The sequence below is a fragment of the Gobio gobio genome (genome assembly GCF_949357685.1).
Source record: "Gobio gobio genome assembly, chromosome: 3".
NCBI classification, from domain to species: Eukaryota; Metazoa; Chordata; class Actinopteri; order Cypriniformes; family Gobionidae; genus Gobio; species Gobio gobio.
This window is the reverse complement of record NC_137099.1, coordinates 41307383-41451561: the sequence shown is the minus strand read 5'-3', so window position 1 is coordinate 41451561 and position 144179 is coordinate 41307383. Positions and strand designations below refer to the sequence as shown.

At 38.5% G+C, this 144179-nt stretch overlaps 3 protein-coding genes across 11 annotated transcripts in view; 2 read left to right on the top strand and 1 right to left on the bottom strand.

The window, feature by feature from the left end:
• The window catches only part of asb5b (ankyrin repeat and SOCS box containing 5b), a 13807-nt gene extending 1057 nt beyond the window's left edge, over positions 1 to 12750 (top strand). The window contains exons 1-8 of one of the 5 annotated variants that reach the window (XM_079811410.1): positions 233 to 609; positions 6141 to 6195; positions 7568 to 7647; positions 7788 to 7895; positions 10381 to 10531; positions 10642 to 10776; positions 10914 to 11105; positions 12217 to 12750. In XM_079811410.1, the coding sequence (XP_079667536.1) occupies positions 6144 to 6195; positions 7568 to 7647; positions 7788 to 7895; positions 10381 to 10531; positions 10642 to 10776; positions 10914 to 11105; positions 12217 to 12344 (846 nt within the window). In that variant the 5' untranslated portion in view covers positions 233 to 609; positions 6141 to 6143 and the 3' untranslated portion in view covers positions 12345 to 12750. Of the gene's footprint in view, positions 610 to 692; positions 1916 to 6140; positions 6196 to 7567; positions 7648 to 7787; positions 7896 to 8537; positions 9586 to 10380; positions 10532 to 10641; positions 10777 to 10913; positions 11106 to 12216 lie in introns of those variants that run through there. The other 4 variants (XM_079811408.1, XM_079811409.1, XM_079811407.1 and 1 more) reach the window with 4 other exon arrangements.
• A 158-nt stretch (positions 12751 to 12908) lies between these two features.
• wdr17 (WD repeat domain 17) lies at positions 12909 to 50682 on the bottom strand. Of its 2 annotated transcripts, XM_079811405.1 has the most exons (30): positions 50585 to 50682; positions 38830 to 38958; positions 37696 to 37879; positions 37247 to 37477; positions 34593 to 34844; positions 34260 to 34382; positions 33974 to 34161; positions 29127 to 29295; positions 28926 to 29017; positions 28693 to 28775; positions 28526 to 28612; positions 28169 to 28333; positions 27067 to 27269; positions 26574 to 26723; positions 26357 to 26487; positions 26152 to 26277; positions 25826 to 25981; positions 24462 to 24526; positions 24256 to 24388; positions 24050 to 24141; positions 23872 to 23971; positions 22369 to 22508; positions 19570 to 19590; positions 18418 to 18529; positions 18134 to 18275; positions 16749 to 16851; positions 16547 to 16648; positions 16361 to 16456; positions 14612 to 14795; positions 12909 to 14525 (listed from the first exon to the last, which is right to left on the bottom strand). In XM_079811405.1, the coding sequence occupies exons 2-30, from the start codon at positions 38950 to 38952 to the stop codon at positions 14406 to 14408; spliced, it is 3873 nt and encodes a 1290-aa protein (XP_079667531.1). In that variant the 5' UTR covers positions 38953 to 38958; positions 50585 to 50682; the 3' UTR covers positions 12909 to 14405. The 2 variants fall into 2 exon arrangements, with proteins under 2 accessions (XP_079667531.1, XP_079667532.1); XM_079811406.1 differs by lacking the exon at positions 19570 to 19590.
• A 1512-nt stretch (positions 50683 to 52194) lies between these two features.
• Positions 52195 to 135120, top strand: gpm6ab (glycoprotein M6Ab). 4 transcript variants are annotated; one of them, XM_079812225.1, is made up of 7 exons: positions 52195 to 52296; positions 123942 to 124134; positions 124822 to 124978; positions 126648 to 126801; positions 130209 to 130285; positions 130850 to 130915; positions 132413 to 135120. In XM_079812225.1, the coding sequence occupies exons 1-7, from the start codon at positions 52293 to 52295 to the stop codon at positions 132491 to 132493; spliced, it is 732 nt and encodes a 243-aa protein (XP_079668351.1). In that variant the 5' UTR covers positions 52195 to 52292; the 3' UTR covers positions 132494 to 135120. The 4 variants fall into 4 exon arrangements, with proteins under 4 accessions (XP_079668351.1, XP_079668350.1, XP_079668349.1 ...); XM_079812224.1 differs by having other exon boundaries at positions 132957 to 135113; XM_079812223.1 differs by having other exon boundaries at positions 52272 to 52422; positions 132957 to 135113.
• The last annotated feature ends 9059 nt before the right edge of the window (positions 135121 to 144179 follow it).

The window sequence follows — 144179 nt, the reverse complement described above, 5'->3', positions numbered from 1 at the left end:
ATATTTTTGATAAAATGTTAAGGATGTACATGGGAACATCCATTCAAAATCCTGACTGTTTGTGTCGGAATAACAGCGGCGCCGTTCTAATCTTAACTGCGATATAAATAGTTCAACAGGCACGGACATGGTAGCTACACTCAGTCCTATGTTGAAAATTTGCCTCATGAATATAAATTACGTTCCGTGACGTACTCGCTCGTCATTCTACTATGGCAAAGGCTCGGCTCATGAATATTAATTAGGTTACGTGACTGGACGGTCCAGAAAGTTTACCAAGCAACGCGCAGAGCTGTTGAAATTATTATATGGCTCTGGCAACGCCAGCGTGACCTTATTCATATTCATATGCTAAATCTTTTCCGTAGTCAACACGACTCAACCTCAACTGAGATCTGAAACAACAACAAACCGAGCAGCCAATCAGAGAGAAGCGCTAGTCACACTCGCTCTATCCAGTGCAAAGAGAAGGACCTGACGCAAACATGCCCGAAGTTCCCCGCAGAGAATCTGAGCATTCAGACAATACTCCCAAGAAAAGAAAGCGAGAAGACGTCGAGGGTTTTTCTGCGAAAAAGAAAGTGCGCTGGGGTATTTTGATTTGTCCTGGTGAGTTGTCGACACGTGTAAATAAATGTGTTTATAGTTGCGCCCTGCTATCACATTGCAGTAATGCTTTTGTATAGGGGCGGGCCTACTATATATATAAAATGGCAAATAATATTGTAATTAATATTAGATAAACAATATAAGAATTAATATTATTAATATGACAGATTCTTAACAATCATTTTTGTTAACAATGTTAATATCAAATCATCATAAATGCTTTTATATTTTACGGGAGAGCGGTTGCAACATGACTTATTTCTCCAATCAGGAATGAGCAAGAGAGATGATACTTACACATGCTAGTTAGTCCTCACTGTTGTTTTCGATTCTTGCCTTATTTGAACAAAAGATTGAAGGAACCTAGATATAAGGGTGTAGAAAATATCCTTTATTTGTTTAATGCAGATACATCTAAATAACTCTGGTTGATTTTAAATTGTAATTATGGATGTCCCCAAATGGCCCATAGCACAGCAGCACATGCTTTTTTTTCTCCTTCTTTAAAAATAATAATAATAATAATGTGCATTTATTGAATGGATAGAACAACATGACATGTCAAAAATGCATGTGCACAGTTCAGTTAAATTACTCTAACTAGGTGCTTTACAGAATGTATGAGGCAAACTGTTTACTGAAATAACCACAATATTAACAGTGAAATGAGTGCGCGGCTTATTTGTAAATCAGATGCGCGAGGAATTTGGCGCATTTTCTTTCAGAATTATCATTGTATTATAGGAAAAATGTTTTTTTTTGTTGTTGTTGTTGTGATAAATGTTAAGGATGTACAAGGGGAAAATCCTGACTCCATTAGCTATTTGTGGAATAACAATGGCACCGTTCAAATCTTCAATTGCGATAAAAATATTTTAACAGGCACGGATATGGTAGCCTACAGCTACTATGTTGAAGATTTACCTCATGAATATAAATAACTGCCCGCTCGTCATTCTACTATGGCAAAGGCTCGGCTTATATTAATGACATTACGTGACTGGATGCTCCAGAAACTTTACCAGGCAACGCCAGCGTGGCCTTATTAATATTCATATAGTAAATATTTTCCGTAGTCAACACGACTCAACTGAGATTTGAAACAACAACATCGAGCATCTAATCAGAGAGAAGCGCTAGTCACACTCGCTCCATCCTGTGCAAAGAGACAGACCTGACGCAAACATGCCCGAAGTTCCCCGCAGAGAATCTGAGCATTCAGACAATACTCCCAAGAAAAGAAAGCGAGAAGACGTTAAGGGTTTTTCTGCGAATAAGAAAGTGCGCCGGCGTTTTTCATATTGTGGTGAGTTAATGACATGTAAATATTGCAGGCCTTGCTATGACACATTAAATGTGTCTAAAAGCTGCTATATGAAAGGGTGTACAGTAAACAAGCTAAAAAAAACAAACTAAGTTTTAATAAGGTGTCGTGCTAAAAAAACGAACAATTTTCAGCTTACGTCACACCGACGTCACGCAGGTTCAACTGCGCATGTCGGTTGCAAAAGACGATCGGGAAATAGTTATAATGTATGAAACACATTGGTTTAAATCGTGCTTTAGGCTATACATATAACAACAGTTGAATGATTTCAGCAAATAAGCAGTTAAATTTGATTAAATGTTTGATTAAATTGCTGACACTGAATGAAAATAATGAAAACGTGAAAGTTTAAGATTAAGTTTAATATATATATATATATATATATATATATATATATATATATATATATATATATATATATATATATATATATATATATATATATATATATATATATAAATAGCATACATTTTGAAAATAAAAAATATAAACGACCCAAACATCCATTTAAGCATGCGTGTTTATTTTAGTACTTTCGTCAGTGAAACAACATACTACAGCCTGTAAAACATTGAAATAAATATCAGTAAATAATGGTAATACAAATTATATAAGAAAGTTAAATATTAGTTAAATGTTTTATATTTCCCCACAGAGGTGCTCATATGCCACTTTGCGTGAAAAGGGATGTGGGACACGAACAGGAATGCATCACTTTTCTAATATCTTCGTGTTTTCTCCTGATGTTCCAAAACTAATAATTGTAGTAAAAGGTGAAGAACAAAAATATCTTCAGCTGGGTCAAGACCTTTAGGCTTTGTTTGATTATGCGCTGCGAGATCAATCTAAACTAAAAATGTCTGGCGTGTATGAAATGCGCTATACACATAAACTTGATGCACCTTAAGTCTAATAACAAACACAAACTGTATTAAATAGAATTTGAAGTAAAATGCGTATGTCCTACAGCACCGTTTTCTACTTTACCACAGTAAATGATGGGAATATCTACTCCTAATTAAAGCAAACAAAAGGAAGAAATGTGTATAATCCCCTGAGAGATGTAAATTAGGATTTGGGAAAATAAATAAGAGATTCCATGTCCAGTAGAATAAAATGGAGTAAGCCTATTGTTAAATTCGTGGAAAATCGGATGACCAGATCTCAAAACGCAGGCAAAGTTTAAATTTGGCTCACCTCAAAAAACCTACCTCTCTCGGCATTAATATAATATGTTTCCATGGCTGCAATGTAACATTTAATTGCGAACCTATTATTTATTTTGTAAATAAATGTTTGTGCTTCACTCGTGTCATAATATTCACATAAAACAGCATTCACATACAAAAAAAGGGTTTTGGCCCACCAGCACCAGTGATACTCAGCCACCGCGGTTGTCACACACAGCCCTATCGCTGGGTAACAAACTATTGTAATATCCGGACAACATTTTGAAAATAACATCTAATTATCTATAATTAGTCATCTATAAATATATATCTATAAATAATCTATAATCTTTTTAAATCTAACGATTTTGTATTGTATCCATGTAATTTTCTATACATAAACACTCAATCTCTCCCTGGTTTTCTGCAACCTAGCTGCGCGCGCATCCTGTATGTTTACAAACAGACAATTGGTCTATTGAGACAGAACGCAACGGGTCATATTACTCTGAAAATTTCGCCCACTGGAGGGGAACATAATAATCGGCGACAGGATATGCTAAAATATAATCTATAAAACTGACATTTGGATATTTGACTTACCACTGAGTCAATGACAAAATGTTTACTGCACACTTAGGCATACTGAGTATTCTTCCTGCTGATGCTTCACGTGTTATTGCCTGTATCCACTTTTGTGTCCTTAAACGCTCTTTTTTTTAAGTTCGACAGCTCATAAAAACGTAATTCTGGGTTTTTTTCCCGCTTGTTTGCTGTACACCCTGTCACATAGCAGATTTTAGGCATTGTTCTGTTTTTTGTAATAAGTCAGAAATGACAAGGAGGCTGCTTCACACCATACAAAGTCAATGGAGAGGGTTGCTTTGTCCCCCAGCCAGAAATGCATCTTCATTTTTACAAGTAAAGCTCCATATTATGCATAGGCTACTTTCTATCTGCCCCGCTCTACATTTAAAGGGGTCATGAACTGGCTTTTAAAAAAAATTTATACTGTCGTCTGAGGTCAACTTATTGCGTTTGCATGGTTTTTACATTCAAAAACATCATAATGAATAAGTAATAGGCTATTTTCTGTTAGTGGCACGAGTCGGTGGGCGGGGCTACAGAATCAGGCGTTGCTCTTCTGTTGAGGCGGTGCTTCACTACTCTTATACGTAATAGCCGGGCACATTCTGAGATCGATCGTTTGCTGGGCCTGGTGTCAATAAAGGCTTTTCTTTGACTAACAAGGAAGTTTTCAGCTCTGAAACTTACAGGATATTCTTATATTACCATGACCTTTTATATATCAAAAGCTCAAGGGAAAGTTGATTTCTCTGTTCATCACCTCTTTAAATAAACAGTTTTTAAGTAAAAATCTGACTAGGCAGACATTTGAGCTGTTCTGTGTTTTCAGTATGCCACAAGGGAGGACACAACAGATAGGGGTGTCCCTCTGTTCTGATGTTAGCAACAAACAGGGTGCATCTCAATCAGTTCCCTAGGTTCCTTTTGTTTATTTAAAAAAAACATTTTGTAGTTCAAATGTATTGTAATAATTTAAAAAACCTGGTTGCTACTTGAAAATGTATGTTTTTGTTGTTCCTTTTAGTCGTTGTCTTTATATAGCCAATTTATCTTAGTATAGACCCTGTCTGTGCACAATTAAAATTAAAAAATTATGTTAAAGAATACATTTATTACATTTTAATGAATGTTTCAACTGCCCCTGTGGACTGTTGCAACCGTCCCCTCTTATAAGGTTAGTTGCAACATTTGACTTGCAGTGTGGGTTCTGGGTAGCTTACAGATGTAGGTATATTGTATTGAAATGTCGGCTTTCCAATACAAATAGTCTCTGAGAAACTCAGGGAAATGCATAGGTGTTGCAAACGTCCCCGCTCTCCCCATTCATTTTATATTAACAATATTAAACAAAAATAAGACTACGGATGGATATCAAGTACATAATTGCCACAAAGTGTCAGCCAGACGCACACACACATGCAAACACCAATGGAGCAGAATGAAGTGAATATGAAACACACAGTACTGCAGATATTCATGCAAAGCTGATCTGTCCTTGTTATTGTAACGTTATTTCTAATTTAATATTTCCGGTGTTTTCTTCCAAAGCTTGTTTATCCTTTCTCATGTTTCCCACAACCCGAAATACAAAGCTGACTAGCTATTTGCAGACTATGCAATAGTATTAGTGGCCTAAGTATAGGAACATACAAATGCAAATGCATGCACTGTTGTAGAGTGCTTATCATGCTGTGTACTTGGCTTAGTTGTTTTTAGATAAGGATTTTATTGATTTTATTGCTGCACACAGCTATGTTTAGAATTAGTAATTTCTCGTTGGAGTTGGTGATATTTAAAGCCTCTTTACAAGGGCATCAGAGTTCAAGTAAACACAGCACACTATTATGTGTTTGGACTCCTTCTGCATCATATTAGACATGGGCTTTTACCCTATAATGTAGGGAGGGATTACTTTATATTATTACAATGCACTATAGAATGGTTGAATAGGACTGTCTCCCTGACTAGGGAGTCTATAAACAGGGAAGTTACAAGTGGTTATAGTCTCCGTGGAGCTCAGCTGTAGTCACATGAACAGCACAGGATCTGAAATATTCATGAAAGCTCTCAGAGAATATCACAATAAAGACTGCTTGCAGTTAGTCAACCAGCATTCATAGTGAGAAGTGCCCATCAGGTGACAACCAGTTTGTTTCTTGATCAGAAAAAATAGGGCTATGTCACGAATGAAGTAGTTTGAACTCATTCATTTTTATATGACATGAATTCTTAAATTACACAAGAAAACACAAATTCATCATAATCATAAAAAATAGTGTCTAATATCATTGAAACGGACTAAACAGAAGCACAGCTGTGGCCTAAAGCTCCACATGTCAGTCTTGAATCTCAGTGGCAGTAACCCATCGCCCTCACTCAGCTAAGCTAAAAGGAGAAGGCGGCTGCTTTTTTGCACCCGGAGATGACCGGCGTCCTTTCATTTACAGGCTATGGCGTATACTTATCAATGGCTAGATGTGCCATGGGGTGACGGAGACATGGGTACGTAACAGAACTTCTTGCTCTAAGGCCTCGTTCTGTGCCAGGAAGGACAGTTGCAGAGGGCAGTTTGCGTATGCTGTTGTGGCTAGATTGAGCTCATGCTAAATATAGATCTCTGAGTAGATATATCTCCGGTAGGAGCTGCTAGCACTCTGTATTACTGTATAAATTAATAATTGTTCTGTGCTAAACATACGGTTATTGTTATGACTAAAACAACAAAGGCTGTGTTTCTTACTGTAGTTGTGTTGTTGCTACTGCGGTCAGTACTAGGTTGATGCAGTTGTTTAATCGAGGATCGAGTTGGGGATGTGTTTTTGTGTTTAGGGATATCTATGTTAACATTTAAGTAAAATATTTACCAAATTGGGTAAACAAACATTGTTAACATCGCTTTAAATAAATCTGAAATGAAAATCCACTATATGGAAAAATGTTTTTACCTTGAAAATACCAAAGAAATGGTACTGTTGATCCTCTGTATAAAGATCTCATATACCATGTAATCCATGTCCCATCCATACTGAAAAAATGACTAATTTAACTAAAAAAATAGTTTACTGAAATTTTTAGCACAGATTTACTTCTCCACAGTTTTTTTTAAGTGTAACGCTGATAGAGAGGTCTTGGACATTGACACAGCTTCCACTTGAACAAATAATGGAAAAGACATCCCATCCAAAATGCCCCTTTTGCCATTGTCAGTAAGGCAGAGCCCTGGCATTTACTGCCCTGTAATGTTTAAAGATCGGAAGGCAGAGGTTTTTGTAAATGGGCTTTTGTCTTGTAGTTCCATATGAGAGAATAATTGAATCAATGTTTAAAAATAAACGGATCTTGCCTTTATTGCTTTTATTCCCACATACTGATAAAGTAGGTGCTATTTTATGTAGTAAAATCCTTTCATTTTCATTTTGTATTACAGCAACGCGTACAAATGGCTCAACAGTTGAAATGAATCACCTTTAGAGAGCTGATCCACTCTCATGGTGGTTGATAATGCAGCAATTCCACTCACAGACTCTCTTCTCAACTGCTGTCAACGGGCAGTGTCAAAATCACACCACTCTCACTTTATAATGTACTGGATATTATATCAAGTCCAACTGTGGCTGAGTCGGTGTATTTAAAGCTCTTGAATTACATGGCAGTGCTTTTGTAACTGTTGGTTAGCTTTTAACTACAGCAAATGATTGTTGCTGTAAATTATGTTAATGTAACATTTGATAATTGTTAAGTCAGCATTTTTGGGCTTGCTTTGTGGTTTGTTTTTCTGAGAAGAAAGGGGATTTATCAGTCATGGGTAGCTGGGTGTCAGTACATTAGCTTATTAATAAGAATAATTTGACGTATGTTCATTCCCGTCTCACAGGAACATGGGCGGATCGATCTCCACTCCATGAAGCTGCGTGTCAGGGTCGACTTCTGGCTCTCAAAACTCTTCTTTCACAGGTTTACAAACATATACACATACAAAAATGGAACAGAAATTGTTAAAAAAAGGTCAAATTAGTAAGTCTTTAACTTTTTTAAAGAAAATATGTTATTATATATATGATAAATTCCTCTGTTTTTCTTCTCCATATTACCAGGGTTACAATCCAAATATCATCACTATTGATCACGTGACTCCGCTACATGAAGCTTGCCTGGGAGATCATGTATCATGTGCCAGGGCTCTCATAGAGGCCGGTGCCAATGTGAGTTAGTTATTTAAATACCGTTTTAAAGACTTTTCAGCAACATTAAAACAATTTTGAAATAAAGTAATTATTGAAACAGCAAAAAACATAAAATATAGAAAATACCATTGTTTTATCCATCAAATATATATTTTTTTTCTTAATTCATATTTAACAAATTGCATAACATTTAAAACACATGACAAAGAACCCCAGTAAAAACCACAGCTTGCCCTGATTTTACATTTAGGAAGTATACACTTGTCCTGATAGTACATAGTTCAATCTTTTGCTTAATTGTGTCTTCATTATATAACTGATCCTTGCTTGAATGTCTGCCAGTGTGGTTTTACTGTGTTTGCTTGTTTACCCAACAGCTATAGCAAAAATATGAGGATAATAGAATTTTTATTTATTTGAAAGATAAAATTCACAAAATTTAAACCAGAAATTTGGAACCAATTAAAAAAATAAATTATGGAATTTTAATTTTATCCTCTAACCCAGTGGTTTTCAAACCCTTAGAGACTTAAAAAATGGGTCGCCAGGATGATTTAAAGGAAATGGAGTTGAATTAAAAAAATAATAATAATAAATCATAGTCTTATAGGCCTATATACATAATTAACAGATTAACTGACAAAAAGAAAGAAAAAAACTGTGACAGTGTGCTGCTGAGTTTGGTTCATTTTTGTGAGTCGCAGCGTTCATCGAAAGGAAACCAGACGACAGAAAGCACATCTGGTTTTCTTTATTTTACAATAGCTCAATGTAAGTAATTCATTCTTGATCTGTTCTGAATACAGTTCAATTTAAAGGATTTATTGTGGAGTGAGGGGACTAAAATAGTCTATAGCTGTGTTTGTAGTGTTTATAATGTTTGTAGTAGGCTACATTATATAATTTCGCTTTATTTACTGGTATTATTTTTGAATGCAATCAAATGCGACTTACCCGTTCTTACCTGCGACTTACCTGTTCTTACCGACTTACCTAATCAAAAAACTTCTTCCCTGTTTTTTTTTCTCTCAAAAACATAAAAAAAAAATATATATATATTTGTAGTATATTATTTTTAAGCATGCAACAAAGGATTAATTGGTAAAAATTCTTGTTGGTTAACAGTTAACCAGTTAATTAGCGTCCCATATAGAGCTAGATCAAATTAGTGCACAATCAACAAAAGCAGTTGTGTGGAAAAGAGCTGAATTTTTGTGCCATCTAGCCGTTTAATGGAGAATACAGTCAAATGGCCCATTGTATACAAGTATTCTTATGCTTGGCTTGACTTGTTTGAATGTAAATGGTTGTAGGCCTATATATGGGTTGCGACAATAAAAAAAACACTGCTCTAACCATAGGCTATAGTTACTGAGATACAGCCCCTGTGATAACTTCCTGTGTGACAACTAACCCCAGCCCCCCCCTAATATTTTTATAGGTGTTTTTTTTGGTTTATTAGATGTTTAGCCCTTTCATGCATGGTCACTACAGTGGACAGCTATTCAAAAAGCCACTTCTTGCGTATAAAGGGTTTTTTTATGGGATAGTTGCACATCAACCACTACAGTGGATACTAGTTAGTGCATGCCGTTGTATGTGGAATTTTTTTTTCTCCAAACCAAGATGGCCGACGGCCAGTCAGAAATGTCCTGGAAGTTGCTCTGGAATATCCATCCATTCCTTCTATCCTAGGAGACTTTTACAGGTAAAAAAAAAAAAGTAACAATTGTAAAATTTGTACTTTGGTCGTTACATCAAAAAAGTAATCTGCTTACGTAATGCAATACCCCCAACACTGCTCATTTTAGATGAGATTAAAAAACACTGGATCACTATTCCACAGTCTGAAAACATCAATAGATCCATGTTGATTTCAGTCTGAGATTTTCTCAGAGAGGAGTGTAGCTACTAGAACTTAGTAGTCCATTTTGAACATAATCATCATTATCAGCTAATAAGGGTAAATCGATATACTGTGGTCGACTGTAGGGAGCGCAAGTTGTAGTAGTCTGAGTTGGGTTTCCACAGAGTTGTACCTTCACCGTTTGTAGAGATCTTTGATGGAATCACGTCCTCATATTCTGATTTCAAAGACATGCGACGTTTAAGTTGTATCAAGTTCTTCTCCGTCTGCTGGTCGAATGGGAACAAACTCAATTGTGTTTGCAATAATTGAAGTTGTACTATATTTTTTGTATATATTCACATGATTTTATATCATTATATTCATTGGTTTGTTAAATACACACAGTATTACTGTGTTATTACTTTATTATGATTAATACAGTATCTCTTCAGTTAAAAACAAAAGCGCATACTGTCCATTCAAGTGTACACCTGAAAATTTCTTTACATAATATGTGTAAAAAAAAATCAGTTTTTTCATGCCCTAAGAGCAATAAAAAAATCTTGACAGAGGTTGTCATAATTCATGCATGAAAGGGTTAGAAGATGTAAGTTTGTGCGGACTGTGCTGTTATCATGTTCTTGTGCATGGCAGGTAAATGCCACGACCATTGACGGCGTAACCCCGCTGTTTAATGCCTGCACGGCAGGAAGTTTGACCTGTACAGAGGTGCTTTTGGAACATGGAGCAAAACCACAGGCAGAAGTGTGCCAACCTTCACCCATTCACGAGGCCTCTAGCAAAGGTAATCAAGTAGTTCTGCTTTAGTCTAACCATAAAAATCTATTGATTTGAATGTATAGCATTTATAGCAGAGTTTACAAAAATATTAACATAGATGTGTTGCGGTCTCAGGCAGGGCAGGATGTATAGAGTCTCTCCTCTCGTGGGGAGCAGATGTAGATTACGACATCCCCCATCTAGGAACACCTCTCTACATTGCCTGTGTCTCACAACAGCTCCAGTGTTCACAGAAACTTCTGGATGGAGGTAAGCTCATCAGACTACTGTTCAAGTCAAACACATTCTTTTTATTATTTGGTGTATTTTGGAGTGCTTAGGTCATGTCATCTCACCTTTAGTTCTGGTCTAGTTTATTTGATCACGAAAGGATCTGTTTTTCATAGGAGCCAATGTGCAGAAGGGCCGTTTTCTCGACACTCCACTACACGCTGCAGCACAGAAGGACTGTCCAGAAATCATCAGACTGCTACTAGAGTTTGGTGCTAACATCAGCGCTCGAAACCTGGAGCTGCAAAGGCCGGTGGAGACAGCGCCACCCAGCAGTGCGGCAGAGTCTGCGCTCCTTCTGTATGAAGGTAATGCTGCTCAGTTGATTTTGATAGCTTTTGGTTGTTTTTCTAGTCATGATGTTCAGAAGCATCTTGCCCATTCAATGTATTTATTTATTGGCTTTATCAGTCGAGATTTAACAGGAAGGTGAGAGGGAATGGGTTCAAGACATTATCCAGGTCATTAGAACCTGGGTCCTCTGTGAAATTTGAATGTAACTTTGCATGAAAAAATTGCATGATTACGTTTGTCTAAAATATTGTTTGGTGCAGAACCCATTCACATGCTAAATTTAGTCTGTCCAAAGTTGCACCTTCCGTACATTTAACAGACGAGGCTTAAGCCTAGGCCTTCTGAAGTGAAGGATGCGTTTGTGTAAGAAAAATATCCATATTTAAAACGTTATAAACTAAAATAACTACCTTCTAACAGATGGCCTTACACATCTATTTACGGTGAAAGAGTAACCTTTGTCAGAGTCCTGCATGGGTCCGATTTTGTAAATCCGCACCCGCAGTGCTTAAAGGGATAGTTCACCCAAAAACGAAAATTTTATGTTTTTCTGCTTACCCCTAAGACATCCAAGATGTAGGTGTCTTCGTTTCTTCAGTAGAACACAAATTAAGATTTTTGACTCCAACCGTTGCTGTGTGTCACTCATATAATGCTTGTCAATGGGGTCTAGTTCTATTAGAGGAAAAAAAACATGGAAAGACAACTTCAAATTAAACCCCGCGGCTTGTGACGACACATTGATGTCTTAAGACACGAAACGATCGGTTTCTGAGAGAAACCGAACAGTATTTATGCAAATATATCACCTCATATCAGACGAACGCTTTAGCTCTCCAGACTGCCATCACTTCCCGTAGGTGAGGTCAAAATTCCGGCCGGGTCATAGAAATGTATACGTAGATTCCTCATTCGAGCGATCCACGCCATGATCCACGCAGGCACTAATGAGGTATCTATGTATATATCTATGACCCGGCCGGAATTTTGACCTCACCTACGGGAAGTGATGGCAGTCTGGAGAGCTAAAGCGTTCGTCTGATATCAACTTTACTGAGTTGAATTTCTTTTTTAAATAAATAAAAAAGGGGATATTGCTAACTTTCACTGTCTTTTCCTGGATAGCCACGCCGCAGTCTCTGTGTCAGCTGTGTAGACTGAGTATCCGAAACTATATGGGCCGATCCAGACTGCACCTGATTCCTCATCTCAAATTGCCTACTCTGCTCAAGAGTTTCCTCCAGTACAGATAGACTCTCAACCTAACTCCACAAAGCCCCTCCCCCTTTATTTTCTTATATTAAGTGCATTAATATACAAAAAGGTCATCCAATATTGTTTGTGACCACAAACGCACATTCTAGACGTCTTCTACGTTCAAATGTTTATTTTTTAAATACTAAAGTGCATGCCGTTATAATGAATTTATCTATTTTTTACCATACTAATGTAAAAAAAGAAGAGGATAACTGTACAGTATTCACGATATCTGATGCTGTCAATATTTTCACAGCTTCCCAAGCTGCGTCATGAACTGTTTAGAAAATAAAACCACTGGGAAGATTCAATCTAATGCAGTACTTTTGCTAATCATTTTGTTGCCAAACAAAGCATGATAACATATGTAACTTACAAATAAAGAAAAATACGTATGTCTCATTGGTCTCCCTTTTCTTTGCATTGCAGTTGGTACTATAAATGTATTCAAAAACATATCACCTAACACTCAATTATTCAAATACGATTCATGAACCAATTATTTGAATCATGTTCAATGTAGTGTAATACTCGTAAGCAAAAATAAAATCTTAAGATTTCCTGTACACTTGATCTTTTTAATAGCAATTATCAAATCATAGTCACAGATAATAAAAAGGTAATTGCCTTGCGCCTTTATAATATCGTCAGTCAAAATTAACAGATGAGACATTTGGAACATGCAGAATTTGAGAAGGTCCTGGCTTAATCTGATGCCAATATATAACGTTTAACTGTCATCTGTTGCATTTGAACAGTGATCATATGAATATGTACACCCATTTGAGCTTGGATTTAGACGTAAATTCTAGAACAAAACTATATACAAATAAATACATTTCACAGTGCATTTCACATTTGATGAAAATAGTCTCTGTATCTGGTTTTTCTAACATAAAACTTTCATAAAATAATTAAGTTCCATATACTCAGCTATGTGTGACAACCATTGCAACTGATGATTTTAGCAATACAAATGACACTTTTTGTCTTTTATTTCCTAACTTCAGAAATATACTCCAAATGTATAGCTATGTGTCAGCAGAAATGTCTCACATCCTCACTCCCTATGTGCACTTTCTCAGACTTATTGCCTATGTTCATCTAAACATATTTGGAGCAAAACCTAATGTCTATTATCGCTTCGTAAATAATGTTGCCATAATTTATGAACATAAATATTACACCTCTAGACCCAGACCTGCTGAATGAAATGAAACATTAAATAGTCATTGTTACAATATAAGGTTTTAAACTCTTAATTTTCTTATTTGGTTCTTCTTAAATAAGGTGTATATTCAATAGTCAGTAAATATATTCAGTCCATATATAACAGACAACAGACAAGACAAATGATTTCAGTGTCAAAGCAGCAAAACTAACACGTTTCTTTTCATGAAATCAAATGCGCGAACAAACAAAAAAAAAAACGTACAGATGAATACCCTGTACTCAAGTCTTGAAATAAAAGTTAGATCTACAAAACATTCAGACTGCTTGATGCAAATGCTTATACTCCATAATACCACTGACAGTACCAACTAAACATCAACTAGAATTACAATCTTTGGGCTATAGACCGCAACCCTAAGACCTGGACATGACACCTAAACCCGCTTGTGTTTTAGGATGAGGAAGAAAGGCATTAAATATCCTGCTTCATATGTAACATTCATGACTGTATCCAGCATACGTCTCTCTTTATACAACAGTTATTTCTGGTGCTCGAATTTTCATCTCACTTTGCTTGCCTATGTTAGTAGTGCATCAGTCTGTGCATTTCTTGTCTTAATTGTAGCCTTGTGTACTGTATATTCACTACAACAGCACTTTATCTGTGATTCTTTGCATATAAACTGCAATCCTGAATGTAATAAGCACAGCATGGAATGGCAAAACTTCAAAAAACATAGATTTGAACAACTGGACATTCTGCTGTTTATGACATATACTTTCTGAAAAAAACAAAACGAAACAGGAATGCTGTCCCCTTTCCAAACACTGACATTCGAGAGCCAGACCAGGCAGAATACTGCTCACATTTGTTGTATATGTGCTCAGAAGGGGTTGAGGCGTATACCCGTCCCTAATGGAGAGAAAGGGTTCACTTTCGCCCACATCAGGGCATCATTTAGTGAAATGGCTGATTTGCCGTCTTCCAGGAAGAACGCTGGACCCTGCCAGGTGAAAAAAAAGAAAGATGTACGTTCAAAGACATTTAAGGTATAGTGCTAAAATGCAAGTCTACCCACAAGAAACCCACCTGTATCCTGAGGCCAGTGAAGCAGGAAATCTGGACATCAGAGTGGCTGGGCAAGTTGGAGCCAGTGACATAGTCAGGACCCTCTAGGCCCTTGATGGGCTCTTCTCTCATTCGACTCAACAGCTGACTGTACTCCGTTTTCTGATCCTCAGATGGTGGGGCATATGAGGTGTCATCTGCCACTCTGTGCATACATAGAGAGAGTGCAAACAATAGATTGTTTTTCAAGTATCTTCAATTATCAGCAGAAATGTTAGATATATGTAAAACCTAGTGGGCTGTCTTGTTGGCTACTGCTAACAGTATAGGGAGCTTCCTACTAAAGCCAAAACTTAAGCTGTGTCTCTTTTTGAAGGCTGCGTCCTCCGGAGCTTGTATTTGTTGGCCATATATGTCATCAAGGATGTCTCATTTCAGAAAAGTAACTATTATACAATTGCCTGTTATTCCTCGTTAAGCTTAAGTTGTTGTAATTTCTTTATGACTTCAAAGGCACATTATGTAATTCTTGCCGCTAAAGGCGCTTGATGACGTCTTGATTTCGTGGAATCATGGAAGTTGTTGTCTTCACCTCTACAGCCGGTGGAAAAGAATCCAACGGGACTCGGGCAGAAATCATATTCATAGTCGGGCAGAAATCTTTTTTATTTTTATTTTGTTAAGGCTGTCCGGGTGGAAGAGGTTGAGAGACGGGGAGCGATAAATAAGTGGGGTGGATAAACCATAGGTGGATGACTGATTCTGTGGTAAATGCAATGTGATTGAATAAAAATAAATTTTGAGAATTTTGAGATATCACGTGGGCGAGGAGGCCGTGCTGTGAGCTGGTTAAAAACCACAGAAGCAGACAGCCAATATGGGGAAGTCCCAAAGTTGAGTATTCCCTCCGGTGCGAGGAAGACCCATTTAGATCTGCTCTGACGGGTAAAACATCTAGAGAACGCCCTCAAGTTAGGCCAAGAAGATTTGTCTGTAAGTGTACTGTCTAAACGCACAGTTACCTGACAAATATTTTTAAAGTAAACCTGACTCTCCATTTTCTTCCACCACAGATAGGGGTTTTCATCTTAATTTTTTTTTTTTTTTCATTCCTATTATAACTGTTTTAATTCACTTACGAATATTTTTATTTCATTTCTGTGTTAAGCACTTTGAATTGCCACTGTGTATGAAATGTGCTATACAAATAAACTTGTCTTGCCTTGCCTTGCCATGAATGATGTAATGTATTAAAGAATGATTAATGTTACTGTAGTATGAAGCAGGGTGGGGCTGAAAGGAGTAGAACGAGGCGGCTGGAGAGATTGCTAATGAGAGACAAGCTGGAAACACAGATCGAGAGCAGTGGAGCTTTTATTATGCCGCAGACGACCGCTTCCCTGTCTTCTGCTCATGCTTATTTGGGGTAACACAGCGCGGTTTATCATATCAGATACATTTGAGTGTGTTAAAAGTTATGTAATAGTGCTACTCTGTGCGTTTCCTCGGCGGCTACTATGACACTTGTTGCACAATGCAGTAAGCTAGATCGATGTTAGGCATGGTAAAACATGGTACTCGCAGTGAATCAAGAAACAAGATTTAAACAACAAGACAATAAGTTAGTTATCATATAAAAATGATTCGACACAGTTGCTCACCTGTCTAATAAAACACAAAATATATTAAAGTGTCTTTGGTGTTTCCTTGGTTTCTACAAAATAAAACCCTAAATTGTTATGAATCAGAGTAATGAATTGTGGTACAGACTTGAGGGATTGTGTGCAGGTTCTCCAGGCCTCCAACTCTACAGACAACTGCTCTATCTGCAGTGGTACAGCCACATCTCTTCTCTTTAGCAGCTGACTGATGGAGGGAAATAGAGAGAGACAGAGAGATATTAATTGTGATCACCAATAACTGAGTTACTTGAAATAAATCACATAGTTAACATACCTTGTGTATTCATAAAGTGCTGGAACTATACTTGAATACTGTCTCCCAATGGCTAATAGTGCACCAATATACCCACAGAGAATAAGTAACTCATTGCGGTCTCTAACCAAAGACAAAGAGAGATAATGAGATGACCATAGAATGCAAGCTACTATAGATTACATCACCGACAGGTGTTTTTGAGGGAAGGTCATTGACTTACTCACTACTCTTTGGGAGAACAAGACGGTCTGTTCTAATGTAGCTCAGCAGGTCTAGGATGTGGTACACAGGCTCCACCGCCCAGTCAGGAGAGCTCATCTGCTCTATGATGGGAGAGAGAGTCGGGAGAGAGAGTCAGTAATAAATTGTTGGTCAAATTTAAATGGGTTCTATTATGTGTTTATCCATTTCCAACTTTCTTTAATGTGTAATGTTGTTTGAGCATGAAAATAGTCTGAAAAGTTACAAAGCACAAAGTTATTCTCTACATCAGTAAGCACTATTTCTGAACTCTCTGAAATGCCTCGATTGTAGTCTCGAGTTTTCTTCTGGGAACGTACATGACGTGCAATATCCCTCATTCAGATAATTCCTGCCCAAGGCATATGCAAAATAAAGGGACAAGGCCTGGTTAAGTTGCATTAGTAGTGTGTTGAAACTGTAGTTATAGTGTGACATTTCTGAAACTGGAAGTGGTTGACTGATCACAACACACTTGTCCAGCTGACCAATCAGTACACATTGCGCTTTTCAGAAGGAGGGGCGTCATAGAGACCGAAACTAAACAGAGCGTTACTGACAGGATGGGAAGAGAATTACTTCAACACTGTAAAATAGCGTTACTGACAGGTTGGGAAGAGAAGTGCTGCAACACTGTAAATTATGTGCAAAATAATGTGTTTGAACATTAAAACATGAAAACCTATTCTAGTAGACCCCAAAAGATCCCTTCAAGGCAACAACTGAATGATAAAGTCTTGTGAACTGTTAGTGTTAATTTAGGTAGGTCTACACTGTAATGTTAGCTGTACACTGTAATCAGATTTTTTTTTTTTAAACTAACAAATGTTTGAATGTACTCAACTTGTATCAGCATAACAATTAAATTTGTATGTGTTTCCATCAAACTGTTTATTTATTATGTTCTATGAACTCAAAACTAATAATGTTGCTTGTGGATTCAAGTTCAACAAGCTTGCATTTAAAGTTAAGCTGAGCATAAACATTACATAATATTTATGTTGAACTTTGTTAGTTTGTCTAACTTGCATTTCCGTCTATATAGTAAAATATTGTTTATGTATTGTTTGTGTCACTTCTATACATTTTCATATACAAATTGTATACACTCACTGAAATATAAACATAACACACTTTTACAACAAAATATAAAGTTCCCATACTTTGACCAAAAACACAAATTATTCAAGTGCATCATGATAGCCAACTTTTTCTACATTCAATCGTCCTACCTTTTAAAGTTTGCCCGACCAAATGGAAGTATGCAGAAGGCCTACCTATGCTATATTTGCATAGTCTGCAGAATGTGGGCATGCTGGAAATGGCACTGCTTTGAGACATGAACTGAGTGTCTCAGACACTCACCTTTGACATATGTGATCCCGATGGGAAGAGCCTTTTCTGGTTCTGCACTCAGGAGGAAATACTTTACTGCTTGGAAAATTTCTCCCTCAGCATGTGCATTCTCAGCAAGCTCTTTACATTCTTCTAAAGTCGGTAGACCACACTGAAAAAATAAATAAATAAATGCATTATGTGCAGAAAAATACTGAATGTTGAGCAAATTCCTTCTTGAATTAATGGGGACTAAAAACATTTTAATCGATATGAGACTAATGTGAAGTACTGAGAAGTTTGAATGAAGTCACCTTTTCGTGCAGGTCGTTGATTTCGGTTAAGCTGCCAGGGTAGAAGGCACACAGTTTGGCTAACAAGATTTCATTATCAGGGATCATCTGAAGTAATCTGGCTGAAAGATCCCTGGAGAGTAGAAGACCCAATGCAGCATGAGTAAAGTAATGGGAAATGTGGATAAATATTTTATTTGTTCTGCGAAAAAACAAAAAGTGAGTTTTGAATATTTTAGCCACAAAATATTGAGGCTGTCAAAAGTACCATAAAGTATATTGTAATAGTAGTTTACATGACTTGTGCTCTATATTCCAAGTCTTCTATATATATAGCCTTTTTTTTTTTTTTTTTAAAGATGACTTAAGCCATACCAAATAAAAGGCTTTTTAATTCATTCCTTCTCCTCTTTTTACGTCTGACTGAGTGCCTGGGACCTTTTTGTGTCATTGGATTTTTCCCTACCCCAAGAGCACCTATTACGGACTATTTAACTCTACCTGACCGCCGGGTTGAACCTTTGCAGTTCTTCTATATATATATATATATATATATATATAAATAGACTTTTACATTGTTACAACAAATCTATTTTAAATAAATGCTTTTGAACAGCATTAAAGAACTGTAAAAAAAAAAAAAAAAAAGTATCACGGTTTTCCTAAAAAATATTAAGCTGCGCAACTGTTTTCAATTGTGATAATAATAAGATATGTTACTTGAGCGTTAAATCAGCATATTAGAATGAAAAATTCAGCTCTGCCATTACAAAAATAAATTTTTGATGCTTGACAGTCCTTTTTCACTTTTTTTCTCTCTGGAAAATCATGAGAAAAAAAAATCTCCTTTTGCATTCCATAAAAGAAGAAAAGTCAAACCGGTTTGAAACAAATGAGGGTGAGTAAATGACGACAAGTTTCATTTTTGTGAGACCTATCCCTTTAAAGTGGTACCTAAGAATACTGTACGCCAATAATTACCTTAGTTATATTAAAATGGGTAGTTAAAGTTGACTGAATGCATTGAAAAAAGCCAACAGATGAAATCCTGAGGGGGTTATGATTTATAGTATTAAGAAGATAATCAATTATGAATGAAGCATTTAAGCATATGAACCAGATATACATCAACAAAACCAAAACTGAGTGGCACAAGGGAGGCAGAGAAAATACCTGTATGCCATAGATGGAAAGCTAGAGAGAAATGGAAATGAAAAATGTAACAGGCGTGCAGTAAGGATGACTATCAGGATCATGTCGACACTTCTCTGCATGACTGATGATAAGAGATGGGTTGCATTTACAGCAAAGTGTGCAAACTATTTAAAGGGGTCATAAACTGAGAAATCAAAATTCCATTGATCCTTTGACATATAAGAGGTCTTGTACTATAAAAACATCCTGTAAGTTTCAGAACTAAAAACTATCTCGTCAGTCTAAAAACAGCTTATATTGAAGCAAATCTGCCAAAACGACAGATTGTGGAATGTGCCACTTTATTGCATAATAGTGTGGCTAAACACCGCCTCTAAGATCAACACCTGCTTCTACATCACTGCCTGCCTGTTTAGCCCCGCCTACCAATTTGTGCATGTATTAGGTAAATAACCAGCGAGGCAAACGCAGCCAAACGATAAAGATGGCTCCGAAGAGAACAAGATGCTGTGCAGTGCCAAGTTGTGGAAAAACACTGTCTTTGCATTGCCTTATTTCTAAATAGTGGATGAACTTTATTTTTAATTAAGTTCCAGACAGTCAGAAGTAAGAACTTGGTGCTTTGTTCACTTCATTTTACCTATGATTCGCTTACAAACAAGGCACAATTCAATGCAGGACTTTCAAAAATATTGAAACTAAAAGATGATGCTGTGCCAACTACAACAGTAATGTCGCACCACACAAGTGTAAGTTTTTATGCATTTTTAACCTAAATCACAGCAGCGTTAGGGTTAGAAAGTATGTACCTAAACGATTAACTTCACATTGTTTCTCTTAGTAGCATGAAAATAATCTGTTATTTAAATTGTGAGTAAATTATATACAGAAAGCGTTCAAAGAACACTCCCTTTACAATTGCTGAAGCTATCAATCGAAGTGTATCTGGACACTTGCCACAATTCCTGTTATGTAATCAATGATGCTGTTACAACGAAGCTCTTACTGTATTTACATCATGTTTGCAATGTGAGTTATGGGGAAAGCATTTGTGAAAGTGCAGAAATCGCGTTGCAATGCTGAGATCACTGCATTCACGCGATTAACAGACTGTCATCTGCTCAATGCTCATCACTGCAACCTTTCATGTGATGGGAGTAGATCTAAATATAATGCTATAATCAACACTTTTCACGATTTGTTAATCTCAGCATCTGTAATAGTAAAAATGCAGTAAAAATATTCGAGAGGGTTCCACATCTAATACTTTCATTTGCAAAGATGTCAGCCAATCACAGCAGTGGGCGTTTACACTGAAGTCTCACAGCAGACACGCCCCTTCAAATCAGAGGGATAAAACCAGGGTCAAAAATGGCCATTTATTTCTAATTCCAATTTTTTTTATGTAAAAATCTTGTTAATATTATAAGTGCACCTCAGGAAACATAAAATAATTGGTAACACTTTACAATAAGGTTCATTAGTTAACTACATTAACATGCACTAATAATGAACTGCACTTATTTATTAGCATTTATTTATCTTTGTTAATGTTAATTTCAACATTTACTAATGCATTATTAAAATCTTGCTAACATTAGTTATTGCACTGGGAACTAACCATAAACAGCTGGATTTTTATGAACTAATGTTAGGTTAACTAATGCTGAACAGAGGTGTTGTTCATGGTTAGTTCATGTTAACTAATGCATTAACTAATGTTAACTAATACAACCTTATTGTAAAGTGTTACCAAATAATTTCATGAAATCCAGTTCATGACCCCTTTAAAAGGAAATCAAGCATTCTGCGTTAGTTCAGGCAGGCCATGTAGTCAAGCTCCGCTATCAACTGATTGGCAAAATTCCAACCCAGCCCATATCAGCTGATCAGATTCCTATGCACTTACTTAAAGCTACACTGTGTAACTTTTTTAGTTTATTCTTAGCTAAAAACACTTAGTTCTTTCAAAAATATATGTGCTCATTAATGTATATTTACTTCTTTCAAGTAATAAAGTATTCTCGTAAGTTTATAATATGCCATTGAAAATACATACGGGTAATGGGTTCGAATGCTGGTCGCCATGTTGCCCCTCCATCTTGAAAGTACATCAGCCAAAGAGGGACATACCCGTGAATTCAAGCTTTGCCTTTCGCGTTTTAACACTCGATGGCAGCGTGTCGAATGTGGACGAGGTCGAACTGGAAGCCATATTAATCTTGGACTAGTTCGGCCACCGTAGGAGTTAAAACGAAATCGGAATTGAGAGGAAGAGAAACTAATATTCACTGGATGGTCATATACCTTTTAACCGCTAGATGGGGGAAAATATCACACAGTGTAGCTTTAAGCGCAGATTAAGTTCAGTATGCCTGCTTGGCTGCTTCCACTGTACGCTGCTTTGCAACCCACCTCCATCCCAGCTCCTCCTTAAACTGTGTTTAACATGTCATTCTGTTGTCACTGATGCATGTTCTGTTCTCAATGGGGGATTTACGCTGCCCTCCCAGTTAAAAAAATGGGAGGTTGTCCCCAGAATCTGCTGCTGTTCAATATCTTGGCTTTTCATGGAGCTCATGAAAAGGATGGGGAATTTAGAACAGAGCCATATCGCCAAATGTAAATTTTTACAAAATATGCCAATAAAAAAGTTGACTAAAAGTTTGTTTATGGTGTTTTTGACTTAAGTGGACCTGATTGAAATGTGATTTAATGTTACATATTTGGTCATACAGTTTTAAACAAAAACCTGGTTCATCCTCTCAGACTTGACTTGAAAAGATGCAAAGATGCATTGATCAGTTTTATGCTTACCAGGTGGCAGTGGTCATGTATTTCCTGGCCAAGAGCTCCAGAACGTAGTGGGTGGCTTTACTGGCTGATTCTCCCAGGACTGTGCCCACACACACAGCCAGCTCCAGCTCATTGCCTCTGATCAGAGATGCCATAGCCAGCTGACACAAGGAGATTAAAAAAAATCTTATCTAAACACTCATATAACATCATATAACACTTGCCACTTCAATGTCGGCCACTAAGATTCCTGTTTCGTAAAGACAATAGAAACTGAAATATTTGGTTCAGTTTTAGGGTACATTTCACAAAAAACATTTCAAGAACATATTCAGGAAATTCAGGGTTTCAGTCAAAAGTAACATATATATATATATATATTTTTTTTTTTTTACACTAAACAAATTTTTGCATTGTGACATTTTTATGACAATTAACCATTTCTCATTCAGTTCTCATTGCTATAAAGGCAAAAACTTATTTATAGATCACGGTAGAAGTTTTTGAATACCTTTATTTTATACTGTCTGACATTTGCACTACCGTTCAAAAGTTTAGGGTCAGTCTTTTTATATATCTTTTATGTAGCCAGGACAAAACTGATAAAAAGTGACAGACAAAGACTTTTGCATAGTTCCATTTTAAATAAATGCTTTTCTTCTGAATTTTCTACTCATCAAAGAATCATGGAAATAATGTATCACCGTTTTGCACCAAAATACTGAGCAGCGCAACGGTTGACTAGCAAATCAGCATAATTATGCTGCGTTCCAGTTCATTTTATATGAAGCTTTCTGAAATGTCCCTCGGTCAAAATCGAGGGAGCGAGGGTCTGTCCAACTTCCCTCGTCCAGTGGAACGCACTTCAAAATGGCAGCAGGGATTCTCCCGAGGGAAAGTGCTTAGGGAAGTTCCAACACGATCATGACAATTCGTATCAATAGTACGAGTGTGCAATCTCGTGGAATGTATACGCCAAAATGAGTTTTGGCGTGCATATGCTACACAGTTTTTCGCGTGCATATGATACGCACTTTATGACGTAAATATGACACGCTTTTGGGTAGGGGGTGGGGGATCGTACGTATAATACGCCATAAAGTGCGTATCATATGCACGCGAAAAACAAGATTGCACACTCGTATTATTTATACGCATTTTCGTGAGATCGGGCTCGGAAGTTCACAAGTGCGTGTCTAAAAGTGGAGTAGAATACAGCATTAGAATGATTTCTGAAGGATCATGTGACAGACTGGAGTAATGATGCTGAAAATCCAGCTTTGCCATCACAGAAATAAATTAAATTTAGAAATACTGTATATTATAAATAGAAAACTTTTATTTTAAATCCTACTCATATTTCACAATATTACTGATCCCAAACTTTTAAAAAGCAGTGTAACTGCTTTATCATGGCTTTATCATGTTCTTTAGTTGTGTAAACATTGACATGATATTGTTAGAGGTCTGATTTGAAATGTTGCAGTTGGTGTTCAATCCTATCTCTCATTATTGTGAGCTTACTTCAGTGTTGTCTACAGCTAGATGACAGCAAGCTGCCAACACAGCACGGCCATCTTGGAAATACCACTCTGCCAGCTCTTTACACACTCTGTGCAACATCCTAGACAAAGGAGGGGAGAGTGGATAAGAAAAAGAGAGGTGAAACTCTGGATTGCGGCTTAAACTATGTATAACTTACCCGCAGAATATTTCTATGTTGTCATTGTCTGAGTTTGTGGCATGGTTTATTGATGTGATCTGAGGGCCATGGATATTGCCCTCACACGCACCCTAATAGAACAAAGTACATTCTCATTTATAATAAATAGCCTCATTTATCATCAAACTCAACACAGAGGTTCACAGTCTTACAACAAAGGGTGAAAGGATAACAGTGCCCTGTACCTGAGCCACCAGCACAGCTTCTTTCAGCTGACCTCTAGAGGTGAAGAAATTCACCAGCTTTTTCACTTCACCAGTGGCGATGCAGTATGGGATGACATCATCATTGCCTTCTTGCATGAGCTGGTCTGCTCTCCTGCATTGAGCAGTTAATGAATGGTGATCAATTCACAACAACTGATTTAAAAATGCAGAGGAGTATATGATACCTTTGCATGAGCTTTTTCCAGTATTTCATGGAGACACCAGGGGCCACAGAAAGAGCCTTCTCCCACTAAACACATAAAACAAAACAACATAAACACAAAATCAGAAGGGTGACCTCTGACCCGATGTAAGACGTAGGTGTAGCATAAGCTTAGGTGAGAATTGATGAACACATAAGTGCAGAGGATAGAGCAAAACAAAATGCCAGGTCACGAATTAGAAGTTTAAAATGGGAAGTTTTACAGAAAATGTCAAGAGAAGAGGAGCTATGTCCTACGTCATATATCGGGTAAGAGGTCACCCTTCCGCCGGAACTTGACTCTCACATGAACACGCGTACGGCTGTTGCCGGAAACCAGTGAATATAGTTTATAATGGTTTGTATATGTGTATATGTGTATGTATATGTGACCCGTGCTGTATATGTATGTATATGTGACCCGTGCTGGCAAAATGAGTCGCAATGAGCAAATTTTCAAAAATGAGTTATTGTTATTTATTGTTATACATTTTCTATAAAAAACTTGATGTTTGATTTGTTTAATTCAGACAAAAAATGTTACACCTGTTTGAAGTTGATAGAGTCAGCAATTTTGAGAAAAATGGTTCCAAAACAAAATCGCCTAGCAACCATACATTAAAATCCCTGGTAATAACACCAAATTTGACACACACCAAAATATCTATAAGAAAAGTATATATTCATCTTTTTTTCCATGATACCACAATTTTTTGATTAACATTAATGAAACAGACAGCCTTTATATTAAGACCTACTGTACCGCATATCTAAAATAAGGTCACACATCAGATGTTTTTCCTCAACAGTTAACCAAACGTTCACATAAGACATAACAGATAATGTTTGTGTGAATACTCGCCAATTCGAAATTGAAATTATCCCCTGCGCATTCCGACTCCTTTTGCCAGCGCGGGTCACATATTTTTCTTACAAACACCGATAGCTTAGTTTCAGAAGCCATTTATTAACCCACTGGAGTCGTATGGATTAATTTTATGATGGATGGAATGCGCTTTTTGGAGCTTCAAAAACTATTCAATGTCATTACAAACCTGGGAAGAGACAATATTATTTAATATAACTCTGATTGTCTTCGGCTGAAAGAAGAAAGTCATATACAACAAGGATAGTTTGAGGGTGAGTAAATTATGGGATCATTTTCATTTTTGGGGGAACTATTCCTTAAAACCCCAACCTATCAGCAAATATTAATATGTGATTAATTAGATTACTTAATCAGAATATTATGTAATTGAATAAATCTTATAAAAACATTATAAAATATATTGGCAATACAAGAAATTATATATAAAAAACATTTCAGAAAAATTCAGTAGCTTTTACCTCTCCCAGTTCCACCATAAGCTCACAGTATCTCTGGATTTGTCCCAGTCTGATATGGATTTCTGCTGCATTCTTGAGCCTTTCCTCTTTACTAGGTGCTCCAATACCACCACCAAACTTTGACATCTTTACTATGGTCAGCTCTTGTGCTTCAGACTACAGGGAAGGGACAAATAATTATGGAAGGGTATAATAATTACAAAAAGTAGATTACAAACTACAGTAGAAGTATTGAAAGTAAAAAATGCACCAGAAGCTTGCGGCACTTCATTTTACATTTCAGTTGTGCCACTATTAGAACGTTACATCACAGTTTATACACTCACAGTTTTGAAGCGGACCAGGTGTTTCATATGCATGATGCCCTGCCCATAGTTCTGTGGAAGAAGACTATCATCCTGTCCGTTGATTACAGCAACCAGATCCCACAGGTTATGACTCCCTCCTGGTGGCTACAAAGAGAGAGCACATAACCTCTTATTTAGACTTCTAAAAATACCCCTGGAGAGTTCTGTGTTGAGATTTACTCACTGAGAAACACTCAGAGAACCATCTGAGCTTCTTCATGCGCACATCACTAGAGAGTTTATCCAGCTCCTGTTTGATATCTCTGGACACTTTTCCACATAGGAGGGGAGGGGCTCCAGGAACCATAGCACGATCTACACTCACACAAAATAAAAGTGGTTTAACGTCTTTACAAAACCAATTCATGCAGACAGTATATAATATGTGCATGTGTTTTAACCTGTGTTGCCAATGATGTCATCCCAGCTGTGGTCAGTAAGGATATTGACCACTAAGGGAGCAATTAGAGGAGTGAGTGACCAAAGTCTGACCGTGGAATCTCTGGAGCAGGAAGCCATGGTAAATGGACGGCTGGGGTGACATGTCAGACCTGGGGGATTTCATATGATTGACAAGGTGGCATAAATAATGTATTATTACCTTGGAATGACACAAAATGATTCCAATGCTCCTACTACTTTATATAAAATTCTACTAAAAGGCAGTCCTTGGACAAAAATAAGTGTTCCCATTACATATTTAGGCCTCTTTAACTATGCAGCGTTCTGCTTTTCTTGCCTTCATTTACAGAACTTGAATCGAATAACTGTATCTAACAATCACAATGTATAAAATGTATAAATTAAATAAACCATTCCTTGGAAAAATGAATTTGCAGTGCATAAAGGATGACAGCATAATTTTGTTTGCATCATATCCATATAATACACTACCATAGACATCAGCTCCATGGTCATATACGGTGTCTAGACAGGTGCCATCTCTGGTGTCCCAGACACGGATGGTGTAGTCCCAGCTCCCTGAGGTCAAAAGGTACGGCACCTCTGTGTTCCACATGAGACCCCGAACTGGAGCGGTGTGGCCACTCAGCACGTTAATGCAAGCATCTTGGGTATAATCCCAGATACGGACAGTCCTAGTCAAAATATACACAGATACACATCAATTTATGAAGTTAAATGTGCACATGGTCATATATATGTTGTTTTGGACACTGACATATACAGACAAATTCATGCACAAATTCTTCTAGTGCCATTGTAGCAATGCACTATGCACTGTCAGCCATGAATTATTTATTCTGCAAGTTTGCTGCAAAGTTTCTGTTAAAACAAGATTATATAAATTGGATGATCATGTGATCTCAAAATAGAGGCTCCCATTAGGTGAGTTTAATTACTGTATATGAGTACAATTTATAGCACATTTAAATTAAATTGTGAGATATTTGAATTAGCACAAAAGTTTAACAACAATAAGGCACACAAAGAAAATATTTTCATTTTTTTTGTTTTTTTTTACTTTACAAAAACTGTAAAATAAAAGCTATGATGATTCTTTGATGATTCAAAGATTATTTTAGCTTTACTATTTTAATTTTAATTTTCCTCAATTATACAATTTATTTTTTAAATTCATTATTCAAGTTTTTATAAATAAGTCCACAAAAAGTCACAAGTTAAATTTGAGAATGATAATTTTAATTTTAATTAAACCATGTACACTACTGTTTGGGGTCAGTAAGATTTTTTAAATGTTTGAAATTAAAGAAGTCTTCCTGCAATGCCAAATTTGAATTTTCAACATCATTACTCCAGTGTCACATGATCCTTCAGAAATCATACTAATATGTTGATTTGGTAATTCTTATTATTACGGTTGAAAATGGTTGTGCTTCTTAATTACTGTCACTTTCGATCAATTTAATTGCTGAATTAAAGTATTAATTTCTTAAATAAAAAAAAATTGACTGGCCCCAAACAAAACGGTAGTGTATATTAAGAGTGTAAATGGAGATTTTAATCAAATGATTACCCATCATCTGAGCCGCTGCACAGTATGCCCTCTCTGAGAGGTGACCAACGCACATGGAATACCTTGGCCGTGTGACCTGTAAAGACTTTTAGTGGCTGGTCTGAACTGGTGGCCAAGTAATAGACTCGAACATTCTTGTCCTCACAGCCAGTGGCAATCATATCTCTGCAAGAGTGAAAGAGAGAGAGAGAGAGAGAGAGAGAGAGAGAGAGAGAGAGAGAGAGAGAGAGAGAGAGAGAGAGAGAGAGAGAGAGAGAGAGAGAGACAATGTATTATAATTGTGATGACAAGAGAAAATAATACTGGTAAAAAAGTTTCTGTCATCTGTTTGTGTATCTGATTACACTGATCACATACTTGTTATTTTGACTCCAGTCACAGCCAAACACCGCTGCTGGATGTTTGTATTTGTGCAACACTTTGCCGTCAATGGTTCGAATTATGCTGAAATCACAAAAAACAACAAATTGACAATGTCATGTCTATAAGGATAATATGGCTTAGCCAAACTGAAATGGACTCACCAAAATCCATCTCCACTGCATGTGGCTATTCTTTTGGAATCCTTATGACTCCAAGCAACACAAAAAATACCATTCTTCCCATGCTGCAACACAATTACAGTAAAAAATTAAAAACCCATGATGATTATGATTGTACAATCAAAATTAAAATAACAATAACAAATTAAATCTCATAAATTAGAGTTATTAATTCTAAATAATTAGTATCCTTGAAAAGTGTGTTCAATGCTTGCCTCATTAAATCTTGTGATCATTTTCCCTTTTTTAACATCCCAAATAAAGGCGCCATTTCTTGACGTGGCTCCTGCTATGCAGTTCAAGTCTCCTTTGGCATACAGTGAAAAAAAGAAATGAAGAAAAGAGTTTCACAAAACGAACCTGTCTGAAACTGCAGAGGTAATATAGACTGTTCAAATACTGTGTATCGTTCTTACCAGGGGCCCAGGACAGAGAGTAAACCACTCCCTCATTTCCCGGAGATGTGTACACAGCAGTTAAGGTGTTTATATCCCAGACTTTTATCGTCCCATCAAATGAAGCTGTAGCTAGAATGTTTGGGTCATCTGGCTTGAATTTGCAGTCGAAGATAGTTTCAACATGACCCTGTGACAAAAAAGAATGTCACAAAGTCATAGAACCTTGAATGTTTGTATTATGAATATATAATTATTATGAGGGCATTGTTGATTTCAATGCTGTTATTGTTAACTAAAACTAAAATCTTAAAAATTATTTTCATCAATTGAAATTAAGGCAAAATAAAATTTTCGATAGCCCACTTTAGACATTCTACTTACTATATAACTTTGCAACTGCATGTCAACTACTTCTCATTCATTTGCAACTACGTCAACTAACTCTCGTAAATGTGCTACTACATGTCAACTACCTTATATTAATTAGCAAATACATGTCAACCGCCTCTTATTAATTTGCAACTACATGTCAACTACCTCTTATTAATTTGCAAATATGTTTCAACTTACTCTCATAAATTTCCAGCTACATGTCAACCACCTCTTATTAGTTTGCAACTACATGTCAATAACTCTTATTAATTAGCAAATACGTGTTAACTTACCGGTACTCTCATTAATTTCCAGCAACATGTCAACTCTCGTTCATTTGCAACTACACGTCAACTACCTCTTATTAAAGGGTTAGTTCACCCAAAAATGAAAATTATGTCATTAATTACTCACCCTCATGTCATTCGACACCCGTAAGACCTCAGTTCATCTTCGGAACACAAATGAAGATATTTTTGTTGAAAGCTGATGGCTGAGAAAGGCCTCAGATAGGCCTCCATTGGCATTCAGTATATTCACACTCCCAAGACCCATAAAAGGCACTAAAAACATTGTTACAAAGTCCATCTCACCACAGTGGCTCTACAATAATTTTACGAAGCGACGACAATAGTTTTTGTGCGCAAAAAATTCAAAATAACGACTTTATCCAACTTGTTCTTGTCTTCCGTTTTGGCCTCTGCCGTGAACTTACGAAGCACCATGACGCATGCGCGAGAATATGACATAGCGCCGGCGTTCGGGAATCCATGAAATGCACACTTTAGCCCCATTTTGAGCACTACGCCGAGACCTAAACCACGATCAATGTAGAATTCAACAGCTTAGATACGCGCGTCTTCCTCTGCTTGTAAACAAATCGCTTCTGGGTCATGTGTCCGAACGCCGGATCTGCGTCATATTCTCGCGCATGCGTCATGGTGCTTCGTGAGTTCACGGCAGAGGCATACACGGAAGACAAGAAAAAGTTGGATAAAGGCGTTATTTAGATTTTTTTTTGCGCACAAAAACTATTGTCGTCGCATCGTAAAATTATTGTAGAGCCACTGGTGAGATGGACTTTGTAACAACGTTTTTAGTGCCTTTTATGGGTCTTGGGAGTGTGAATGTACTGAATGCCAATGGAGGCCTATCTGAGGCCTTTCTCAGCCATCAGCTTTCAACAAAAATATCTTCATTTGTGTTCCGAAGATGAACGGAGGTCTTCCGGGTGTCGAACGACATGAGGGTGAGTAATTAATGACATAATTTTCATTTTTTGGTGAACTAACCCTTTAATTTGCAAATATGTTTCAACTACTCTCATTCATTTCTAGCTACATGTCAACCACCTCTCATTAATTTGCAAATACATGTCAACTATCTCTCATTAATTTGCAAATACATGTCAATTACCTCTTATTAGTTTGCAACTAAATGTCAACTACCTCTTATTAATTAGCAAATACGTGTTAAATTACTCTCATTAATTTCCAGCTACATGTCAACTACCTCTCATTAATTTCCAAATCCATGTCAACTCATTCATTTGCAACTACACGTCAACTATCTCTTATTAATTAGCAAATATGTTTCAACTTACTCTCATTAATTTCCAGCTACATGTCAACTACCTCTCATTAATTTGCAAATACATGTCAACCACCTCTCATTCATTTGCAACTACACGTCAACTAACTCTTATTAATTTGCAAATGCGTTTCAACTTACTCTCATTTATTTCCAGCTACATGTCAATCAACTCTCATTAATTTGCAAATGCGTTTCAACTTACTCTCATTAATTTCTAGCTACATGTCAACCACCTCTCATTTATTTCCAGCTACATGTCAATCAACTCTCATTAATTTGCAAATACATGTCAACTCTCATTCATTTGCAACTACACGTCAACTACCTCTTATTAGTTTGCAACTACACTAGAGGATGGATACCCGACCCAAGCCCGATGGGACCCGTCGGTAACCGACGGGCCGGGCCGGGTTCAGACATATATTTAGAAAGAATGTTCGGGTTCGGGTCGGCCTCGGTCACGTCAGCGCGATAAGGCATTGAACATTTGAAATTTAAAACAGCTTATTATGTAGGTAGCCAATGGGCCTGTTTAACTTGATGCAAAGGTATGTTTTTGTGATTAAAATAAATTAAAAAGATTAGCCTAACATCCGTCTTCATGTGTGCGGAATTATCATTTCAATAAGCTGCATTTGTGTTACGTTAATGTTTTGTTCTGTTAGCTTGGGCCATTTTTGGTAGACCTTTGTTCATTTAATTTCAATTGGCTATTTGATTGGGTCCTGTGTTAAAGTGTGTATTTGTTTCCCCGTCTGCGTGCTGATGCGCTCATCTGTAATCAATTCAGAATGCCTTCCTACAGTTGCTTAATAAAAGCAGGCTTTCCACACGAACAAACGTACATGTGTCATTAGTATGAGAAAAAAAAAGATTTGGGTTCGGGTCGGGCTCGGATATAAATATCTTAATGCCCGTCGGGCATTAAACTTCACGTCAACTACCTCTTATTAATTTGCAACTACATGTCAACTCTCATTAATTTCCAGCTACATGTCATCTATTGCTCATTGCAAATACATGTCAATTACCTTTTATTAATTTGCAACTACTTGTCAACTACCTCTTATTAATTTGCAAATACATGTCAACTCTCGTTAATTTGCAACTACATGTCAACTACCTCTAATTAATTTGCAAATACGTTTCAACTTACTCTCATTAATTTCCAGCTACATGTCAACTATCTCTCATTAATTTGCAAATACATATCAATTACCTCTTATTAAATTGCAACTTCATGTCAACCACCTTTCATTAATTTGCAAATACATGTCAACTCTCATTCATTTGCAACTACATGTCAACTAACTCATTAATTGCAACTACAACTAACTCTCGGTTTTAGCTTAGTGAATCAGCACACAAGAAAAAAAAAAAAACTGACGAAAGCAAGCAAATGACGGAGTAAAGAGGGAACACACTACAGACACTTGTCATTCTTGTCATTTCATCTCATTTGAACAGTGGATTATTATAACAATAACCAAGGACAATGCCAGTAACAATTATGCAGACATAATTGAAAAAGCTATACAAATCCCTTTGTCACGAGCTAGACTGGTGCTGCTTGCTTTGTCCACACAGTTTTAGCTCTTCTGGTTTCCCTTTTTGAATGCCAAATACTGCCACCACCTGCTGGTATGGGAGAGTTATGTTCTCTAACGCATGCGCAAAACTTAAGTGCTGGCTAGCCGTCGGCTGTAACCTGTGCGGTGTGTTCAAGCGCAACATTTTTGCACCAATTCAGGCAATGCAAGGCTATGCCACAGTTAGCTTTTATCAGTGCTAGTTCTTTGGTGTCGGTTTGGTGTGTCCCTACTTTTAGCAGATATTAAGCAGACAGTCTACTAATACTCTAATGACTGGTATTTGACATGTAATTTGTAGAATGTCTAGAATGGACTATCAAAACAAAGTGTTATCAAACATAAATATTAGATATTAAACAACAAAATTTTAAATGTTGGTAAATATACAGTATAAGTAAATAAATAAAATAAATGTACGCTTAAACACAAAAAAAAAAAAAAAAAAAAAATTTAACTAAAAATTAAAGCTAAACATAAATATTTAAACAACGCAGACAAACTAACAAAAATGACAAAAGCACATAACCAAATTACTACAAATTAAATATAACTGAAACTATAAAACTATAAAAATTACAACTGAAAATATAAAAATAAAAGCTAATTTCCTTGATTCTGATTTGCTGACAAAAAAAAAAAAAAAAATTCTATGGAAAGTGCTGCCATAGCTGGGTGAAAACCAAAATTAAATGCAGTAAAAAATGGGGTAATGTATGTGGCTAAAAGTTTGGGCAGACACAGGATGCTTAATCAGTAGCGAAAGGAAGTAGTTCTGAACATGTCCTGAGATAACCATAAGTACATGTTTTAATGCTGTAAACAAAATAATTGAGTACAGACTGTCGAGTTATTGAAAATTAATGCAGGGCCACTTCAGAAAATTAGACACCCGAGCTCTGCACATTTTGCTTTGTGTTGCGGGCACGTTATCACCTCAGGTGTGCATTAATTTATGAAAATTCAGTGGCCTTTTATCAATTACTCTTTACTTAACCATAGGGTGAAAAGGTTATGTTGCAGTTTTTTTGTCATTAACAACAATCAAGGCAACTACAAGAGCTTTTTATCTGAGAATTGATCAGCACTAGGACGGAAGGGCACCACTTTAAAAGCAGAATGACTAATATAAATGCATCACGTTGAGCCATTGGTGCTTACTTGCATGCATCCATTATTAATAAGATAAATTAAAACTACCTTTTAAAATATCCCTTTATAGATTTTACAATAAACAAAAGTGTAATAATATTTTTTTAAGGTTTTTCAATGTTTGTTAGCCCACAGGTAACAACATGCCAGTTTTCCTACCAGATCCCGCAGGAAGTCCCACTTTTTGGCACCCATGTCATACAGTCCGACTCCCCCATCCATGAAACAGCAGACAGCGTGGCCGGGTGGGAGGGAGAAGGCTTGGTTCTGTGAAAGAGTAGGTGGAGGCACAGCCTCGCTAGTGGAGGAGGTGTAGTGATTCTTGGAAGGGGAATTCGAGCTAAAGGCTAAGAGAGAGATTACACCAAAAACAATATGAGTCATTGTGATGGCATTCACAAACACTTATACATAAGTGCTAAATGGTGAACATGAAAACACATACATTTCTTTGCTGGCGGGGAATTTAAAACATGAAGTGCATGAAAGCCGGTTTTCTTCAGTTTAAAGTTATCCAGAGGTGTCGCTCTTGATACGTTCCATATTCTTAGCACACCAACTTGAGAATCTTGAGAATTCAACATAAGATATTTTAAGATATTTCATAAAATTTTTACTTGCAAATATATGACTTAGTATTCCATTTCAATCTACACTCCAGCTGTTTTACATTAAAATGTAAATAATTAAATGATACTTCTGAAATCAGACCAAAGCTGGCCTGTTAAGAGAAAAAACTACCATTTCCCACTGGCGCTTGGGTGTGTTTTTATCTTACCTCCTGTGATAAACATGCCAGGGGCACTGGGCACCCAGGCCAGACACTGCACGGAGGCAGCAGCACTGGGGAAACTAAAGGTAGTGATGCAGGATAGAGACTCAGAGTCCAGCAGTCTAATGCCATTGTGCATGTTGGCCACCAGTAGGTAGTCTGTGCTGAGAGGGTCCCACTCCAGAGCTGTGATGGGGTCCTCTTCATCTGTGCCTTCTAATGACTCGGGCCGAAGTACATGCTTCTGATTCTTTGAGCCTAAGGTCATATAATTAAAAGAAATGCAGGTTATTTTGCAGGTTAGTCCTGAGCACTATTAACTCTTTCCCCGCCATTAGTTTTTCAGGCAATACATGTTTTCACTGTTATACAATAGGGGGCGCTGTTACGCATCTTCTGAATTAGTACAGCATCTACGGATCCAAAAACAAGCGAAGGAGCGGATAGAAGGCTGTTTACGCACAATAAGCCAATGTGATCATCAAACATTCAACAGCATATAAATCAAAACTGACTAAAGTAGCTGATTGAAATGCAGAATCCACGAAAAGGTTGACTGTGCAACTTTTGGAGATGTTGATGGACTCGATCTACTCAATCTATATTTTGATCAATGTTCTGAATCTGATCAAGACGAAGTCTGTTGGGTGATTGGCACAAATAGCCTATTGATTTTTTATCTTGATTCAGTATCAATTCATATGTATATAGCCTACTGTACATATAAGGAAGGTTTGCCTTTTTAGCACTATTTTAAACTTTTCTTGGGTTAAATTATATTTACTTGCATTCATTAATATTTACTTGTGTGTTCTTATATAAGTATCATTAAAAATATTAGGATGTAAGTTATTAACGTTTTAAAATTTCACATTTAAGAAATCTAGTGTTTGATCATGTCTAAATATGTATTCATAATGCAAAACCTAAAAATAAGTAAGCAGTTATGATCTGCAATACTTTTTTGAGCAACTAGACTAGATAGGTCTTGATGTATATTTATTAAAGAGCCATACAGGCACCTAGTGGGTAATGGCAATACAAATGAAAATTATTATTTTTCCAGCCACAAAATGACTTTAATTTGCCTCTTTGCATTGGAGTTCTCTATTTAACCGTAATTACTACACTAATTGTAATATAAATAATAAAAAATATTAGAAGAAAAACTCTGTTCTTTTTTATGATATATTGATTGAATGAACATATTCATTCAATGAAAGTGTAAAATTAAAGTTTAGTGAATATTATCAAAAATGCTAGCCTGGCTCCGCCCTCCTACATACTTCCGCTCAATTTTCATTTTCCTTCAGTACTCCGTCTTGGACTGCGGTATATTCTTAGGTTTTCTCCGAACAGATTTTTACCGGTCCAATCAGCGAACAGATTGAGTGGCTGAGAACGATGATGTTGATGTCGTGTGCTAGTTTGAGTTGTAGTTCAGTAATGGCGGCGGAGAAAGATGCGAGCGAAGCCATTCATTCCATTGTGGCACTGCTGCCGAATATCCAGAAGTTAAAGCCTTTCCAGCTCGCTCTGTTAGTGGTGAAGGAGTTGGCTGAAGCCCTATTCGGACGGTAATTGTTTCTCGGAAGGTATTGTCATCCTTTACAGGGGCTAGTCAGTGATTTTATTGCCGCGTAAAAATCCCCGGCCGAATTACCTACTGTTTTAGACAAACACCAAGGTTGTATGGTCATTCAATTGCTGTCCGAACCCACATCTTTGAGTTTTCAAGAATATATCACTTCAAAATTCACTGTTTATATCCTTTTTGCAGAGCACAGTGCGGTTGCGCTGTAATTTGGAATCATTTCTAGACCTGTATTTCTTTATATGCTGGCAAGTATTTACAAGAGCAATATATTTCATCATTGCTCAAAAAAGAAAAAGAAAAAAAGCACATAAACATTTGAATTGGCCCGTTATTTACGGCAGCATTTATTCTTATCATACCAAGCATATGACATTTTTATTTACAGCAATCATGTTACGGACCACGTGAGCAGCGCGTTCCCGATCACAAAACTCTCCCCTCCACTGTGAATAAATCACAATCAGCACGAGTTTTAGGTTTTATCACTGAGGTGGAGTGCACAATCTGCACAGTTATTTTTATGGACAGAGGCGAACGGCGCATGAAATACGTTAGTGATTGGTTATGGCAGATCCAGAGTGGCTCTTGGCAGATCCAATAGTTTTAAACTTCAACAGCGTACCCGCCTTCAAGGAAGTAAACGCTAGTCAATGGAGAGTGCCCAGACTCTCAGTACAAATGAAATGTAGGAGAGTCTGGTAAGACCAGGCTACAAAAATGCTGGAGCTGGCTGGAAACTTCTTTAAAAAGTGCTGATGGGGAAAGAGTTTTATAAAATGAACTGTATCTAATCTGGATATAGTTCATATTATTACTTATATTATTGTTGTTTTTAAATTCTGTTTAGTATTTTCCATTAAAGGTAAAGTTCACCCAAAAATGCTAATTCTGTTATCATTTACTCACCCTAGTGGAATTCATTGGTCACCAAATTGTTTGGTTACCAACATACTTCAAAATATCTTCTGTTTTCCACAGAAGAAATTAATGCATTTCAATTTCATTTCAGTTTTGGAACGACATGTTCTTAGTATTAACAAATATGAACCAACATAAGCAGTACCTGGTTGAAAGACGGACAGACTGCCATCAGTGTGTCCAAACACCACTTTTCCCTTCTTCAATGGATGCCAGCGGAACAAGCAGATATCCGAGAGGAAACTGTGAGCCTCCTTATGCACAGTGACTCCTGAGTCAGGCCCAGAAATGCTCCATATGTACAGAGGACCCCGGTGGGATACGAACGCAACGGTGTCACCTGCATTCCAGCACCAGCTTAGAGAAGCTGGGATACCTGAGAAATATCCATTTAGACAAGTTCAAGACATCACATGAATCATTATTAAAATATCTTAGGATTGAGTTAAAATTATTCAAAAGGTTTATCTTTAGTCTGAGAAAAATGTGCATTTTGAGTGGTGTCTTGAAGGATACATGCTGGCAGGTATAATGTGTGTCCTGAGGTGGTGTGTATTTCTTTGGACACTACAGTAGGTGTGTTGGTAGCAGTACCTTTGGTGTTATCTAGCCGTGCAATGGCCTTCTGCTCGGCCACGTTCCAAATGATGAGCAGGTTATCAGCACTTGCACTAGCAAACACTTCAGGGTTGTGTGGAGACCATGATATAGCTGTGATTGTCTTCTTGTGTTCAGACATGATTGCTCGCAGTTTGAACTCATTATATCTGTGATCAAGCTAGAAAGACACAATTCAATCAGTGAAAATAAATTCACATTAGACAACATTTGTAAGTTGTAAAAAGGAGGATATTTTTTATGAAACCTGAGAGATTTCTGTCTCATTCAAAGTCCATTCAACCAAAACTTCGGCATTTCAGAAGTTAATTAAGACATCTTAAGAATAATCTAAAGAAATGAAGTGATTTATTGAAGAAAACTTTAAGAGGCAGAAAAAAATGGGCTTTATTTGACACAAAATACAACAAAACAAACTAAAACTCCCCCATGGGGGAAAACAAGACTGGCATCTGAACAAGGCAGGACTGAGAGCAGGGCACAAAAAGTACATACTGCGAGACAACAAACTGACACAGGACTGACAACACAAGGAGAATAAGGGTATTTTTACACGACAATGAAATGATTGTAAAAACGATACCTGTTCACACGGATCTGCGAAAATGACTAAAAAGGCTGTATTATGCATGCCAGGACAGTAGTTGGAAATGTCACTTTGTTAAGAAAGACTCTGCGAACACGTAATACGCATTCATGAACCAAGACTAGACCGAAGTGTCAGGATCCAGACACCATGCTGGACACAGACATAAGAACGCAATGGCCCAGAGAACAACCCCAAAGCCATACGCTCACACAAACACGAGACAAATTCCGTTTACCATATTTGTTGTGCTGGATGTATATGCATTGGTCATCGTTTATTGCTCTTATTGAAACTCTCAGGTTACATTAAAAATATTCTATTTGTGTTTTAAAGATGAACGAAAGTCTTATGAGTTTGGAACGACATAAGGCTGAGTAAATTACAACATTTTTATGGGTGAACTATCCTTTTATGTTCATTTTGTCAATAAAAAAGGAAAGAGAAAGTTACTTCATTAACAGTCCATGGTTTACTATAATTCATTTTAAAACTTACTATATGTGTGTTCAGTTTTTACTTACTTGGTACACATATATAGCGAGCGTGGCACAATACGCAAACCTATCCCCACTGGCAGCACACACGTCTTTATTCCAGGGCTGACATCCAGCGGCCAGCAGGCCAACCTGCTTTACCTGAGACATCTTTACCTGGACAAAGAGACAGTAATGGCAATAAGGGTCTGTGATGTGGTCCTTTGGTCTCAGCATTTATAATAAAAGCAAACATTGCACTTTATCTAAGGTTATTGATCGTAATGTGAACGATTTACCCATGCATGTTTTTAACTTGTTCTTCTAGTGATGTTTGCCAACTTCTCCATTCATTTAATGATGTTTTATTAACAAAGTTTGGGAGGAGCACGTTCAGATAATCAAATAAATTAGAGCAACAGGATACCTGCAGCTGATACCTGATACCTGTCCCACGACAGTTTTCCAGCATCCCTCCACCACCCCATCTCCTCACTCCTAACTATTCCTATCCCAGACTGGGATGTGGGGGGTACTCTAGGTTTGGGCCAAATTCCGATCTCGGAGCCCTCCCCTCAGACAGTACACCAAATACGCATAACCTTTACTCTATCTAATTATATGTAAGTGTGAACTTGTGCAATCTATTAAACCCTGCCCCATTCTTACACTCAACCACAACCTCCATCCAATCAACAACCAATGGATAGAACCAAGTCCCCACCACCATACATTTTTTTTTTCTGTTTGGAATGGATAAACCGTTTGAATCAGATGTAGGGGAGAGCGGGGCACAACCTAGTGTGGGGTTAGTTGTAACACACGTTTTAAAACTTTCCAACTATGCCAGCATATCGAAACTTTGTATTTACTAGTTGCCATATTAACACTATATCGATAAAAAATTTCTCCAAAATTAAAAAGATCTTTGGAAGATATCACTGAACATTTATTTAACCATAGCAAAAGTACATTTCTTACTTAAGTTCATTCTCAATTTTTTGTGTGTATTTAAAATGAGACAAATCTGATATTATTCTAATGTTATATCTATTATTTAACAGTTGAGATAGTTTTTTAATGCTGATCTAACCAGCAGAAGACACTAAATCCCACTTTAAATCCAAGTTGCGCAGGTTGTAAAACTGCGTTACAATGAGCCCCTATTAGAGATATGATATTACCTTCCAATACATTTATGAATTCTATTGAGAAAGACTGAGAGTCAATGTTCAGAAATGATTAATTATTATTGTTTTGAACTATGCAGTAAAGCTGTGTTTTGTGGTGTGTTTAGTGTCAAACTCAAAAACTTGTTTATTTTTAATTATTAAAAAATGCCATTATTTTATTTTAAAAATTTAACGATTGTATTTTATTGACGAAATATTTTAGTTTGTCTTGGATATTTTTTTGTTGTTGATTAGATCAGATAACATTTTAAGCTGTCATATGCTCATGTTACAATGTGCCCCTCACATGTAACAATGTCCACCTATGGGGCATGTTGTCACATTTCACTTCCATTCTTTCAGGGTAAATCAAGAAAAAGAAAAAAGTATATGTGCGAGTACATGTGATCGCAAAGCAAAAGCAAACGCAAGCTCCATGATTCCCGCAAATTAATCGCTCAATCAGAGTTTCATCCACAGAAAGACGTCAATAAAACAACTTGAGAACAATTATATCACTTAACATTGCATTTACCTCGGGAAGGTTATCCAATGTTCACAGTTTTTTAGTTAGCCATAAAAAACACTAGAGAAGAGCTTATTTACTTATTGATTTATTTACAATACATTTTTTTATGGAGGCAGGTGTTTATGAAAACTTATGTGCAAGTTACAAAGTTTTTACAATAGCCTGTCTCCCAATATCTTATGCTGGGCTGTATCGTTCTAACCTCCTCTTAACTCTGGTCTCTGTTTGCACTTTGAATATTCAGAGAATATGGTTGCACGTGTCTTTTATTGTTTGCACTTAATAAGACTGAAAAAACGGTTCTTTATTTTTGTTATTTATACTGTTTTCATTTCTATGTTCAATTTGTGGAAAGGAGTTGAATTATGATGTCACACAGTCTCAGTTCTGAAAGCTCATAATTCATGCACAGTAAGGTCTGAAGAGACTTGTGTGAAATCATACAGGAGAGAAGCCAGTCAGTTGAGATTGTGGCAAAACCTATTACAGGGCTTGTATATATTGTTGTCTTTCAATGCATATGATAATTCATACATTAGAAAGTAGAACTGAAATGACATTCATTACAAGATGATGAGTTAAAACATTTTTCCAGTCATGAATTTTGTCATTGAGGATTTTCAAAAAATACTAAGCAAAAATCTTGTCTCGTTCTCGTGAATCCAAACTTGTGTCTCGTCACACCCCTAAATTTTAACAAATCTAATTAGCATTAACCTGACTATAATATAACTAGCCTCTTGCAATAAGCTAAAGTTTATGAGTAAAGACTAAAAAACAAACAAACCAGATTGTAACTTTGTGAAATCTTCAGATCTAATAATACCAGACCTCAATGTTCTCTTTCACTCTGTCACTTATAAGCACCATTTGGGCCCATTCATTTGAAGAAGAAAAACAGTTCAACTTTCAAATGCGTGTCTCAAGACACCTGCATTCTGTTCCATTCCGCTTGCACTGCGTCTAGCTGTTTTTATACGCTCCTGTGTGAGCGCCCCCTTAGGGTGACACTAGCGAGAAAAAAAACCTCTGTGTCATCTCCCTCTCTCTCTTTTTTTTTTTTTTTTACATTTAAAGGGATAAGGCTATACCAGATGTCTAAAAAGACTGTCACGCAGCTCCTACCTTTGGTTCATCGTGATATTTGCTGAACCAGCACAGGCTTTCCATGTCTGCTATCCTCTCGCCTTCACAGATGCAAAGCCAAACAGTGCTCTGCGTTAGCGACTACAAGAAAAAGAGCCTTTTCAATAGTCTGTGTGTGACTGTTGCCCAATGTGTGAGTGCATGTATTTGTAAAAAATGGGGGTAGAGAAAGAGAACATGCTCATTGACTGGTGCAGGCTGCTCGTGTGGGAGAGGTGGCTGGAGACGAGAATGATGGAACAGCACCCGCCGGTAGCCAGGCAACAGCAAGATCCCTTCATTTAAACTCCCTCACTTACCCCCCTTCCTGACATGCGCGCAACCACACACCTCATCTTACCCCTGCATAGCCTCCTTGAAGGTGTTTATGCTGCTCCCTTTTGCCTCGTGATTAACATGCTCCTGTGAACTGTCCAGCATGTACACGACTGTGAGTGATTTCACCAAGTACAACATGTTCCTGGATCAACATCTTTGTTGATCCTGGAACAACATTCCAATCAACCAATCAGATTTGAGGGACAGTTTATGTTAAGTTTAGGCTTACAGGGTGTTTTTACATCAATATTATTCACCTATCCTTTCTCTCTGATTTTAGGGATAACATTAGGGTAGGGATATGGTTAGGACTAATACTTTTTGAGACAGAAACGTTGTTCCAGGATCAACAAAATATGTTGACCCAGGGACTTGTCTTACTTGGCAAAATCACACATCCTACATTGTACATACAGCGAGGTAAGGCCGCACAATTATAGGGGGAAAAAATCGAATTGTGATTTTACTGATACAAATTTAAATTTACATTTAAAATGTGATTTAAAGCTACACTGTGTGATATTTTCCCCCATCTAGTGGTGAAAAGGTATATGACCATCCAGTAAATTTTTGTTTCTGTTCCTCTCAATTCCGATTTCGTTTTAACTCCTACGGTGGCCGATTTAGTCCAAGATTAATATGGCTTCCAGTTCGACCTCGTCCACATTCGACACGGTGCCTGTGGGATATTCTGTGCGCAGTGGGATGGTTGGAACTCAACTGGCCTAATTATTCGACTAGAAAGAACTGCAGCTAATCCAGAGTGAACTTTGATGATAGTAATGTTTATTCAGTCATCCAATTGCAAGGCATAAACAGGTTTGCATGTATATGTAGCCTACATAAATGTGGTTTCTGTGAGAGAACAAATTAGGATGGTAAATATACATGATAATGGCATGACAGAAGATACACAGTTAAGAACTGTATAACTATACTTATAAGTTACATTTGTATAATGTAACCGTAAACCAGAGCTTATTGTACCATATATAGGCGCTAAATGCAGCTGCATTAAAAGGAGCAGAGCTACCGCTGCTGCTGCTAACAAGCGGTGTCGGATTACAAAAGTGTGTGCGCAGGTTTAGCTCTGTATAACAAGTGTCAATATGCCGATCAGACCTGATACATATTTCCATCAACATACATTACAAGCAAATATTTTCTATAAACGAATAAACATTGTTGATAACAAAATAACTGAATGATTATTCAAATAGGTGAGCATTACGCTATTGTATGTTGACACAAAAATACTTCTGAATCAACTGAATTACGCGATGACACACTCTGAAACACATCCACAATGACAATAACTATTATTACTTACGGAGTTATTAACGCACAGAAATACCACACAAGGAAAAACAGACTTTTGAGGAATAAACAAGCCAGGAAAACTCTGTATAACTCTGTTACTGGAGCTGCTGAGATGAACTCTCTGCGCATGCACCAGACAAGTCTGAACAAGTTGACGCGCACAGTGTTAAAACCGGTTGAAACGCGAATGGCGAAGCTTGAATTTACGGGTATGTCCCTCTTTGGCTAATGTACTTTCAAGATGGAGGGGCAACATGGCGACCACCGTTAGATCCCATTACCTTATGTATTTTCAATGGCATATTATAAACTTACGAGAATACTTTATTACTTGAAAGAAGTAAATATACATTAATGAGCACATATATTTTTTAAAGAACTAAGTGTTTTTAGCTAAGAATAGACTAAAAAAGTTACACAGTGTAGCTTTAAATGTGGAGTAAGTGCTTTCTGGTAACGGGTGTTGATTTCAAATCACCAAAACTAACACGCCCCTATTTTGATAGCTCCGCCCCTCACATAAGTAACCCAGGCAATGACTATAGCGGGGTAAGATGCCATCAATAAGTGAAAGCAATGTTTGTTACTATGGGAACCCAGGTCGAATGTTCTGTGAAAAAGTCATAATAATAACAAACATATATTAGGAGTATATTATATTATTTATATATATTTATATGCACTCTGGGAGCTGACGCTTGAAACAGACATTGAGGAGGTTTAGACGCTCCAGGCTTATCGGGTGTGGAAATCAATGGGTCTTTATCATCGTAATACGATCACAATTGGACAAGCAAGCAAACATGACACGTGAGTATATTCAAGCAACAGCCAGCATCCATTATTTCTGTGAAATAAAACAAAATCAATGTTACTCGCCTATCGAGAAGAAATAAAGCAACCTCTGCCTTTGCTCCTTGAGTTCTCTCTCCATCTGAACGCTCTCTTCTCCCCGTCATTAGTAGACACGCCCCTTACTGTTGATTGGCTATAAGTTTGTTTTGGTACTCGGCCTGAAACAATTTTATAAAGCAGTTTTGAAATACCACTTACCCCACCTTTAAAGATTCTCTTTTGTTGATGTAGTTTTGTACATCAGCTCTTTTGTAGTGTGGCTAAGACACACTATCTGTTTAAATCTTTAAAGTCACATCTTTTTAACCAAGCATTCACATATTGCTTCTCATAAACTTAAAACAAATAGACATGATTTTTAAATGTATTTTTTTGCTGTGAACAGCAGCTACACTGATTCTTCTCCTTTTGCTTCCCTTCCATGTTTTCAGACAACACAGACAAAGATTTCAACTTTGGATCGATACACAAAACTTATATTATCCTAATATTGTAATATTATCCATATATCCTTATAATATTGTAATATTATAGTAATCATTACGTGCATAAGTCGGAATTTTTGACCAACACGTTCATTGTGTGAGCTTAACTGAATACATAAAGTTAACTAACCACATATAATGTAGTATATTATAGCATATATTACTGCCATATGGACATTACTTTGATACTCTAATCTCTGGCTGATAACAGAATACTTCATAAATTCGAACATTGAAACAATAATTTTTCTATAAAGCTGACTTTGAAACAATATATATTGTGAAAAGCGCTATAAAAAGAAATAAACCTGAATAAGCACTTCTCAGAGATGTGAAGAATGTTGGTGCATGTTATAGGTTCAGTGTGTAATATTTATTACATCTAAGGATCTAATGACAGGAATGCAATATAATATGCATAACTTTGTTTTCAGTGATGTATAAAGACCGTATATAATGTACCATTATGTTTTTATTACCTTAGAATGACTCCTTTCTATCTACATGCACCGCGGGTCCCCTTACAGTGAAATCACCATTTTGCGCCGTCATGTTTCTACAGTAGCCCTAAATGGACAAACTGCTCTACAGAGCGCTAACTACCCCCTGCTGTCTTAGACTACGACATCTTTGTCCTCTATGTGCTTCGAAAGGAATGCTTTTGAGCGGTGGGCGGTTGCAATTGACCTATCGGTAAGCCCCACCCCCCTTAGTTACTGTTGCTAACTCGGACAAACAAACTGAGTTGCTAACTGTCTTACAATGACAGCTGTCAGTGTGAAAACCTTATCCCAAAATGTTTTTGGACACAGAATGTAGCGGACCCCGCCTGTGTAGACCTTCGTTTATGTGTTTTTGACCTACACTGTACATGACGCGAGAACAGTTAGTTATTTCGGTTTGTACGTTAACAGGGACTCACTAACTTTAATAGTAACTTAATGAGAGTAAGTTATGACAACCAGAAAATCCTCTCAGGATACCTGGAATCAGTGTTACAGTACCCCAGACACATCGTTTTACCATTTTTGTGGCATAAATACCACCAAACCGATGAGAGCTTCAGGTTTTCCAATGTTTCTCTATGGCGCTGAAACCTAAAGATGTCCGAGTTCCGGTCCCTGTGCAACTGATACTCAACTGCTATTGGCTCATCTGCGTTCGAGGGGAGGGGCTTACCGATAGGTCAATTCGCAACCTCATAGATGCCGCTAAAATTTACACAGTGCACCTTTAGACAAATGCATGTAAAATCCAAACTCAGAGCAGATGCAGATATGGAGTTTGTGTGGAGCAGCATTTAATGTGAACTGAGCTGCTCTGAGACTGCAAACTTTGGAGGATAATGAGCTGCTCATATAAGAACACAGTGCCGCGCTTCACACTTACACATGCAGCGCATATATTTATTGATTAAATCGCAGTATTTGCAATTTGATAATGACGCTAAGCCATACCGCTATTTCGGTCAATTAATTGTGCAGCCTCAGAGCACAGCATTTGTTCCACAATGATATAAAAAAATAAGCCCCATTTAAACAATTTAGGGCTTCTACAGTAAAAATGCATTGCAAATGCAAATGCAAAAAAAATGTAAATTCAATGTCAAAATGGCGCCTCCTAATTGGCTTGTTTAGACGGGCAGACATAATGAGGTGTCTGAGAGACAGGGGATCAAATAGTGGGTGATCTTTGAGAAATATGTTTGTGTGTTCATCTATGACTTCGACCTTAGGCTTCCAAATGCCACCAAGACCGGGATCAGCAGAAGTTTGGCTCTGTTAGTGATGTCACCCCCACAACACCTCCTACCCCTTCGGCTGGGCTGCGGGGGAGAGCGTGAGTGAAATGTAGACAGAGCAAAATACACGCAGAGGGAGAGCGAGAGATGGGCCACTCATGAAACCGTTTCCTAGGCGATGAAGACTTTAACTCCAAGAGGCGGTTGAGATGAAGTGGCAGGAGCTCTGCTGGAGAGGGCGAGAGTGCCGGCCAGCATCAAACATCCTACACCTGGGTAACACGCGCACCGCATCGACGTACAGCCTACGTTTGCTCCCACACTAGCTACATACGCGTGAGTAACTTCTGAGTCACACATGGCCCATTCATTTACACTGACAAAAACATTTAGAACATTAGAAACATTTTACAAATACAAATTAATCTTCTAAAGTTTCTGACATCATGTTGCACAAAGGTAAAGTCCTTGAGAAAATTGCCTCATGGTTATTTCTTTCACAGACAATATATTTCCATACAAATTGCACTGAAAAGAGATCTGTAATAACATTTGCATAATTTAGATACAGTAACTCGGTAAGTACCTCTCTTTCATCACAGACATAAGAAGACCATGCTTATCTTTGTTTACTTTTGCCTGAGCACAAATCCAATGAGATCAGGGCTTGTGCAAGAACTGGAAATATATATATATATATATATATATATATATATATATATATATATATATATATATATATATATATATATATATATATATATATATATATATATATATATGGATGGATGGATGGATGGATGGATGGATGGATGGATGGATGGATGGATGGATGGATGGATGGATGGATGGATGGATGGATGGATGGATGGATGGATGGATGGATGGATGGATGGATGGATGGATGGATGGATGGATGGATGGATGGATGGATAGATAGATAGATAGATAGATAGATAGATAGATAGATAGATAGATAGATAGATAGATAGATAGATAGATAGATAGATAGATAGATAGATAGATAGATAGATAGATAGATAGATAGATAGATAGATAGATAGATAGATAGAAGAATTTGCTTTCACTGACATTGAGACAACATTGTTGTAGCCAAATGACCACAGAAACCACATTGCATGCCACAGACTCCCATAAAGTCATTTTCAACGCAAGTCTGACACAGACACTGTCCATTATCCTGCCCTCCATATAAATCTATAAATAGACCAGAATGTCCAGACTATTATTGTGTGACAATAAAACAAAGCCCACAAAACCTGGACCAAAAACCATGTCTGTAGGTTATAGATTGTCACTATCAACCCAACAGCAGTTCCACTTTTAGAAGGAAAGCACTTTAATTGGTCCAGAGCAGACAGTTGCTGTTGTAGGGTTCAACTGACCTAAAAGTATGATATGATGAAAAAAAAAGTGGTATAGAGGTCCCAAAATGTATTTAATATATATTGAAAAATGTTTTACTTCTTTTGAATATTGATGGAGCAACATACATTTAAAAAATTAGTTTTGACTAAAACTCATGTAACTATAAAAGGAGGTTCACTATTGTGATATGATGTAAATATAGAGGCAATAATGATAATAGTGAACATGCAAATATCTTCATATAACAAGACATTTTAGGTAACTTTTGAGTACATACTTACTCAAAATAAACACTAGCAAATGGTAGCAGTTGTGGTTTAGGAAGGTGGGTGATTTGTTTAGCACAACATCAACTTTATCTCAACAATGCCCTTTATGTCTACATCTTGGGGTTCCATCAATACTTGGAATATTTAAAATTTCAAGTCTCCAAATATATGTGACAGTTTGAGGGATTCTTATTAGCTACATAAATCCACAATGCTATAAATAATTACTGTATGTTCTAGTTCAAATTACCTCAAAACTAGCCTTTAGACATTGTCTCTCATAGATCAGACATGGAAACAAACAGGTGTTTAGAAAAGTACTGTGGTGTTTCTTTCTTTCTTTTTGCTATTGAGTGTTTTGGCAGAAAATTACATCAAAAGGGCCTATAGCCCCGCAGCACCTTATCATGAAAAAGATAGAAGAGAATAGCAGCCTTGTGTCTCATTGTCTGCAGTGTAGCACCAAAACAAAAGCACCAAAGCTTTTCATCAAACAGCTCATGCAGCTGGAGCTAGCTTGAGTGAACTTTATATCAATGAAAAAGTTTACTGTGGTAAATATAGGTAAATATATCAAGAGACGCATACTGCCCTAAGAAAGTGATCATATTTAAACCCCCCTGTGGTGAAAATCAAGTTTTCATTGTTGTTTATATGTCTACATGGTGTTTTTAATATGCTTTAAGACAAGCCATGTGCAAATTCATAGGTCAATATTATTGCTCCGTATTTTCTCCTTAAAACTGCAGTGAAAAAAAGACGGGGTTTGAAATCGCCAGTGTTTCTAACATCATAAACTACCTTGTAATCAATCACATCAATGTGTGGGCGGGCTTTAGAATATAATTAACTATGCTGTGAAGCCGTGGAGTTCTAAGAGAAGCCAGGTTATCCGGTGACCCTAGGTCAGATTAGCTCGATACAGCACCTACAAGGGTCAGATAATTTGGTGGGTCACAGAATTCTGCACAACACCTGTATATTTTTCTGTTGATATGAAAAATCAGGTACATTTAGCAATATAGCGGGTGAGTATTCATGTTATGAATATACCTAACTACTCCCCTCCAAACGTTAGTCTGCTATGAGCGAAAGATGGAGAGGAGGAGCGCTGAAGTAAAACTCTGCCCTCTATTCAATATTCCGTTTCACTTGGAAATACGTCACAGCACTGAAATAAAATCAGTTGCAACTTCCGGTTCACTGGGACTTTAACAATGTAAATGTTACTGATTCCCAGCCTTTTGTCAGACCCAATACTTATGAATATTATTATAACTTCCCTGGAACTGAAAGTGTTAACATGTTAACTACAAAAAAAAGGACTTTAACTGTTTGTTTTGTCTTGTGAAAAAATATTTGTATGCACTGACAGCTATGACAGCATGTTTTAAGTCACATTTTCTGTTTAATAGGTTTTAAAAAGCAAAAATTCAACCATTGTCATGCTATTGCTATGAGAAACTTACTACGGTAAGTACTGGAACACAATCCCAGTCTCTCCACATGGGGCCTAAAGAGGATAAAAAAAGATTGGGGATTCTGCATATCTAATGTTTTCCTGTTCATGAGGATTCTTCACACAGTATAATGCACACAGATTTTTGTTGTCAAATACACTATAACCTGCACCATCTTCCTTATTTCCCCTTTATAATCAAATATTCATCACCCTAACTATGTGCCACATCTTCAATTACTTAATCTGTAAATCTTTTCCTCTAAACAGCCCATAGAGTCTAGGCTCTAAGATTCCCTAGAGACAGTATAAGCACTCTCCTGAATCTGACTGTGATTGCATCAAGCAATTCTCCTAGGATATAACAAAAATGGCACACTTTCCTACCTTAAAACAAACAGATTCAAACTACCAATTCAATGAACACATAAACAGACAGACTAACTTGCATGAATAGTGCATGAGGTCTCATGATTTCCAAAAGTGGGACACCGTGTCAAGTGGATATCTATGATGATTTGCATGGCTGCATGTCGAATCGCACCTGTCTCGTGAAGCATTGGTCATTAGTCCTGCTTGTCTCTGTGTCTTGGCAAGAGAAGCTGATTATGTATCTAATTTCTCACTGGGTCTAATCTGCCCAGCACTGTCTGCTCAAAATCATAATGAAATCTGTGATGAGACTTTGATATGCATTAGACCACTGTCAGCACTAATAGCCTCTTGTGCATTCCCACAATGACAGTCCACCTGGAGTTCTCCCAAATCACATTAAGAAAAGTTACCGTACAAACAGCACAAAATAATCATAATACTACTGCATTTTGGTTGCTTTGTAACGGCAGCTCTCTGTAAATGTATTTCACTAGGAACCCTTTCAGAAAGGACGTGGAACACCATTATAGGTTCTTTACAGTGCTATTGTTTGTTTTGCACCGGAACAATGTACGGACAATGATGATAACAGTAGGTGCATAAAAGCAGGGTTGACAAAGTATTTTTTTTTAAGTACACATGTAGCCTATCCAAATGCCTCGCTCTGTGGGAAATGTTGCTCATACACTATTCGAATACTGCACTGAAAACAGGAGTGAAACATGTGAGCATGAAGCTCGCTTACCTCTCTCGATGTCAGTGGACAGCGACCTGGTGCTGAGATTAGGTGTATCGCTGACGGAGAAACACGGTCGGTTCATGTAGTTTGTTAACGCTGCTTCCGAGTCATTCCGACGATTGGGCCATTTTAAACTGACGTCACACGCTCTCTTTGTTTTTGAACGCTGATTGGTCATTTGCCTAATCAATCAAAGCAAATCATAGATAATCCATGTAATCTTCACCCTGGGAGGCGTGACCATGCTTTCTTGTATTTGTAGTCCAAAGGGTTGGTCACCTATTGTTGGAAAAACAAAGGAATTTTGTGAACATTTCCTGAAAACCCCCTGCTTGGGGGTAACATATTCGTCTGAGCTGTGCAAGGCAGGGAATAGGCTGTGCTGCATTATTAATCTGCCAGCCTTTTCACACAGAGATTCAGTTTCATTGGACTTTCACCTCATGCAAGTTGTCGCTTGCTGCACAACACACTGGCAAATTGCTCGTGACCGCGTATAAAAGGCGTATCATTTACTGGAGCTAAGACGATAAAGAGGATATAGTCCATTTAGTAATTTATCAAATTCAAGTGCAACTCCTGTATTCTACCAGCAGAGGGAACTGCTAACCTTATTCATATCTTTTTGTGAGCAATTGCACATCACAGAAGGGTGTGTTCGGAGTACATAGGATGCAGTGAATAAGAAGAACCAGATGTTGTCGAATAAAACACACATTAATTACACCGTAGATATGTAGGCTAAGTCTTGGACACCAGCTTTCAACAGCCAAGGAAATGTTTGACCTGGAAAAAAATAATGAAATAATACAATTTGCGAAAATTAATATGGCACGAAATTCGATCTGTAGCACACAGAAAAAAACCACGGTCACCACCAAACCACCCATGAGTAGCCTATCCGACTAACATTCGACTATTCTCTCTCATAATGGCTATACCATGAATAACAGTTTCATATTTCAAAGAGATATCAGGAATTATAGCTACCACAAAAAAAAAAAAAAAAAAAAAAAAAAACAATACTCAGAATGTTTTTCCAGAGATGCTTGGTAAACTCGCAATACCAAAACAGATGAGACAAACCTTCAATAAGGAAACCACAGAAGGAGCAATTTACATCAAAATCATCAGAAATAATCCTTTGTAACCTGATAGTCATCACTTGACTGATGGCTGAATTGTTGACTTCCTCTTTATGAAAAAATCGAAATAATAAACATGGAACTATGGCCTACAGAAATAAAGAAACTAATTAGGCTAATTATTAAATAATTACAGAATTTTAAAAACAATCTTTCATAAAATGTGAGTTTATTTATTTATTTTTGTTTGTTTGTGTGTTTATTTATTTCAGGTTTCGTCCTTTATATGGTACCATATAATCCAGCAATAAAAACAAATGTATTATAATTTATTAATATAGGCTATATTAGTAGCCTATATAAGAGACTCGAGCAATATCAGTTATAAAATATAGGCTATAATATATGTATGTATATATTCTTTTTTCTTTGCTTTTAGGCTTTAGCTACTTGCTCAAATTAATTTTATGTCCATGAAATGTATCAAACAATTTGCCATTGATAAGTTTCCCCGCCCGTTTGTGATTGTGATGTCACCTCATTAATATACTGACGGTCTCGCTGCCAGCTCTCAGTGTCAAACTCTTGAACTGGACTTTTCCAGCGGTGTCGAGCTCTAAGTCTAAAATATGGGTAAGTCATTGTTTTGTCATTTTAACTGAGATCAAGAAAACGACTTCAAAAAGTCGCAGAGGGCAATTGAGGTGTGTGAAGTGCAAGTACGACCACTCAGTAGGGGGAACGACAGAATGTTAAGGTGTAAGTTTGTTTCTATTTTATGTAAACTGTTGTCATCCTACATAGACTCCGCCGCTATGTGAAACAACTGTTTTGATTCAACAAGTTTCTTCTTACTAAGAGACAGAGCTGAGAGTGTTTAAATATATTAAAGTAATAGCTCATTGAGACAATACAATGTCTGTAATAATTTACTTATTCTCATGTTGTTACAAACCTGTATGACTCTATCACAAAAAACGAGATGTTAGGAAAAATAACAGCCTCAGTCACTTCAGTCACTGTACACTTTCATGCATCTTTTCTTCATACATTGAAAGTGAATGGTGACTGTCATTCTGTAACATATTTTGTTGTGCTCAGTAGAAAAAAGTAATTAATGTTTGAAACAATATAAGAGTATGTAGTCAGTAAATGATGACTGTGTAATAAATGATGGGGGGCTGATCTATTTTTTTTTTTTTTTAGAAGAGGAAATGCATTCTTAAAAAGATCATATTAAGATTATCTCCCTTTCAGTCTCTGGTATATAAGCATTGTATGTAAGCAAAATGCCTTTCTCTATTGAGACTGATTTAAGCAATCTGGCAAATTGCCTAAGATCATAATCAGATTATTGGGATTGTGCCTGGTGCAGATAAGAGCCAACTGCTTTTAATGTCTTTCAGATATTGAGTTTGCTGCAACATATTACAAACTACTTCCAAATGGTTGACAGACTAGTGTGACCAGACACAAATTGACCTAAACAAGATGTTTCCCCACATCTTTTCCCCCCTCATTATTATCAAAACTATGCAAACATGACAGAGGAAGAGACTTATTATTGTCAGGAAAGCTCATCAAAAATACAGGAAACTGTCACATCAACCACGGAACAAGTGAAAATAGATGTACAGAAAGTTTCCTCACTAATCAAATGCACCTTGTTTGTAATGTGCATCAGTACTGACCACCTGCTTCAGAATCAATCACAGCTTCTTTACAACTAGATCTGCTTCAGAGCACAAATTAAATAGATTTTTTTTTCCCTAGGCACAAAACATTTTGTTCTTGTATATGTGTTTTAGATCCGGCTCATGACATCTGAAAAGCGCTGCTGTTCTGGAGCTTTCACTCCATGCTCTGTTTACCAGTTACAGTTGGAATATGAAAAATGACAACACTCGTTTGTGCTGAAGAAAGACAGACTTTGTTGAAGCTCTCATTCATGGTGCCTGCTGATGGCCTGTCCCCTCTGTGTTCTCTCTAATATATGCACGGAGTCACATGTGGGATAAATAGCCACATTATGTCTCTCTGTTAGCCGCCTCCAAACATTCTCCTCTTGTGTGGGGGGCCTTTGATAATCCTGACAAGCGCCTCTGTTTTTGTGAGACTGCCCTCCCCTCCCACCACCCTGTTCTCACTCTCCTTTCACTGGTTGTCGGTCGGTGTAATGAGCAGAACATGGGTTTGGGTTTATGGGGTTTAGGGACTTAAAGCTGGAATGCTGTCTCCTAGGCCGCAGCCATGTCCTGTTACAGATGTCTAGTTGAAAGGTCAACCAGTGCTTTTGGCGTTGTGTATGTGTTTTTGTGTGCCACTGCCACACCGACATCTGTTAAAAGGAGGCAGTTGCAGAAACCAAGAGTCTGTATTTTTGCCCATATGGTAATAAAGAGGGAGCTCAATATGTTGTGAATGTATATCGTCTGCATGACGCAGCTGTTCAATTGCTGTGTTGAAACACTGAAACAGTGCTGTGACTGACATCATATGAAAATACGCCTGATTTAAGAATGAAACAAAATCATAGTCATAGTCTTTTATTATTATTTTTTAGAGAAAATGTGCTAATTACTGTTTGAAAAATGTTTGTCCACCAGATCAAAACAATCTATTATAGATGCTCATGACTGTTTGTCAAGAGACTTCTCAAAAATGTAATGATATATATATATATTAATAATTAATTTAGTAAAGAAATACTTTCTACCCTGAAAAATGCTTTATTCACTACATTAGTTAACATCAACTAATAATTAACTGCAGTTCTACAGCATTTATTAATCTTTGTTATGTTACCTTCAACATTTACTAATACATTATTAAAATAATACGTTTTATTTGTTAACATTAGTTAATACACTGTGAAATGTGAACTGATATATAATTATTTATTTTTACTGGTTGGTTATACCACATTACGTTAAATAAAATTTTGTCTTGAAAATGGTATTAAAGTTTTTCACCATATAAATATCACCATATTTTTAACCATATAAATCAACATAAATACAAAGATACGTGAGTAAGTTTTTAAAGAATTTGGCACGTGTTTAAAACTAGATTTTAAAGGCCTTTTTTGGACACTCATATACAGTATGTACATTGACCCAATTAATAGAAAACGAACAGAAATTGCTGATTTATGTGCATAATTTAACTCAGCTGGCATAATATATTCCCTCAGCTGGCATTCTCTTTACTAGTGCTGCTTAAAGGCCCGTTCACACCAAGAACGATAACAATAAAGTTTTAAAAATTTATCTAACTCTAGGAGCAATTTTAAGGAACAATCTGCCTTTAAAACACTTTAAAAACTGCAGAAGTGCACATTAAACATCATTGTGTGCAACGTGCGCATAACATCATCGTCCTAATATAGTTAAGCTAATATATAGGAGTTATCGTTTTTGTTCGTATTGTGAAACAGCCTTAAGACCTGGAAAATCCATTGTTCCCTAATGGAAGAAGTGACTGTGTGGATGTGGTTGGCCTTTTTTTTTCTCTATTTCCTGTATGGAAAGACTAGGTGAAAATTTCAAAAACAGACAATATATCCTCAAAACTGGCCAAATCTGTGAAAACTGTCTTGTATCCTACATATTTTTATCCTTTTTGTCTTTATCCTCTTCTGAGACTTGCTGTTTAACATTTCCTAAGGAATAATAAACAGTCTTCAGAAGAAATGGGACTTCAGTTAGGTTTGAGCCACGCATATTTCCCTGTTTTCATTCCCCCTTCTGAGACTGAGGTTTTGATTTATTCTGGTTGAAAACAAATCTGCTGGCTCATGCAATCACAGCAGTGGATCTTGAGGCTGTGAGTGATTTCTGTAGTGCAGTAAGAACCTTCCTCTTGAAATCCACCCACTGGTAGTTTAAGAGGAAACTCTGGATTTTCTGTCCCCGAGCAGTATTTAAACACCATGATCCCAGACCAGAAAAAGCTAAATTGTGGAATGTGTTTAATAAAAATGTATTAAATAGCCTGGTGACTATTAGCTCAGACTTGCAAATGAAATTGGCTCTTTTTAAATAGTGTCCTAATAGCCATATATCTTCTTAAAAAGCATCACCTCTGAGGAGAAAGACATTTATTGATTGATCCCTGAGGGAAAATATAGGGAACTTAAGTCATTTTAAGAACTGTAGACACTAACGCAACTATAATGTCTAAACCAGTAAAATAATAGTAGACATATCATGGCCTGCAGTGAATTCCCACAGTCTGTCAGTCTAGTGATGCAAGCCTTTAGTGGAAACTAGACCCTGGAGCAGTATCATATGCTGATGGGAAATACAGACATCTGTGTTGGGAGCACATAAGTCTTTTACTGAGTAGTGTTACTGTTAGTCTACTTACTGATTTTTGTCTATGGTCAGAATAAATAAAATTTCTATGACGTGAAGATTGTTTTAAAGGAAACTCTTTTCCAAAGTCCACAGTGTGGTCCGTTGTATTGTTTCTTTTATTGTATCCTGTTGTTCCATGTATTTTCTAGTTCTTGGTATTTCCAATCTTAAAGGCTTTGGGTGTAGCCAAGTCCACTGTATTGTGACCAGGGCTCTTTTCAATCCCCTGTGGAATCCATGCAATGTGACGCAACCGACCTGACCTTTCAGTACAATAGCTACTGTAGCAACGCTTCAGGGTCGGTTAAGTAACAAACACAATGGCACATGTCGCAATAAAAGCTTCACATCTTGGATCAGTGTTTGAATCAGTCCTCAGAGGAACAGTTATTCTTTAGTTTGTTATGTTTGAGTCATATGTGCATTTGAATTTCATTCTGTCTGCATACAGTATCTTTATCTACACATGCTATCATATTCTAAGTTGAGGATTTAAAGGGGTTGTTCACTCAAAAATGAGAATTCAAAAATTCATTATTTACTGACGTTCTTGTTGGTCATAACCTATATGCTGTATTTTTTCCATGGAATGCAAAAGCAGAATTTAATGCATCTTTCTTGAAGAATTGCTTCAAAAGAATAAAAAAAAAAAAACATCAAGCTTGATGGATCTGCGACAAACAACAAAATTCACAGAGAATAATAACTTTAGTTTCAATCTATTCATCACATAAAACTATCATATCACTTCAGTAGACTTGGAATATAATGTAGTCATACTGTATATCACATGGACTATTTTAATGGTGCCTTTTTGCCAGACAAAATATTATTATTATTCTTTTTGTAAATTATTCAATGAAGTCAGAAATGTATTTTGAATTTTTGAAATCAAATCACTTTGACATACTGTGATCTTTATGAGGACACACACACACACACACACACACACACACACACACACACACACACACACACACACACACACACACACACACACACACACACACACACACACACACACACACACACACACACACACACACACACACACACACACACACACACACACTTTGCTGCTTTCTTAGCTCTAACAGACTTGCTTGTCAGTAGGTGTGTAGGTGGAATTCAGAAGAATATCTAGGTTCATAAGTAGCATTTTGTCAAACTCCTTGTCTATTTCACAAGATCTGTCAGCAAGTTACCCTGAATTACAATCTTAGTTTGCCCTTTCCTTCTGCCAGACAAAAAGATTGTGTCTTTCTATTAAATGTCAGATTACTACTTTCCAGCTTGCATCAATCTGTGCACTAGGGAGTTGTATCACACAGCGTTAGAGTATTTCTTTCGAGCCTCTTCATGGAATGATATCACACTAATACAATCTCTTTATCAGTAGTTGGTAACGCTTTAGATTACGGCCCGGAGAGTACTGCGTAAGTAAAGAGAATTTACAGCATAATTTCCGGTAATTATAGTGTAACTATAAAGTAAGTACATGTAGGTATAAGGGAACAATATGTAATATTGGGGGAATAAAGGGGTAACTATCAGGAAAATGAACACATAATTTTTTATTGTAAGTATTTTTAAATTAAGGGGTAATTATCCATGTAGTTACAGGGTAAGTATACTGTAAATCTGCGGGCTGCAAATTAAAGTGGTTCTTGTTCCCCTCTTGTTCCATGTAGTTACAGGGTAAGTATGAATCTGCGGGCTGTAAATTAAAGTGGTTATTCTTCCCGTCTTGTTTTGTGTAGTTACAGGGTAAGTGTGTTATCCTCGACTTGTTTCTCTACTTTTTCGTCCTTACCACAGATGAATCTTAAGAAGGATGTCTCTAGCTATTCTGTATTATGTAACTATACTACAGTTCACGCAGAAATGTCCTCACCGTTGTAACGTACTGCTCTGAGACAGAAGGTTTAGGATCCAAACGCAGCTTTATTTAAAGGGTAATCCACAATCGTAGTCAAAAACAGGCAACAGGTCATATACAGGTAATCAGTCCAATCAGGCAAACAAAACAGGAGAGACAGGCAAAAGGGTAATCCACGGAACGGGCAAGTAATCCAAGATCAAGAGACATGAAACCAGGGAAACGCTCAGAAATGCAGTGATACAACTAACAAGACTTCGCAGTGAATGACAGAGTGAACATGGTTTATGTAGGCTGGGGTAATGGGGTAATGAGGTGATGAGACACAGGTGCAAACAATGAGTGATGATGAGTCCGGGCAAAGGTATATGGGTAATGTAGTTTGTGATGAGTGACAGTCCGGGGTGGAGTGCCCTCAGGTGGTAGTCAGGGGCACTCTCACTGGTGATTGTGACAACCGTTTACTCGTCTTTCACCCTCATGCCATCCGAGATGTAGGCTACATACGACTTTATTTCTTCATATGAACACAGAAAAATAAATAATCTCTGCTAATGAAAACTCATTTGGGTTCCTAAAAGTTCAAGCATCAAACAGCACATACAGCAATAACTACAGTAATCCATACGATCCCAATGGATGAATCAATATCTTCTGAAGTGAAATGATAAGTGTTTGTAAGAAAAATAACAATATTTACAGCCCACAGATTCATATTTACCCTGTAACACGAAACAAGAGGGGAACAAGAACCACTTTAATTTACAGCCCGCAGATTCATACTTACCCTGTAACTACACGGATAATTACCCCTTAATTAAAAAATACTTTCAGTATAAATAATGTGTTCATTTTCCTTATAGTTACCCCTTTATTCCCCCAATATTACATATTATTCCCTTATACCTACACGTACTTACTTTATAGTTGCTATAATTACAGAAAATTATTCTGTAAATTCTCTTTACTTACGCCAGGGCCGTAATCTAAAGAGTTACCCAGTAGTTCAATCTATTGCTTAAGTTAAAGCTGAGACGATTCATAAGCAGGTAAGGCATGCTTTTTTATCTGCCCTTTCTAATGTTTCCAGTATCTTGTGTGATGCATATGATTCACTTGACTGAATTTGGATAGGAATTACTCCACCTGAGAACCATGAATGTGGCATCTTACAAGCAGAATGATATAACAAAACATGTCTTTGTACAGAACTTTTCCTGCATGTCATTTGTTGCAGTATCTGATACAAAGACCAAACTGATCTTGGAACAAAACATAATTTCTGGAATAATAATAAAAAAAATATTAAATAAACTAACCATATTTAATTCATCAATAAAAAGGTTTGAAAACAAACAGCTTTGATATCAATATCAGAAAAATCTTAGCATAAGTTGGTGAATCAAATATGGTGTTGGAGAACAGGGGGTATTTTAGACTTAGAGCAGTGCTTCTCAACCAAGGGGCTGGGGCCCACTAGGGGGCCTCAGCAAACTTCCAAGAGGGCCTCAAAATTATTACAAATGATAAGACAAAACATGCAATGGGGCAAAACAAATAAATATTTCTTATTTTAATTCACCTCCTAAACAACTGTTTTGTTTGTTTTCTCATACACAGGATGTATGAGGAAGCCTACGTTTAAAAGTGTGATTTTTAGATCTGGAAAAGTAATGTAAACTAATAAAATACTATAACTATATTGAAAATACATTTTTCTAGCTATACCAAGCTCTAAAACTTTTTATTGGGTAGACATTGAGATCCAAAAAAAAAAAATCTCCTAATCCTTAATCCGTATCCAGTAAATCATGAAAACTGGAAAAGCCATGGGGCCTTCAAATATTGTTGTGGAGAAAGGTGATCCACTCGCTTAGATGATACATTGGCAATCAGATGTGCTGTGAAGAACATTTGTGCTATGCTCTGTAAGAATCCTTTTGACCTATACAAAGAAGTTTATGAAAGACGAGGCTTTTTAAACATTCAGCTATAGCATTTTCTTGAAACCATTCATAACCATTGATGTGAAATGTGAGTGCAAGTGTATTTTCATGCACTCATTGCGCTGTCAGTGAAGCATTAGAGCCTTTTGACTGAGAGAAGCCATGATTTGTGTCATCATTATGTGCATGTATGATTTATACATGACATGCCTTTTACAATATCCCTCCGTTTTTTCAGATCAATGCAGTGTCAGCCGTAGATAACAACATGGTAAACACTAGAAACAAATGGGATAATTTACAACCATCTTTATTCTTAAGGCTGATCTGGTCAAACATGATAAGTGAGAGAGAGATGGAGGGGGCTAGCATCCTTTTGTTGACCCATTGTTATTTTTCCTCTTTACAGCTCACCTAGGGAGTGGTTTGAACAGAATCTTATAATGGTACACGTTTGCAAAAAGGTCATGGTATACATCATGATAAAGTTAATTTTAGTGTAAAATTAATGTTTACATCTGCTTAAGTCAATTATAGACTTAATATATTTTCCTTTCATTGAATGAAATGAAAGGTATTTGATTTTCTCTTTATTTTCAACATCAATATTTTAGAGCTTGATATAACTAGAGAAAGTTATATATTTGTTATAATATTTGTTATAAAAATAAACAAATACTAAGCTTGATTTGACTTGTTTAGCTTGTTTTGGCCTTAATTTAATTCATAATAATTTTAGGTCATCTTGAGGCCCCCTGGATGAGAACAACTGTTCTTTATTAATGCAGATTCTGTATTATTTGCATTGTTGCTTTGCACCATAAACAACACACTTTTGCTTCATGTTGAACCTAAAACCATTGATTAATACCACGTTCTTCTTGACTTATTTTGGATATGTGATCTGAATTTGGCATTATGGTTCTTTGTCTTCTCATTGAGTTATTAATGTTAATGACAACGTTCCTGCATAATAGCACAAATATATATCTTGATATAAACGACATAGCATAATCTATACTGGTTGGCACTGTCTTGACATGGTATGCAATCTGTGCATGGTACCGGCCAATGGCCACCTATTATTTATAGAATTAATTTTTGCTGGGCAGTTTAATAAAAATATAAATCTAAAGTTGAGAGAGTGTGTGATGCTATTATTTCAACACCTGGGCTTTTTATTAGTTTTGAGATCGGTCTTGGTCTTGAGACCGGTCTTAAAGGGTTTGTTCACCCAAAAATAAAAATAATGTAATTTTTTACTCACCCTCATGCCGTTCCACACACATAAGACCTCCGTTCATCTTCGGAACACAAATTAAGATATTTTTATGACGAGAATATTTTTGGTGCGCCAAAAAAACGAAATAACGACTTATATAGTGATGGCCGATTTCAAAACACTGCTTCATGAAGCTTCGGAGCGTTATGAATCTGCGTAATGTGGATCTTTATGAATTTAACGAGTGCTGGTCTGGTCTTGGTCTTGTCTTGGTCTCAACCCCTCAAAGTCTTGGTCTCGACTTGGTCTGGGATTAGGTGGTCTTGACTACAACACTACTGTTTATTTTATTTTACATTGAACAGATTTTATCTGTTGTGGCAACTAAATAAGGTTGTGGGATGGAATCAGATACTCCGTTGTTTGCATGCGTTTCCACCTTTCTCTCTCTCTCTCTCTCTCTCTCTCTCTCTCTCTCTCTCTCTCTCTCTCTCTCTAGAAAGTGCAGATCTGTGAAGCAGTCTGTTGCCATGGTTACAGGCTAAAACTGGAGCAAGTCATAAGCAAGTGATACGCTAAGGGTAATTTATAGTGTTCAAAACATTTACATTTACAGGGGTTAGACAATGAAACTGAAACATTGGCCAATATAGTGTTGGAGGTTTCACGCCTAATATGCGTGGCCTGGTGGCCAATCTTCACTGATTTTACATTCCATCAGTAAGAGCAGAGTGTGAAGGTTGAATTAGCAGAGCAGTAGCACAGAGATAAAATATTGCAATCCACACAACATTATGGAAGACATGTCAGAGTTCAAAAGAAGACAAATTGCTGGTTTGCATCTCACTGGCTCATCTGTGACCAGGACAGCAAATCTTTGTGGTGTATTGAGAGCTTTGATATTTAGGGTAATGTCGGCATACCACCACGAAGGGCGAACCACATCCAATAGGAGTAAATGTTGATGCAAGAAGAAGCTGTCTGAAAGGTATGTCCAGGTACTAACCCGGGTTGTATCCAAAAAAACATAAAACCACAGCTGGCCAACTCACTGGAGAATTGAATGTGCACCTCAACTCTCCTATTTCCTGTCAATATTCATGGTTCTACAGAGTCAATATTCATATTCTGCTATAGCCATATCTTGGGTCACTTGTGCCAATGCCAAATGCCAATTTTGTGGGTGCCAACAGTGCAGATCTTGGGCTGTGGACAATGTGAAACGTATTGTTCCCTGCTAAGTCCACTTTCATTTTCTTTCCCATATCCGTGGGACTTTTGGAGTGTAGAAGCCCCAAAGAGGCTTAACACCCGCACTGTTGCTGCCCAGAGTGAAGCACAGGGGTGGATCAGGATCAGTGAGGGTTTAGGCTACAATAGGAAGACTTCCCTACTGTGCTTGATGGGTGCATCAGTGCCAAGAATTACCGAACAATTCTGAAGGGCCCATGTGCACCTAATGGTTCAAACATTGGTACCTGAAGGGGGTGCCATGTATCAGCAGTATAAATGCACCAATACACACAGCAAGACTTGTGACAGAATGCTTTGATGAACATGAAAGTGAAGTTGAACATCTCCCATGACCTGCACAGTCACTAAATCTGAATATTTTTGATCCACTTTGTGATATTTTGTGGGACCAGGTCAAAAAACGTTTTCCTCCATCAGCATCACTTAGTGACTTGGCCACTGTTCTGGAAGAGGAATGGCTCAAATCCCTCTGGCCACTGTGCAGGACTTGTATCTGTCATTCCCAAGACAAATTGGTGCTGTATTGGCTGCAAAACTTGGTCCTACACCATACTAATATATTATTGTGGTCTAAAACCAGGTGTTTCAGTTTTAATATCCAATCCCTGTACATGTGCATGTAATGATTTAGCAGATGCTTTTTTCCAAAGTGACTTAAGTGAAAAATGAGAGCGCTGTGTCAAGTCCCAGTTAGTCTAGCATAGTACACAAAGCAAGTTTTTATAATACAAATAGAACAGAACAGCTGATAATGTGTGCATTTGACATTTTCTATTTATTCAATCACTATTCATTATAGTGGACTCCAATATATTGACTATATAGAGAAGAAATGAATGAAAATAGGAACTTTGTGGTTTCAGGGATGACATGATGACACAGTTAATCTAGAGTTCATCAAACTGTCTGTTTGTCATGATTTAATATATTTGTATGTAATATTCATAATGAATTAACTAATCCCAAAACAGCTGTCAACAAGAATAAATTAAACTGTCAATCCCATCTAAGATGAGCAGCATCCAGAGAACAGATATGACCATAGGCAGGGCTACTAATGAGGCAAATAACATCATAATTTGTCTCTAAAGCAGTAATAATGTCATCAATAACTTTACTAGTCTAGATACGTTACCTAAAGGGGACCAAATATGGATAATCCAACAGATTAACAGATGAAATCAAAATTGATCATCATTGTTATTTTTTAATTCATATGGCCTTATTATCTTTCATCAAAAAATGAATCTCCCCTCTTCCTCCAAACGGCATCTGTTCTCTTCATGACATATGTTTCAGCTAAATATCCTCCACAACTGACTGCCATTTAGTTAGGAATGCCCAACTTCCTACAATCCAATCAATTCAAGTCCCGCCCTACAATTTTGCTTTGTACATTGGCCCTACATTGGTTTTTCTCGTTCCAGAAGCCATTTCACTCGGATGTATGGCACAATAGTCAAGATAAGACAATCGCAACCTCCGTTTCATGCCGAATTTAAAGGGATAGTTCACCCAAAAATTTTAATTAACCCATGATTTACTCACCCTCAATCAATCCTAGGTGTATATGACATTTCTTCTTTCAAACGAATACAATCGGAGTTATATTAAAAAATGTCCTGGCTCTTCCAAGTTTTATAATGGCAGTGAATGGCAACTCAAAAAAGTGTATCCATCCATTATAAAAGTAATCCACAAGGCTCCGGGGGTTAATAAAGGCCTTCTGAAGCGAATCGTTGGGTTTTTGTACGAAAAATATCTATAATTAACCTGTTATAAAGTAAAATATCTAGCTTCCGACGGACCGCCTTCTTTATTCAGCTTACGAAAAAAGCATAATTGGGCGATGATGTTGAATACGGTAATGTAAGTTGAATACGGAAGGTTGTCCACCAGAAGCTAGATATTTTCTTCATAAAGTTTTAAATATGGATATTTTTCTTACACAAACCCACTTCATAAGGCCTTTATTTAACCCCCCAGAGCCGTATGCATTACTTTTATTTACTATTATTTTTGTGGCTTCAAATTTGCATCTGCCATTCACTGGCAATATAATGCTTGGATTAGCCAGGACATTTTTTTTATATAACTCTGTTTGTATTCGTCTGAAAGAAGGTCATATACACATAGGATGGCTTGAGAGTGACTAAATTATGGGATCATTTTCATTTTTGGGTGAACTATCCCTTTGTGTACAATTGTTAATAGTTTTAAATTAATATGAAGAGTTCAGATGCAAAAGCCTCTAAAAGCCACTTTGGTCAAAAATGAGATAACAATACTGAGTGAATGCTCTCCGCATATAGTATACGTTCATAAAATACTTTCACTTCAAACCCACTAAATCCCAGCCTCAGCCCATTCAGAAGTACCGGTACTTATGGTAGGTAGAAACCTATACATAGAAGCCTGACAAAAATGCTTATTTTAAAGGGGTCATAGAATGGTACATGCACTTTTACAAGTTGATTATACGGAAATGTGTGTTGGCAGTGCCTGTACACAACCATCCTATAATGATAAAAATACATCCAGTGTTTTTTTTTAATATCCTTATATATTTTCCCCTGTCTCAAATCGAGCCGTCTGACCGTGTGACGTTACACGGTGGACGCCCCCCCCTACGATTGTTGATTGACAGCAGCGTTTCAACACAGACCCGCCCTAAGCGAGCTGTCATCAGTCCGCCATTGTTGATACGCTGCAGCAGAATGGCGTCTAAGCGATTGTGGTGTTGTGTTTTATTAACCTTTATATTAATCTTTGCAAATCGCTTGCACGCTTCACGATGAATGAGGCTAAAGTTTACAGGGTAAGTTACATTACAGCATGCTTTCTGTGTATGACGTTCTCAATATAATTCATAATCCCACGTTTATAATGAACAACGCGTTATGTTTGTTATTACAAACTGTGTACTCGGGTGATAAAGTTAACGTGGTAACACTACACTAAGCTTACTTTTGTACATGGTTTATAACGGTGTCTGTTACTGATTAAGAAGTAATGTAAAAAAAAAATCTTATAACATAACATCAATCTGTCAATGAACTAACGTATACATCAGTAAACACATAGCAACTACACTACTCTGCCAGTACAAAGATAGATCAAAGTGACATGACGTTAACCAACCATTCAGAAACGTTCGTCATCTGTTCCTGGTCCGACTCCGGTTCAAAATGATAAGGTTGCTTAGATGTGTCCTCAGAGACTCCCGTTGCCATTATTTCTCGAAAATATACCCTCAAATGTTGTCAAGGCAACACTCCACGTGTGTTGTGGTGTTGTGTCGGGTCGAACCGAACGCCCCACAGAGCAGAGGGGGCGGGGTGAGCAAAGCTCATTATCATTTAAAGTCACATACACTGAAATGACTTGCTGAAAACTGAGTTGGTTTTGACCAGGTAAAATTAGTGTTTTCTTACAATACTAATGAGAATTTTTAATTAAAGTATATTACAAACTTTTCATTTAGACACTAAAGAATCATATTAACTTGTACAAAAATGTCATTCTATGACCCCTTTAAAGAAAAACGTCAGACGGACTGAGAGGCTTTTGCATCTGAAGTCTTCATATATCTTTATAATTTTGGTTCGCTATACTTCAGAATCAGTACAAATATTTTAAATTAATGACTTTGTGAGTATAAATATACAGGGAATTAAATTCTGATAACAATACACATTGGTTGACAGCCAATATAGTGCACCGTATAGGAAATAGGGGGTGATTTCGGGCACTGCAATCAAACACTACACCAATACCCCTTTGTATGTAGCATATATGAGACTTTTTCTATTAGATGCATTCATGGACACAATGTAAACATTTACTTTATACAATCACACACTTCTCTGTCCACCCAGTATTCAGGTCAGGGTAAGGCGCTAAGTGGAAGAAGCTCTCAGGTGATTTTTACAGTTTGTTAAATTAGTGACTCCATTATTCATAACTCATCCGAGGTCAAAATCTCAGTTATAATTACTTAAGACTTCATTTACTTTTCCTTTATTAACTGTAGACTTACCTAGAGCATCATAAACTGCCATAGGCAATATCAATTGGACACGAAGTGTGTTTTTACTGTGACATCAAACTGCAAAATGCTCATTCTCACAAAAAGCAGTCTGAGATTTTGTACATAACCTGTAAGAATCACTGGCATTTTTATGTATACGCTGTGTGTGTTCTGTCTTTCCCGCTTGGAAATAACATTTCACATGTAGGGCGAATCTCATTAACCTCTGCCAAAATTACCTACCTCATTTAGGGCTTTATTATCAAGACAGAAGTACACAGTCTGAGCCATTAGTAGTGGAATTATTATGGACATCATAACAGCTGGTCCAGCAACATAACAGTTAGAGCCCCTTTATAGGTTTGATTACAGAAAATTACATTTAAAAGCTCTGAAGTTCCAACACAACCTAAAGGCAATTTGTAACTTACATTTTGCTGAATTAGTTGCTAATTTGTATGAATTCGTACAATTTCAATCATACGTTTTCATACAATCTGCTTATACCCTACTGACAGGTGTTGGGGTGGACCTTTTTATAGGTGGATCCACAAATTCTCACGCCAATGCCACCTCATAAAATACTTACATTTTCTCTTGAGATCGAGTTAATTCTGGAAAATCAACTTGAAAAAAAAAAACAGCCCTTTTAGGAACTCATTGAAAGGAAGACAATAGGATGTTTAGACACTCTTCATATCATCAGCGCACAGTAGAATTTGATGTCAACCTAAAACCATCACCATCTAGGCTAGCCATAATGTACTAAATGTGTGTGTTTGTGTCTGTGGTGGAAAAGTACCTACTCATCATTGGAATGCAGCATAATGGGAATGCCATGTGGCAAATACAGTCCTCAGAAGAGCTCTTTTAAAGCAAGTCTGCGGCTTAAACGATTTGTGTATAGTGTGTTGAAATAGGTCATCAATAGAATGGGCTTCTTTCATTCCATGTGACTATACACTATGACACCACAGGCACATCAGTGATGCCATTGTCCTCAATTCTAAGGCATGTAAGGAGAATTAACCATCTTGAGAGTCACATTTAGCCTTTACCACATATTCAAACACAGAATCTGTGACATGATCAGTTATGTTTTAGTCAGCGAATCACTTGCACGATAACTAGTTTAATACTGGATAAACAGTTTTACTCTATGTGTGCTAAAGAGCATCGGCGTAACATTAAATAATTACCGGTGTATCTATGAGCTCATCCAGGGGAAAATCAATAGATGGCAGTCAGCATGAATGATCGACACATTTATTGCAGCATTAAACATCCATTTAGTCCTCTCCTCTAGGCGATGTGTTGGGAACAGGATCAACATCATGACACGCATGCAGTTTTTATGGCTCCTCCCATCATGCAATTCAATAAACTGTCTTTGTGTAAAGCCAGTTGGCATCTGCACCTCTGAAATTTGAGATGAAGTGAAGGTATTTAAGGATGAGGGGGGTATGAATGGGTATTCAATCCTGTTTTCTTCATGCTATTGTAAGTATCAAGGGAATCCTCGCAGGCGTGCAGAATGTTGAACAACGCAGGAGAGAGAGAGTGGGGATGAGTTTTGGGCACCATCTTCCTGGAAAATTCTTGGTTATTCAGAACTTAATGACTGTATGTGTGTAGAAATATGAAATGTGTATATACGTTTTAAATATGAAGGCAAGATCACATCCATATATTTCATCTAAATGTTGACAATCATTCTTCCCTCATTGCAGACTACATTCTTGGCCTTTCTGAAACGAAATCGACAAAAGAAGACATTTGGGAATCTTTGGCATATTAAAACCGATTAGTGTCTAACATGATCCTCCTCTCCCCTCTCTCTCTCTCTCTCCCTCTCTCTCACTCTCTCTCTCTCTCACTCTCTCGTTTTCACTCAAAATCAATCACAGCAGAAATATGTCATTAAAGTTTATTATGCACACTTGACTAATTGATTGAAGTATGGTCAAATTTGATTTGTGTTGCCAAATGAGAGTAATTACGGTCTATCTTGTCCAGTGTGTAGTGAGTCTAATTAATTTGATTCTGTGGTTTGAGTCATATACATTCATGCTCTCTATCATAGTAGGGAGGATAGAGTAAAATAAAAAGGAAGACAAAAGTTAGTTGTAAATAAAAATATATAAATATAAAATTCAAATTCAAATATAAGCGCTTTTATAATATAAAAAATATTTATTTTATAATATAGCAATTTTATTATTTTTAATGTTATATTGCAAATTTGAGATTTACTTAATAATAAGCACCAAATTTCACATATTTGAAAGCAGTGATTTTGTTTGATACAGTGAAACAGGCAGCAAAATTGCATTATACAACTGAATACTTGTAGAAAGTGCAGATCATTCTTTCTTTGAGCTTTGGTTTGATTAATTGGTGGCCAAGGCAGAAAGCACAACTTTTCACTCACACGCCAACAGAGAAAGAAACTCTGTTTTGTTTAATTCTATATCCTGATTTCTTTGTTCTCATTTTCCCGCCACTATTTTGTTTCTATGAATTTAATTAGTTGCCCCACGCCTGTTCTATTTCTACATTGATTGCCATGTTTATATATAAGCCCTGAGTTCTCCCTAGTTCTTTATCCAGCATTGTCTGAGTTTAACGTGGTTGTGTTTCTTTTCCAGTGTTCTGTGGTGATTTAATAAAGATTGTTTATTTTTGGATTCTCTATTGTTGTGCGCTTCTGTGCAACTACACAATGTGACACAAACTATATATCATTTAGTTAGCATCTGTCAGAGGAATCTAAACTATGGAAGCAGGTCATCTCATTAATTTCTGCCTATAGTCATTCAAGCAGTAATTAAAAAGCATTTAGAGATAAGTGCATTGTATCTAGGATGTAAATCTATTCTTCTAACCCAGTACTTAGTCCATTTGGCTCAGCTCTTAGTGAGTAATCCTTTGTTTTTGTTCGTTTTAATTGCGAAATGACTCTCTTATCAGAATGTTGATAGACAAAATATCAGGCAGTAGGCATTCCTACCCTTCCTCCATATCTTGGACTGGATATCACACAATGTCTGCATCCAAAATCACATACTCTCTTGAGTAGGTACTTATTTTGAATAAGAAATTACTTCACGCCAGCTAAAAAAGTACATTCTAAATATTATGAATGTGTGTAGTGTGAATGTAATCTGGACATACTACATTCGCTATGTTGTAATTATCATGTGACCTCCCAGTGTCAGTTGCATCACTTCACTGCCATTCATAAATCCTCTCTCGTGGCCTCATGGGATAGTAAAGTGTCCATCATATGCAGATTTTAGACTCTCGCTGGAGGAAGTAGGTCATCCGGGTATTTTTGCCTTTAATCTTTTATGAGTACTGTGAATACAGACATACTGTTTTTCACCTGCTACAATGGGGCAAAAAAGTATTTAGTCAGCCACCAATTGTGCAAGTTCTCCCACTTAAAAAGATGAGAGAGGCCTGTAATTTTCATCATAGGTACACTTCAACTATGAGAGACAGAAAGAGAGAAAAAAATCCAGAAATCCTGATTTTTAAAGAATTTATTTGCAAATTATGGTGGAAAATAAGTATTTGGTCAATAACAAAAGTTAATCTCAATACTTTGTTATATACCCTTTGTTGGCAATGACAGAGGTCAAACGTTTTCTGTAAGTCTCCACAAGGTTTTTACATACTGTTGCTGGTAGTTTGGCCCATTCCTCCATGCAGATCTCCTCTAGAGCAGTGATGTTTTGGGGCTGTCGCTGGGCAACACGGATTTTCAACTCCCTCCAAAGATTTTCTATGGGGTTGAGATCTGGAGACTGGCTAGGCCACTCCAGGACCTTGAAATGCTTCTTACGAAGCCACTCCTTCGTTGCCCGGGCGGTGTGTTTGGGATCATTGTCATGCTGAAAGACCTAGCCACGTTTCATCTTCAGTGCCCTTGCTGATGGAAGGAGGTGTTTACTCAAAATCTCACGATACATGGCCCCATTCATTCTTTCCTTTACACGGATCAGTCGTCCTGGTCCCTTTGCAGAAAAACAGCCCCAAAGCATGATGTCTCCACCCCCATGCTTCACAGTATGTATGATGTTCTTTGGATGCAACTCAGCATTCTTTCTCCTCCAAACACGACAAGTTGAGTTTTTACCAAAAAGTTCTATTTTGGTTTCATCGTACCATATGACATTCTCCCAATCCTCTTATGGATCATCCAAATGCTCTCTAGCAAACTTCAGACGGGCCCGGACATGTACTGGTTTAAGCAGGGGGACACATCTGGCAGTACAGGATTTGAGTCCCTGGTGGCGTAGTGTGTTACTGATAGTAGTGACTTTGTTACTTTGGTCCCAGCTCTCTGCAGGTCATTCACTAGGTCCCCCCGTGTGGTTCTGGGATTTTTGCTCACCATTCTTGTGATCATTTTGACCCCACAGGGTGAGATCTTGCGTGAAGCCCCAGATCAAGGGAGATTATCAGTGGTCTTGTATGTCTTCCATTTTCTAATAATTGCTCCCACAGTTGATTTCTTCAAACCAAGCCACTTACCTATTGCAGATTCAGTCTTCCCCAACCTGGCGCAGGTCTACAATTTTGTTTCTGGTGTCCTTTGACAGCTCTTTGGTCTTGGCCATAGGGGAGTTTGGAGTTTTGAGGACTGTTTGAGGTTGTGGACAGGTGTCTTTTATACTGATAACGAGTTCAAACAGGTGCCATTAATACAGGTAACGAGTGGAGGATAGAGGAGCCTCTTAAAGAAGAAGTTACAGGTCTGTGAGAGTCAGAAATCTTGCTTTTTTGTAGGTGACCAAATGCTTATTTTCCACCATCATTTGCAAATAAATTATTTTAAAATCAGACAATGTGATTTTCTGGATTTTTTTTCTCATTCTGTCTCTCATAGTTGAAGTGTACCTATGATGAAAATTACAGACCTCTCACATCTTTTTAAGTGGGAGAACTTGCACAATTGGTGGCTGACTAAATACTTTTTTGCCCCACTGTATATAGTAGGAAAGTATGCGATTTAGGATGCAGCAATGACTGTTCTGCTCTTTATAATAAATTTGCAGGCTCAATTCTGTCACTTCCTCACTGTCAGAGGTGTTCTGATTGGATACTGGTGCTTCTAGCAAGACTCTATGCAGGTTAACATTTCATCCTATTTGCTCTGCACTTATAGTGTAGTGAGCAATCAGATAAAGATGTGGTGTGAAATCTCTTTACATTACATTTCAACCAACTCTGTTGTGCTGGTGTAGCAGATACAGATGATATGTTGTAGAAGTGGTGTGAAAATCACTGTTGATATACATTCAGCGAACAGTATTTGTAATGTGAATATGCATGCCAATAAAAACACACCAGAAGCCACTTGTCCTTTTGATACTTGCATTTGAATTATTCAGCATATCCTGTAATTAAAATGTTTTGATTCATTTGATTTGATTAATTTCACATCATTTGAGCTCCAATGCATAGCGTGTTGTTTTACACCTATGACATTTATCTGGTTGTAAAAATTAAAAAGGCACTCACCTGTCTATATAAAATCATGACATTAAAGTTTCCAGAAGTAAAAAGTGGCCTCAAATGTCAAGCACGGGAAGTTTTTAAAACCCCATTCCCACAGCTTTACTGCAGTTCACTTTTGTATTGATTCAAATCAGCAAGGTTTTGGTCATTTTGGGGACCAAGAACCCAATTACTGTCAAAGATGGAGAGGTCCTTTGCAGGGATGGGAGAGCTTTTTAACAACAACAAACTACACCTACAGTGAACCTCATGCTGTGGAGATTCTGTTCAGCAGCAGGAGACCAAATTCAGATGTTCAAAGAAGCTAGTTGAAATATACCTGGGAAGAACTTGCTGCTGCAGTTTTTGCTAAATCAATCCTGAAAATCGCTGAATAAGGAGTTTGAATACTAGTTTTGAAGTTTAAGATATTTTATTTTTAATACAATTTGTGCCTATTATAAAAACATGCTTTCACGCAGGGGACATCTTTATTTGCGAGGAACTCAACAAAATGTATTTACCAAAATATGGAAATTGTAAACGTGTTTGTTTGGAAGATATATGCACATGTAATGCATTGGAGCTCAGAGAATGGAATAACTGTAGGAAGGTCTCTCTACATCAATCTCATTGCATGCTGTGGCATTTAGACCAACAGCCGGTGATAGCAGTACATCATAGCGATCTTCCTGAAGAAAGTCAATCTCTACATGTAATCAATGCAGTAATTGCAGATGTGGTGATGCATTATCAGTGGTTATTGCACCTAAACAAGAACATACATGACATCTATTGAATGTCTTTTTTTGTCAAATAAACCTAATCGTTACTTAGGACTGATTTTGATTTAACAGAGATATTGTTTTCTTTGTAGGCCAGTGTTTTAACCAAAGATAATGTATCACTTTATTGAGCTTTGACAGAGAAGGAAAGCCCAATTAAGTTCAGAGAATTACACACAGAGTACATCTATTTGATTCTCAGCACTGACTGCAGTTTGGAGAAATTATTTTATAATAAGGCATTTCAGCTAATCTCCTTATAACACAAGCTAGCTGGCAGCATATCACAGTCCATGTTAATGACTTGCCTGGCATCCTTTTTTGACTCTCCTATAACATCATGTGTTAACTTTGAACTGTTCTAGTTTTTAAAAGAGACATATTACAATCACAATGCATATGTTTCTTTAAAAATGATTACTGTATGTGGCGAGCAGCGAGGCTGAGGGACCATGAGAGCGGGATGAGGCCGCGGTCATTAGTGATAATGAGCGCCAGCTGCGTGCCGCTTCGACCTCGTGTCTCACGGTCCCTCAGCCTCGCTGCTCGCCACACTGTATTTTAAATAAATCACATTTTTTTTCGGATGCTTTGCATACATCAATAAATTGAAGTTCTTATAATGGCATATATAGCATTCAAAAACGCTCAGTTCTCAAACAATACCACATCTAAAGCATTAGCCATGCAGGCACATTCTCACAGGAATGCCTTGTCATGCTATGAGATTGAAATGTGTGATTCATACACTCTAAAAAAAAAAAGGTTCTATATGACACCAAAAATAGTTCTTGGCTCGTAATCATAGGGGAACCTTTTTTAGTACTATATAGCACCATTTTTGGTGCTTCAGTGGTTCTTAAGCGGTTCTTCAGAGGTTCTTCACCGGTTCTTCAGAGGTTCTTCACCGGTTCTTCAGAGGTTCTTCACCGGTTCTTTGACTAAGGTGCTATATAGCACCTCTGAAGAACCACTGAAGCACCAAAATTGGTGCTATATAGCACTAAAAAAGGTTCCCTTATGATTACGAGACTTTTTTTTTAGAGTGTACCGTGTAAACATTTCAGCCAATCAGTAAGCAAATGGCTGGTTGTGAGGTAAAGTAGAACAGTGGTGGTCAACAGTGGTGGAACTATGAGGGAAGTAATGCACACAGTTAAGTATAACACGGCACACATAAACATCTGCAAGTCAAATCAAATGTGTTGGAAATTGAATGCCACTTAAAGAAACTGTTAATGGAAATTGAATAATAAAGCACTATGTATTTATGTAATAAAATAACCACATTTATAATCTTGCATGCATGCATTGTGCTGACTTAAAGTGGAAAGGGTGAATGCAACATTATAGTCTTCAAGATTAAAAAAGCATAACTGAACATTTAGTGTCATTGCTTGAGGTTCCCAATTATTTTCTTTATGGGTGGGCCCTGTTGCTTTATTTCCACCCAGAGCTCTTTCTTGTTGCTATAGGTTCTCAGAGCTGTTGGCAGCATTGTGTCAACAATTGTTCAGTTTTCAAGCTTTTATAGTGTGAGTGTCATCGACACTGATCAGAACAGCTGGAGGTGACATCGAAAGCCCACTGCTGTCCTGACATGTCATGACTAGTACATATGGGACATTTTAAATACATTTTCATCATTGTGATTAACATAACATATTTGCTGCTGTGATAATCAATCAGCTAGATTCATGTTATATACATCTTCCGTCTACACCTGTATATATATACAAATAATAACATAATAATAATATAATATATAATATATAATAATAACAAAAGCATTTATTAGGTAGGGTTAGGGTTAGGTTTAGGGAGGGCTTTTATTGTCCCATTAAGGCGGCATCCATTTCATAATTTTAATAAATATTATAATTTACACTCTGTTATTATTGCGTCATGTTAAAGCTACACTATGTAACTTTTCCGTCCACTAGAGGTCGCCTGTTCAAAACAAAGGCGTAGTTTGATGACGCCACGTTTGAGCACAGAATCTTGGGACATGTGGTCTTCACCTCACAGCCGGTGGAAAAGAGTCAGGATAGGATTCGGGCAGAAATCATGTTCATGGATGCGATTATTAAAATTACTGTAGTATGAAGCAGAGCAGGACCGAGTGTTGTGGAGCTGAGCAAGGCCGCAGGAGCGATTGAAGAGCGGGACTGTTATTATGGCATAGTCGCCGGCGGGACTTTTATTATGACACGGTCACCGGCGTCACTTCCTCTTTTCCAGTCATGAGTATGATGTAACGCAACTCTGTTTATCGTATTAGATGTATCTGAGTGTGTTGAAAAGGAAGTTATGACGTTCACTCTGTGGCTGCTATGACACTTGTTCACACTGCAGTGAGAGTACAGCATTTCTGCTAAATAAAACCGGAAACCGAGGGTAACGCAGATATGACGCAATCTACAGGCGACTCCCTCAAACGCATAGCTCACACGTCCCGGTTCCTTGGTTAAAATAGCAATTTCTCACAATTTACAAATAGTTGGAAACATTTGGAATATTCTAAGTAGCCTACTCAACTGAACAAAATATATAACACTGGCCTAGTGGTTTTTGGATATTTTACTGCAAAAATCTTACATAGTTCACCTTTAATGTACAACAATACTGAAGGGGAAATACTATGTATCTGTCAAAATAAATTATAAATTGCATGTAATTACTATTTACACTTATTGCAAAGAACTGCTACTTTTACGTGGTGTAAATAGAATATATCACTATTTTCACTTAGTATACTGTATAGCATATACAGCTATTTGCACTTAGTGCAAATAATTTGCACTTAGTGCAAATAATTTGCACTTAGTGCAAATAGCCGCTGCCTTAAAAAAATAGATGGCAGATAAAGTTGTCTCATGTAAAACAACATAATATTGGTTAACACTTTAGAATAATGGTCCTTCATTAATAAGTAACAATGCATGAAGTAATGCAGGACTAATGAGTAGTACTACATTAACACTTCAGCTACTACTATTAACTAATATAGAAACAAGCTTAACTAATGAGATTAGCCTCATTAATAACTATTAACTGACAAATTATAAAGAACATTATTGAGTATCAGTCATCTTTTTTACTCGGAATAAAGACATAAAATGCATCACTAATTACTCAAGTGTTACTAGTCACTCTGCAGGAACTACTTGTGATCTGGACCATTATTTTAAAGTGAAAAACAACTAAATAATGGTCCAGATCACTAGTACTTGAAGAGTGACTAGAATAATTAGTGATGCATTTTGTGACTTTATTCAGAGTGAAGAAGGACAATCTTCAAGAACTACGAGTGATCTGGACCATTATGTTAAAGAGATTTAAAATAATGCAGGTCACTAGTTCCTGCATATTGACTCGGTAACACTTACATAATTAGTAATGCATTGTATGACCAAGTTGAGAAAAAAAATTGCTCACATTAATGTTGTGATTAGTAATTCATTATTAATTCTTTATAATTTGTCATAATTACCTATCAGTAATTATTGATTACCTAATAAGGAACTATCTTAGTCCTAAATTTGATATTACTTACTGATTAGTTAAGCTTGTTTCTATGTTAGTTAATAGTAGTAGCTGAAGTATTAATGTAGTACTCATTAGTCCTGCATTACATCCTGCATATTTACCTATTAATGACGGACCATTGTGTTACTAATTGTAACAATGGGCATTATCAGTGTTGAAATTAAGTATAATAATAATAATAATTAAAAAAAAGTATCAATGAAGGCATGAGCTTTCTTGATGTCGTGGGGTACAAAGACAAAATACTGGCTTGCTGTGCAAAGCTGCAGCCTTTATAGTTTGAGCCCATCAAGTCAAAATATACTAATGAAGTCAAATAAACACGCACTTCTGTCCACAGGATGACAGAGGGAGCACGGTGAGGTGTGTGTGTGTGTGTGTGTGTGTGTGTGTGTGTGTGTGTGTGTGTGTGTGTGTGTGTGTGTGTGTTGGAGTCTTCTTGACGAAGGGAGGGGGGCCCCGCTGGTTACTAGGATACACCCATCCATCTGTTAGTGCGGGTAGTTGTTTTCAATGCGGTGCATTTTACTTCAGCGCTAGAATAGAGCTCAGTTGTTCAAAACACATACATTACCAATGTTTAAAGTGTCATAAAGATAAAGATAAAGATAATCACGCTCTGCGTCTCTATTGTGAAGCCAGCGAAAAGAAATGTTGAAAAAATAAAATTCCGATTTTCTTTGGCAATGGGCATCGTTTGAGAGAGACAGCTGAAGATCGTGTTGAGTGATATCTGCGGTCGAGAAGAGGAGCAGCGGACCTGAGCAAGTCCCTTACCGAGCCACCTCACGCACGCACGCACGCACACCCGCTCGCGCTCTTCCACACACACGCGCTCAATCTCACCACCGCGCGCACAGACGTCCATCCACTTGACTTCCACTCTAGGCATTGTTACATTTTACCCACTTCTATAATCGCGCTTTAAACCACAATGGAAGAGAACATGGAAGAAGGACAGACACAGAAAGGTATTGTGTTAATTAAATTGCTTTCCCTTCCATCTCCTCCTTTTACATCATGCGCGCTTGTCTTTGTGTTAATGCGTACGTGTTAAGACTATTGATGGTGACTACCACTGGATACTTTTATGACAGCCTTCAGAACCAGTGCTTGTATTTTTAAAGGCTGCAGCACAATTTGCAGTGATGTTGATAAAGATCAGTGGTTCTGTTAATTGATGCTGGTGTGGTTTCAAGTGCACTGGTCAGTCTATGGGAATGGCCATTGTCAGTGCGCTCATTTGTGTCATGCTTTTTGTGATTGTATTAATGGATAACGAGGGTTTGTCGCCGCTCTCTTTTCTTCTTCCCGCTCATTCTTTCTTTCCATCATTGGGCTGCTCTGGTTATCACCACAATGCAGCCATTACAAAACAGTACTCGGGTCAGATTAGATTAGTGTGGCTGTTCACTGCCTTTGTCTCTTAAACTGTTTACTTTATACGATTGTCACTCTTCTGATTTAAAGCTGCAGCTTTTGTGATGTGTTTGGCTTGGGAGGCATGTGGGAGGAGAGGGCGTCTGTTGCATGCATTAAGAATGAGTTATGAGAACATGCAAGAATGTTGATTTGGATTTATTAAAAATACACTGAATTTATGTACAGGTGAGAGGAGGTGTCAGGTTTTTCCGATGAAGATGGTTTGGTTAGTCTTAAATATGCCCCCACGACGTCTCTCCCACTCACACGCCCACTCTTTCATTTTTCTGTTATAGTTGGACATGCTGAAAAACAATGGGCGGCAAATATAAGGTGGGGCTGTGGGGAGTTTAAAGAATAAGGCCGGTTGCTATGACATGAGTGGATATGTGTCATCAAAATGGTGCTTATGAGCAACCGCAACTCTTCTTTAAGTAACGGCACTGCTTGCCTGCCAGAACTGACCCACTTCTGATTGAGAGAGAGAGAGAGAGAGAGAGAGAGAGAGAGAGAGAGAGAGAGGCTGGGGCAAGAGAGAAAAGAAATCAGGACGGCACTTGAGCAAGCAAAATTATCTCTTTTTAACCCGTACTGCATACCCCCGCCTGAGAAAACAAATTATGACCAGCTGTTGCTCAAAATGCCTAAAGAATTTAGGTTGCGTAAGGCTTAATATGAGAGAGTTTGAATTCAATTCACATAGACTTTATATAAAATGTGCGTTGTTTTCTGCTGATGCTGGTCTTGGCTGTCAATGTGAACACCCACAATGAAATGCTTTACACACACAGCCTACAGAAGCTGCTCAACAGATGCGCAGTCCTTCAGCGTTTCCTGTAAAAATCAATTATTTCCACTTCACTCATGTGAGGAACCACTTCGCAATAACAGTGTTTAAAGACTGCCCATGGGGACGGACAGCGAGGGAGTCTCTCAGACCCAGTCCAGCTCTCTCTCTCTCTCTCTCTCTCTCTCTCTCTCTCTCTCTCTCTCTCTCTCTCTCTCTCTCTCTCTCTCTCTCTCTCTCTCTCTCTCTCTCTCTCTGTGTGAATGAATTTCCAGTCCTCATTGCTGATGGTCTCTTCCTTCTTAATGTCTTGTTCTCACTGGGAATAAAGATATCATTTAATAATTAGTGTGTTGAAGTAGTTACTGGGGTGGCAAGAGAGAAGGGACATGCAAAGGAAATGGGAGGAATAGACCTGGCTGTGGATATTAAGATTTCATTAGACAAACTATCAAAGCTGATGTGAACAGTTTGATTATAACACAGGCACGTCACATGAAAACTAGCTGGTTGTGGCGGTTAAGATAGATAAATCATTCATCTTCAGCAGATGGCAGAGTGCCGTGGATTAATTCTCATCTTTAGTGTCCATAAGTGGATCAGCATGCGGATAAGCTACCATCACAGGCCATGCACTTTCAATGGATATAATTATGAGTTGTTGTGTCTGAACTGTATGCGTGTGCATGATTTGTTGAGACTGAAACAATGGCCACAATATGATTTTCATTGAAATGTAGAATTATGCCACTGTAGTATATAATTAGAACCACTGCATCGTTGGTATTGGATACAAAACTTCTTAAAATTGTAAATCAAAAAAAGTAATTACTCTCCCTTGAGTGCATAGATTAAGCCTCGGCTTGACCTGCAGGCAGTTTTTGGATAGAAACCGTATTGATCTTGCTCTTGGGATATGCTACAGTGCATAGCGAAATTAAATACTCGGGGTTGCCTCGTTCTTTATCCGCAGCCATCATTCAAACACTCTCGTTAACTGCATAGACTCTAATGTAGAAGAGAAATCGATTCTCTGCACTTTGATTTGTGGATTCATATGCTTACTAACATTATTTAGGCATTGTTGTAAAGCAGCATATTGGAGAAATCATGTTTCATTAGGTCATAGTGAATAGGTCACAGTGTCAGTCAGAACAGGACCTCCGATAGCTGCCTGTTATGATATAAATATGGCTTTTGAATGCAGTTTTGAGAGAATTTCCTGATTTCGATATTTCTCATTGATGGCCCAAGGTTCATTGCTTTAAATAATCCAGGTTGTGTATTTAAACCAGAGTGTCTGTTCATATTACCACAGACAAGACAGCCGATTCTGAGGGGATACTCCTAAAAACATAAAATATGCAGACACTGAGTATTTAAAAATGCGCTTGCTTGAGTTTTTTTTAAAGACATGATGTCATAGAACTGAAGATTTGTTTTCACTTTCAGAAAGATAATCAGTCAGTGACAGAAAAAGGGACTTTGAAGTAGGATTCAGAATGAGATTCTCTGTGTACTATTGATCTTTTGCTTCTTTTGTTGCATTTTCCTTGCCACATATCTTCAAAAATATGATAGCTCTGTGTGCTCATTCAAAATATGTCGCTGCTTCCTGGCTCTTGATCAATGATGTCCTCTGGGCTAGAAACCCTTTGATTGATGTCCTGCGCTGTTTCAGTGTAAACATTTCATGTTTCATTGAATTGTGCTCCTGTTGGATAATTGCGTCAAACTTATGAAAGCTTTTTTGATTATTATTGTATACTATACATTTCATTTTCAGGGCACTCAAAAAACTGTAACAAGAATTAATAAATAGTGTCTTGTTGTGACATAATATTCTTTACTTGAAGCAACCCAGCAGTGTGCATCTTGCCTTAAAGCTATTAAACTGACACAACATCCATTTCAGTATGTGTGAAATGCAATTAAATGGTTTTGATGAACATATAATGAGTGTTCGTTAATAAGCCACTGCTTTGTCAGAGTGTCCCAAAGCTGTTTTCAACAAGCATGACAGTCACTGCTTACAACATAAAAGATGCCAAGTATTTGTATGACAGCTTTTATTCAGCTTTATCGATTTTACAGGTTTAGTTAGAAATGTGAATTAATCATGCAGGCATGGATAATTTATATATATCAAGATTTCCAACCCTGGAAAAGTCATGGAAATTAATAAATGTTTTTTTTTTTTTATCATAAAATGCTAGGAAAATTAATCGAAAACTTTCCTCTGTATTTTTCAAATTTGGGTTAGTTACTAGGGTTAGTTAATTTGTGAGATGCTTGCCGTTTAAATGTTTAAATGTCAGCAAGGACACACTTTTTGGGGATTTGTACTAAGCAAGCCAAACACGCACGCTCTCCATCAGAAGCTAATGCTGTGACTGCTCTTGTGGTGTTTGACCTGCATGTGGGATTTTATGTCAGTGCCATCAAATAACACGAGCATACTTAAAAAAAACAAAAAACAAAGAATACCCTGCTCATGAATAATGCAAGTGATGTAAAAGGGTTCTGGGATTGTTCAGAGAAGATTCTGAGAAAATGTGGTCTCAGCCTGCTGGGCAATTTTCTGCCATCTGTCTCTACTCTATTTTTATACTGTCAAACCTCTTTTTTTACATGAAGTCATGCCAATGGCATTGTTATTTCAGGTACTTCATAAAGCTGTCAATAATTTTTTTTTCGTGATAATTACAGCTACATGAGTGTACATACTTTCATTGTAGTTTAGTGTGTAAGAAAGAGAGCATTGTAAGGTGGTCATAAAAATGAAGGGGATAGTAAAAAAAGCATCTTCTGGCAGTTTAAAGGTCCCATGGCATGAAATTTTCATTTTATGAGGTTTTTCAACATTAATATGAGTTCCCCTAGCCTGAATATTGTCCCCAAGTGGATAGAAATGTTGATCGGTGTAAAACCGAGTTGTGGCTGTCTTTCTCTGCCTTTGAGAAAATGACAGGCCAGACTAGCCAATCCTGAAGTCTCCTGGTTTGACGTCCAAGCAGGCACGGTTTCCTCCCTTTCCTCCGCCCAGAGAATCTGGCACGCCCATGCAAACGCTCGTCGAGAGATCATTGCATCATTGCTTGTGAACGAGTGAACGCTGGCAGTTTCTCAGTGTTTGGATGTACAAATGAAAACAGAAGTCTTTTTTCAGTTCCTTCTGATCTGTGATCAGTGATTTCTGATGTGTAGCTAATTATTTATTATTCGTGCACACAATGCGGCTTCTCTCTCTCCAGACAGAACGGTGTTTTCGTGTTTTATATCTTGTGAGTCAGTGTTTTTGTACGTCCTCGTCGCGTCTATCGGTTCTAAAATGTGCATACAGTCATGAGTTTCTGCTCAACATCAGCAGAGATAAACCTCACACACGCCGAAGCTCGGCCTTCAACATCCCCGACCCACAGTACTGCATCTGGCCCACAGCGGAGGCACCAAACGCGGCGTGAGATTAAGCAGAAGGGGGGTAAGCTTGAGCATATCCGGGCTAGCCAGCCTAGCCCCACAATAAACTGGATTACATCCGATTACTGCTGTTGTGTCTTTGTTTGCGCTGTGTACTCAATGCGCGTCACTGACGCGTTTATTTTATTTTAAAAATAATGCTATTATCAACACTTACTTTTAACTCGTTCATCTCGACAGCTGTAATGGTACTTTGCATGTGTTACAAAGTTGGTAGAATAATGATGAAGAGACGGACTCGGTGTGACTGTTTATTCAGAACTCTCAGATACAAACACAATAAACTCGCGCTGACTGACAGCGCTCTCATAACTCAGTAGTTACTATAAATAACTTTGTTAGCAATCGCTGAGCTCAGTCTCTGATACATTAGTGATGTCCGGTTCGCGAACGATCTTTCTTTTGAACCAGTTCTTTTTAGTGAACCGAATCAGTTCACCAAATCGGACTGAATCGTTCTAAACGGTTCGCGTCTCCAGTCAGCGCTGATCCATAATTTACTAAAGTTACTAACTTTCTGACATGAGTGACAGCCCCTCCGACTAGAAATAGACTAATAACCTAAAGTATATGCTGTAACTAAAACAGTTCAGACATGCTGAGAACTGATGTGAAGTGAACTCCGGTCCATCCGTCTCTCTGGCAGACTCGTGCCTGCTCGTGCCTCGATAAACCACGCCCCCTCCGCTCATATAAAATGCAAAGATGTCAGCCAATCACAACAGTGGGTGTTTTTACTGAAGTCTCACAGCAGACACGCCTCTTGAAGCAGGGCATTCAGCCACAGGGCAAACAGCAGTATAGAAAAAATGCCTTTTATTTCTAAATTATGACATTTTATGATGTAAAAGTCATACTAACAATATAAGTACAGCTCAGGAAACATTATAAAATAATAGAAAAATGCCATGCCATGGGACCTTTAAATGGTTTAAAAAACCAAACATGTTTCTTAAATGTTTCACTGATTCATTCTCTGCCGCATTGAGTTTTGACCATGAATAAATACATTTAAATAATTTGTTTTTTATTTTTTTGGTTACATTTATTTTTTACAATAACAAATATTGCATTGTTATTGTCAGTTATAGTTATTTTTTGGTTGTTGTTGATATTTAATGCATGTTATGCATTAAATATTTTGCCTCTGTGTACTTTTTGCCTCTGTGTACTTTTTGTGGTCAACCAACAAGCCTGTGCATCAAAAATATAACCGAATGGCAGCTTCAATATACCACGACTAGAATATTAACCATATAGCAGTCTAAGTTGATACTTCATACATACACTGATGGGGAGACTTGTAATAATGGTATTTTGATTATAGAAACATTTACAGATGACAGATTTACAGGCTTGACGGTTCAGGGGCCATATTCACACACATTTTATCTGCACTAAGAGTTCTTAGCAGTAAAAGTTCTTAGTTAAGAGTTTTCTCTTAAAACCTATTCACAAAGCTGCTGAGACCTTTTACTAAGGAATAGAGAGAAGTCTTAAGCTAAGAGAAAGGGCGGGGTTGACCTCGTTGCTATGGATGATGTCAGCACGCTTACTATGAACACAGTGATTGGCTGATGGGGGAAGGGTCTCTGTCAGTGATTTAATCATAGAAGTATTGTAGAACAAGGTTTCATGTTGCCATATTAAAATAAAGATTTTAAAACAAAAAGGTTGTCATATTCAAATAAACATTTTAAAAAGAAGTGTCAATTAAGCAAGTATATGTTCAGCTAATTGTCAGCCTCTTAATGTCTTAATGTCAATCTCGAGAGATTGGACAATTCAAGCGACAAATTATGTTTTATAGAGGAGCACATTCAAATGGTCTATCTAAACAGCTCGAGAGTAGGCATATACGGTATACACAGCTGACTCACCTAGTTACCTGGAGTCCTCAATCCCCTCGGACAACATGCCAAATAGGCTTATTTTACTCTATTTACACATCTATCAGCGCCGACAATAAGATATTACATTCAACTTGTAGGGTCTTAGGGTTACATATATATTTAAATAAAAAATTAGCTCAATAGGGAATTGTGGGTATTAATATTTAGGGATTTATGATCAATCATAACGGGTTATAATCTAATCACAAATCTCCAAAATCACCCAAAATGGGAATACCTAACCTCAGTATTTATGCAATATATAATATATATATATAGTTAACAACAATTTATTGTAATTAACTACAGATATATCTATATTAAATAATCACAGAATAACCTCTAGGGAGCTGATTCAAAATTCCTCTCCGTTCCGTTTAAAGAACGAGCGGAGATTCTTTATCCACTCACCAGGTCTATTCTTTCTACCCAATTTTCGGGAAGTTTATCCCTCTGGCCACAAAGGACAAACTTTCAGAGTTATGGTATTAATTAAAGCATTCAACGATGCTTATAAGAGCTCGTAGCTTAGATCTGACATTAAAGGGACTCGTGTTCCGTGAGCAAAACAATGACAATCAAAACGTGAATATCATGGTTTTAATAAAGACTAATACTACGATTACATATGACTACATAAAGAATACATGTATTTACAGAATAGTGGAAAGTAAAGAGGAGGATGAGGGGGAAGGGAAAGGAAGGAGGGTATGATCGTGTCCGATCCGACACCTTCCCAGACATAACCATTGGAGCCAGCAAGAACTATATCACCTTAAACAGGGGTACAATCTTAAAACGCATCTAAATTTCGGTAGAATTGATACTTGCATGGTTTCTTGGTGTTGTGTAAAGCAAGAAGCGTGCGTTGGCGTTTCTCAGAGTGTTTGTGCGCTGAAGCGCTCTCTCCGTTTGGTTCTTCCGGAGCTTCGTTGGTCCGCGGGAGTTTTAAAGGTGTTTGGGAAGGGAGCGTCTTGGAAGGGAAAGTTCATCTCGTCCAGCTGAGTTCCTCGTCTGGTGGAACACGCCGCTGACTGCGTTGCGGAGCACGTCGATCTTCAAAGAAAACAACAGCTTGGCTGGACCGCGCCGGCTCGCAGGTCGAAGCCCGCGAGCCGCGCTGATGAGATGGGAGGAAAAGGAAATTTTTCTCGTCGGGGTCCTTGCAAGTTGACTGAGCCACAATGTGTGGGTGTTTCTGTCCTTTAAAGACCATTAACTACGCCCATTTTCCCTGAGACGTCCAATCGTTGGTGTGAATTTCAGGCGGGAGAGACTTTCTTTGTTCGGACTTTATTACTCAATGGAATGTTCTTGCTGGAAGCCAGAATTAGTAAAGTTTCACTCCAAAGACCTAACATACTAGTGGTACATCTCATAATCATATACTTTGTACCATTGACCAAGAAAAAGGAACATTTAGACATCAGACATGCCTTGGTTTACAGACATGAAGGCAGTGCATCTTCTATACAGAGCAATTTGGAGCGTTTAAGATAGCTCTTACATCACGCAAGCATAAGAAATATAGGGAGCATGCATACACTTAAGAAATCATCATATATGTAATTTCTGGGATAGTTTAATTAAAGGCTAAATAGAGGGGAATGCTTGTGTGTGTGTGTGTGTGTGTGTGTGTGTGTGTGTTTGTGTGTGTTTGTGTTAGAGTCAACCCCCCATGGCCCCTCCAGACTGAAGGGTGAGGGAACAGTTCTGGCTGATTAAAATCTGATTGAAGTTCAGAAAGGGCCATCGCTAGTATCTTCTGGTCATCTTCTAGCTGGCCATTAAACAGTCGGAGGTGCCATTTGACTCAGACCCGCCGGAGCCAGTGGGGCAGAAATTTAATTTATATGCAGAGCTGTTTGGAGGAAAGCATCTCTGATCACTTTGATCCTAGTTGAGAGACACTCCAGACGCTACAGTCCCCCTTTGTCATGTGACGAAGTCCGGGTGACGTCGTCGGATGACAGTTGTCATTTCGGTCGGATGACAGGTGGATCTTGGTGGTCGAGCGGCAGGTGGATCATGATGGTCGGATGGCAGGTGGATCATGGTGGTCGAGTGGCAGGTGGATCATGATGGTCGGATGGCAGGTGGATCATGGTGGTCGAGTGGCAGGTGGTCTCTACTTGTCCTCAGCCTTTGGTTCCTCAGGCTGAGAGTCCATCTCGATGAGATTTGGCATTGTCTCTGTCTTGGTACCTCCCTTCCGTGGGTTTTGTTTAAATCCTAGGGGGAGAGAGGCCTTGTTCTTGGTCATGGACTCTCGCATCTCGTGGACCCTCTTGACTAGGATGAAAGCCAGGCCCAGTGTCAGGGTGTGGCATAATGCTGTAGCAAGGTAAAGAGCTGTGTCGATGAGAGTGATGTCAACTGGCTAGGACCCCCTTTCTCAATCTTTAGTTCCAGTTCTGGATCTAGAGTGAAGTTGTGATTCTTGAAGAAGGATGGGGTTTCCAGCTCTGACCAGTACTCTTCACTTGGGAGGTATTACGATGCCAGATCATCAAGGTGGCGGATGGCACCCTTTGGTACGTGAATCCACACACTCTGGTTGTTTGGGTCCCCTGGGGTGATGGTCACTCCATGGCAGATAAGGCAGGCAGTAGCCAAGTTCAGGTCTCTGACCTTGTGCAACAGGTGTCGAGGCAGCAGGGGCCATGACGGTGCGTCACCTGTCATCCTGAAGTCTGTCTGTGTGGCGCAGGTTTCTGCTTGTGGTCTCAGGAAGTGGTAAGGGGTCTGTGTGGCCTGAAGAGGGTTTCAGACTGACCTAGTGCTGGTGACAGGAGGGAAGCGGGTAGTTGTTAGCCTCTCAGTCACAAGACGTCCGAAGGATCGGAGTTCTGCTCTGCTTCTTGTGGCAGTGCTGTTGTGAGCTTGCCTGAGCTGTGTGTGGCAAGGAGTTGGAAGCTTGTCCTTTGCAGTACTCATCTGGTGAGTCCTGTTTAGGGGCTATTTTGCTGGTGTCAGCAGCTCCTGTGACCCTGAGATAGTAGTGTCCAGCTGTCCTTGTGCAGCCTCCGCTTGACACCTGCGTGAAGGGTTTGGCAGAGGGCGTTGTTGTCGACGGCTGTGGGACATCCTGTGGTGTGCGCAGGTTGGACGCGCTGTCTTCCATGGCTTCGCCCAGTGGCTTGTCTGGTACTTGGCGTTTGCCATGGTGACAGTTCTGCATGGGTCCTGAGCTTGATCTGTCCAGCTGCTCTCATGGTTCAACAGCTGTCTGAGCCACTTCAGGTGTAGTTTGTCGATGTGCTGGTGAGTAGTGTAAGTTCTGACAAAGCTAGAGTCTCTTGTTTGATGCAGCAGGGTCGTCTGACACCCAGTCACAAGTTCAAAAGTAGACACATGAGTTGATTCATTGCGGGGTGGCTCTGATGGTCATGAGCACCAACGGACGTTTCACATCCCAGTCTTTCTGGTTGGCAGACACATACTTTCTCAGCATGCTGGCCCCAGCTCGATTGGTTCGTTCAACTTGGTGTCGTTGGGTGCTCAAAAACATTCTACTCACTTGGAGAACTGGCATACAACTGTGAGGGAGTACTTGTGGTCCCTCGTCGATCTGGGAAGGGATCCCGCCCAGTCTATTTGGACGTATGACCACGGGACTGTGACTCTTCTGCGTTGCAGGGGCTCTGGGGTTTGGGTTTGCCGGTTAGAATTGTCAGCAAACCAGACACTTCTCTGACATACTCTGACACGACTTGCTGCATGCCAGGCCAATATTCCACTTGCTTCTGTGTCTTGTGGCTCTGGTACCGTGGTGTCCGGCACATGATGCGTTGTGGACATACATTTAGCATTACCCTCCTTTTGACACTGTGGCATCACAAGCTTTAGCGCTGTGAGGGCGTCAGAGGCATACCCCAGAATGTTTGTTTTCTCACGCAGCATGTGTTTGCCGTCATGCGGTCGTCTGAGGCCTGTGGTAGCGGTGAAGTCAGACATCGTGACAGGGTGGTTGGAGGGGTCTGAGAGGTGGTTACTCATAGCTTTTATGGCAGTGTCAGAGGCTTGCATGTCAGCTGTGTCATTTATGGAAATTGTAGAGCCAGCGTAAGCGGCTGTGATGTTGGAATCGTCGCAGGAATAGTCAGTTTGCTGCGGGTTATCGCAGCGCCATCACGGGTGGTTGCGTGGGTGGGAGGTGACCATGGATTGCCGTGAAGTGTGCCAGTCTTGGCCAGGGAATCAGTTTGGTCATTCAAGTCTTTGTCAAGGCCGGGTTGCCTTGAGTGTCCTGTCACCTTTTCCCGGTGGACAGTCATGTCGTGTGTTCTTGTGATGTCATCACACGCGTCGAACAGGTGTTGGGCATGCTTCGTTTCGGAAGATGTTAAACTCGGCTGGTGAGTTGGCATAGCCGATTGGGCACCTTGTGAAAGTACGCTGTCGGTTGCAGAAGGTGAAAGACAGCTGGTGCTGCAGTATCCTGTTCGTTGATTAAAGTACAGACTCTTGGAATGGTCTGGCCTGGCAGGAGGTTTTCAGGCTTGGCAGGAACCACAGGGGGCTGGGATGTCAGTGGGGCTCACATTACCTCATTTGTAAAGTCCACATGAGCCTTGAGGCGAATCAAGGGGTCTGCTTCTATGTAGACGTTATGCAGTGGATCCGGAAGGACCAGGATGTAGTGTGTGAGGCACTGATCGTTCCATTTCAAGTTCAAAGTGCAGGTGCCCTTGACAGTTACCATGGTTGTTAGGCAGGAGTCCAACGGGCAGTGGGTGCACTTGCTTGCAGATGGAAGGTTGGATGTGTCTTTCATGGGGGCTTTGAACAGTGCTAGAATGATGGCTGAGTTGTCTGCCCAAAGTGAGAGTATGATGTCTGTAGTTGTTCCATCATTCAGCTGGAGGTCGGTCATGACCTTGGGGCAGTGAAAGTCAGAGTCTCTGGTGAGTTGAAAAGTGCAGAGTAGCGAGCTTGAACTTTGCTCTGGTGCTGAGACAGTGTTCTTGCGGCTGGTTGCAAGATTTCTCGTGACCTCTGTGACCTAACAGTCTGGCTCAGGTGATCTGAGTGGCTGGAGAGGCAGATGTTCTCGTACTCGAGCCCAAATCTTTAGCTGTTTGAAGTCTAGTAGGGGCTCAAAACGATTTAGCAGATCTTTGCCGAAGAGAAAGGGGTACGTGTCCATTGGTTAGATGTACACTGGGTGTACCAAACTCATTAGGCCCATCGTTAGCTGGATGGGAGCTATCTGTTCAAGTTGGATCTCATTTTTCTCATTCCTGGTGCTCGATCAGGTCTCGACGTGATCCCAGTGGCGGTGGGGCTGGATAAACGGGACGCACCGCTTACTGTGGGCAAGACAACACAAAAGAGGCCAATGCAAGTCCGTATAGGGTTTAGTGCTTGTAGCCATATGTGACTATTTAATTGTGTGTGCAATTTTGGACTAACTGGTGCAGAGAGTTAGTGGAATCTAGGCCGTGCACCTGTTGTCTTGGCCGTGAGCGGCCAGGTGGGGCCGATTTGTGTGGGTGAGTGTTGGATTTAAATAACAATTTTGACAGTGTGGTAGCCTAGTGGGTCATTTACTGACACTGGCTGCTGATCGTAAATCTATTATTCATCTTTCCTTGATGGCTCTCATAGGTTCTGTCTTTAGGTGAACTGGAAGAAATAAAACAACAGAACGGTAGAGTAGAAAAGCGCAAAATAACCAAGAATACCAAGAAGGCATGAAATAAAACAAAATGAGAACATGAGAAGAGATAGATATGGAAAGGCTCTAAGCTTAATACCAATGCTAGGGTTTATGACAGGGCCAACAAGTGAGGGGGCGCTGTTGAGCTATAAAGCCTAGGGGAAAGGTATGGCTTAAAAAAAAAAGAAAGGTGTGGCCAAACACTTAAATGACCGGGAATATGTATATTCTAGGGCTTGCAATAAGTGAATGGGCTTATTTAACTTACAATGCCTGGGGTGAATCGGGGTCGCTTCAGGTGAGAACCGATGGTGAGGTCAATCTCGCCGGCGGTCCCTTGACACTCGACTGCGGTGTTCCCAGATCCTCGTCCCTTGGTACCACGGTGCGCCCACTCAAACAGCGTGTGACTTTTAGCATTACTGGGCAGCACTCAGGTGAGTTTGGTCAACGGCCAGACTGAAGGGTTGAAGTTGGGTTTCCTCTGAAATCCCTTTGGAGTCCAAACGGAGGATCAGAGTAATTAACCAAAATGCCCTTGAGCGGTTCAGGTGGACTCGTTGACTTCTCCCTCGAGTGCCCGAAATGCTTAGTCTGCTGTGTGCCGCCGCCAATGGTACGGAGACAGAGGTGTCTGCGATTCACACACGACCGGTGTCAGTTACGCAGGCCAGGTGACTCCACTCGACGGAGCCCAGCCAGAAGACAACCGGAAATTCACCACAAGCACTAGGGGAGGTACTACCTGTAAATATATAAATGGCTAACAAGGAAAACGTGACATCAGCTTAAGCTTAAACTTGTTTGAACCAAATTCAAATAATTCTGTAAAGTGGGTGAGGTAAAAGACTATTCAATAAATAGTACTAAAACATAAAATGATGATAATGTTGGTAATTATCAGAACAACCTTGAAAAAGGGAGAAATAGAATTAATTAAATTAATCTATTCAGAAATGGAGCCAAAGGAGAAGAGAGAGAGGAGAGCCAACTTATGAGAGTGCCCAGCAGGGGGCGTGCTACTGATAAGTGGCTGTCGCAGGCTGAAAAGAGAAGGCTTAATTTAAATTCAGGTTCAAACTTGTTTAAACCAAAATTTAAATAAGTGCAGGGTATCAGACTGGTATGAAATGGAAGATACCAATTGATAAAAAAAAGAAAAAGGAAAGAAAAGAACAGACAAGCAAAAAATAACTCAAATTGAAACAATGAGAAAGAAAGGGAAACTGACTTAGCAGAAGATGTCACAAAAGGGGCTTATTCCCCTTAGGTAGCATCACTGGCTGAAAGGAGAACTTAATTTAAATTCAAATTCAAACTTTGTTCAAACCAAATTTAAATAAGTGAGAAGTCCTTGAATCCGAAAGATTGAATGGTATCAAACAATAGCAATAACTGGAAATAAATGAAAATTATAATAGTAAACAAATAAAATAACGAGAGCTCGCTTGAGAGAGTTTAATATGGAAAACATCTGCAGACGTCCACAAGATGGCGTAGTGGAGTCAGGCGTGGGTAATTTGAGAGGTGCAGCACACCTAGCGGGCTGCCCCCTTGTGTTACTCGGAGGTATTACATTACCCCTAAATTAGGTAATTTGAAGCTTGAGCGTCCGACAATGGGGAGGGTCTAGCTTCCTAACGCAGCGATTTAACTGCAATCACAAGTGTGAAGGGAATTTGTTTTCAAATTTCCTTTGTGCCAATTTGAAGCACAGAGTGTGTGGCCGGATTTATTTACCGCATTAACACACAAATGTAGAACAGAGTATTTTCTCTGCAACAAATTTTAACGTGATCAAGGTTAAAATAAAATACTCCCATTCACACATCAAGCAGATACTGGCCAGCAGTTTTTTTCTGGTTGATTTGTGCAAGGTGTGCGTTCTGGTTAGCTATGCCAAAACTCCAACTAAGGGGGTGAGATCGCTCAGTTGAATAATATTGGGACACGCAATATTTCAAATCTGGCGATTGATAAGGCCTTTTACAAAACGAATAAGAGGAATACGCTCAAATCGTTATATCATCACGCTGAGAGAAGATTTCTTCGTTCTAACAGGTGGAATTGATAATACTAAAATGTTCCGCAAAAGAAGTTTCTTTCCCTTTGCAGAGACAGTTTTAATATTATGAACTGCAGTTTCTTTTTAACAATTTACAGTGACTAAAATGTTTGACCAAAATAGACGCTGTTAACATAGGACTAACTGAAATGAGCTTTGGGCTTTTCAGTTACAGATACGTGAGTTCGCGATTGCGACTTGTCTCACTGAAGCGCGCGTAGCCTACAAGACAACAATTAACACAAAGGATATACGCATAAAATTGACAAAGTTGCTCACAAAACAGAGTTTAGAATGTGCTCGATATTTTCTCCACCAAAATATGTAGGGTCTTAGGGTTACATATATATTTAAATTAAAAATTAGCTCAATAGGGAATTGTGGGTATTAATATTTAGGGATTTATGATCAATCATAACGGGTTATAATCTAATCACAAATCTCCAATTCACCCAAAATGGGAATACCTAACCTCGGTATTTATGCAATATATAATATATATATATAGTTAACAACAATTTATTGTAATTAACTACAGATATATCTATATTAAATAATCACAGAATAATCTCTAGGGAGCTGATTCAAATTTCCTCTCCGTTCCGTTTAAAGAACGAGCGGAGATTCTTTATCCACTCACCAGGTCTATTCTTATTACCCAATTTTCGGGAAGTTTATCCCTCTGGCCACAAAGGACAAACTTTCCGAGTTATGGTATTAATTAAAGCATTCAACGATGCTTATAAGAGCTCGTAGCTTAGATCTGACATTAAAGGGACTCGTGTTCCGTGAGCAAAACAATGACAATCAAAACATGAATATCATGGTTTTAAAGGTCCCGTTTTTCGTGTTTTTTTGAAGATTTGATTGTGTTTACAGTGTGCAATATAACATGTGTTCATGTTTCGCGTGTAAAAAAACACAGTATTTTTCACACAATTTACTTATCTGTATACCGCTGTTTTCACTGTCCTCAAAACGGCTTGAAAGATTTCCCTGTTCTATGAAGTCCCTCCTTCAGAAATACGTAACGAGTTCTGATTGTGCCAGCGGTTCCCGTGTTGTGATTCGACTGCAGCTTAGTGCACGCAGAGCGCACGTTACCGGAAAGGTCACGCCTCTCACCATAACGGGGATGCATGCGCTCAATGATCTCTAAGTACAGCGTCCCTGGGAAAGCCAAACAAAGGGGACTTGACTCCGGGATGAAAATAACAGCGTCTCGACAACATGGCAACAAACAAACTATACGAACGCAACCGAACGCAACACTTCCTATTCTCCACGATTTTACAGGTATTATAAATGCTCTAACAGCAACATTACACACTAACTAAAGTTTGAAAAATGGGATCACGAAGAACAGGACCTTTAATAAAGACTAATACTACGATTACATATGACTACATAAAGAATACATGTATTTACAGAATAGTGGAAAGTAAAGCGGAGGATGAGGGGGAAGGGAAAGGAAGGAGGGTATGATCGTGTCCGATCCGACACCTTCCCAGACATAACCATTGGAGCCAGCAAGAACTATATCATCTTAAACAGGGGTACAATCTTAAAACGCATCTAAATTTCGGTAGAATTGATACTTGCATGGTTTCTTGGTGTTGTGTAAAGCAAGAAGCGTGCGTTGGCGTTTCTCAGAGTGTTTGTGCGCTGAAGCGCTCTCTCCGTTTGGTTCTTCCGGAGCTTCGTTGGTCCGCGGGAGTTTTAAAGGTGTTTGGGAAGGGAGCGTCTTGGAAGGGAAAGTTCATCTCGTCCAGCTGAGTTCCTCGTCTGGTGGAACACGCCGCTGACTGCGTCGCGGAGCACGTCGATCTTCAAAGGAAACAACAGCTTGGCTGGACCGCGCCGGCTCGCAGGTCGAAGCCCGCGAGCCGCGCTGATGAGATGGGAGGAAAAGGAAATTTGTCTCGTCGGGGTCCTTGCAAGTTGACTGAGCCACAATGTGTGGGTGTTTCTGTCCTTTAAAGTCCATTAACTACGCCCATTTTCCCTGAGACGACCAATCGTTGGTGTGAATTTCAGGCGGGAGAGACTTTCTTTGTTCGGACTTTATTACTCAATGGAATGTTCTTGCTGGAAGCCAGAATTAGTAAAGTTTCACTCCAAAGACCTAACCAAACTAGTGGTACATCTCATAATCATATACTTTGTACCATTGACTAAGACAGAGAAAAAGGAACATTTAGACATCAGACATGCCTTGGTTTACAGACATGAAGGCAGTGCATCTTCTATACAGAGCAATTTGGAGCGTTTAAGATAGCTCTTACATCACGCAAGCATAAGAAATATAGGGAGCATGCATACACTTAAGAAATCATCATAATAATAATAATAATAATAATAATAATAATAATAATAATAAGTTTAATTTATATAGCGCCTTTCCCAAGCTCAAGGACGCTTCACAATACAGTAAATAACAAGCAGTTTACACATAGACGGACAGTGGACATTTGCCCAGTCCAAGTAATGAGCGATTGCAGTTGCAAAAATCATATATGTAATTTCTGGGATAGTTTAATTAAAGGCTAAATAGAGGGGAATGCTTGTGTGTGTGTGTTTGTGTGTGTTTGTGTGTGTTTGTGTTAGAGTCAACCCCCCATGGCCCCTCCAGACTGAAGGGTGAGGGAACAGTTCTGGCTGATTAAAATCTGATTGAAGTTCAGAAAGGGCCATCGCTAGTATCTTCTGGTCATCTTCTAGCTGGCCATTAAACAGTCGGAGGTGCCATTTGACTCAGACCCGCCGGAGCCAGTGGGGCAGAAATTTAATTTATATGCAGAGCTGTTTGGAGGAAAGCATCTCTGATCACTTTGATCCTAGTTGAGAGACACTCCAGACGCTACAAGCTTGACCGCAATATTTTATTCTCCATCACTCAATACATTTTGCGTTAACATAAATGAACTTTATGTTATGTGATCATGGATTAAAACCTATAAATCTAAATATTTATTGCATTCATGAAGGAAAGCCTCAGCACTCAAGGCTCTTTCGCCTATTGCCTCAATGTGTACAGTGTCTTTGGGCGGAATGCTGAGGCAGGTTGCCGGCAACAACCATTTTAGGATTGTTTATGATTTGGTCTGAGTGACTTAGGAGTCCTCTTGACTACTCCTAATGTTTCATAGATTTAGCAGCTATAGGTTTATCGCTAAATGTTGGCTTTGTGAAATACTCTTAGAGCAAAAATTTAGGAGTCCTAAATTTAGGGCTGACACACCCATTGTTTTTAAGAGTTTCTCCTAAATTGGCAAGTTAGGAGCTACTTTTAGCCTTAAGATGTTTTGTGATAATGGCCCCTGGTTTACTCTTTAAATTTTTTTTTTCCCAACTAGTAAATTAATCTGCACAGATAATCATTCCAATCCACACAGTCTTGCTGTCACTTGTAGAGTTTCTGCAAACATGATCTAACTTTGCCACGTTGTGTAGTACCACTCACTCACAATATATCACCTTTGACAAGAAAGGGAGAAGCAGAAGAAAAGCTGTTTAATACTATCTTCAACCTTAGTGATAAACAGACATGCTAAATGTGTAAGGCCGTGTGTCCACCAAAGCGTTTTTTCACGCAGCTGGCTGGCGTATTCAATTGTTTTCAATGGGCGCGCCGCGTTTTTAGCGTAACGAGGCGCTGAGCGAGTATTTCACGCTCAAGTGCTGAGCGTTCAGCGTTTTTTACTGGTCGCCTAGAGTTGAAGAATGTTCAACTTTGATGAAAATGCAGCGCTCATCACTGTCATTTTTCACCCAGCCGTCCAATCACAGTGGAGGAGGGGCAGGACAAATACAACACCGACCAACTGCCACATTCTGCTTGTACTGTACAATGTCAACAGATGATAACAAGCAGTATAATAACGGAACAAAAGAATTTAAAACAAGAGCCAGAGCAAATACTTTACATTGTATCCGCATTTTTATATAGAATCAATACAGAAAAAAACTTGTGAAATGAGATACTAGTAACACTTCCGCTGATATTCCATATCATAACAAGCAAAGAGTCTCTCAACTGAAAAAAACACTGCGCTGCCCAAACGCTCTCAAGCGCCCACAGCGAGGCGTTTTCAGCAGAGCACCTAGCGTTTTCAGCCAGCTAAAAACGCTTTGGTGGACACGCAGCCTAAGTGCTAAAAAAGCTATTGGTAAAACAGTGCACTTCATCGACCTTATTGCACACCAGCTCAATTTCTCTCATTCTCTCTCTAGAGTTACATTGATTTCCATTTTTTGTTTTGTTTATAAATTAGTTTGTTTTGTTTATATGCATTTTTATATTTTATATATATATATACAACTGTATTACACACCATAAGGGATTTTGCCTAGTCCACTCTCTCATTTTATTGAATTTTGTCAACTTTAGAGATTTTATGCATGTGACGTCACCGTCAGCCGGAGTGAATGCGGTTAAACCCATTGAGTGGCAAAAAGACTGAGTGGCAGCATTGGTTTTCAGCGTGAATGCCATGAAAAACCACACAAAACACATCTAAAACGGAAAAAAAGCTATGAGATTGATGGTACAAATTTGACAAGAAAGCTGAGGTATATTTTTACAGACTGCCAAAAGCTACAGAAAAAAGAAGCAAATGGATTGCTGCAATTCACAGATCAGGTTGTTCCAGACAGCAAAACGTCATTTTGTGTCAATATGTTAAATTTTAGGGTAAAATCATACCCTATATTGTATTGTTATATATTATATTGACAACGTATCAATTAAATATTTACCATCCTATATTCTGCACACTTGGTTGTTTTTAAATAAACACTGACAAAAACTATAGGGCTAGACGATATAAAAGTATATATAACATTGATATAAGTGATCACCTGGACTTAGACCTACCTATATTGTATTTATGTAAAGCACAGGAAAATTTGCTTCATGTATTTCCCCGGCATCGAAATCAGACTGATTTAAATGTCAGGATTCCTGGCTGCATGTCAATATCCATATATCCCTGGATCTTTGGTAAGTTGTAAGGATCACTATAGAGTCCGTCTCGGGTTATGACTATAACCCTTGTTCCCCGAGAAGGGAACGAGACACTGCGTCGTCGAGTGACAACACTCTGGGAACGCCCACAGCGTTACGCATCTGAAGTATGAATGAAATCAAGCCAATCTGATTGGTGGTGCGTCGTGACGTAGTAGATGACGGCATACCCGGAAGATACAAAAGGAAGCTGATGCAAACACACACTAGCTCTTTTGCAATGAACCAAGCGCTCTAGCCGTGATAGGTGTGGCGACGAGACGCAGTGTCTCTTTCCCTTCTCGGGGAACAAGGGTTATAGTCATAACCCGAGACGTTCCCCTTCGAGGGAACTCGCACTGCGTCGTCGAGTGGCAACACTCTGGGAACGTTAATACCCACTAGGCCACACCGAAATCACCCCCCGTCCCAGTGTGAAGCTGGAAACCCAGGCACACTTAAGACGCAAGAACTCGAGCACCAGGCGTCACCGGGAGGTGCAGACTGTAAAAACGTATGAAGGTGTGTATCAATACCTCTTGAAGCGAGACGCCAGAAAGGAGGGCCACTGAGGAAGCCATGCTCCTGGTGGAATGGGCCCTCACGGCCATGGGTGAAGGCAAATTGCACACCCTATAAGCCGTGGCTATAGCCTGGACAATCCAATTACTAATCGTCTGCGTTGACGCAGACAGCCCCTTCTTGGGTGAGCCGACGCACACCAACAATTGGTCTGACCTTCTCCAATGGGAAGACTTCTCCAAATAAATACTCAGAGCTCTGACCGGGCAGAGCAGATGAAGTCTCCCCTCTTCCGCCGTCAGGTGGGGAGGGGGATGGAAAGCCTGAATAACCAGAGACCGGGCTTCCTGAGATGGAACCTTGGGAATGTAGCCCGGTCTAGGGTGAAGGATGGCCCTCACTCTGCCGGGGGCAAACTCCAGGCAGGTTGGCGTGACCGCCAAGGCCTGGAGATCTCCCACTCTCCTCAGAGAGGTAATGGCGAGGAGAAAGGCCACCTTCAGGGTCAGGTTCTTCGGCTCAGCCAGCTCCAGTGGCTCGAACGGGGCCTCAGCCAGCCCTTCAAGAACCACCGCCAGGTCCCAGGTTGGGACTCTGGAGCGAGCCGCAGGCCTCATTCTCCGCGCCCCACGGAGGAACTGTACAACCAGGTGGTGCTTCCCCAAGGGTCCATCACCTAGAGGTGCGTGGAAAGCCCCAAGGGCAGCCACGTACACCTTCAGGGTGGACGGGGTAAGACCAGAGGAGAAGCGATCTTGGAGGAACTCCAGCACTGAAGCCACTGGGCAGTTAACTGGATCCACCTCACGCTCTCTACACCAAGTGGAAAATACGTTCCACTTGAGGCTGTACAGTCTCCTGGTAGAAGGAGCCCTGGAGCTGAGTAGGGTCTCAACCACCTCTGCTGACAGGCCCGCCTCTAGGTACTGAGCCCCCTCAGGGGCCAGACCCAGAGGCTCCATAACTCTGGCCGGGGGTGAAATATTGTGCCCCCTGCCTGAGAGAGCTCCTCAGAGGGATCTGCCACGGAGAGCCGTCTAGCAGAGCTATGATGTCCGAGAACCATACTCGAGTGGGCCACCGGGGTGCTACTAAGAGCAGGCTGATGCCCTCCCGGCGGACCCGCTCCAGAACTCCCGGGAGCAGAGCGATCGGGGGAAATGCGCACAGACGTAGCCTCGGCCACGTCTACATCATGAGAGAAAACCACAGTGGACAGTGGGACGTCTCTCGAGACGCAAACAGGTCCACTTCCACTGGGCCGAATCTCTCGCACATGGCCTCCACCACCTCTGGGTGGAGTCGCCACTCCCCGGGCCTCAGCCCCTGCCTCGACAGGATGTCTGCTCCCTGATTTTGGTCCCCGGGAATGTACATCGCCCTGAGAGATGATAACTTCCCCTGGGACCTCAGGAGGATTTGATGTGCCAGTCTGCACAGAGGCCGCGACCTCAAACCCCCCTGGTGATTGAGATACGCGACAACCGAGGTGTTGTCTGAGCGTATCAGGACATGGTGGCCGCGGAGGTCCGGGTAAAAGCTCCTCAGAGCTTTGTAGACCGCCAGCATCTCCAGGCAGTTGATGTGCCATGAAGAATGCCGGGTCTCCCACAGACCTCTCGCAAAGCGGCCTTCCATGACCGCGCCCCAGCCAATGAGGGAAGCATCTGTTGAAACGTCTCTTCGGCAACATGATGCTCCCAGCACTGGTCCTTGGGACAGGAACCAAGGTTTCCACCACTGTAGGGGTCTCATGTGCAGCAGGCCAAAAGGTATCACGTTGGACGCTGCTGCCATGAGCCCCAGCAGTCTCTGAAACTGCTTCACAGTGAGGCTGCGGCCTGGCTTCACTCTGGAGACCGTCGCCAGTATGGATTCCACGCGCGTGGGAGACATACGTGCCCGCATCGACGTGGAATCCCATACGACTCCCAGGAACGTAGTCCGCTGGGAGGGCGTCAACACGCTCTTCTTCGTGTTGAGTCTCAGCCCCAAGCACCTTATGTGGGCCAGAACGACATCTCGATGCCGAACCGCCACCTCGCGCGACCTGGCCAGAATGAGCCAGTCGTCAATGTAATTTAGTATACGGAGCCAGTGCTGCATCCATACAGTACACTTGGTGAAGGTGTGAGGGGAGAGTGCCAGGCCGAAGGGAAGAACCCGATATTGGTACGCTTCGCCCCCGAAAGCGAACCTCAGGAACTTCCTGTGGGTTGGAAGGATGGAAATATGGAAGTATGCGTCCTTTAGAACTATCGTGATGAACCAGTCCTCGGACTGGATCTGACTCACGATGGCTGGAATTGTGAGCATCCTGAACCTGAATCTCCTCAGAGACCGATTCAGGAGCCTGAGATCTATTATCGGATGCAACCCACCATCCTTCTTGGGAACTATGAAGTACCGGCTGTAGAACCCAGAGTCCCTGCCTGCCAAAGGAACCCGTTCTATGGCTTCCTTGGCTAACAGGGCTTGTACTTCTTGTTCCATAACCCGAACCTGCTCTGGGCCGACCACAGTCCGGACCACCCCGTTGAACTTCGGGGGAGGAGAACCGTACTGCAGTCTGTAACCCAGCTCTACAGTCTGCAGGACCCATGTAGATACACTCAGAAGGCATGTCCATGCGCCAAGATGGCAGCCTTCTTCGCCCGAAGGACGGTCCTCAGATCGGCCTTAGGCTCGGAAGGCTTGCCACGAGAGCGCCGCCTCTTTTGCCAGGCTCCCTCAGGAGGAGAGCGAGAAGCAACGCTCTCTTTCCACACCTGCCGGTGCAAGGAGCTAGTAGAAGGCAGAGGCTGTCCCTTTGAGACAGCCTTCCCCGAGGAGCTGGACCGACGAGGGAGATACTGCTGGAAAGCCGCCGACTGCTTTCTCACCTCCTGGAACCTCTCGACGACGGTGTTAACCGCGCCGCCGAAAAGCCCAGAAGGCGAGACCGGGGAATCTAGGAGAAAATGTTTTTCTCTCTCCTTCATCCCCGACAGATTCAACCATAAATGTCTCTCCACACACACCATACCAGCCATGGAGCGGCCGATGGAACGGGCCGTCTCCTTGGCGATGCGGAGAGACAAGTCGGTGGCTTTCCTTAGTTCGAGGACATCGTCCGGAGACGGGCCCTCGCCCTCGTCGAGCTCCTTGAGGAGGTCGGCCTGGTAGGCCTGCAACACCGCCATGGTGTGCAGACAGCTACCAGCCCGCCCAGCCGCCATATAAGCCCTACCCACCAGCGCTGATGTATCGCGCGCTGGTTTGGTGGGCAATACCGGGGCCTTAAGGGACGAAGTGGCCTCGGGAGAGAGGTAGCTCGCGAGAGCTTCCTCAACCCTTGGCAGCATCCCATAACCCTGTTCGGCCGCCCCCAGTACATTACCGAAGTCAAGTACCGGAGGGCTGGAGAGTCTGGCCGAATAGGGTTTATCCCAGGACCTACACAACTCATTGTGTAGGTCCGGAAAAAAAAGGCAGACCCCGGCGTGGAGGTTGAGGCCTGCGCCTGAAGAACCGTTCATCCAGCTTACTAGGCGGCTGGATTTCCGGTTCTTCCTGTGGCCATTCAATGTTTAACTTGGCCACGGCGCGGGTCAAAACCTCCACTAGCTCCTCTGGAGCGGGTGCGTGAAGCGATGGCTCAGGCTCCACCGCACCCGCCTCGACACTCAGCACATCCGACTCCTCAGAGCCAGATAGCTGAAGCATCGGGTTCTCCGCCCCGCGGGAAGAAGCAGCTTCGCGGGCTTCCGCACGGGGCGGGAGAACATCGGAATCCTCGGACGAGGATAGGGAAAGTGCCTCAGCAGTCCCATATCCTGTCGCGAGGTCCCGCTGCGAGCCCCATGATCTTGCGGGCTTGGCCGGTCTCATCGAACACAGCCAGCCGTGAGCGCAATACCCTGAGCGGCAGCTTATCACACTCGCTACAGGCGGCTCCCTCGAGAGCCGCCCTAGCGTGCTGCACACCCAGACATTGCACACACAAGAGGTGTGTGTCCGAGCCCGAAAGAAATCGCGGACACGGGTGCACACACCTCTTAAACTGTTGCCCACTAGCCATCTTTTTATTTTGATATAAAGACAAAACAACACCAAATAGACAGACAATTCAACATAGAGCGCTTCGCTGAAGAGCAAAAAAGCTAGTGTGTGTTTGCATCAGCTTCCTTTTGTATCTTCCGGGTATCCCGTCATCTACTACGTCACGACACACCACCAATCAGATTGGCTTGATTTCATTCATACTTCAGATGCGTAACGCTGTGGGCGTTCCCAGAGTGTTGTCACACGACGCAGTGCGAGTTCCCTCGAAGGGGAACAACCTTTATTTTAAAATGATAATCATTTGTTTTACCCGCCTTTTCACATTTTCCCCTAAATAATTAAATCCAGTCATGCAGAAGGCAGTTTTGACACTCAGTCCTGGCTGAGGGGGCGTGCTCCGGCGGGAAAGTATGCTATGAACCATTTTTTTTAAGTCTATGGTGCTCATTGACCATCTACCATTTTCAATTTTGTGAGACTGTATTTGCCAAAAAAGCAATATAAATACAAGTTAGCACATGATTGCATCATATACGCAAACATTTGGATGTCTTGTGCTATACACACTCCAAAGTAAATAAATGCATATGCTGCATATATTTAGTCAAAAAATAATTTCAGGCCCTCTGGAATGGAACATGACAGGCAGTGAAGAACAGTTACTTGCTCATTATTATCATACCAACAGTTTATAACTTTAACTCTTACTGCAGGATACAGTCTTTCTAGACAGTATTCTGATCATTGTGGCATCACAAAGCCACAGATCCTGTACTTCCTGTAGAGATCTCAGTCTGAATGTTCATAGGTCTGTACATCTGAGAGCATGAGTGCTGTATAGAGCTTCAAAGGGCTTGGCAGAGATACTGTCAGCTGTAATCACCCGCTCTCACACCAATTAGAATCACTGAGCTGTCACACAGCAGGCTCAGCCCTCAGAAGTTCCTCAACAGCATTAAAGGAATGAATACAAATAAGTTTGGGGGAAACAGACGCACACACACACACACACACACACACACACACACACACACACACACACACACACACACACACACACACACACACACACACACACACACACACACACACACACACACACACACACATAGACAGCAGACTGGATGGCATATACATTTTCTGAATTTGATAGTTTTTGGTAATTCATTATACAATGTATTGAAATGATCATTCATGTGTCACTATCGTAACTGTAAACAGACAGATCAGGAGTTAACAGTGTAGGATGGGCGATTGAAGGATCTGCAGGATCTAAAATGGACAGAAAAATAGGACATTTATGGATAGCAGTATAGAACCAGGGACAGTGTTGTTTATTGCTTGAGGGGACAGTGATTACTATGATTTCATTGACGGCCAATGTTACATTTAGTACAGAGGAGAGTAAAGCTTTCCACAGTACATGGCAGAACCCTCTTTCATGGTGAATGGATCATTTTATGTATTTAAAAAGTTATAATTAACATAAATAGACATTTATTAAAATAAATAACAATTTAATTTACTTTTAACATTGCAGGATAATTGACAATCCTCACAATGTAGTTCTCGATTGACAGTGAAAATGAGTATTTCGTTTTTTAAATGGATCAATAGAATTCTTAAAGAGCACCTATCATGGAATTTTGAAATTTACCTTTCATGTAGTGTGTAACAGATGTAAGTGAACAAAAACATCCTGCAAAGTTTGAAATATGACAGTGCACCGTATATATAGTTATTTTCTTTCAAAAGTAAGAGTCGACTCTGAGTCATTTTTAAGAATCGTTAGAAGACCGAAGCTTTTTCTCTGACTAGATGACATCAACTTGTCAAGTTATTTGAATACGATATGCCCACTTATTGCGCTCCAAGACGCCAGTGAAAACTAGAAAACATCATGGCGACGAGACGCTGTGTTCTGAAGTGCGACTCAAAAGCAAACTTTTTTCATCTGCCCAAGGATGAGCATTTGAAGACTAAGTGGCTTGAAGACAAACCATACATCGTCGCGATTGTGTGTTTATTAGTCTTCAAATGTCTCTATTTGCATGTTTCGCGATCTCAGGAAGCTTTTATTATGGACTTCTATTATGGCACATGGTATCTTCGTCTGTCTGTACCATATATGGACTACATGTGCACAGAGCGCTCTGCGGCTGCCAGTATGAATTGAAAACAACACATAAGAGACTCAATCGCTCATGATTAGGCTATATCTGCGCATTTTGAGGAAGTATTGAATAAAAAATACTCCTCTGTTTATAAATTTGACACAGACATATGAGAATCTATCAATATGTCTCCTCATCTGCACACTTTTGAACTAAAAGCCCTGAGGGATGTTGATTTGTCGCGAGTCTTCGTGAGGAGAATAGAGGAGGTTTTTTTATGAATGAGATCAGCTGAGGCTCATATTACAATCAAACGGTACCGACGCGGTTTTCATATTCATAACTGCTGACACATATGAACAAATTACTGTCACTATAAGACTTTGATGGGCGTTCCGTTTCCGAAAATATCTGCACAGACTATACCAATCACAACTGACTGGGTCATCGGACCAATCACCGCAGATTAGCCTCACGTAAAGGCGGGGTTTCGATTCGCTGTCAAAACAGGTAAAAATAAATGCATATTATAAGAAAACTAAAGTCTTTTTTGTCATTGCATGCATGCAAAACTGTTGTTGGGGACTTCTAAAACAATATTTGGAACATTTTAAATGCCATAATAGGTGCTCTTTAAAATATGTCTCCTAATGCATAGGCAGGAAGAAGAAAGACAAACTACTTCAGACTGCTCATTGAACCAAAAGTAAAGCCAGTTTTTTATACTGTTTTATCTTTTGAACGGAATTTTAATGTTACGTAATGTAACTTTGTAATGTTTAAACTTTTAAAGTGATTGATTTTTTAATCAGTGCACCATGAACACAAGGGAATTTCTTTCTACACCCCTACCAATTCAGATTTTTACACTGACCTGCATTCATGAGTAAAAAAAAGAAGAAGCAAGACATAAAAAGAGTTGGTCTTAAGTAGGCTACAAGTATTTGAAAAGATAAAAACAAATCCATTTAATGAAATGCCTAAAATATTTAATTATATTTAATTAAATTATTGGCCCTGGCCTCTTCTCTATTTTATCAATGCACCTCCAGCAATAATGATGATATCATATTGATAGAGTGATGATCTACTGAATTGGTTTGTAAAAATTGAAATTTGAAAAAACAAAAACAAAACATAAATGTTTACCTATTACTGTGGATTAATTGTTAGACCGTTTTTAAAAAGTGTCAGTTCATTTAGCAAATTTTTTTGCAGTTCCACTTCCAACTGTGATTTCTCCAGAATCAGGAGATGGCCCTGCTACTCTCTCTTTTGGCTCAACTTCAATTCATTAATCCTCATTGTTCCAACCAGACAAGCTATTTCTTCCAGGAGCACTCACACATGCACAATCAATCCGATTTCAAGAGTGTTAGAATGCAGCCATTGTGTGGGTTGTTCTTTCTTATAATTAAACGTATTAGTTTAGAGCCAACACAATTACGCTCATAGCCAAGAGATGGGATGATTGTTTACCACAGAATCTGATCTGAGATGTTGTTTTGACACTCACAAATTAGTTAACTCACTAAGCCAGTGTGAACTCACTGCATACAGTATATGTGATCTTATCACACTGCGCTCACTACTAACACAAAGCCCTGTTGTATAAGGGCGGTGTTATGATGACATGGGTGTCCCAGGTCTATTGTATGGTAATGTGAAAGGGAGTGTGTGCCACTTTCTCTTCTTGGGCACCCCTCCCCCACCATACTCCCACCATAAACCCCCTCCTTTCTGTCTGGCCTGAGCGGCTCAGCTGAGGGTTGATCCGATTGCCTCAGACCCTCTGGGATGATGGGGCCGCACACACACACACACACAATTTAATCATAATTTTCTGCTTGATGTTGAAAGTTCTGGAATTTATGAAGATGATTATAAATAAGCACACTGAGAAAAAGTACAGCAAAATAAAGCTGTTTAGATTAGATAGGATCTCATTCTAGCCTTTAATCAAATGTCCATAGTATCTGAAACTTTTAGAGTGTGTGATGTTCTTCCAGAAGGTAACATGTCAATTATTAGCCAGCCAGCAAGCTGACTGATGTTAGAATTCCCTTGTGGATGTTCAACATCCTGAAGCCCTTTTGCGGCAAGACCAAGCATAATTTTGATCCCTGCCCACTCAAACAATTGCAGACACTCTCAAAAGTGGTTGCCAGGTCTTGGATAACTGTTCACCACTGAAAATGCATGACTGGATGAGGGTGCTCTGCCAAATGAAGGAAACCTTGGCCTCAGATCCACTCTGTGAATGGTTGAGACTGTATTCAGCTGATGCCAAACAAACCAAGCTGGTGATTGATGCCAACAGGTTTATTGTTAACATACCGTAGAAGCAGCCTGAGATTATATTTATTTAAGAGGTCGCGCTGAAATGAATCTGTGCACACTGTGGCAGAAATTGAATTATAGCTTGTTTAAAGGGTGGGGGTCTACTGGGTAAATGCTCCTGCCAGGCTGTATTACAGTGTAAGTGTCTTTATATGTGTATGTGAATATCAAGGAGTCACCCGTGAAACCATATTAACCTTCAGAGCTTCAGAGCAGGTAAAAAAAAACATTAACAGCAAAAACACGGGGTCACCTTTGCCCCTACCACTACTATGTTTCTTTGTTTCTCAATGGGTTTGTTTATTTCCACCAATCCACACTAATATAACCTCTTCATCTCCTTCTCCAATAACACATTATCTATGATACTGCTTTTTTAAAGTGTTTAACAAGTCCAGGCTCTTGTTATTTTCCTTTTTTTCTGACACTGCTTTTGTAGAAGTTGCTCATTGTGGAATACTAGTCTAACCCTGAAATTCAGAGCCGTAGCTTCACTTCCTGAGTTTCCTTCTTTTTATTCCTCACTAGTAACCCTTGTGTGTGTGTGATGTGTCAGATTCTCCATTGTCCCACTGATTTTGTTGACGTACAGTAAGTGGGTCATTGCACTGAAGCAGAATTTGCTTGGGTTGGCATGGTAACGTCACTGGTCGATTAAACGCGCACATGAGTCAGTTCACAAATCTGCAGGATGCTACATGCTAACATGCACTACATGGCCCAAATTATGTTAACGCCCACTTTTAATTAACATGTTTGGCTATTTCGGCTGCACTTAATACTTACTACTTTTCCCCTAGCATATCTGTTAATAAAGCAAGTTGAGTTCCATAAATAAATAACTTACTGACAGCCGGACAGGTCCCATTACCCATTGTCTTGTGTCTGAATGAGAGCAAATCCCTGCAGTCATCAAGTGGAAGCCTTCCCAGAGCAGTGAAAGCTTTTGTGGTAGGAATGGGTGGACTTCCCATTAATTTTTAAATTGAATATTTAATAAGCACTTTTGGTCATTTAGTGTAATTGTATTTAAATGTGAGGGTAAAAACAAATCTTAAGTCATGCAGTAAACAAAATCTTGTAATCACACATCAATCTGCCCATCTGTTCCTTTTCTGTTTGTTGCTAGAATATAGTAGTTGTTTTATTTATATTCCTATGGAAACTGGGATATTTTTTTCTGCTTTGTTATTTGGCTCCCCCCATAAGTGCCTCAAGCTTTCACATGAGTTGGATTTGAGTCCTAATGGGGTTAATGGGAGAAGCTGCTTTGTATTTTAATTAGCCACCCGCTCAGCACTTTACAGCTACGCCTGCTCTTTTCTGTCCCTTTGAGAGCTAACCATTAGATAATTTTGACCTTTTGACCTCTTTGGGCAGTGGGCTGGAGGGCGTAATCCCCTCACGACTGTTTGACAAGAGTCTGGCAGATGGAGCAAATGAATGAGAGGGATATGGATCAGAGGGCTGAGTCCATAGGGAGTCCCTTTCTTGTTGTACAGTGGAAGTGGGACATTTCTCATCAAGCCCTTTTTGGAAATTGGTCAGTCACTTAAGTCCAGGCCTGTTTTGGGTAACACTTTATTTCGATAGTCCACTTTACACATTCTACTAACTTTAAGTAACTGTTCAACGGCTTAATATCTGCGAACACTATATTTTGATGGTCCCCTAAAAGATATTATCCTGACTAGGTAACTTTGCAAGTACATGCCTACTACTAGTCAGTAGATTGTCTGTTGGGGGACCATCACAATAAAGTGCAGATATTAAGCAGACAGTCTACTAATACTCCAATGAGAGTTACTTGACATGTAGTTGCAAATTTACTTATAGTTAGTATTAGTAGAAATATAATAAAGTATTGGGTTTTGTAGTCTGTGTTTACCTGTATTACTAATATTATTACAATTTAAAATAACTGTTTTTTATTTTAATACATTTTAAAGTTTTATTTATTTCTGTGATGGCAAAGTTGAATCTTCAGCAGTCTTTATTCCAGGCCCATTTTCATGGTGTTGCATGGTTTTTTTAGAAAAATATTTTGATGTCAATTTTTTGAAGTTACATTTCTTGTTATTATCAATTGTGAAAACATTTTTTTTCCCAGGGTTATTTGATGAATAGAAAGTTCAAAAGAAAAGTATTTATTTAAATTCGAAGTCTTTTGCAACATTATAAATAAATTGATTACATTCTATCAATTTAACATATTTTAAATTATATTGATCAAATTTTAATTAATATTTAATATACATAATTCATTTCTGTTAACACAGCAGCAATTATCTGGCACAAAAAGAGTAAGATTTTCGATTAACATATTAAACTTGAAAAATATGAATTTACTCTAAATAAAATGAATAAAACTAGAAACACCTAGTCTAAAAAAACAACAAAAAATGTTTCACATGTTTCACTACAACAAAGGAGCATTAAAATGTTTTTTAGCTGTCTGAATTACATGAACTCTCCGAACACTATATGAGATGATACTTGGGAAAGTGGTTCGCAAGTAGAATATCTACTATTTTGAAATATTTTGAGATACTGTCACGCTATTAGAAAATGCAGTATGAAAAGGCAATAGCATCACTGCTTTTAGCTGGTTCCCCCTCCAATACTCTAACAAATGCATCACAAAAAAAGAAATGTTTATTTTTATTCAGTGGACATCCACTTTGAACACTGAAAGAGTAAATCAGTGTCCTTAGAACGCATCAATGTCCTATGCCCGCTGAAACGGACACAGTGTCCAGTGTCCAGTAATGCTCCAATTGTGTACAAGATCTTCTTATTTATCTCTTCACCACTGTCTGTCTGTCACCCTTCTTGTTGATACACACTTTCTTTTTGGGATGTCGGGAGTGCTAATAGACAGCTCTTGCACGGTGTGCATCAATAGACACTCTTCATTTACAGGAGACACGAGTTAGAAATAGACAAAGAGACAAAAGGGAAATACAGAGAGAAATGGAGGGGGCTTGTGGTGGGAGAGTTGAATTATTGATAGTGATGGCAGGCCCCTCTCTGCGTCGCGCTGCACTGCTTCTGAATAATGGATGAAGCCTCCTGCGTGTGCTCGGGCTCACTCACCCATTTGTCTTGCCACTGTAACGTATGCTTATCTGAGCCCATTGGTGGGAAAACGAAACGTTGAACACTAAACAATCAACATATGGTCACTGTGTGACAGGAATAGGTCAGTGATTAAAGTGCATCCGAGGGACTGCTGACAGTTCTAAACAATGGGGCTCACCTCTCGGCAATATTCTAAGTTTAGTCTTTGGGAATTTGCAAGCAATTACGAGCAGATTGTTTAGTTTATAGCAGACAATTAATGGGAAGAACAGATGAGTCTGCTCATAGAATACTTCATCTGTCCAAAAAATGGGCAAATAAAAGCAAACAGCTTCAGGAAATTAGACAATGGAGATTACAGTGAATGGACAACAGAATATACTACAGTGTATGTAAAACTTAACATACAATTTTAACATTTGACAATTTATAATCTATTATGTTTAGATTAGACTGATGTAGCATGGGTTTAATGATTTTTTAATAACTAATATCTGGGATTTGATTGGGAAAAAACAGCCTCAACCCTCAAATGCATGAATATTTCGTCAATCATTATTACATATTTGGGTCTTTAGTGACCCGGATCTATATCTAACACGGATGGATCTCTACCTGTCGAAATAATATAAAACTCTCCTGATATTAGAGTAACAATTACAGAAGAATAAAATAAAGAATATTTTGTTACCTTTTGGAGCTTGGAAGGGTTCCGTTTGAGCAGATGTTTTATACCATCATCACTGTCCTTGTCTGAGCTCATTTCCCAGTACATTTAGCATCTGCCTCATATTCGCAATCTCAAACATATTCTCAAAACCTTAGTTTTCAACATCTTCAAAATCAATATGATCACTGACTGCTTCTTCACCAGATCCACCATCAAGTGACAGTTGCAATAATATTTAATTGCATTCAATATTTGCTCTGCAGTAAATCGCTGAGCCATTTCAAGTTTTGCTGATGATACTTCCTTTTGTTCTCTGCCTGCATTAATTGTGAAATTGCACTTATTAAGTCATCAAAGATTAAATTATTGTTGTGAAGAAAAAATATACTTACACTGCACACCTCAGGCCACTTGTGACCCTATACAATTTTTATTAAAAATTAATGGGAAAACAGGCATTCTTTTATAATTTTATTTATTTATTATTGTTATATTGTTTATAACGAATTGATCGAGGAATACTAAAAAGGTTTACGTCTAACTTTTAAAAAATGAACGAGGAGGAGCGTAGTGAATGACGTCCTGAGTCACTAAAGACTTGAGGTGTATGCGTTTAAGGGTTAAACAGTCCAATTACAAATTTTCATCCAAAACAAGGCATTGCAGACACTTGTTATCCAGTTTATTGTTGGGTTGTTGTAGACTGTTGGAAAGAAGTCTCTTGTGAATACCATGAAGACTGCTTTTATTTCCATATAAACGGCTTCATGTGTGAGAAAAAAACAGGGATTGTTAATTATTAGTTTTGCATGGGTTTTAAGTTTATAGTTTATTTATATAGTATAAGTTTTTTCTTTCAGCTGGGAATTTACATTTTTGGGGTGACTAAAGTAAGTAAAATAAAATAATTTTGTCCATGACATACTGAATCATGCAGTATACTGTGTCTCGTGAGGTAATATCAGCTGAGTTTAGTACAGCCCCTTATGACCCGATGCTGTCTCACTGATGCCTGTGACGTCTGACAGCTGGCAGTGATGCGCTGCCTCAACTGATTATCTGGAGTGAATGAAAGGAAAGAAGGGCAGAGAGGAAAGAGGGAGTGATAAAGCAAACGTTCATACATTGTGAAGCTCATTGACTCCCAAAGCCTGTAGCCACCAATTTACTTAGCACTCCATTTGTAAAGTGGTAGTCTTGTCTTAGTTTTGAGGTCTGGTCCTGATCTATGGCGTTATATATTTGAGCCCTTAGTCTCTGTAAGATGTTGTCTACAGTGTGTCAAGCACTCCTTTGAAACTCGTTTACAGGCCATAAAATTCAGTATCTGTCATAATGTCTGTAATGAATGCAATTATAGTAAGTCCATCGAGGAACAGACTGTTCATAAATTTTGCAAGAGCTGCTCTTATACAAATGCAGTTCAGTCACTGACACAACAGCAGCTTGTTAAATATATTTCACTAATTCATTTAATCTCAGAGGGTGGCTCTATTCAACCTTCCCTTATGGAGCCGTCCAATTAACGACCTTGGTGTGAGAATAAGAAGTGCACAAAGCAATCAACACAAAGACTGCTTGCTAATTCGCAGGTTTTAATGAAGGCCTGCCACTTTCAGATGCAATGCCTGTCAATCCCAGAAGAATTATGGAGCATGGTCTTGGTCCGTGGGCCTCACTGTATTGCCTCCATCCTCCCTAGTGATGCTTTCATATGGCATCATTAGCAAATGCACATAATGTGCATTTATATTCAGTATTGTTTAAAACTAACAGATTTATTTTCTTATCTTCTTTCTTACATTAGAACTTTTTAACCATACATTTAAATCCAGTTTAACCATATGTTAAATGCTATTTACACAAACTAATAGATGCTATTCACACTAAGTGAAAATAATATTTTCTTTGCACTAAGTGTAAATAGTTGTTATTTATAGTGCAAATAATTGCAGATACTGTTTGCACCTCAGTGTATTGGAGTACATTTTTAAAACAGTATGCAATAGTGACAATTGAGTGTAAATGATTATGTTTATTAAAATCATTAAATGCCGTACTTATTACTGCCTTACTCTCTATGCCAGTAGTAGTAGTGGGATTTCCTTTGTAGTTTTGTCTGTCTCAACCAGACAATAGTGGGCAGTTAGTGTAAATCAACAATCAACAAGGCAGGCTATTTGCACTTGGTGTAAATAGACAGTCCGAAATATTATTTTTTACAATTATAATGCAGTGCGGTTATAATTTAAATGTTAATTAAATTTATAGAGTTGTTGTGTCATTTTTGCTCAGAATTGTTCAAAGGTTAGTTGTACCTGGTTAGTGAGGAAACAAAAGTGTTGCATATTTGAAATAAGATTTATGATGTAATGAAAAGAAAAATAAAGTTAATTTCTTTTCAACAAGGTGCTGACAGCATTCTTTAGAAATGTTGGCCCATATTGATAGGATAGCATCTTGCAGTTGATGGAGATTTGTGGGATGCACATCCAGGGCTCGAAGCTCCCGTTCCCCCACATCCCAAAGATGCTCTATTGGGTTGAGATCTGGTGACTGTGGGGGCAATTTTAGTACAGTGAACTCATTGTCATGTTCAAGAAAACAATTTGAAATTATTCAAGCTTTGTGACATGGTGCATTATCCTGCTGGAAGTAGCCATCAGAGGATGGGGACATGGTGGTCATAAAGGGATGAACATGGTCAGAAACAATGCTCAGGTAGGCCATGGCATTTAAACCATGTCCAATTGGCACTAAGGGGCCTAAAGTGTGCCAAGAAAACATCCCCCACACCATTACACCACCACCAGCAGCCTGCATAGTGGAAACGAGGCATGATGGATCCATGTTCTCATTCTGTTTACGCCAAATTCTGACTCTACCATCTGACTTTCTCAACAAAAATCCAGACTCATCAGACCAGGCAACATTTTTCCAGTCTTCAACTGTCCAATTTTGGTGAGCTCGTGCAAATTGTAGCCTCTTTTTCCTATTTGTAGTGGAGATGAGTGGTACCCGGTGGGGTCTTCTGCTGTTGTAGCCCATCCGCCTCAAGGTTGTGCGTGTTGTGGCTTCACAAATGCTTTGCTGCATACCTCGGTTGTAACGAGTGGTTATTTCAGTCAAAGTTGCTCTTCTATCAGCTTGAATCAGTCGGCCCATTCTCCTCTGACCTCTAGCATCAACAAGGCATTTTCGCCCACAGGACTGCCGCATACTGGATGTTTTTCCCTTTTCACACCATTCTTTGTAAACCCTAGAAATGGTTGTGCGTGAAAATCCCAGTAACTGAGCAGATTGTGAAATACTCAGACCGGCCCGTCTGGCACCAACAACCATGCTACGCTCAAAATTGCTTAAATCACCTTCCTTTCCCATTCTGACATACAGTTTGGAGTTCAGGAGATTTTCTTGACCAGGACCACACCCCTAAATGCATTGAAGCAACTGCCATGTGATTGGTTGATTAGATAATTGCATGATAAATTGAACAGGTGTTCCTAATAATCCTTTAGGTGAGTGTATATATATATATATATATATATATATATATATATATATATATATATATATATATATATATATATATATATATATATATATATATATATATACACTGTGTATCCGGAAAGTATTCACAGCACTTAACTTTTTCCACATTTTGTTATGTCAGCCTCATTCCAAAATGGATTAAATTCATTATTTTTTCCCTCAATTCTACAAACAATAGCCCATAATTACATAGTGAAAGAAGTTTGTTTGAAATCTTTGCAAATTTCAAAACAAATATTTGCTTATTTATTTTTAATTTTAATACATTTGCAAAGATTTCAAACTTCTTCACTTCTTTCACGTTGTCATTATGGGGTATTGTTTGTAGAATTTAGCGAAAAATAATGAATTTAATCAATTTTGGAATAAGGCTGTTGCATAAACAAAATGTGGATAAAGTGAAGCACTGTGAATACTTTCTGGATGCACTGTATCTCCAGAATTAAACTCTCATAGGTTTAGCATTAAATCCACATCAAATTGTAACTATAGCACCAGTATATTAGAACAAATTATCTCTGAGACAATTCTCTTCTGTTCAGTTACTCTCTAGTTCAGTATAGGTCTGGTTACACAGCTAAATCAGTTACATTTGCATTTTATATCTTATTATTCATTGACAAAGTTTCTCTATAAATCATTTAAGAAGTGGCGATTAAAAGTAAGCCTGTGGGCAATAAGCACAACCCATATCACATGTAAAGCCTGCTTCAGTCCTCCATCCAATTTTTTTTTTTTTTTTTGTACATGGGAAATGAATTCATATGAATCCAATTTACAAACATTACCTAAACATGAAGAGTCTGTATTCTGATTCATGACCCATGATAGTGCTGGGTTATTGGAAAGATGTTCAATGTAACATGCCCTAGCCTTTGAGTTGCATATGTTTTTTTTATTTTTTATGAGACGCATATTTTCGTTTGAGAATATATTTTTATGAAAATAGCACAGTAATTACAAGCACTGTGGACAATAAGTGTTGTGAAGAAATGTATTTGGTCACCTGTGTGTAAATGTAAAGCTTCTGCTTGCTACAATTGATAAGGCAGCAGTGTTAATGTGTTAAATAAGAGTATTAAATAAGAGCGACTAATTGAATAAATGAAAGCAAGCGGCATCAGGTTCCCTTGCGTAGCGAGCAGCACAGCCTGGGTATGACTGCTAAAGGAATATCCCAAACTATTTTTAAACATTCCTAGAGGCCTCTATGGATTTAACTGTCAGCTGATACAGTCCAATTCAGAAGCTTTTTAAACACCAATAGTACTGATTAGTATTCCACCCATACTGTGCATATGAATCAAACACATTATATGGTACCTGATTGCTTTGTTATCCAATTACATAGAATTGTTTACTAGTAGATACTCTTTTAGCTCAACGGAGGCATGCCCCTTGTCCATGACATCATAAATGCCTCCCCCTGGGTCACTCTGTGTGCTTGATTTAATAGTAATGGAGCAATGGAGAGACTTTACTAGGGATAAACACTGCCCGGTCCCTGATGTCTTTTGAGTGGGGTTTCAGATTTCAGATATTTGTGGTTAGCAAAGAGCTCACTATCGGATATGCACACACAGCAGTAGAGTGCAATGTGAGGGTTATAGGAACACCCCTCACACCAAGCAAGAATTGCAGCAAAATCTACCCATTTGTTTATGGCAACGGTTATTTGCACCAAGGGTAAATAGTAGTTAAATGCTATGTATACTCATAAATAGTGGCAGATAATACAGTATGTGCACCCCAGTGTTATTGTTCATTAAACGGTATGCAATTTTAACATTGTGTTTAAATGATTATATTTATTAAAATTATTAAATGGATGACAATAAACTATAATAAACTAAATCTTCCTACACCTGCCCCTAACACTAACCTATAAACATGTTATTATTAAACACACGTTAGACACTTTATTTACACTTTTCAAACTTTTTCTTCATTTTTATTGAAAATAAATGCCTTATTTATTCGAACTCGTGTCGATTTGCATCAAAATGTTCTGCCATGTGCCTTACCCCTACACTATTGCTACTGCTGGCAATATAATGTTTTCCATAATTTTATCTGGACCAATCAGATGTCAGTAGGCGGAGTTAGTGTAAATAGCGTCTGCCAAAAAGGTGGGCTATTTGCACTTAGTGTAAATAGACACTCCGTTTATACAGTTCATACATACAGTATGCATGCAGTAAGCATGTTTTTATTTTCTGAATTAAATGTAATTCTAAATTAAGAAAAGCTTTGTTAGATCATATGGATATTCATGCAAGAAATATTTGATCCAACCCCGAATGCCAGATCCTGTCAGAATCTATGTGTTTTTGATATATGATGTACCTAAAGCCTGTTAACAGCAAGTGTTGTTTGGTACCTAAACTCAATAATAATAATCAAAAAGTTATAATGTCCACAACTGGTTTATTGAATAAGTTGCATATGTTTCAGTGCACAGACTTCATCTGACCTGTACAAATCCAACAAGTGTTATTAAACCAAAGCAAAAGCAATGTAAAATTACTGCTTCACAACATCATCATTTGATGAAGAACCTTGAAATGGAGACATTCTCATCTCTTACTCATGAAGACAAATATCCCTTGAAATCACACAATCATAAGATTAAACAGCTCTATATAAAAATATAAATAACCTGACACAAATTAATAAATGATTAAATGATAAATAGTATAAACCAATTGACAAACTACATAAATGACTAATGGGTATAAATGATTATAAAATTAAATTAAAAACAACAAAAAACGCAACAAAGATGTATGGTTTCTCTCTTAAAGTAACACACACAGGTTGCTATTAAGAATCCTTAGATTTGGTATCTTTTATGGTTAGCCTATTTCTAAGAAAAAACATACATGAAGAGTACTAAATTATTATTCTATATGGAGCTGAAATCTCTCACCAAGCTGCCCAGGTGTTTCAGTTTTGTGTGGCTAATTGAAAAAGTTATTGTTGTCTTTTGTAATTAATCAAGTTTGGTTATGCCTCTCCAAATGTGCACATTTTTTGAAACAAGATATGGAACACAATTCTGTCAAACACATACACACCGCTCATAGTTAAAAGTAAATCATGATTATTGGAGATAAAATACCAATGCTTTTTGTTGAGTGGCTCATATGAACATGTAATAGATGTCAGGGTTGACTTATCTCACACACATCTGCCTGATGATGCTGGAGTTCTCATTTACACTGATGTGATGCATCAGCTCCTCTCTCTCTCTCTCTGGTTGGTCTGTGGTCATTCAACATGCCATTAGATGCATGCTGGGGAGCTGCTTCACATTCTGGTCAGGCTGGCAGTTGGCTGCGGCTAACAGAGCCTTTTAGAATCCTGCATCTGCAGAGGGGTTTTATTCAATATTTCAGAGAGGGAGAGGATTTTATAAAACACTACTCCATATAGTCCTACAGCATTTATAGAAACAACTTTAAACCTAATATTTAGTGGGTTAAAGAAAGGGAGAGGTGGATTATGATCTGTCTGCTGTCAGGAGAGGTGCTGTGCATCAGTGGCAGGAGTAATGTTACGGTTTTCAATCGATCTGCCCATTCAATGCAGCTTGGAGTGGCTCAAGATAATTTGTAACACATTGTGGTGTTCCAGGATATTATTTCATAAATAGTATGAAAACTATACATTTTAATGATTCAAATTCTATATGCTAGTGTAGTTCTAAAAGGTGACACAATTACCTGTATTGTTGTCCTTGATGATCCCTTCATTATGAACCAACAAATCATCTGGAATGAAAATTTTGTGTATTTTAGTTACCTAATTTTTCCTCATCATCTTGGCGACAGGCTTCCGCTCATCACCCACCCACATATCTTAGTCTGCGTTATTCAGAATGTTCTTCACTCCGCAGCAGCGCAGCGTCAGCATCAAAAGCAGTGGTCAACATATGTGCATTTATTGATAGACTGTTATGAAATCTGCATCTGTGTAGTTCTTTGTCATAAATGCACATATTACGATTCACTGCAAAATCAGGGATATACTTGATAGGTAGTGTAGAACCTACTGTATTGTTCATGCCTACCCTTGATTACAAACACTATATTTTTAAAATCATACCCTCATAGGGGGCTGAGCCCCCAATATGAAATCCTAGAATTGCCCCTGTTTTGTAGGATAAGGACATGGCCTAGTCTAGACATTTTTTTTGCAGGGCTTTCCAATGAATAACAATGGGGAAAATATATACGATTTCTCCTCAGAAGCTTTGGTGTGTATAATTCCAACTCCCACATAGAAATTTAAGGAGCAAGCATTCCAAAATACCGTCTCGCCATTTGGAACGTTGGCTGAAGGTACAGGATGCATTTCCAAGTCCAGTGTGACCATGTAAAATGTAGCGACTGTAAATCTTTCACATCCTCCCTGTTGTTATCCTGATAGATGTGGCGCATTCACTCGTCTGGCAGTGGATTAAAGACACTGGACAGAGAGGAAATGAGACAGGTGTTCCAGTTGTAAACCTACATTACTCCAGCAGGGCTGCACGAGGATGAAACGTGTCATCTGGAATGGAAGTGTGGTGTCTATTTTTGGGTTACATCATTTTTCCTCATCAGCACTGATGGCTTTTCTAATGTGCTTTTGAGGTTTGGGCTGCTCTTCTGTTTCATTCCATTTAAAAGCAATTTAATGTTTTTGTTTTTTTGTTTTGTTTTTTCAAATTAAATGTTTGGATATTACATTTCATTTATGGTCTAATTAGATTACTCCATTTTAAATATTAAATCAGTCTGAGATAACATTTGAAGCCAACTGAAAACACATCTATGCAAACCATATATTTTAGAAATACATATATTTTATTTGATTAAAAATTGAATACCTAAATGATGTAATGTGATGATGATACACTAACAAAGAACCACTTGAACTTTGGCAGCTGTTTGAAATCCATGCGCAGTTGGTCTAAACATAAGAAAGTCTGTATGAGGAAAGAAAGGAGATTACCATTGTAATGGTCTCTGATTCTGATCTTCTGGACCAGTGGACAATGAGACAGATAGTTGTATTTGCTGATATACTACCAAGCAGGAAGCAATTCATCTGTGTGAGAGATGCTCACCACCTCTCTCAGCCTTAATGTAGTCTATATAGGGTACTTGTCTTCTTCCATTAGTGTTCCTGTGAAAGTGCGCCAATTATTACCAGGTCTGTTTTAGAGCTTCATTTATTATTTGTGATAGTTGTAATGAGTTTTTTTTTTTCTGTCAGCAGTTACAAAGAATGACTCAACCCATATTTTCTATATTTTACTCGATTTATCAGGAACATAGCTTTATTACTTTTATTATTTTACTAGTCAGTAAAAGTCATTTATACTACGGCAAAAGATAGAGAGAAGTTATGCTTAAAATAACCACACACCTATGTTTCCAACCAGTTTACTATAGTCGCAACCGTTTTACAATTTAATATTTCATAACGCACACTGAGCAGCAAACCTTGGTTCATGGTGAGGCACAATCACACGGCTTCATTCTTAAAACTGAGTGCACTTTTAATTGCAGAGAATAGCTGTACAGACTTCTGAGAGGATGGAAACACTCTTCACTTTTTTGAATGTAAAAGAACAGTGAAAGAATCAAACATCCACAGTGAGGGTATTATTTACTGAAGCACTGTAATATTTCACTAAGTCACCATGAAATCAAAATGGACAATTCTTAATTTTTTATGGAATATTGCAGTTTTTATTATCCGTTCACATCATACATTCTTGTAATCTTTAATCGAAATGACTTCCCCTCCCTCTTTCATCAACATCTCTTCTCTGACGATATGATTTTGGCGCGACACATGTCACTTACATGAGATCACAGCAATAGCAAATCACAAACATCCAACAATCCAATCAGTTCCCGATGGACAAAATCAATCCTGCCCTACATGTTTTTCTCGTGTTTTACATAGATATACATCACAATAGGGAAGAAACGACTATCACAACTTCCATTTCATGCTGACTTTAAAAAGGGAGATTCAAAGACAGAGAGATGGATTTAGACTTTTTTTGAACTATCATCTCTAAAAAGCAATATTCTTACCTAAGCAAATATTATAGATTTCTTACCGGTACATATGGCATGAGAGGGATGCACTTGATGAGCCAGGTTTAGGCTTGAGTTTTCCACTGACAGTCTGAGTATTGATCTCATGTCTCATCCCACTGAGATCAAACAAAAGACTTTGGCTCCCTCATTAATCTTTTTCAGCTCTCCCAAGACTGACTTCATCTTAAGCACACCACGGGATGTCAGTTTGGTGCTGTATATTGGCATGATATATACAGACACCTGGAATTAGGGATCCAAGCAATTGCGAAAACATGAAGACCTTAATGGCATTTAGACTTTTTTGCTGACTTTACACTGAAAGAAATGTGGTACTGCATCAGCGATGCTGATGGTTTTGTGTAGATTGCTGTAGTAAGCAAGGAAAGGGACAAACTGAATCAGTATTTGTGTAGATGGCATGACTGATACAATATTATAAATATAGTTTGTAGAGTTGTACTTCCCAATCTGATTGGATATCCAGAAAAGTATATCTCTTATATATGGTATTTTATTTTGCTGGTTTAGACCACAAAGGTGTCTAAATAATTAAAAACTTGCAATATAGGGACACACCAAATGTTTTCCTGCACAAGAAGTATTAAATTACAGGTTTACTACCTTCAAAAGTTTAGGGTTGGTAATATTTTTTAAATGATTTTGAAAATATCTTATGATATTCAAGACTATACAGTGAAAGCAGTAATGTTATGAAATAGTATTACAGTTTGAAGTAATTTATTCCTGTGTTGACAAAGCTGAATTTTCACACTTCAGTGTCACATGATCCTTCAGAAATCATTCTAATATGCTGATTAGCCTATTACTTGGAAACGTTTTTTATCAATGTTGAAAACAGTTGTGCTGTTTAATATTTTTGTGTAAACTGTGATACTTTTTTTTAAGGATTCTTTGATGGATAAGTTCAAAAGAACAGCATTTATTTAAAATGTATATAAAAAAAACCTAAAGCAAGTTTAAAGCATCCTTACTGATTAAAAGAAAATATTACTGATCCATTCACAGACTTTAGTCTTCTTAAAACATTTGATTTATTTTAATTCTGTTGTTCTGATTGAATTCATGTTTGAGCAGAAAAAAAGTCATACTATACTAGAAGAATATGCGTATGAAATATTTGAGCACTGATTTAAATTCCAGTATAGTGTACTAATGCATGGCATCATTAATAAATAAACATTGTTATGTTTTCTTAATCTGTGCATTACTCTAAAAAATTGCCGGGATGACATAATGCGTGTTTTGACACAGTAACGCTTGACTGCTCTTCAGAGCAATTATACTGTGTTCAGAGCTGCAGGCTCTTCTCAAGGTGTAATGGAGGTGTAAGTCTGTTTCCCCTGTAACGGCTGGGTCACTGCTGCAAAAACACATTCTCCACACTCCTGTAAATGGCAGGTTTTTGGGCACAGCTACAGGGAGTGAGGAGAATGCAGATACAATGCCATTGCACCAATAACAACCTAGCTACAAGGCGCTCAGTGAGAAGATGGGATGTAAGCTCAAAACCATGAGCATTCAGCTTCATCTGTGTCTTCTGTATTACGTCTTTGCTTCAGGGCTTAAAAGGCTTGTGCTGTGAAACATTTAGCAGGGTTCTAGACTTTGGCTCTACCAGAATGGTCACAAATGCGATAATTTTTGATAATGTGCGAGTTAAAATTTCACACGGTCGCATTGGTGTGAGTGCATAATGTTCAGGTTGTTTTGGTACTTGCATGGCACATGTACTCCGTTAACCCTTTGACGTGTACAATCACACTGGTGTGATTTGAACGTTCAGTGCATCACATTATTCGAATGTGCTTTTTTTGCTTTGGCTGGCGCTGGGCCAGAGAAAGACGCACTCAACGCTTGTCATATATACTAACTATTCAGTGTTTTCAACCACACAAGGTTTATTTTATGTTTCAGACATTTAAATACACATAAGTACTAGCAAAACAATACATGCATAGTTTGTAAAGTACTGATGTCTATGGAAGTGGTAATAACAATCCATTCAAATATAAATTGATGAGGTGTTTTTATCATATCAGATACAAATTGTGTAGTAACTATAAAGTCTCTTTTCTTCTCCCACTTCACCGGCCACCTACTTTCATGTATTCCGGGAGAAGTGGATGAATTTATGTGTTGTAAATCTGACAGATACAATTCTCTGAAATGTTTATTTTTATTTTTTTATTAGGCTACTTTCCGAAAGTATTCAAAGGCAGACAGGAATACAACTAACATGGATGCGCCCATTGCGCTTTATAGATCAATATATTATAAAGATCAATTATAGTGCGGCCGTGCACATTTTACTTTCGGTTTAGAATTGGCGGGTTGCTTGAATGGTGGGTTCATTGGCCTATTATTCTTAATGAACACAACAACAAAACAGTATGATGACAAACTCACTTAAATAGACGCTTTTACAGTTCGATTTGAAACCAAATCTTCCGCCATCATCTTGTCATTCAGCTCCTTGCTCTTGTGATAAATTAAATCTCCTGCTGCTGGTCTGTGTTGAGACTCTCATTCGTCTCACGCTGTATGAAGTAGACACATTCAGTTTTTAATTGTAGTGTCTGTTCTCTGAACAAAATTATTTTATTTAAAAAAAAAAAACATTCAGACGGTGAGGACGGGTAATCGGTGTTGCACCAGCTACACTGACTATCGCAGCAAGCCTACTGTTTATTTTTCCATAAATGCAAAACCAGCATATACAAATTAAGAGAATGATTCATCAACATGTAAGGTCATTATGATGAATGTAAAAAAGGGTGCAACCAAATTGTAAGTCGGTCAGCGCGACCAGTGGGAAGAATGAGTCTAGAGCCCTGTTTAGCCTGTTAGACTTCACAATACGGACTCTTATTTTTCCTCTAAAATATACTGATAGTGAACATCCTTCCAAGACCTGATCTACTATGCTTTCTTGTATTGGTGGGCTTTGTTTATGATGACCCATTAATCATTGCTGTGGTGTGTTGCAGAATAGCCGACACTGGTACCATTCTCGACTTGCAATTTTGCAATCAATAGTGTTTGCCTGCTGTTGAATTGTGTCCATGAATCTCTCAGCTGTGGCAGTTATGATGTGTTAGAGAAGAACAGTAAACTTCCTGCCATGTGACATGTGTGGGAATGGATGTTCTCTTGGAGCGTGCAAATAGAATTTGCTTTGCACTTTCATCTGGTGAAACTATTACCGCTCTGAAATAGGTAATGGACCGACAGGACTCTGATTTAGCATTTTCATCTGTTGTACATAAACTATGCTGCTTTGAATTGATGTAGCCTAGTCTTTGCTGTTTATAACCTTGAAGGACTGGCTTTATCAACAGGGGTTTAACGAGATTAAATAATTGTAGGATAATTGAAAAATGTATGTATCTGAAAGTCTTATTAGGCATATTTAAAACATGAATCATTTGATGACAAATTAAAAGGATTACAGTGCAGCCCTCAAATACTAATTAATTTTAATTCTTAAAAAAAAAAATCTTTATACTTTGCTAATATCCTTCAAACTACTATAGGTTTTACCCATTTGTCAGCAAGACGTTTTTGTAAGGAAGTGAAAATCATTTAAAATATAATATAATTTAATATGATCACATATTCTTTTATATGTTTTAATAATTACAGGTCAGACTAATTATATTGTTTCATTTTTACATAAATATATCTATTATGCTGAATGACCATGGTTTGTTACTCTGAATTACATTTTACCAAAAAGGGAGATAATATTGCCATTATTCCCATAATTGCAATGTTTTTAGTATTAGACTGTCATTAAATTTGTTTATATTCCTGAGTAAATGACAGCAGATGCAAATGTTGATAAATAATATGCATTTTATTGTACTGTTCTGATGCTCCCTGCCATGCTTGCTTAGCTTGTCACTTTGTTTTTGACTTGCACTTTGTTACTCCTTGCAGCTATATTTATGAATACTTTTTGTTTGCCAACATAAATGATGTTATCAGGATGAGTATTTTGGGTGGAATGAGTGGTCTCTTTTGAACTTGTGACATACCATAGTGAGGGGGAACTTTCTGTTCAGAAGTATTGATAAGCTTAGAGTGAACAGTGTTATTGTTTATCGGTGTGGACGCTAATATAGTTACCATTATAGTTATCTTTATAGTTATTGTTCTTGGTGTGAATGGGCTTTAAGAGTGCTGCCCAAGCTACTGGGTCTGCATTTACTTTTTGGCTTTTTGGCATTTTACAGTGCCTTTCAACTCTCACTGTGGGCATCTTAAATGAATCAATAACACAAATTAAATAATACAAAATGCATTAAAATATGAATATTTATTAAGGTTAGCATATTTTTCCAGTGCTAAACATTCCTCATTTATCTGTATTATAATAAGATGCTAAAATTGTTATTTATAGTGATACTGTTGTCATCCAGTGTAATGGAATTTGCATTACAGTGAATGATGTAACTTCTACTACAGCTTATATTGCAGGCCATCAACTGTTACCTACCTATATCAAACAGTGAGCTTGACCAGTGAAGTTAATCACAATTATTTACATCTACTTTTTTTTGTAACTTAGCTGTATCACCACATCATGAAAAGCTGAAATTATCAATGATATTATCAATTTGATAATGTCACAGACTGTCAAATGATTATCTGTTTTTTATGCGATTTCAGAATGGCTTCTTGATCCTGTTACACTGAATGATCTTAGTTTTTTTTACAAAAGTTATTTGAAATATTAAAGTAGACACTTTATTGTTATTTTTGATCAAGCATCAAGCAATAATACTTTTAAATACTTTTACTCAACAAAACACTTAATTGAGTACATTTTTGACATACTCCCTTTACTTGATTTTAATTTCTATTGCACTTCTACATATTTATCAACAGCATCGCCATCTCTATGGCCAGCAAAGCATTGCTATTGGTTGTCATACACTACTGCTTTTATAGCAGTTATGGACTGACTCTCCCTCTTGTTCCCAGGGTGTTCTGAATGCTGCCTCAAATGCCTGAGTGGGATACCTTATGCCTCTCTGATTGCGACCATCCTGCTGTATGCTGGGGTGGCTCTCTTCTGTGGTTGTGGTCATGAGGCTCTCTCTGGGACCGTCACCATCCTGCAGACCTACTTTGATGTTGTCAGGTCGCCTGTTGATGCCCTGGACATCTTCACTATGTGAGTGCCACAATACCAAAGTCGTAATAAAAAAGAACATTTGCTTCCTGTTGAGCCCAATTTCTGTGACAAGTTTTAGTTGCAACATGCTTCAAATGCACATTAATTAAATTCAGTTTCTTTTGCCAGTACTTCAATAATCATGCTAACTGACATTATTTCTTGTCTATTGCCAAGAACCCAAGTTTTCCCACACTCATATTTTCAAGAACAGTGACACACGCACAAACATTTTTGCCAAGACTGATTTTTCTGAGCTACCATGTTAGGTTTTGGCATCAGTCCCACTCAGAGAATTAAGCTTTCTGAAATCGCACCAGATCATCCGAGCACACCTGCTCACCGGAACTCCACTGGTGGGAAGGACAGCAGGATGGACGAAGAGAACAAGAGAAAGGAGTGTGTGGAGGAAGGAATAATGGTGTGAAGTGGCATTTTTTCAGCCATTTCATCTTTTTTTCAGTTAGGCTTTGGAATAAGTAAATCAGACAGTTACATACGTGTATGTATTTTTAAATTGAATTTAATCTATACACAAAAAAAGTAGATTAGGACTTCACAAAATACAGACGGACTCTGCCACCATTAAGCCCTCTATTGTCTTATTGAATTACATTCTATGCAAGATAAGCACTGACACTGTTTTCATAAGAAAGTTACTAATTATTTATCGTTTTAATACCTCAGGATTGACATAATTAAGTATGTGATCTATGGAGTGGCAGCAGCCTTTTTCGTCTATGGTATTCTACTGATGGTGGAGGGATTTTTCACCACTGGGGCTATCCGGGACCTTTATGGGGACTTTAAGATCACCACCTGTGGGCGCTGTGTCAGTGCTTGGGTAAGATCTTCCACCCATTTAATACTACTACAGTAATGCATGAGCATGAGTGTGTTAAATAATATGATGCAAAAAGCATTGATCTTGTGGCCAACACAGATTAAATATTATATAATATTATACTATTAATAACTTGCACAGTAAAATAAATCACATGCTTCAAGTTAAAGTTGAAGTTACGGATATTAGAATACTAATGTTTAGTAAATTCCATATGTTATGGTGTGACATTTACTTGAAAGCTATTAAAGGAGTAGTTAACTTTAAAATGAATTTACTCACCCTCAAGCCATCCTAGGTGTATATGACTTTCTTCTTTCTGATGAACTCAATCAGAGTTATATTAAAGGATAAGTTCACTTCAAAAGGAAAATTTCCTGATATTTTACTCACCCCTATCTCATCCAAGATGTTCATGTTTTTCTTTCTTCAGTCGAAAAGAAATAAAGTTTTTTGAGGAAAACATTTCAGGATTTTTCTGCCCAACAAATGTTGAAGGTCCAAATCAATGCAGTTTCAAATAGCTTCGAAGAGCTTCAGAGGCTCTGCGCAATCCAGACGAGGAATAGGGTCTTATCTAGCGAAACGATCGGTCATTTAAAAAAAAAAAAAGAAACCTAAAGAAACCTTTTTAACCTAAATTGCTCATCTTGCGCTGCCAATGATTGCGCAACCACATCGTATACAGGCCATGCAAGACGTAGGCAGAAGCACCGCTCCCATGTTTACAAAGCACTCGTGCGAAGACTAATACAAATGCCCTTTAGCTAAAAAAGGTTAAACAATGATGTCAGAGGAATTTGAAGTTGAAGATGGAGTGTTTTTTGGTAAAGGGCGTTTGTATTAGTCCTCGCACATTCGCTTGAGGCGGTACTTCTGCCTACGTTTTGCGTGAACTTTCCGACGTGATTGCACAATCCATGGCACGTCGCAGAGCAGTGCAACATGAGCAATTTAGGTTAAAAAGTATATTAATTTGTCATTTTTTATGGTATCGCGCAGAGTCCCTGAAGCCCTACGAATCGCTTTGAAACTGCATTGATTTGGACCTTCAACATTTTGGTTGCCATGGAAGTCTGTGATGGGGAGAAAAATCCTGGAATGTTTCCCAAAAAAACGTAATTTATTTTCGACTGAAGAATGAAATTTCATGAACATCTTGAATGAGATGTGAGTAAAATATCAGGACATATAAGGATAAGTGAACTAATTCTTTAATAAATATCCTGGCTCTTCCAAGCTTTATAATGGCAGTGACGGGGTCCATTGTGTTTAAAGCTCAAAAAAGTGCATCCATCCATCACAAACGTACTCCACACGGCTCCGGGGGGTTAATAAAGGCCTTCTGAAGTGAATCGATGGGGTTTTGTAAGAAAAATATCCATATTTATAACTTTATAAGGTAAAATATCTAGCTAAAGTGTAACGCCTCTCGCAGTTCAAAACACTTACTCTGCGGTCTAGTGATACGTCGTGCCAGTTACGCTTGCTAGTTGAATATGGAAGGCGGTCTGGAAGAAGCTAGATATTTGTGTCAGGATATTTATTAATATAGCTCTGATTGTGTTCATCAGAAAGAACAAATTCCAATACACCTAGGATGGCTTGAGGGAGAGTAAATCATGGGGTAATTTTCATTTTAACATTTATCTCTTTCTTTCTCCTACAGTTCATCATGCTTACTTATATCTTCATGTTGGCTTGGCTGGGAGTTACAGCCTTCACCTCTCTGCCAGTCTTCATGTATTTCAACATCTGGAACACCTGTCAGAACATCACTCTGGTGTATAGTCCTAACCTTTGCTTCGACCTGCGTCAGTTTGGTGCGTAACACATTTCAACACCATTGGAGGAGACATGTTGTATGCTTGGATTTTTTTATGTTCTGCACATGCTGGTGTAAAGTACATACTTCTCCAGACATACTTTTTTTCTAGTCACATTTAAGTGCTTCTCGATTACTATGTGCACAAGTTAGCTAGCACATCTAGCTGGCTGTATGGTTGTAGCCATCTGAGATGACTTCCTAGAATCCTTTCTCAATCAGATTTATGTTTTGTGTGCAGTTTATTTATGTTTTACTGCTGAAACTTCTGAATGTGACAGGCTACATGCATTATCCAGATTTCAATGGGCAGATAATACTGGAAAATAACTAAATTATTATAAAACACTGAAATTTTGCAACAGCTAAACAACAGAATGCATATATAAACAGTATTATGATATCATTAAATACTCTTTAACTAAGAAATCCATTGTGTACCAATACTGCTGGAAGCACCATTATGACATCTACAGTGCATCCAGAAAGTATTCACAGCGCTTTTCCACATTTTGTTATATTTGCCTTATTCCAAAATAGATTCAATTCATTATTTTCCTCAATTCTACAAACAATACCCCATAATGACAACATGAAAGAAGTTTGGGGGGGGGGGGGGGGGGGAATCACATGTACAATGCTTTGTTGAAGCACCTTTGGCACCAATTACAGCCTAAAGTCTTTTTGAGTATGATGCTACAAGTTTGGCACACCTGGACAGTTTCTCCCATTCTTCTTTGCAGGACCTCTCAAGCTCCATCAGGTTGGATGGGGAGCATCGGTGCACAGCCATTTTCAGATCTCTCCAGAGATGTTCAATCGGGTTCAAGTATACGCTCTGGCTGGTCAACTCAAGGACATTTACAGAGTTGTCCCATAGCCACTTCTTTGTTATCTTGGCTGTGTGCTTATGGTCGTCCCAGTTTGAGGTCCAGAGCGCTCTGGAGCAGGTTTTCATCAAGGATGTCTCTGTACATTGCTGCATTCATCTTTCCCTCAATCCTGACTAGTCTCCCAGTTCCTGCCACTGAAAAACATCCCCACAGCATGATGCTGCCACCACCATGCTTTACTGTTGGGATGGTATTGGCCAGGTAATGAGCGGTGCCTGGTTTACTCTAGACATGACGCTTGCCCTTCAGGCCAAAGAGTTCAATCTTTGTTTCATCAGACCAGAGAATTTTATTTCTCATGGTCTGAGAGTCCTTCAGGTGTCTTTTGGCAAACTCCAGGTGGGCGCTCATATGCCTTTTCTTGAGGAGTGGCTTCCGTCTGGCCACTCTACTATACAGGCCTGATTGGTGGAGTGCTGCAGAGATGGTTGTTCTTCTGGACGGTTCTCCTCTCTCCTCTCTCTGCTGGAGCTCTGTCAGAGTGACCATTGGGTTATTTGTCAACTTCCTGACTAAGGCCCTTCTACCCCAATCTCTCAGTTTTGCCAGGCGGCCAGCTCTAGGAAGAGTCCTGGTGGTTTCAAACTTCTTACATTTACGGAAGATGGAGGCCACTGTGCTCATCAGCACCTTCAATGCTGCAGACATTTTTCTGTACCCTTCCCCAGATTTGTGCCTCGATACAATCCTGTCTCGGAAGCTTACAGACAATTCCTTGGACTTCATTGCTTGGTTTGTGCTCTGACATGCACTGTTAACTGTGCGACCTTATATTGAGAATAAGGAGATACGTCATGGTCGCTTGCTGTCACGTGACGAATTGGCACGTTTAAGCAGAGAAATTACGAGAAAACTTAGAAGAAATGGAGAAGAAGAGGTCTCTTATTGGGAGAAACTTACTACCAGCGCCAAGCAGAGGTATTTAGAGAAGCTGGCTGATATCAAAAACGTTGACCCATACGAGCTGCCGCAGCAGAACTCAGAACCCTTTACCACCTTGCACTGAAATGTTTCTATAAATATATTTCCTGTGCATTCTGAATAATAAATAAATATATCTCCCCACTATTCTGCAGCAGTCCAGTGCTCGTCCTCATTAGCAGTGTTTTTCTCTTACTGATCATATTTTATACCTGTTGAGTTTACAATTCTAACTGAATTTGACAAAAAATGTAAATGATTGTTTGTGTGCGCTGGTGCTTTTATTCCAGCCTTCTTAAGTAGAATGAATGCTCGGTAACTTACATGTCTTAAATGAATGTAACGTTAACAATGTTAAATATTGAATTCATCTTAAACAGTGATGCACACAGTAGAGGAAAATGACAGTCAACTAGGCCTACCTTGAATATTAATTAAGCGTTTTGGGCATAAACATGTTTATAACATACAGTAAAATGACTGACAATGAAAAATGACAGAATAGTGATCAACATGTTTAATACAAATAAATAAAGGTTCGTCTTCATCAAGTGTCTCACACTTCAGCATTGCGGTCACTAGTTTAGACAATGACTGACACCCTGTGGTGAAATAATGGCGTACGTTTACCAGCCGCTGCTTTCTCAGATCGGCTTGGGTGGATTAAAACTTCATGTTCAGTTGAGTTTGGAAAACTATGTACATAGTAATCATCAGAAAATCTCTTCTCCAGTCTCTGTCCGAATCCTCTACCTGGCGGGTATCCTCCCAAAATGGCGGAAGGGGGAGGATGCCATGATATTTGGGGGCGGGGCGCTGTGTCGTGACGACATCTCCTCATTCTCAATAGACAAGTCATGTCCAATCAACTGAATTTACTACAGGTGGTCTCCAATCAAGTTGTAGAAACATCTCAAGGATGATCAGTGGAAACAGGATGGCAATGGCAAAGGCTGTGAATACTTATGTACATGTGATTTTTTTGTGGCCTTTTATTAACAGTATTTCAACATTAAAGGCAATTATTTGCTAGTTAAATCACCAATATAACTGTGGTGTACCCCATTGGTCATCAATTATATATTGGTGCCAAATTGGTGCCATCGTGATTATGCCAAGTAAGACATGTTCCTGGAAAAACATTCCAGATTGAACATTTTGTCCGAAACTCCATCCTTAATCCTAAACCTACCCATAAATTATCCCTTGAATCAGATGGAAATGATAGGTGAATTACACCAATGTAGAAGCACCTAAGCCTGGTTTGTAAGCCTAAACTTGACATAAGTTATAAACTTGTCCCTCAAATCTGATTGGTTGATTGGAATGTTGTTCTAGGATCAACAAAGATGTTGATACAGGAACATGTTGTACTTGGTGAAATCATGTTCACCTACACGTTCATTACATAATGTCAACCATTATGGAAAAGTTAAAAACCTAAGCATGACTTCTACATATTAGCACAGTTTATCCAAACAGTTTTGGCAAATCTAATTGTCATTTATGCATGCACTATTATTGCATTTTTAATAAGCACATATCAATTCCCTAATAATCCGTTAACACATTTACTTTGTTTGAATTGCAGGACTTGTATCCTTTGGTGATGAGAAAAGACTGTGCACTGCTTCTGAGAACTTCATCAAGATGTGTGAATCTAATGAGGTCAGTTGGCAGTTCTTTATCCTGACTGATGGCATTCATTTTTATCTGAATTCAGTCCGCCATTACAGTCAGTGACCTATGGTATAAAAGAAGGATGGGGAGTGAGAGACAGAGAATATGAATAAATTGTTTTCTGTGCTTTTTAGTCTGAAGACACACCAGTGCAGCGGGGATTCCTCCATATAAATATATAATTGTTAAATAATATTAAAATTTATTAGCAAGATTGCGCAGCTCCTTTTATGGGCTGTGCCACAAGTTATATAGCAGTGAATGTCATGTTTTCACAATATTATTAGAGATTACAGGCATTTATCAGATCTGTTTAAAGGTCACTGTTGACATGTGTTGCTCTGGAGAAATGAAATGAAAAATAAAATGAATGTGCATAATAAAGATGTCCCTATAGATTGAGGTTATCATTTTAAATTGTTTAGAGATCTAGATTTACGTATATGCACTTTGCTGGTGTAGAAACAATTTTACAGTTAATTACAAAAAAAAGACAAGCAAAACCATCCACGTTTTCTCCTCTTCAGAGTCTTTTTTTGTCTCTTTCTTCAGCTGGATCTGACATTCCACTTGTTTGTCTGCGCACTTGTGGGGGCTGGAGCAGCCGTTATCGCCATGGTGAGCTTTTCCAATGCTGTCTTTCTCTCTAGCTTTATATCTCTCTTTATTGCTTCGTTTCTGCATTGCATAAACTTTCACTGAATCTAAATTTCCTTTCAGGGCAATGAAATGGAATATAGATTTATGAGTTTCATTAATTTGTTGACTCCAGTGACACCTGCGAGAAGAGTAATATGAAATCTAAGCAAGTATGTTATAGAAATCAGGCACTTGTTTAGAATCAGGAATGAACGTGTGAGCCAGTCTAAAATGCAATATACACCCAAGGCCTCTTGTAAAATAGTGAGTGAGCAAAGAGAGAAGGATAAAGAGAGAGAGAGAGGGAGAGGAACGCTCATCATCGAAAATGCAGGAGGTGTTGTTGCCATGGAAACAGAAGAGGAGAGGGAAGGAAGGAGAGAAGCTTGTTTGGATCAGCTATAAGTGATTGTGAGACACCATTTTCTGCACATTGGTTTGAACCTTAGAAAGCCATTTCCATTGGTTAATATAAGGGCTTATGTACAAGGTAAATAGAATAGCATCAAATTAATTGGATGTAGACAGTCAATACATTGTGTCTACCTTAGTATTTTGCAAAGTATTGTGCTTTTGCCTTCTGCATAAGTGTGTGTGTGTGTGTGTGTGTGTGTGTGTTTCTGAAAAGCACAATGCATTTGTTTTCTGGAAAGGCAACAGTCTGGCCTCATTTATAGGAGTTAATTGCATTCCATGCGGTTTGCAAATGAGAAAACAGCTTGGACATTAAGTACTTAGAAACAAAGAGTCTACAGAATTGGATCATAATTTGTGCTCCTTTGATTATATAATTACATCATACCTTTCAGAGACTATTGCTGCATACTTGCAGTTTGCTGATTGGTGCAACAATGTTGCCACCCATTGGTGTATAGAGGAACTTCAGCAAAATTAATAAAAGTGTCTCATTTTCCCTTTTGTGGCAGTACAAGGGAACTGCAGCAGACATTTTTGTTCTGAAAATGCATTAAATATACCACAATTTTCAGAACCATCCAAATTTAAAGGTATAGTTCACCTAAAAATGAAAATTCTGGCATAATTTATTCTGTTTGTCATGTCAGATGTTTGGCAGCTCTTTTAATCCATACAATGAAAGGGGAAGGCTCGGAAATGGACAAAAACATATTCAAAATTGGTCACACAAGAACCAATGACGTTTTCCAACATGGATGTGCATATTCGAATATACAGGAATGTGAACAAGATTTGAGGGCTAGATGATCAGTCAATGTTGTATGGCTTCAGAAGATGGATTTTTATGATGCATTTGGAACTTGACAACTCTTGCTCACCATTCACTTTCCCTGTGTATCTGTATAAATTAAACATCTCTTCTTTTCCATAAAAGAAAGAATATCATACAGGTTTGGAACGACATGAGGGTGAAAGGGAGTTAGTTAGGAATTGGGTTGTTAGGAGGCAGTAAGTAACCTTCTTCCTTTCTCTTTTTCAATGATCTGGCTACTGTCATAGGTGGTGGCAGTGTCTGTCCTCATCCATAACAATGTCATTCTGACATCTAAGAACACGGGAAGGTACTGCACGCGTTTCTGATGCCAGCTCCGGTCTGAGGTGTCCCTTCCCACTTCCCGACACACTCTCTGTCCACCAAGGGCCCCACCACCATCGCCCACGGCAGCGACTTTCCTAATGACGTCCCTTAATTGGCTTGATTAAAATGACACCCAGGCCCTTCCATTTTGCAAAATTGTTTCAGTTCCCATCCTCCGCCCCCCCCCCCCCCCCCCAACCCCAGCCATAACCAGCTGCATAGCCCCAAGTTAACCCATCAGTTACAAGTGATAACATGTATAAGCGAACAAACTAACCTGGCTTGTGTTCAGCTGGAACTGGTTGCCGCTTTGTCTGACATGGGAAATAACTGATCTGGTTGATCTCCAGTCTAAACTGGGGCATTAAACACACCTGTCTTCTCCAGAGTAATCCTTTTGACCTTTTTTGGGGGTACAGAATGCACTAACACTAACCCTCCCCTCTAACCACTGTGTTGCTGTAGGTGCACTACCTGATGGTGCTGTCGGCTAACTGGGCTTACGTGAAGGACGCCTGCCGGATGCAGAAATACGAGGATATCAAGTCCAAGGAGGAGCAGGAGCTTCATGATATCCACTCTACTCGCTCTAAAGAGCGTCTGAACGCATACACATAAAGCATGCGGTCATGTGCCCACATATAAATATGTATACACACACACATACACAAGCATGCCCTTCCCCTCCCTGAAGACATATATAAACTAAACTTAACTTAGTCTAATTTCCATGGTTTCCAGGGGAGAGGAGTGGGATGGGATTGGGGAGGGCAAATTACTGTAACACTTGCTACGTACGGGTGTGACCCAGAATGTTGGTCTAGGGGCGTGCTTATCGTCTCAATGGCAACGTCTCTGACTACCCAGGATTTAGATTTAGTTTCTTTTGTCCTTTCATTTATCCTCTACCTCCCTTTTCTGTTGACACGTTTGAGAGCACATCCTGATAAACACACCAAGCCGAGTGACTTCTCTTTTGTACCGCATACTTTTAAGTCTCATTGGGTCTTGTTAGGGGTTTTGGGTTTAGCCAAAGGGATTACAAGCACACTTTTCACATTTTTGTATTACACATCGATGATTTACGTTCTTTTAGCTCACCCTATAAATGGCTAGTCATGATTTAGATTCACCGTTTTTTTTTTCTTCTTCTTTAGACTTTTTAAAAACCAAAATGTGACCAACTTGTAACTTATGATTTACAGGTTAAATCGCTCAAGCTGCCACACTTACAGCAGCAACAGCACAAAAAAATGTACAGATTCTTTTTCCAACAAATTCAGTTTTGGAGTGCCAGGGATTTCAAAAAGTACCTTAAAGTGACTTTTACTGCTATATTGTAGCTTGGCCTAACTGTATATGCTAGCTGTGCGCAGTATTAATGGAAGGTGTTACACTGGTGCTTAGTAGCTGTTTGTTAAGCTTTGATTAAGATGGCTGCTGATTGGGAAAGAAGGACCGTGAAAGAACGTCTCAAATCAGCTAGAGCGGTCATGCAGGATTTGCCTTGGGAGACTCTATGGATATTTGTTTTCTCTCATTCATTGCAAGCCATACTCTCACATGCGAATAACATTTTCAGGTGTTTTATTGCTTAGTTTTAGCTTTAACTTTTTAAATGCAAGTAATCAAACAAAAACAGTTTTTTTGGTCATTCCTCTGAACTGTATATATCTCTTTCAGTGTATACATATTTCATGTCGATTTCTAAAACACATCTCGCCAGTCAGTGTTACAGTAGGTGATATTCTTGAGATCGTCGTTCATATCGGAGAAGTATAAATCTAAATGGAAAAGTTGATTGCAATGACTCTGCCAAACACTGAATAAACAAGTAACATTCAAACATTTCGAATAAGAACAAGAAAGATGTGGATGTACAGGCATGTATTACGCCAAACACAGTGTTTTGGCTCGCTCTTGCCAACTTCAGTTGCCCTACTTTTGCAGTAAAGTACTTTTGTCAGTGTCTCAAAAAAGAAAACAAACAAAAAAAGCTAGTTTTTGTGCACTTATGGACCATTGTGAGTTTTTTGGTGTAAGTGCATTTGGAATCAGCGCTGAGTCCCTGCACTCTTACTAGTCATGCAGCTTTTTTTAAAACCACAAAAGAAACTTGTATTAGGTAAAAAACGTAAATCTAGTTGTTATTTGTGGCATGGTTATGCATCTAATGGTAATAGTTTTAATTAACTCAAAAAGGAAAAAAAAATCCTTTATTTTGATTTTTACACTTATGACTGTCTTGCTGGGGTCAACTATATATATTTTTTTCTAAATGTGCAGTATTACAGTTGCTACGCTAACGATATTAAGCTATATATCTTATTAGGTTGTAGTGTTTGAGTTTTGTCCTTTCTAGTTTGTGATGATTTTCCAAACCATGTCTTAAACCTATACTTGTTATGATGTTGCGTATCCAGTATTACCCTGACATTGCTTTCAGCTTTATCCACATACTGTACTAGTTTTTGTACTTTCACTGAGAATGCTTTGTAGCAGGCAGTAAAATTAACTGGTTTTGTACATAAATGTGCCAACAGCTTGACAGTGGCTTTTTTCTTTTTCGAACTGTAGAAACAAACTTGCTTGCGTAAATAAAGACACTTGTGTACTTGTTTTAATTGTTCATGTTTATTGTGTGTGTTTGCATATTTTGAGGTCATGCAAGTGGCCTTTTCAGTGACCTTTTATAAAGCCTGTTAATCTTGCATAGTTCATAGATATAAATATATTTATCTAAAAACAACTCAAGGAAATGCTGACCGATAGTATGTGCACGGGGAACAAAGTCTGAGAACAAGCTTGACAAGTGAATTTTAACCCAACCTAAATTGTTAGTCATTCATTTTGAAACATTAGTACATTATGACTAAGATTATAGTAATCATGAATGAGCTAAACCTTGAGAAGATGTTTATATTCCACAAATCATTTAGGCTTATTTTGTAAAGTATATGCAATTCGTTAAATGTAATATTCAGTGATTGTTTCAAAGCAATAAATAGTGCCTTAATTGTAAAGTCTGTATGAATTTCTTTCTTCTGCTGAACACAAAGGGAGATATTTGGAAGAATGTTTGTAACCAAGCAGATCTCAGCAGCCATTGACTACCATATCCCCCCTATGGTTTCCCCACTACCGAGATCTGCTTGGTTACAAACATTCTTCCAAATATCGTCCTTTGTGTTCAGCAGAAGAAAGAAATTCATACAGGTTTGGAACAACTTGAGGGTGAGTAAAATGTTATTTTTAGGTGAACTATCCCTTTAAATATATAGGCTAATTACACTGTAATAATTAAGTGTAACCAAATTTCCTTATGCCCAATATTTGACACATGTTTGGCTTTATTATGCTATTATTAATTAAATACACTTATTTGTATACGTCCGGATTACACTATGATCATTTATTAACTATTATTATGAATATTACCTCATGGGTGCAAGGACAGTGCATGCATGTTAAGGTGGGACTGACAGTTCCTTGCTCTGTGGCATCCGGATCTATGTGAACGCAAAATAAAAATTATACATGGATAATACAGATTTTACTGCAAACTTAATATATATGCAACAGCAAAACACTAGTCATTGTGATTGTAATAGGGAAAATAGCATGTTTTTTTACTTCTCCGTTTAAGCTATGATATGGGACATTTGTCTGAGCTTTCTTCTTACTATTGATATCTTTATAAATCAATAACGAGGGGAAAAAGAGATGACATTCTTACTCGATAATCTTTCGACACAACGGTTGTTCACGTCTATTTGTAAAAAGACTGCAATGCAATTGCTTGCCAGTAGCTGGCAGTAAAGTTCTAAAACAAAATAAATTCTTGTGACCTGTGGTCTGCAGTAGATAACATTTTATTTCTCTCTTCATGTCTGACATACACAGAAAATCAACATACAAAAATCTAATTGCAAAATATGTTTCTTTAGCGTTTAAAAAATAGTTGTGAAATATATTGTGTTGTTTAAATTACAGCGGTATGAATGAAATAGAAAGTTGGGCCCCACTTTATATTAGGTGGCCTTAACTACTATGTACTTACATAAAAAAATAAGTACAATGTACTTACTGTGTTCAAATTGTATTGCAAAACACCTTTGCTGGTATTGAGGTGGGATATGGGTAGAGTTAGGGACAGGTGTGGTGGTATGGGTAAGTTTAAGGGTAGGGTTAGGTTTAAGGGAAGCGTCAACTGTGTAATTACAAATGTAACTACAGAATTTAATTACAGATGTAATTACATGCAGGTATTTTTAAAAAATTTAAGTACAATGTAAAAACATGTATGTACACAATAAGTGCATTGTATCAAATGATTAATTAAAATGTTAGTACATAGTAGTTAAAGGTCCTGTTCTTCGTGATCCCATTTTTCAAACTTTAGTTAGTTTGTAATGTTGCTGTTAGAGCATAAATAATACCTGTAAAATTATAAAGCTCAAAGTTCAATGCCAAGCGAGATATTTTATTTGACAGAAGTTCCCTTTCAAAGCCTACAGCGAACGGCCGGTTTGGACTACATCCCTGTACATCCTGCTTTAATTACGTCAGTAGAACAGTTTGTCGACTAACCTCCGCCCACAAGAATACGCGAAAAAGGGGGCGTGGTCTTGTTGCTCCCTCGTGGAGAAGAGGAAGTGTTGCGTTCGGTTCGGTTCGGTTGCGTTTGTCGCCATGTCGTTCAGACGCTGTTATTTTCATCCCGGAGTCAAATCACCTTTGTTTGGCCTTCAGGGGCTGTAGTTTAAGCGCGTTCATCTCCCCGTTATGGTAAGAGGCGTGACCTTTCCGGGCAACGTGTGCTAAGCTGCTGTCGAATCACAACACGGGAACCGCTGGCACAATCAGAACTCGTTACGTATTTCTAAAGGAGGGACTTCATAGAACGAGGAAATTCTCAGGTCGTTTTGAGGACAGTGAAAACAGCAGTATATAGATAAGTAAATTGTGTGAAAAATACTGTGTTTTTTTACACATGAAACATGAACACATTGCATATTGCACACTGTAAACACAATCAAAGCTTAAAAAAAACACGAAAAACGGGACCTTTAAGGCCACCTAATATAAAGTGGGTCCGAAAGTTGGCATGCACATTGCCTCAAACAAAGCAAAGATATGTTTTTTGCATTAAATGACCAAGACTTTGCATACCTGCTTTTTAGGTCTCAGATCAAATGTACATTTACAATAATGTTCTCACCAAGAATACAAAGCGTTGCCATTTTTTACCATTTTAAATGTGTATTTACCTTTGTACTGTCCTGAAAATGCTGCATTCTGTCAATGGCATCTGCACAATTTGTACTTGGCCATAAAGCATTACACATAAGCCAGAAAACACAAACTGAATGTCTCAGAAATTGCCCTGCCCCCTCCCATTACTAATACAACCTGTAATGCATAACAATTGACTTTCAACTGGAATAGAAAGCAAAAGTAATGACGGCTTTTGCGTCTAAACTGCAGGGTCTTACATAACCCAGTTCCCAAACTCCCTAATGCCCAATTTAAAAGGTATATGAAATCTAATTTTGCACCAATCTAATAAGGAAAAAGGTCTAGAACACTGCCTACCGCAGCAGATTCACACATTTGCTCTCACTCTCTCCATTCCTGTGTGCTTACCTTGGACACATGGCAGATTCATTAGCATATACAAACATGCATGGATATCAGGAACACTGAGCCCACTGAGCAATGTTAGCCATCATAAATGTCTAAAGAGGCCCATAAAACATGATGGTGTACAGGAACTTGAAAATACTATTCCATCAGCTTAATAAAGATAGGCCTCACCTACTTCGTTGTTGTGGGTCATTTTTGACACGGTTTATATTTTCTGCAATTTAACATCAACCTTTTGGCCTAAAACTTTATGACACCCTCGGCAGACTTGTCAAGATAAAATGCTTTCACTGTCACCATGACTCCATGAAAAGCAAATTGTGACTCTTGAACTGTGATTTGTCATTTCGGGTCAATTTGACCCAGTAACAGCTATGCTGGATTATTATTAGTAGCAGCACGTACAGGTTATACTACCACTCTGAACACTTTAGGAAATTAAAGAAGTCAACAATGTGCAGTTGCTTGTCAAACCACCTTTGCTTGACTTCCCATCAACTGATCCTAAAAGCAATGGTTCTCTAATGTTTCCTGAGCAGTGCCATTCTTGAATCCAGCATGTAATATCTGACATGGAAAAAAACAACAGCAGATTTCTGTGTTGCTTTGTGTAAGGGACATGAACATGAGTGAGCATGTCACTTTCGTGAAATGCCTTTGGCTCACCGTGTCCCACTTTGTAACGATAGCCTTTACTTCTATAGCAGCGATTTTCTGGCAGTTATGACAATAAGATCAAGAACTTAAGGACATGAGTTTTCAATCATTAAAGAAGAGAGATTAAAGTAAACAGTTTGTAAGTGCAACTGAAGCCAGCAGGATCTTTAGTGCTCTATGTACAGAATGGGAGAAATTTGAGAAAAAAATACTGATGGCAAATGTATTTCACCTATCAGATGAGACAAAAGATCTCTTTTACTGAAGTACAGAATGTCCTTTACTTAAATTAATCTCAATAAACTTAAAGGGATAGTTCACCCAAAAACGAAAATTTGATGTTTTTCTGCTTACCCCTAAGGCATCCAAGATGTAGGTGTCTTCGTTTCTTCAGTAGAACACAAATGAAGATTTTTAACTCCAACCGTTGCTGTGTGTCACTCATATAATGCTTGTCAATGGAGACGAATTCTATTAGAGTAAAAAAAAGGTGAGGTCAAAATAGCAGCCGAGTCACAGATATATACATAGATACCTCATTAGTGCCTGCGTGGATCATGGCGTGGATTGCTCGAATGAGGAATCTACGTATACATATCTATGACCTGGCCGCTATTTTGACCTCACCTACGGGAAGTGATGGCAGTCTGGAGAGCTAAAGCGTTCGCCTGATATGAGGTGAAACATTTGCATAAATACTGTTCGGTTTCTCTCAGAAACCGATCGTTTTCGTGTCTTAAGACATCAGTGTCGTCACGAGCCGCGGGGTTTAATTTGAAGTTGTCTGTCCATGTTTTTTTTTACTCTAATAGAATTAGTCTCCATTGACAAGCATTATATGAGTGACACACAGCAACGGTTGGAGTTAAAAATCTTCATTTGTGTTCTACTGAAGAAACGAAGACACCTACATCTTGGTTGCCTTTGGGGTAAACAGAAAAACATCAAATTTTCGTTTTTGGCCTACTTCCCACTTCTGCATTCATTATTACAAGCTCATCTGATTCAAATTTTGACTCAGATGAGCGTTCATTTCCAATTTTTTAACTAGGAAACTAGTATTTCCGATAATTTCGATAGCATGTGAAGGCAGCTTTACAATGTCAGCTGCAGCACTTCACTGCCATTCACAACTCCTCACCTGTGGCCTAATGGTATAGTAAAGTGTTCATCAGATGAATGAAGGAATTTTATGAATAGGCTACTTGCCTATATGAATTCAGACAGATACGTTTCCTTTTTCCTACTGTTTTTGGCCTACTACATAGAAGGAAACTTGAAATGAATCTGACACCTGTGGTATGGATGCAGCAGGATGTTCTGACATGTTCTATTCTTGGTACGCCTTTATTCATTTATTCAGTCACTGGTGAGATAGTGGGATTATTAAGTATCTGATTATGTGATCTTAACATGGTGGCCCCCATGAGGCTGCCCAGCCCAGTGTGTATTATTAATCATCTTTTATTAGACTACCGAATCTTCAGCTACTGTAAATCTGCTGTAAATGATTCTAACTTTTTCATTCATTGTACTTTCATTTATTTAAGGCTAAAACTTACGAACAAATGCATGAATACGTCTGTGGTATGGTAATGAGCAATTTGAATTTGACTGAGAGCACCCTCTGCTGACTAGTGGAGGAACTTACAACCATGTTTTTGACATCTCTCAAGTGTACAATCAAACAGTTTGCTGCTGGCACTTAATCCATGAGTATTTGTCAGTTCAATTGAGAGTTTCTCTTGGACATGCCTTATGTCAGAACCAGAAAACCAGCCTGCTCTATAGTGTTAACAGCGTCAAATACTCATCCTCTCATCTCTTTCTTTTTTGATTTTTTACTGCTGTGCGATGAAAAATCTATCATTTTATACTTTTATTAGAACACATTTGAAACAGTCCCTAAATTTATTTTAGCACTTTCTCTCACTTTCCCAATGCCTTTTCCTCTGAAAACTCCACTTGCAAATGTTGTAAAAAAGCTTAGACAGTCTTTTTGTATCTCGCAAAAGAAAGAAAATCATATGGGTTTGGAAAAGCAGTAGTTGGCTAAATTATGACAGAATTTTTATTTTGGGGGGAACTATTCTCTAGGCAAAACTGGTTAATCTGTATAGTTCTTTGGTTTTAAAATGCTTCAGTGTTAGTGACTAGTTACTTAATAATTTCTTCACATTTCAATGAATAATAAGACATAATAAGGCGTTGGAACAGGTAGAGTAATCAGACCATTGTATGGTAGAATGGTTCGAGGTGTACGTACAACATAAATCTTGCAGCTCTCCTTGGCATGTTGGTTCATTAGTGCTTCCATTCAACAAGCCATAAGACACATGTACTGAGCCAGAAGAGAAGATGTGTGTAGTGTTCCAATGGATCACCTGTGAGCAACAGCAGGACAGAGAACAATATGTGTTGGCCTTCCTAATTAGCACTTCCAATTGCAATTGAGTCTCTGTTGGTTTTGTAGAACTAACCTGGGATCCAGTTCCCCAATCCAAGTGATTTTCTAAGGGAATGTCTTATGAAATGTTAAAGACCTCAGCATAGGCTTGTTTAGAGTCTATAAAGCAAACCAGCATGTTTTCCAAGCTCCCTTATGAAATGAACATAGGAGTTCAAGGATCTGATATAAAATTAATTATGTATGAGAGGCCTCGGTTTTTAATTAGACAACACGTCATTTATAGGATTCCCATGTTCATTGATACCCATGGCTTTGTAGGATCGATAGGAAGAAAGTTGTTAGTCCAGCAGTGTGGCCATGTGCCTCTGAGGTTCCCTGAAGAGCTGGGATATCAGTAGTTTGCTGCCTGCCATGTGGCTGGCACAGATGGAGCTGAGCCATTTGCCCCATCAGGGAAAGCAAAGGATAAGAATGTCCGCCTTGCGCCACAACCCTGGGGTGAAGCTTGACCAATGGGCACCTGGAGGCCGTGACTCTCAAGCTTAAACTTTCATGAAGCCATTTACATTCACAAATGTGTTACAGAACCCTCATGTACTACACTTATAAACAATGGGGGTCCTGGGATGAGATTTTTATGGATGGCTCCCTTTTAACTGGGCTCAGTGGGTAGACAAATCAAAGGCCTTATCAAAGGTCCTTGCGCTATATTCTTGATGACGGCCCTACTTGGACATATGTGATTATAAATAGTAATGTATTTGAGAATGAATCAACAGACATGTTTAAAATCTCTCATAAAACACAGTGTGCGCATTTATAAATATGTATCTATGATAAACACAATTGCTGTGAGGCATGCAATATAAAAATTTGGCTTTGTATTTTACATTTCTGCCTTAGGTTTGTCATGCATAAAACATAACAGAATATGAATCCGTTTTTTCATTTTGAACAATAATTGCCTTTCCGAGGGAAGAGACCTCTCATGACACACTGCAGCCCACTTCCGAGCCCAAGTCTTTGCTATAATTGAGGCCAGTTTCCCATCTTATTGAGGCTTAATGTTGAACCACTGCCAAGCTTTACACATCTTGTCTCCGTCTCTAAATTTTATTTTAGTACATTTCAAAGCGCAGCCCTTCTTTTTGACAGTGAATGGATTAACACTCTGGTTTATGGAAAGGAGACTATTAATTTTAATACCCTTCCTGTTGCTAGGCAGGCCTGTATGCATTGATACAATGTTCTGCTTGAGTTGGAGCATGGTTAATTGAGGAGAAAGTGGCCACGTTAATGCTAATGACCACAGCCACAGATAAATCGAGAGAGGGTGTGAAAAAGACAGATAGCCATAGAAGAAAACAACGAGAAGCGCAAAATAACTATTTGTGATGGGGGACGCAATCATACTGATTATGCATTAGAGCTCACCAGTTCCAATTAAGAGTTACTTCATCATATTTATTTTTGCTTGTCACTTAAAAAGCTGACATTCAGACTATATGACTGGCGTGATAAATCCCATCATCTCAAAGCTATAGGCTGAATACACTTCACAGAATGTAAAAAAATGAGCCTGCTCCCTTTGAGAAAAATGAAATCTCTTAAGGTCTAAATCATCTTCAAACATTTATTCATATTATTAATATTAATAAAAAAGAGAAATTAAAGTGCTCCTCATAAATTTAGAATGCATGTATACGCCAGTGTCTACGTCAATGATTATCCCTGAAGCACTCATAGACTTTCATCAGTATATGATGAAAAGGCAAGTGCAAAATTACCATTGCTTGTTACTATTGTTTGGCAGGGGTTTTTATATACCTTAAAATCACATATCGCTAGGGTTGGGTACCGAAACACATTATATAGTAACTATATAGTTTGCTCTATTCTTCTTCCAGTTCACCGGTCACTTATTTTAATGTATTTCGTGAGACGTGAATGAATTTACGTGATGTAACGTTAAATCCCACAGATCCGATTCTCTGAGGCGCAAACTAACATGGCGCCGCCCATCGCGCAGTATAGATCAACTAACACACTCACTCACACATATTTGAAAATTAGAATATCAGATAGTTCATGACAAAGGCTAGTTAGCAAGTTTGTGAATATTTTGAATAAAAAAGAAAAAACGAAATAAACCCGATACAGCTGAGCTGTCACATTTTGGCTACTGTGTGTCATGTGAGAAGCATGACGCGTCGCCATGGAAACAATAAGGCGATGTGTTCTAAAATATTTAGCCAGAGAATAGGGTCATATTTCTGCAAAATAAAGCTGAAGCTTGAAGCTGGTTTGTAGCATACCAAGAATACAGACTACTGCTGTTATTACTGTAACTGTTATTTAGTGTTAAATTAGGCCTATTGTAGTTTGGTTAGGTGGCTTTAGTTTTACTGTGAATTTGTTAAGTAAATTGTGTTTTGTATTTATTTCTACTTATATATTTAAGTATACTTTAAACTTGTAATAAATTGTTCAATTTAAATAATAATAAATAAAAAAATCAATAAAAAGCCATTCTTTAATCTCATCCACCTCGTTTTGTGGCTCTCTCTCTTTTTTTTTTAAGTATCGGTTCAGGCACCGTTTAGGCACCGGTATCGGAAAAAGCCCAAACGATACCCAACCCTACATATCGCACATATTATCAGACTAGGGGTAGAAAAATTACTGTTGAATTACTTGAATGCTCTTTTCGTGTATTCTCTAATGTCTGTATTTGGTCTCTGAGTGTAACGTTACTGCTCAGAGACACAAAGGCTGAGAATCCAAACGCAGCTTTATTAAAGAATAATCCACAATCATAGTCAAGAAACAGGCAAAAGGTCAAACACATGCAAGCAGTCCAAACAGGCAATCAAGACAGGCAAAAGGGTAATCCAAAACCAAGACACAAGAAACCAGGGAAAACGTTCAGAAATGTAGTATTACAACAAACAAGACTTCACAAGGAATGAAGGAGA

Bases quoted from the DNA above. Each gene is read 5' to 3' on its own strand.
- wdr17 (XM_079811405.1), bottom strand. From the start codon at position 38,952: ATGTCTCAGGTAAAGCAGGTTGGCCTGCTGGCCGCTGGATGTCAGCCC. The intron at 37,880-38,829 runs GTAAGTAAAAAC...GTGTCTTTCTAG, and splicing joins TCGCTATATATGTGTACCAA to CTTGATCACAGATATAATGA. The intron at 19,591-22,368 runs GTAAGCATAAAA...ATTTCTCTCTAG, and splicing joins TACATGACCACTGCCACCTG to CTTTCCATCTATGGCATACA.
- gpm6ab (XM_079812222.1), top strand. From the start codon at position 77,126: ATGGAAGAGAACATGGAAGAAGGACAGACACAGAAAG. The intron at 77,163-123,941 runs GTATTGTGTTAA...TCTTGTTCCCAG, and splicing joins AGAAGGACAGACACAGAAAG to GGTGTTCTGAATGCTGCCTC. The intron at 130,286-130,849 runs GTCAGTTGGCAG...CTCTTTCTTCAG, and splicing joins AGATGTGTGAATCTAATGAG to CTGGATCTGACATTCCACTT.